The sequence below is a fragment of the Lytechinus variegatus genome, chromosome 15, assembly GCF_018143015.1.
Source record: "Lytechinus variegatus isolate NC3 chromosome 15, Lvar_3.0, whole genome shotgun sequence".
Taxonomy (NCBI): domain Eukaryota; kingdom Metazoa; phylum Echinodermata; class Echinoidea; order Temnopleuroida; family Toxopneustidae; genus Lytechinus; species Lytechinus variegatus.
This window is the reverse complement of record NC_054754.1, coordinates 11,211,291-11,312,690: the sequence shown is the minus strand read 5'-3', so window position 1 is coordinate 11,312,690 and position 101,400 is coordinate 11,211,291. Positions and strand designations below refer to the sequence as shown.

At 36.4% G+C, this 101,400-nt stretch overlaps 3 protein-coding genes across 7 annotated transcripts; all 3 read left to right on the top strand.

Annotated features, from left to right (window-relative positions):
* The first annotated feature begins 1,612 nt into the window (after positions 1-1,612).
* LOC121429114 (torsin-1A-like) lies at positions 1,613-12,128 on the top strand. 4 transcript variants are annotated; one of them, XM_041626024.1, is made up of 6 exons: positions 1,613-1,676; positions 3,292-3,472; positions 4,180-4,445; positions 6,420-6,595; positions 9,665-9,789; positions 10,039-12,128. In XM_041626024.1, the coding sequence occupies exons 2-6, from the start codon at positions 3,298-3,300 to the stop codon at positions 10,332-10,334; spliced, it is 1,038 nt and encodes a 345-aa protein (XP_041481958.1). In that variant the 5' UTR covers positions 1,613-1,676; positions 3,292-3,297; the 3' UTR covers positions 10,335-12,128. The 4 variants fall into 4 exon arrangements, with proteins under 4 accessions (XP_041481958.1, XP_041481960.1, XP_041481957.1 ...); XM_041626026.1 differs by having other exon boundaries at positions 1,632-1,714; positions 10,127-12,128; XM_041626023.1 differs by having other exon boundaries at positions 1,642-1,714.
* Positions 12,129-26,872: 14,744 nt separating this feature from the next.
* LOC121429018 (L-proline trans-4-hydroxylase-like) lies at positions 26,873-37,546 on the top strand. Its single transcript, XM_041625914.1, has 7 exons — positions 26,873-27,015; positions 28,001-28,079; positions 28,664-28,856; positions 30,752-30,843; positions 34,283-34,373; positions 35,550-35,831; positions 36,721-37,546. Exons 1-7 carry the CDS (start codon positions 27,000-27,002, stop codon positions 36,850-36,852), a joined length of 885 nt encoding a protein of 294 aa, XP_041481848.1. The 5' UTR covers positions 26,873-26,999; the 3' UTR covers positions 36,853-37,546.
* A 14,109-nt stretch (positions 37,547-51,655) lies between these two features.
* On the top strand, positions 51,656-89,414 carry LOC121429203. 2 transcript variants are annotated; one of them, XM_041626157.1, is made up of 3 exons: positions 51,656-52,113; positions 72,609-72,666; positions 87,814-89,414. In XM_041626157.1, exons 1-3 carry the CDS (start codon positions 52,088-52,090, stop codon positions 88,303-88,305), a joined length of 576 nt encoding a protein of 191 aa, XP_041482091.1. In that variant the 5' UTR covers positions 51,656-52,087; the 3' UTR covers positions 88,306-89,414. The 2 variants fall into 2 exon arrangements, with proteins under 2 accessions (XP_041482091.1, XP_041482092.1); XM_041626158.1 differs by lacking the exon at positions 51,656-52,113 and adding an exon at positions 65,938-66,475.
* The last annotated feature ends 11,986 nt before the right edge of the window (positions 89,415-101,400 follow it).

Genomic DNA, 101,400 nt, shown 5'->3' with positions numbered 1-101,400 from the left:
AAGCGTTTTATCAATCTTTCTTGCCATAAAAAGGGTCCCGAGAAAAGGGTTTTCTCAAAGATATATTGAATACTTTCTTTGGAAAGATCAGATCATTGATTACAAACAATTTAGCAACAGTGCATATTTTTAACTCGCAAAACAGAGGAGAAGATTGGTAGAGGAAGATATTCCTCCCCGCGCAGAGCAATGAAACTCTGAAATTTCAAAGGGCGGACGTTTCATCAAATGTAGATGAATACCCAATCGGCTCTAATTCAATTGATTTTCTAAGATTATTGAACTTCATCACAAGGAATATAGTGCGCAAAAAGTTGAAACTTCTGCGATTTATTGAAACTATCTATCTATATAAAAAAATAGGATGCCTAATTTTTTTACTTATCCTGAAGCGCTTCATTTTGAATATAAAGAAACTTAAGTGTCATTCAAAATTTCAAACTGAGGGCGCAAAACAGGACAGGAGATGAATGTATACAGGAAAATATTGTACTTTATTTAATACGACACGAACGAAATTAGGAACCTGTTTGCCCCAAAATTATGGTTGTTAAGTAAAAGCGGGAGAATTTGACTTTATGTAGGTGACGGCAGAAACTGATATAAAGATTTTACCCGCCCGGAGCCGACCAGACCAGAAGTTGCGCGATCAATTGAAAAAAAAAAGATAACTTCATATATTTACTTCGGTCTAACCTTACTCAAATTCATACCCTAATGTATACAATTTTAACTTTAACTGGCAAGAAGCACATAGCTGAGGTGGAAAAACAGTTAGAGAAAAGGTGGGGAAACAATGGAGAACTTCAATATTGTCATCTAACCGCGCGCAGCGCGGAAGCAAAATTCATATATAAATTTAGAGCAAGAAGAGTGAAGGAGTTTCTCTTTTGAGACAAAAATAAAGAATAAAAAAAAAACACAAATCTACCTTCCTTTCTTCCCTTTCCTCCCTTCCCTTTTCCTTTTCTCCTCTCTTTTTTCCTTCTTTTTTTTCTTCTTGGGGACGTTTTTTTTTTTTTTTTTGGGGGGGGGGGCGACCGCCCCCACCGCCCCCCCTGGCTACGCGCCTGACCAGAGCCCCTGATTTCAGTTCGTTTTTGGTGCGGCACATGATGCCCCCCACCCGCTGCTTTTATTAATGGTCACATTTCCCATACGGTGGCCAAGCGGCCGTATTAACATTTTTTGTACCTGCAGCTATATACTGGTGGTATTAATAAAAATAGTCTATTTTTTGTACCAGCTGCATTAAATAAAAATGAATAAATCTATAAAGTTTAAAGACATTTATGTTATAGTGTTTATATCTATATTGATAGGATTTTGCTGATTATTTTGCTGTATTCATTTCATAACCTAATTTCGATAGGGGTCTACTTTTAAAAAAGCTTTGCTTTTCAGCAGGCCGGCCCCTCCACCTTTTTTTTTTAAATTTTATTTGGTACGTTTCAAAACTGCAGATGATGTATATTTCTACTAGAAATGAATTATCATGAAATGTAGTTTGAAAATTTGTGGAAAATGAATATTAATAAACAAATAAATAAATTAATAAAATAAATGAATAAAATAAATAAATGAATAAAATAAATAAAGTGCCAAGTTGCTTGCCATAGTCAGACAGACAGCTCCAGCTACACAGCAACAACTTCGTCGATACGTTCAAATCTAAAGTTAGTGAATTTCTTGTATTTGTGCCTTTTTGCGGTCGGTCAGTATGATTTTATGATTAGAACCTTGATAAATCCCAAAAGCTTCGGCAATTTTAAGTCATTGTTCATGACTTTGATATAAAACTGAAATGGGGGAAATTGCCAAATTGGTGATGACCGACGCGAGACGAGAGGACTCGGACTCGAGCCTAGGATAGGTATTACTATTAGGATCTATTTTGAGAATGGGGATTCCCCACGGCACGCAGAGCCCAGAGGTGGGCTACCGATACAATTGAATATTGTGCAATGGCGGTGAAGAATCGAATCGAATTCAATTCATTGTAGATCTATTCTAGGCCTGGTGGTGGGACCCATGTCTGTGCACCTAACAATCTAACTAAAATTAATCATTTTTTATTCACAATAATTGTCAGTTCATAATGTTCCCTATAAATAATTCTAGTAAAGTGTGCCAAAAGAAAAAAGTCAAAAATTTGAGAAAAAATCAATATTATTTTCTTGTAAAAAACCTCGGCCAGTCATTTCCAGACTGAACAAATAAATAAATGGTGCCCCATGTTTGCACATCCATTTACTTTACACACTATTCAGGGATTTTGATGAGAAAGGCTGCATTTTGAGGCAATCACATGATTTGCCTGAAATTCATTATTTTTCCACCATTTTTAGTCAGATTTTAAAATATCTGTCTATGTATTCAGAGATGCCATTGCCAAGTTCAAAGACCAGCTATGCGGGAGATTTTCTGTGAATCTGAGTGAGATCACAGACATTGTGTACAATGTATATGGGGATAGGCTGTGATAGTTGCGTTAGAGGGGATGAACAAGAGTCCGAAATGCTTGAGTCTCACGCATAATGCGCGAGCCCTGGTAGCTCTGTATTGTCTAGACAGGAATAACCGTCGTTTCTGGGGTTTTATTCAACAATTTCTGACATTTTCATCCCTATTGTGGAGCCAACACAGTTCAGCGGAACAACCAAAATACAGAGACTGAAGCTTTTGGTCTATGTATTGTCTTGATGGTGTAAGTTTTTGGTCGCCGGTGCTTATCTTCTTTCACTAGCTTAGTCATGCAGATCTATACGCGTGTGCTCAGAAAAGGGGGACTGCACCTATAATCAAGATCATTTCATTGTAGGATGGGGGGTCGTGTGTCCGGACACTTTATCTTTTTGAAGCCTTCTTTTTTGTCTGTGGATTACACTAAAAATATAAATTCATTACTTGTAATCATTTTATATTTTGTTCTTTATAATATTTCCTAACATTTTGTACTAAAACTTGATGAAACTTCGCTGGTAAATTTTTCCAAATGACATTCTAAAATTGATCGTCCGGACACACAACCCATCCGGATACACAACAACTGGGTATACTAAAAACCAACAGACAGGGGCAATGATATGTAGTCATGAAAGTACAACAAAGTTACTTTGGAATCAGGAATGCATTGAGTAACTCTGATTCATCTTTTTAGTATTCTAAAGGTCATCACGCTCTAAATGTAATAATGTCTTTATGTTTCAATTCAAACTACCAGTGCCTGCAGTAATAATAGGCCTCAATGTTAACCCTATTGTCTTTCACTTATTTATCTTTTTTTTTCAGATTTGAATGATGTATGCTGCAAAGTTTATCGGGTTTTTCATCACACTGTGTTTCAGTGTACTTAGTATTCAAGCAGGGATTCTGCTATGGGCTAAGAAAAACTTGAATATATTCAACCCAGTCTGCTACTCAGGCGTTGAATGCTGCTTCCATGAGCGGACTTATAAGCCAAGTGTTTCTGGTCAGTAGTCTTTCCCCATTTCTGGCTTGGGGTCCTTTACAATGGATTGACAGTTTACTATTTAAAAATAAAATTTGTTATGAAAATATTAGTAATATGATATCAATGAAAAAACAATATATAGAGTAAAGAAGAAAAGAAAACCATTTCTTTTTAATGAGCCCTTCATTCTCATATGTATTCTTTTCACATTTGTCATTACCATCATCATCATCATGATCATTATCACCATCATCATCAAAATCATGATATTCATCATCATCATCATTCTTATTTAAAAAGATAGTGAGTGATATTGCACAATAAGTATATTATTTTTTTAAATTTTAATTACAATCACAAGGGAGATACTAAATTGAATACATGTGCATGAAATTTCACTCTGATCAGTATAAGGAGGTCTGTAATATTCAATCAGCAGGGGCGGATCCAGGATTTTCCCAAAGGGGGCACATTTTCCTGAGGAAAAATTTGACAAGCAAAAAAAAAAAGAAATAAGGTTTTCAACAAAATATAAGGACATATCAGATTTAACAGCATTTTTACATTACAAATTTTAATTGTGCCTCTCAAAAGGGGGAAACAGGCCGGCTTTGCCCCCGGCCACCTCCTCTCCCCTGGATCCGCCAATGGTATGCAGGGGGGGGGGTGGTAAGGTCAACAAAAAATGTACACTGAGCTATGTCTATACTTATTTTTTTTTCTAGCTCTTGACTGGTCTTTCGACCAACATCTGTTTGGCCAACCATTGGCCCAGAGGACCATCCTTGGTGCTATTGATGGTCATGTGACCAGTCATAATCCGCAGAAGCCCTTAGTCTTATCCCTGCATGGACCTGCTGGAACCGGAAAGAACCACATCACTCGTCTGGTTGTCGAAAGTCTGTTCACACATGGGATGGATAGTACTTTTGTGACTCAGAAGATATCGACCAAGGACTATCCGCATAAAGAATTACTCCAGTATTACAAGGTAATTCATTAACATTGACTGGCCTTGAGGGGAACATCAAATATACCGGTATTGCCCGCAACAGAATCATATTGGCCAGAGTCTTTAGACAAGGGCAATATGGATATTTTAAGGGCAATGTATTTGATGTCCCTTGAAACTGAAGAGCCAGTCAATAATTTTATTATCATCCAAATCAGACATCTAGAGCAAAAATCATGAAAATGGAGATAATTCTATTTTGTCAGGTGTATATCAGGGGTTAGGCTTTGCTCTTTACCATTGTGAAGTCATCCTAGGATAGCTCCGAAGCTACTGAAAGGAATTACTCTTCAACTGCTAGTAAACCCCATTCCTATTTAGGGTCAATGAACTTAGATCATGTTGGAGGAATCAACATCAAAATCTTAACCTAAGGTTAAGTTTTTGAAATGTCATAACTTAGAAAATATATGGACCTAGTTCATGAAACTTAAACATGAGATTAATCAAGTATTACTAAACATCCTGCTTGAGTTAAGGTCAAAGGTCATTAAGGGTCAATGAACTTCGACCAAATTGGGGGTATCTGTTGAATTACCATCATAACTTTGATACTTTATGGATCTGATTCATGAAACTTAGACATAAAAGTAATCAAGTATCAATGAACATCCTGTGCAAATTTGAAGTCACATGTTTTAGGTCAAAGGTCATTTAGAGTAAATGAACTTTGGCCGAATTAGGGGCATTTGTTGAATTACCATCATAACTTTGAAAGTTTTTGGTCTGGTTCATAAAACTTGGACATAAGAGTAATCAATTATCACTGAACATCCTGTGTGCATTTTAGGTCACATGACCAAGGTCAAAGGTTCATGAACTTTGGCCATGATGGGGGTATCTGTTGAATTACATGTACCATCATAGTTTCAAAAGTTTATGGATCTGCTTCATGAAATTTGGACATAAGAGTCATCAAGCATCCCTGAACATCTATTTGCAAGTTTCAGGTCACACGACCAAAGTCAAAGGTCATTTAAGGTCATTGAACTTTGGCCATTTTAGAGGTAATTATTAGATTGTTGTCATAACTTTCAAAGTTTATAGATAGAGTGTATAAAATGTGGATATAGGGGTAATCAAGTATCACTGACAAGTCTTAGGTCGCATGATCAAGGTCAAATGTCATTTATTGTCAATGAACGTAGTATGAATGGTGTTTTTTGTGAATAATTATTTTGTAGTAGCTTTTAAGTCAGCCCAGCTGCTATATTGAATCGCCTGATGCAGTTGAGACCGCCAGAAAAAAGTGGAGATAATGGTAGAGCTGGGGTTTGGACTCACAACCTTTCAATCACGAGTCCAATACTGTAACCACATGACTCTGAGATTCGATATGCCCCTTGACCTAATGTACACAATAAAATGCGAAAACCAGGAGTGTTTAAATTTAATTGATACATTATATCCTACATTTCACCCTCCTGCTTCTCTCTTTCTCTTCCCTCTACCCCTCTCTCTCTCTTTTTCTTCTCTCTTCCTTTCTTTCTCTCTTTCTTTCTTTCTTTCTTCCTTCCTTCCTTCCTTCATGTAGATTTTTCACCCAAACTTGGGTTGTAGATATACTTAGGGGACCTTCATGTCATGGTGTAGTCAGAGGTCACATGGTAAAGTCAAAGGTCATTTGAGGTCATTGCTATGACATAGCTCCGCAACAGTAAGTCGCTTTTGAATCAAACTTTGGTTGTAGCTGTACTTAGGAGACCTACATGTTATTCTGTTCAGAGGTCACATGGCAAGGTCAATCACAATATTTCTGGTTACTTTCACAAGTGGGCGAGACACAACATCACTTATGCATTGTCTTTGATACGCCCTTTCTCTCCCTCCATCTCTCTCTTTCCTTTCTCAAATTTTTTCTCCTCTCGACCTCTTTCCAATTTCCCCCCTCCTTCTTTTCTCTCAATCCTTCCATTTGACTCCGTTCTTCTCTTTTTTTTCCCTGTTCTGCAGGACGAGCTGGTGTCATTATTGAAATCCAAGGTATCATCTTGCCCCCATCATGTGTTCATATTCGATGAGATAGACAACATGCCACCAGGCTTGCTAGACAGTATCAAGAGCTACTTAGATCACCATGACAAAGTAGATGGGATTGATTTCAGGAAAACCATTTTTATATTTAGAAGGTTTGTAGAGGTGTTAGGGCGGATTTCACAAACTCTGAAATGAATGAAACTTAACACCAACTTTGATTGTTGATGATGCTACTGAACATTCATGCCACAACATAGGACAGCTCAGAAAGAAAAATATTTCAAAGTTACATATCAAAGTGACATAGAAAACCACATTATTTCCTTGCCTATACAGTGCCTATCAAAAAAAACGAGACAGATTTGAAAAGACTATAGAATTTTTGTTTCAAATTATGATGTCTATATTTTAGTATTAATAGGTGCTCTGAAGTCTTATCTTTCAAATGCCATTAAAAAGATTTAATTTCGTTCGTACTTGAGCGAACAATGGAATGTTTTTGTCTGGGGTTAAAAAGGAGGCTTGCGCCAAAATGGCATAAAATGATAAATGATGATCGGACTTCTTGCTAATCGGACGACTTCTTCTCAACCTTTTCATTATCTTCGCCATAATTTTCAAATTATGCGGTTCAAAGTTCATTTTCAAATCAATTTATTTGCTTGAATCGTTCTGTTGTTGATTCTTTTTAATATCCTCTCTTTTAGCTTTGAATATTCCTTCTCGAGCAAAAACAATTTTTTTTTTCAACCTAAGTATGGGAGAGCGTGTATTTTTGTTTCATATCCTTTCATTGTGTTGTACCAAGGAAATGGTGCCTTGAACAGTGCCAAACAGATGTGCGGGGGCTGGGGGATGCTCCCCCCCCCCTCAATTAAAAAAAAATGACCAAGAAAAGTGGAAAGGAATAAAAAGAAAGATAGAAAGTAAAATACGATATTATTTTCTGAATATTATGTCAAAATCTATCAAAAAGTTTGAAATTGTAATAAAAAGTGGGAATATTTGCGTGCTCGCTTCGCTTGCTCACAACTTTTTAATACATTTTACCCGATCTGCCATATCTAGCTCCTTCAAAATTGACTGATACACCATTGCTATTGAAAGACATGAATCCCTTCCTGTTTGTCCTGTCAAGCATATAATTAAACTTGGTCAAGGAATCAATAACCCCTTGAAAAATGGATTCATGTCTTTTAAAGGTACCATAACATAATTTGTTTCACATAAAAAGAAGATTTGAATAATTACAAGTTTTCCCAATTAATAATGCAAATCTTCTTGCTTGGGTTGACAAAAGGTCTTATTTTCTTACTTATGAAGGAAAGTTCAAAGGTAAAACAAGTTTAAATGAAAAAAAAAAATAATCAAATGAATAAATTTGTAAAAAAAATTTGACAGCATAATTTGAAAATTATGGCACAGATAATGAAAAGGTTAAGTGGAAGTCTGCTGATTGCTCATATTCTGTCATTCTGGCACAAGCCTCTTTTTGAACCCCCGACAAAAACGTCCCGTGTTCGCTCAAGCATTAACAAAATATATTTTTAAAATTGTAATTCAAGGATAAGACTTCTGAGCATCTATTAACATCAAAACATAGATATCACAATTTGAAACAAATTTTTTATAGACTTTTCAAAACCTCCTGTTTTTTTTTATATGCACTGTATGTAAAGAGCTGTCAATGTGAATTAGAAAAAGTCCTGTTTTCAGATGATATGAGGTTGCCAACTCTGATAGACATATTTTCCTGAGCTGCCCCAGTTTTATTTTTGTAGTTACTAAGACACAAAATTTTAACAGCCCAGCAACAATATGTACAAATGAATATGCATCCACAAGTACCCCCATCATATAAAATATTAAAAAAAAACAGTAAAGGCATTATCTTCTAAAATAACAAAGATGAGTGTAGTAAATTTAGGAATTCTGGTGATTGTTTCATGAAGCTGATTTAGGATAAATTTACACATGACTAAAATACATTTTGAGTGCTACATTAGATTCTAAATTATTGTGATTCTTTTCAGCTCTACTTAAAATGAGACCTTTGTAGATAAAAATATGAATCATCTCAACGTAAGGGTTATGGTTTGTTGATATGTTATAAGGATTACAGTAATTACGTATAGAAGTAAGTCTGATCATCTGGACTTTCTGGGTTTGAAACAGAGAAAAGTTTCACGTCAGATCCGGACGCTTATTCAGCTTGTCTGAACTGGCGGGAAATCGTTGTGGCCTCTTGGTGGTGACGCGCAATCGATGTTATTGTCTTTGAGACGTTGAGGAACTCTCAGAGAAAACCCGGAGGATCCTTCCTTCCTATTCCGGTGTACTTTAAACCCACCAACACACTCGGGCAGAAATTGGTTCACCGGAAGGATAAAGTTCCCAAGACAAGAAAAGCAACATTGTCTATGCCATCAAGTGCCAGGAAACAGGTTGCAACGCCAATTACATTGGAGAAACCAAACACCTCCTCTCCTAGGGTTTGTACCAACATTGCAGACCTGGCGAATCGGGATACGATTCTCCCGTATACTCCCACCTGAACACATCTCAACGCAACTTCAAAGACAAAGATGTGCTCATTATAGACAAAGAACCTAGATGGTTTGAGAGGGGGTCTGCAAAGCAGTCTACGTCACTGCGGAGAACCCCTCTCTCAACAAGGAGGGGGATACGACACAAGCCCTCTTGGATTTACAATCCTGTAATCCGAAAATTCCTCGAAGTCTCAAAGACAATAACATCGATTGTGCGTTGCCACCAAGCAACAACACCGATTTCCCGCCTGTTCAGACGAGCTGAAAAAGCGTCCCGAATTGGATATGAAACTGTTCTCAGTTTCAAACTAGTAAGTCCAGATGATTACCTTAGATTTATTTCTATTCGTAATTTGTATTTCTTCCTCGAATCAAAACATACAAGGATTACAGTATATTCCCTTCCACTATTCTTGTTCATAACACAGAAAATTTGGATCAGGTTACCAGTTATTTTGTAAAGTTTTGTTATTATTACTGTATCATGCTTAAATGAAACAAATGTACATAATGAACACATATTTCACTAAAGAATATTAGGATATTACATTGCTTATGAATTGAATAAATGAATAATATGAAGTGTATATGAATCAGCTTGATCTAAATGATCGAATGATCATTTCTTATGTCATTCATTTGCTGTTACTACTATTTCTTTCTTTGTAATAGTAATCTAGCTGCACAAGCAATCAACAAGCATGCATGGGACATGTATGAGAGGGGAAAAGGAAGGAGAGAGATTATTTTACCTGATTTGGAGCGAATCATCTCAAACGAAATCAGTCAAAACTCTGGTTAGTAATTTCCCTTTTTTGAATTTGATGGTCTGATTACCATACAGTTCCATGTAGAAAAATTACTTTGTCAGGGCATAATTTTACAAACAATATTTGCGTATATTTTTATTTCAGCTGACAAAGTAGCTAGAAATCTAAAGTACCAACTCTTCCTAAAATATAATGAATGATAACTGTTACCATAAAGAGATCGGCTTTATTCGCTCTTTTAATTTTCTTACTCGGTTCTGCACTTATCGTATTTAGAAGCTGGTTTTTACAAGGCACGAATCATCAGCTCTCATCTGGTCAGCCATTATGTGCCATTCCTCCCTCTTGAATCATCCCATGTCAGGCAATGTATCAGAGCCGAATTCAATGTGCATGGGCACAGATCCACTCCAGCCTTGGAAGATGAGGTTCTTGCTGAGTTACAGTTCAACGGACCAAAAGGATCCAGGGTATTCGCAGTCAAGGGATGTAAGAATGTGGCTGAGAAAGTAAACATCATTCTCTATAAACTGAAGATGAAAGCTCACAGAGAGAGGCATGTAGAATTATAAGGTTAAAGGGGAGTACTTGAAGGCCCAGCGAACGATGTAGATTGAAAAGAAAATAAACGGGTTATCACTACAATGGAAGCCGTCCTGAGAAATTTTAAAAGCAAAAAAAAAGAGTGGTTTCCTGACAAAATGAAGGTCAATTAGGTTATATCTTTCAATTCTTTCACATCTTGCAGAATTCCCAGGGCCATGGGTTACTCACTACCCATTTTCCTTCATTTTTTTTCATGAGAAATAAAATGCATTTATGTAGTTTAGCATGCATCACAGCTGCAATATAGCTGGGTAGGCTTACTCACATATCTGAAATATTAATATTAAGCATTGTATGAAAATTTGTGGTCATCTTTGCCCAGGTGGTAAAGTGTATTACATCTCAAGTTAAAATAACTTTTTAAATGTTCTGTTCTAAAATTTATAATCTTGATCATATTTTTCAATATTATGGAATCACTTTAAGAGCTTGAATCTGTTTTTATTTTGATAAGTCTGAGCTTAAAACATTGAGGAAGAGCTGTGTAGTTGGTTCTAACTCTCTCCCTACGATAATAATAAACAGTTCTTTTATAGCACATATCACAATTATGAATAATGTCTCTAACTCTCTATGCACTTCCAAAGGACTTGAATATTAGCTGTAGCTTTGCAGCTGTAATTACTAAGATTACAGCACACACACATTTCAAGGATTAAATTCCTGCCGGTACCCATTCACCTCACCTGGGTTGAGTGCAGCACAACGTGGATGAATTTCTTGCCCGAAGAAAATTACGCCATGGCTGGGATTCGAACCCACAACCCTCTGTTTCAAAGTCCGGAGACTAATCCACTGGGCCACAATGCTCCACATGTTATGATCAGAGAATTGTATGTTCAAATCACACTGCAGCCTAGTGTCCTTTGGCAAGGTGTCAATCCACATAATGCCATTCGCCACCCAGGTTTGGGTACCTGGTAGGATGCAAATATCATGGCAGCTTGGCCAGCACAGTGTGTTCCTCAGTGGCGACTGGTTGGAATACTCCCCAGGGAGTGGAGGATATTCATACATTTTGTTGGGGAATGACTGATTGGAAATTGCCAAGGTTATGATAAATATGTGAGCACTTTGGTACACATAATGTATATCTTAAGAGCATTATGAATAAACAGATTATTTAATAATTATGATAATGATAATTATTATCATTGCTATCATTATTATTATTACTTTGATTTTTATATGATGATGATTGTTATTATTATTGTATTATTTTTTTATCATTGTTATAATTATTAATACATGGTAAAATGAGAGATTGTGTCTTCCAATCCATGTTAAAAATGTATATTGCCATATTTTATCTGAAAGTTTAAGACTAAATGGAAGTCATGGACTGTCTAAAAAGCAACAAAGAAAAATAATAATTAAGGTTTGCCCTACATGCATGAGAGCGGCTGGTGCATTTGACCTGTGACACAAAGACTTATGGATATTGTCTTTTGTATTACCATATTAACACATTACATGAATCTGTAAGGTAGTATTGTTTGAATGACCTTTGAAAGATATTAATAAAATCACAGACAGGGAGCTGCTAAACAGCATAAGTTTTATGTGATTGCAAAGTTATTTTCACACAAGAAATTTACATTGAAAATTTACAAGATGGTGACAGTAGTCACTTAAACTTTTCAAAGATTTGAATCACCGAATAATCCAATATTATTCACAACCCTGAATGTTTGCAAAAACTTTAGACAGGCTTTGAATTGCACAATATTATCTGATGACAACTCTGGGTTTACTGGGGGGTGGGGGGGGGGTAGCAGTTTGATTATTATGTTGCCATATAAGTATACAAGTTTAATCATATATTTTGGTGGTCTTCCAAGAATTTGAAAACCTAGTGTTGCAAGTTTTTGACCAAGAAATTGTGTTTCACATGTTAAAAAGTTCAATAGGGAAGGGGAACTAAATAAAATGAATAGTAGTAAATAAGTAATTTGAATTCATATTGTCAAGTTCTAAAGGAAACACTTAAAAATATTACAAAATGATAGAAAGATTTAAAGGGGAGAATAATATATTGTCTAAGAAAAGTGAATTTTATTTACTGGTAATTAAATTTCTAAGAATAGACTAAATGCAATACAAATGAAATCGCGATGAATCATGTATCTCTTCAAATGTATGAGATGTTACATGTCCTTTAATATATCTTGAAAAGTGCCTTGAGCATTCTACAGAGAGAATTGGGCATGATATACATATGTCCAATTAAATATTATTACATGTATATCTTCATATACAATAAAAGGTAGATATATATATATATTTATGATATATATATATGGTTCATGTAGAAGAGTAGAAATTACATAATTGCTCCATTTGTTATCAAGGTGATGAAATTAGTTTTATTGAATGCTGTGAAAGTAGACAAATGAAGTTGAAAAAATTGGAGGAATCTTTGTGAACACAAATCAGGAATTTTTAAAGGGGAAGTTCACCCTGAAGAAAACTTTGTTGCAAAAATAGCAGAAAAAATAGTAAAAAATATTGGTGAAGGTTTGAGGAAAATCCGTTAAAGAGTAAGAAAGTTATTAGAGCTCAAAGTTTTGGATTTGTGACGTCATAAACGAGCAGCTGCCCCATGTGTTATGTAATATAAAATGCATGAATTTCAAATTTTGCATGGTTCCTGATGACATAATTTTCTTTTCTATTCATGATCGGGTGTGAAATGATTTGTCTATTGATATACAAAAGGTACAGTGAAAACAATTTTCAATTTTCTGAGAAAATGACATTTCATTGATTTTTTACCATTCGCTATGTAGGAATGCTGCTCGCAAATGACGTCACAAATCAAATGATTGAAATTCTAATAACTTTTTAATTATTTGATGAATTTTTCTCAAACCTTCAGCAATGTTTTTTATTATTTTTTCTGCTATTTTTACAATAAAGTTTTTGTCAGGGTGAACTTCCCCTTTAAAGCTTGATACACTATATAGTGATATACATTTATCAAAATAATGTAACTTTGCTGATGATGTCATAGGCCTAATTTTCATAATCTGTCTTGTGATTTGAAGTAGTTGACTTTGTTTTGATAATAATGTGCATGAAAGGTTCTTAATTTTTGTTTCAAGTGATAATATATCACTTTTTTTCCCTTTGACACAGAAAAAATCACATGTACTGCAGTTTCGGCTTTGGGAACTATATATTTTTAGAAATAAATTTTCATCAAGAATAATCGTAGGTGTGGTTTTAATCAAGGTTCTCCAGAGCTGTCATCCCTTCTTGAAATGTAATATATACACAGCAGAAAATTCATAATTCATGTAATTTCACGTTAAAAAAATTAAAAAAGGGTTAGTGACATCATCAGCCCACCTATTAGGAAACAATTTTTTTCTGCTTCAAGCATATAAATGCTGTGACTTTGTCATTTTTCATCTAATAATGTTGAAACTTACTTGTTTTGCTTGTGTTACTATACTTCCTTTATTTAATCAACTTAATCTCTGAATAGTATTTTAAACCAAAGTATATTCTGACTATGATTTAAGAAACCAAATGTTTTAACAACCTAAGCAACTGATAAATGTTTGCAATATGACTTAAAGTGAGTGATTTCTGTTATTTTTGTAAGTAGTACTATGTAAATATTCATTGTCTTCATTTATATATTTGTTTTTGCCCTGTGCCATAAACTGCTTATCAATATTACTTGCCTGAATTATAATGTGTCGTCCAGGGAATCACGATAATGTTTGGTGTTCCCATAGAATAGTTTAGTTCACCCTGGTATAATTTAGACAACACTTTTATGGTGTGCCACATGTAAGTCATTCATCCAACAACAAAAAAACATAATTTCAATCATACATTGACAAGTTGTTAAAAGATAAATCTGTTATCAACTGAAAAAATATAAATTGTGAAGATTTTAAGTGAATTTCAATGAATATCATTTACTACATTATCTTTTTCATGAATATTGGACTAAAAGATGACACCTAGCACTAATTATGGAATGAAATTTTATTTTTTCTGGTGTTGAAAAAGATTATTACCCAGTATATTCATCGTATGACAGTAGCTTGTATATTTTAGGTCTCACATTATAGTATTTGAAGACATTTACAGATAGGCCTAGTAAATGAAGACTAGCATCAAACAATGTAGAGTACATGCACATTGCACAGTAAAAACTAATAGACTAATGAATTCTCGTCAAAAATTGACAGTTTTCATTAAAATGTCAAGTTTACAATATACTCCGTTATATCTTGTCAAATGGGATCCATCATTGGTTGACTAGATTAATATCCAGACTTCAATTAAAACTTTGTTCAGCATTATTATTAAAAGTCTGGTCATTTTACCATAATGTTGTAACTATGTAAGTGGAAATAGTCGAGAGGAAATTGACCTTTCTGACTAGGATTGGATGAAGAGTGACTAGAATATATAGCCGGTTCTCTTGGGGTTTCATGACATAATTTTGACTAGAATCGTTCGATAGTCCTGGTAAGTTTGCTTGAAATAATTTACTCTTTGGATCTAAGGGTGAAGAGAATCCTGGTCATAAGTTTGATTAGTCATCAGTTTCATGCCTCTGAACCTGCATAATGATGTTGTCAAAATATTTTTCTGTTTGACCATTCAAACTAATTTTGGGTCATGTGTAATTAGCCATTTTGACTAAAAGACTACAATATGTTATAATGTTGGTACTCTATTCTTGTCATTTCTTTTCGACTAGTTGCTTTTGTGGCCATGGCTACTGCATGGCTATCCGTAATCTAGTTCAAAAATAGTTTACAGAATTAAACTTGGCTATCCTGGAAATAATTGGGTCAACTTTGACTAGAATTGACTCTTTCGGGGTCTTATCACTAGAATACTGGTAATAATGTATAGTTCATTAAAATTCTACAAGGAAAAAAATAGCATATGTCCATTTTGACTAATGCTGTCAGAGTGAAAGAGCTGAGGTTACAGTCGACCAATGTTGAAGCACTGGGATTACAGATTATGTAGGTTTTGTGACTCTATGCATAAATGTTTTAAATTATCTTAAATCATGATTCAATCTTTCATGTTTTTTCAGTGCACTATGTTTTACAAATGATTGTGTTTATGCCATTTGTTCCGACATATAGGCTATATCTCCTGAAATCTCTATCACAAAAGTTCACCATATGAAATGTACATGTAGAATGTTTTTTTCTCCTGTTTTGATCTTATATTTTTCATTACTAATGAAATCATGTACTTTTAATAAATAGTTTTTATATGAACTACTTTTAAAACAATTTCCAGTTTAGTTGTGTTTGATGTAAACTACAGTAAGTCCTACTCCACTGGTAGGCCTTTATATTGTTTTAATTGATCACAGTATCATTTTCATGGGATGGATCGATTTTTTTTCTTCAGTCACCATATTTCGTTTTAGTTTCTCATAAAAAAACACAAACAAATCCTATGGATTTTGAGTGAATAGCAATACAGGCGCGTAGCCAGGGGGGGGCAGCGGGAGCGGTCGCCCCCCCGAAACGTCCCCAAAAAGAAAAAAAAGGAAAAAAGAGAGGAGAAAAGAAAAAGGGAAGGGAGGAAAGGGAAGAAAGGTAGCTTTGTGTTTTTTTTTCTTTTTTTTCTTTTTTTTTCTTAAAAGAGAAACTCCATCACTCTTGCTCTAAATTTATTTATGAATTTTTCTTCCGCGCTGCGCGCGGTTAAATGACAATATTGCAATTCTCCATTGTTTCCCCCACCCTTTCTCTAACCCTGTTTTTCCACCTCAGCTATATGTGTTTCTTACCGGTTAAAGTTCAAATGTATCCATTAGGGCATGGAATTAGAGTAAGGCTACGCCAAAGTATATGAAGTTATCTTTTTTTTAATTGATCGCGCAACTTCTGGTCTGGTCGGCTCCGGGCGGGTAAAATTTTATATCAATTTCTGCCGCCACCTCCATAAAGTCAACTTCTCATGCTTTTCAGCTCACTACCTGAACAACCATAATTCTGGGGCAAACAGGTTCCTAAAATTCGCGTCGTATTAAATAAAGAAGTACAACTTTTTTATATCAAATTCTATTAAACTTCATGTCATTTCCCTTCACATTCATCTCCTGCCCTGTTTTGCGCCCTCAGTTTGAAATTTTGAATGACACTTAAGTTTCTTTATTATTCAAAATGAAGCACTTCAGGATAAGTCAAAGAAATTAGGAATCCTCTTTTTTTTAATTTAATTTCAATAAATCACAGAAGATTCAACTTTTTGCGCACTATTTCCTCATAAAGAAGTTCAATAATCTTAGAAAATCATTTTAATTAGAGCCGATGGTGGTGTAGAGCCTTATTTCCATAGATCAGAGAACTTTCATGTACAGGTTAGATTCATTTCAGTATACTATAGGTCAGAGAACTTTCTATAAACAAGTTGGAATGTGAGATGCAATTCAATACATCTGCTCAGTGTTTGTAAATATCACTTCTTTGTTTAGCCAGACATGGAGTTGACCTGGATTATGTGCTTTAGTTCATTGATTCTCTCTATGTTCGGTTATACACACATTGATACACTATACACACCTCTTGCTGATTGGCTATTGATTTCTTTTATGTTGCATGCACTACTTCCTGATTGGTTATCTGATCTATCCTATGTTTCATGTATTATAGATAGAGTGTGTCCACCCAGAGGACACACTACCTTTTGATTGGTTGATGTTTATGTGAATTGGATGACTATAGTTTTTGGAAAGGCAGCAGAAATAAAGTGGGCCATGTGCTCTCGGGGAGTTGGACCCTAGCTTTGAATAAAGAAACTTCTCTGTGGAATTTATATAGTTAACACCTGTGTAGTGAACCCTAAGTATTCTAACTCCAGTAGCCACCCTACATCTGGTAGCAGCGGTGTTCTACAGTGTTTTCTTGCTGGTCATTTATTATTTTCTCCCTTGATCGTGATCATTTTGGATGTTTTCTCCCTTCATCACTTCGGATACTTTGTGGAATCACTCTACCGGTACTTCGTGCATCTTGGATACTTCGATCCCGGCTTCGATACTCCATGACTGTGTACCGTACTTCCTTGGATATTGGCAGTGATTAGTGGATTTCCTCCATCATCATTGTGAAAACTTATTGGATCTCTTTACTCTGGAATATCTATTTTCTGCAGAGATAGGATTGTCTTCACACTGATTGTCATCTACTGTGTTGAGACTTTTACTTTACCCTTACTTATGCCTATATTTCTCCCTGTTACTATTTCATGATGTTTCGCCTGGAGCTCCCTGAAGTTTTTACAGGAGAACATGAAGCTGATTTTCAACAGTGGGTAAAGAGATTTGAGGTCGCTTTAGATGCGTCGGGGTCTACTTCTGGCCTGAAGAAGGAAGTGTTTCTTCCAACCCATTTAGGTGGTGCAGCATTCTCATTGTGGGATGGTATGCCCACAGATGTGAAAAATAACTATGATGCAGCTAAATCAAGACTCTCTCAAGTCTTTTCAAGAAAGGGTTTTCTAGACATCTTTAGGACGAATGCAGCAGCTAGACCCAGAGCAACTGAGGAACCCTTAGAAGTTTATGCTGCAGTTGTTCAGAAACTTGTATTAGAGGCGTTTCCAGATTATGAAGAGAAAGCAAGGAATGGTGAGAATCTAAGACGCTTCATTGCAGGTCTTGACCCATTTCTTCAGTTGAAGGTTCGAGAACATGGTGCAAAAACAATAGAGGAGGCATTACAGATTGCAGTAAGGATGGAAAGAGCATTGCACCAAAGCCCTATGCAGCATCCTCCATCGACTGAAGCTCCTTTCAAACCGCAAGTCGCCAGTGTAGACCATGATGCCTTATTGGACAAATTAATGGAAAAGATAGACAGGATAGATTTGCAGGTCAAGGAACTAAAGAATAGTCGAGATGGTATGCCAGATAGATACAGGCCCAGATCTACTTTTGAGGGACGTCGTTCTTCAAGCCCATACAACCGTCGTTCTCCAAGCCCATACAACCGTCGTTCTCCAAGCCCATATACTCGTCGTTCTCCAAGTCCCGGGATTTCTTATCGTACTTCAAGAAGGGATTTTGGCCGACGCTCGCCAAGCCCAGGAAGGCATCCTTCTTCGAGATATGGTGAATCGAGGTACAGATACGAGGAAACACACCCTCGAAATCAGAATGAAAGACATCCTAACTATGATGACTCAAGATATATGTATGATGAGACACGCCCTCGAGACCAGAGTGATAGGCGTTCTAGATATGATGACTCAAGGTACAAGTATGAACAGACACATCCAGGGCAACGTACTTCCTATCGTCATGATGAGAGTCCTCATCGAGTCCACTTCTCCAGGCAATCGGAAAACTTTCATTAGCTGATGATGAGGGTCAGTCGTCAGCTCGGACTACAACAACAGGCCCCAAAATCAACCATCCATCTCCTTATATCCCTGTCCTTGTTGACAAGACTTATATCCTAGCATACCTAGATACAGGGTCATTCATATCGTTAATGAGTACTGACTTCTTTAATTCAATTCCTCCACCTCACAGAAGTCCTATTCAGAAAGGAGTAATTTCTGCTACTTCTGTTACAGAAAATTCACTGGACATAACAGGTTCTGTTTGCTCCTCCCTGCATCTTGGGAACAAGGCTCTCCAACACATGTTCTACATTGCTCGGAATGTTTCACACCCCATTATTCTTGGCTGGGACTTTTTCCTTCGACATAAGGCAGCGGTATCTGTAGCAACTTCCTCCTTCAGTATGCCTGGACTTCAGATACCCCTTGCTGATTATCGTCAACATCAAGCTCCCCTACATTGCAATGTATCTTTGATAGGAACAGTTACACTACCCCCTCTGAGTGAGGTACACGCACAGGGGAAGTTAACATCACTACAAGCTGATCTTACTCCACATGGTTATGATGGGATATTTGAACCCTCACTTCATGAGAAGCTTGAAGTAGCAGGAGCAAGATCTTTATCTAGTGCTCAGAATGGGATAATCTTAGTACGCTTGGTTAATCCTTCTTCGATGCCTATAGAGTTACAGTCAGACACACATTTAGGCCAATTTCATTCTTTGATAGGCGACCAGGAAGAGGAGTACAATGTTGTTAGTGCAATACAACCAGGGACTGATAAAACTCCTCCAGCTTCTTCCTCTCTTCATAACATCAGTGACACAGTTAAAAATCACACCAATTTTATTGATGCTGAATCTGATTTGACAGAGAGCGAACGACACCAAGCTTTAGAGTTACTTGAGTCTTACAATGACATTTTCAGCTCTGGACCAGAAGATGTTGGAGAAACAGACTTCCTCCATCACAGAATCTATACAACTACAGAGATGCCTATTAGACAGAGAGCCTATCGAACATCACCATCTATGAGAGTAGAAATACGACAAGTTGACGATCTCCTCGAACGCAATATCATTGAGGAAAGTCATAGCCCTTGGGCTAGTCCTATTGTCATGGTACGCAAGAAGGATAATACTTATAGATTTTGCGTGGATTATCGTGCTTTGAATGCCATTACCATTAGGGATTCACATCCTATCCCTCGACAGGATGACTCCATAGATGCGTTATCTGCGTCTTCATACTTCAGTGTAATCGATTTGTCAAGTGGATACTGGCAAGTCAAAATGCACCCTGCTGACAAAGAGAAGACCGCATTTACCACAGGCAGTGGACTCTACCATTTTAACGTGATGCCTTTTGGGTTAGTGAACGCTCCCATGACATTTCAACGTTTAATGGAGATTGTTCTTCACGGCTTACATTGGTCCACATGTCTTGTATATCTTGATGACTGCATTGTTGTGGGAAGAGACTTTAATCATCACCTACGCAATCTAAAAGAAGTGTTCGATCGCTTTCGTGATGCTGGACTAACACTCAAACTGTCAAAATGTCACTTCTTCAAGAGGAAAGTTACATATCTTGGATATGTAATCAGCTCGGAAGGTGTCCTCCCTGATCCTAGTAATACAGAGAAAGTGACTAGATGGCCACAACCAAGGACTGCCACTGATGTTAGATCATTCTTGGGCTTAGCCTCTTTCTACAGACGCTTTATACCTGGATTTTCACAGATTGCATCTCCAATGACTAGGCTTACTCACAAGGGCACACCCTTCATCTGGACCACAGAGTGTGACGCTGCTTTCAGTCACTTAAAAACTGCTTTGACTAGTCCCCCTCTTCTAGCATATCCTGATTTTAATCATGGTTTCATCCTATCTACAGATGCTTCACTTGATGCAGTTGGGGCTGTCCTCTCACAAGTACAGCAAGGAAAGGAAAGAGTCATAGCCTACTTCAGTCAGATGCTGACAAGACCTCAGCAGAAGTGGTCTACATATGACCGCGAATTGTGGGCGAATTGTGGGCGATAGTATGTGCTATTCGACATTTTAGGCACTATCTCCGAGGTCAACACTTTGATATTGTGACAGACCACCAACCTCTTTTGGGTTATAGGAAAGTCCCCATTCAGGATGATGCAACAGGAAGAAGAGCTCGTTGGATTGTTGAGATGAATGCCTACTCATTTGACATAAGACATAGACGTGGTCGTTCTCATCAGAATGCAGATGCTATGTCAAGACGCTTGGATGGTCAAAGAAACGACACGAAACAGGAATATGTTGAGTGCAATGCGGTGACGAAAACACCCAAGGAGAAGGTTGATCTAAATATTCATCCTCCCTCGACATCCAAGACTACTAGTACTCAGACGTTTCACCAGCCTTCTTCATTACCTTCATGTACTACTGGTACTCAGACGTTTCACCAGCCTCTTTCATCACCGTCATCTACTACTGGTACTCAAACTACATACATTCAACCTACACCAGTTAAATGTGATGAAACTCAACCTACATCAGTTAAATGTGATGAAACTCAGGCAAACAATCTTCCTAACGTCAAGAAGAGATCACATAGTGATTTGATTTCTGACCACGACCTACTTCAACACCAACGGTTAGACGAAGACATCTCTAAGGTTATGGAGTATGTCAAAGATGGATATCACCCTACTTGGAAAGAACGTCGCCAACATTCTGCTTGTATGCGACGACTACTTTGGCAGCTCCCTCGTCTTGTAATTAGGCAAGGCATTTTATGTAGGAAGACCTATGACAAGCCTAGAGAGATATACACTTACCAAACTGTAATCCCAAAATCCTTATTACAGAGAGTTCTACATAATTTGCATGGTCACCCTTCATCTGGTCATTTTGGTGCACGACGTACATTGCAGAGAGCTCATTTGTCATTTTACTGGCCTTATATGCATAAGGATATAGTGGATTATTGTAACACCTGTAAGGCATGTGAATCTTTTCGCCTTCCTAATCCACCATACAGAGCAAAGTTAATGACTATTACCACTACACGTCCTCTGGAGAAAGTGTTTGCTGACATAGCTGAACTTCCGAGATCTAGGAACGGATATAAATATCTGCTGGTGGTAGTGGATCATTTTAGCAAATACTTGAATTTGTATGCGATGAAAGACCAGACAGCACAGACAGTGGCCAGGCACATTTGTGAAGATTACATCCAAGAACATGGAGTGCCTGAAAGCCTGCACACAGACCAAGGAAGGCAGTTTGAATCCAAACTTTTGCAAGAATTATGTAAAAATCTGGGAATAGAGAAGACAAGGTCCTCCCCATACCACCCTCAGGGTGCCGGTCTTGTGGAGAGAGCCAATAGAGTCCTGAAAGATCAACTAGCCAAGTACATTGCAGACCAAGGTGGAGACTGGGATAGCCATTTACACCAACTTCAATTGGCATATAACTCTAGTGTACATTCTACCACTGGGTTATCACCCTACTTCATAATGCATGGACGAGAGGCTAGGACTCCAGCCAACGTCAACTTCCCAACGCCAGCAGCTACCTCACATCCTACTTCGACTCTAGAAGGTTACACAGATTCACTGAATAAACGTCTGTCTACAGCCTTTAGATTTGTGAAGGAGCATACAAGGAAAGCACAGGTAGCCCAACAGGAACATTATGACAAGAGAAATAGGACTATCACTTATTCCACAGGTGATCTGGTTTGGTTACATGATCCGGTGAACGTGCGGAACAAGCTAGAGCCGAATTGGAAGGGACCATATAAAGTTCTATCATCATGTACTGAGGGACTGAACTACAAGATTTCTAGGAACGGAGATGTAAAGATTGTACACCACAATCGTTTGAAGCCTTTTAGGTCAAGGATGGGAACTCCTACTTCCTCCTTCGGTAAACCTACTTCCTCCTTCAATACACCTACTCCCTCCTTCAATATACCATTTTCCTCCCTTAACAGGTCTACATCCTCCTTCAATAGGCCTGCAGACTCTTTTGATATTTGGTGGCAACCACAAATACCACCAATTCCACCCCGCCAGGCAGACGAGGGTCAACTACCAATTCCACCCCGCCAGGCAGATGAGGGTCAACTACCAATTCCACCCCACCAGGCGGACCAGGGGCACTTACCAATGCCAGCCCCCCAGGTGAACCAGGGGCAATTACCAATGCCAGCCCCCCAGGCAGCCGAGAGGTACCCGATACCCATCCCCTTCCCCCAAGAGGATGGAGAACAACTACCAATGCCAGCCCCCCAGGTAGACGATGGAGACCTGATACCCTTTCGATTGTGATACCCATCCCCTTCCCCCAAGAGGATGGAGAACAACTGCCAATGCTGCCATGTCAGGCAAATGTTGAGCAACCTCCACGACGATCACGAAGTGGACGTTTATTAATACCACCTAGGAGATTAAAGGAATATGATACTTCGTGAGTAAAACATTAATCATTTGGAAGTGTATTTGACTCATCATCTTAAAGAAAACTGAGATATATGGATAGTCTGGTGATTAATATTGGAACTATAGGACCACTACTGTCTACAGATAACTTCATTTCGCTGGATATTACTACGTGACTGACATAGTATGCTGGATTAACAGAGATTGAACTTTAATATGCATACAATGAATGGAATACGTGAACTTATTTATCCACACATGACCAAACAGATGCATGAACTCAGTTTTAAGTGTATCAAGACATACCATTGGATGCATGAACTCAGTTGAAATGCATGCATTATAAAATTTTGTTTGCTTTATTATTGTTTATTCATAATGGTCATGGTCATTCGTCATGTGCTAGATGAATCACATATTTCGTTATATGAAAGAACTCCAACGAGTCAGAGATTGATGACCGTCAGACTTTAAATTTTGTTTCATACATCCTTCAAGTTTGAACTCTGGATCACATCTTTTTGGAAATATTTGTCTTCGCTTCGAGGAAGTCTTCAAGTTTGAACTCAGGATCATATCTTTTTGGAAATATTTGTTTTCACTTTGAGGATTACATTCAAATACAAGGAATTTTAACTCTGGAACATCAAACTTCGAGAATTTGAAGGATTCAGCCACGATAGGTAATACAATTATACAGTGATAGCCACAACGTTCAGGCAGAATAATCCTGAGGCTATCTACTGCTGGTCTGTACCCTCGCTCTACAGATCAGATAGTTTTTTTTTTCAATCAGCAATGATCAAATCTTTCTTTGCATGGTTTTTTTTCTCGAGAGAGAGACGAACCACGACGTTCGGGCAGAATAATCCCGGGTTCGATCTCAGGTTGAGCACCTTCGCTCTGCTCTTCCTACTAGGATAGTCAGTACTTAAGAAAAAAAAAAAAAAAGAATTTATTATCTGTGCAGTATATATGATGTTTAATGTAAATGTCACATGTGGTTTATATGACATGCTTAATGCTACTTACTCAAAAACAAGCAGGAATACAGAAAAAAAAATACCAAAAGATATGCTACTCAGTTAACATGGCAAAGTGTAAGAGAATCTTCTTTTTCTTCCATATTGGTATATTTTTGTAAATGCCTATTTTTGATAGGACTAGGACAAAACATACATGAATTTATGCCATGCATTGGATATAAAGAGAAGGCATACTTTTAATGGATGATTTAATTGCTAGTACGCTCATTATTTATTTATTTTTTTTGTCAAGAAGTAAAAGTAAACTGAAAACTTTCTTTAGACACTTGGTGTAGCGGTTTAATTTTGAATTATACTGATCTTCCAACGTGTAATTGGCAACGCATTGAACATTTACAATGGTATAGCTTTGTTCGTGTTTTCTTTTACTATTCCAAACTCAATGACATGGTATAACTTTGGACAGGTGAAGTTGTCATGGTATAGAAAATGGCAAACAAGTAATGTTTAGTATTGTTTTGCAATCCTTGCAGGACACAGTTTTAGGACAGTGTTCGAATAGAGAAAGGTGATAACACTGGAAGTTATGTTTCAAGAGTACATGATACATGTACTGTACACAGCTTATAGCTTGAAAGAAAATATGTTAAAAAAAAAAGAGAGAAAAAAAGTAGTTCACTGTACATGGACACAGCTTATAAGTTAAAAGAAAAAAAAAAACAGTGTTTACAGAGGAAAATATGGGAAACAAAGGAAATATTTTTTTTTTCTTCTCTTTGAAAAAAATTGATTTAGTACAGAGATGATGTGTTTGAGATTTTGATATTCATGTTGTTGTTTTTTTTAGGCTGTGGAAGTATTGTCTTAAGTTTGACAACTTGGATTTTTCTATAATTCAGCTGATGTTGAAAACAAGGATTTTATGCCTTTCAATTTGATATACTTATATCCAGTTGAGATACAGAATCATTCTTTTCTGGTTTCAGATGAGAAGGCTAACTGATATAATGTTGAGTTGGAGAGGTCAATATTTATTGACATCTTAGTTTACAATTATTTTTCATGATTTAAATGAAAATACATAACTATTTTTGCAAAGTTGTATTTTTTTTTTTTTGGTTTTTACAAGAACCTTTCCACAATATATTTAAAAAAAAATACATGTATTTTGTAGATATCAAAGAAGGATAAATTTGTCTGGTGTAAACTGTATGATGTTTAACAATAATGCAGGACTGATTTTGGTTTGAAAAAGTTGGTTAGATAAAAACAAAAGGAAAAAGAAATTGGAAGATACATCTCAATTAAAAAAAAAAAAAAATGAGGACATTTTTACTGTAAGAGGGAGTATTATGTAGAGCCTTATTTCCATAGATCAGAGAACTTTCATGTACAGGTTAGATTCATTTCAGTATACTATAGGTCAGAGAACTTTCTATAAACAAGTTGGAATGTGAGATGCAATTCAATACATCTGCTCAGTGTTTGTAAATATCACTTCTTTGTTTAGCCAGACATGGAGTTGACCTGGATTATGTGCTTTAGTTCATTGATTCTCTCTATGTTCGGTTATACACACATTGATACACTATACACACCTCTTGCTGATTGGCTATTGATTTCTTTTATGTTGCATGCACTACTTCCTGATTGGTTATCTGATCTATCCTATGTTTCATGTATTATAGATAGAGTGTGTCCACCCAGAGGACACACTACCTTTTGATTGGTTGATGTTTATGTGAATTGGATGACTATAGTTTTTGGAAAGGCAGCAGAAATAAAGTGGGCCATGTGCTCTCGGGGAGTTGGACCCTAGCTTTGAATAAAGAAACTTCTCTGTGGAATTTATATAGTTAACACCTGTGTAGTGAACCCTAAGTATTCTAACTCCAGTAGCCACCCTACAGTGGTATTAGACGTATCTGCATTATTTTGATAAAACGTCCGCCCTTTGAAATTTCAGAGTTTCCGGCATTGCTCTGCGCAGGGCTGAATATCTTTCTCCCGGCATATATACACTTCTTCTCCTCTGTTTTGCGAGTTAAAGATATGCACTGTCGCTAAATTGTTTGTAATCAAATCTGATCTTTCCAAGGGAAGTATTCAATATATCTTTGAGAAGACCCTTTAGTCGGGACCCTTTTCATGAAAACAATGTTCAAAATCACAATGAGTCTACTGAATTGGAGCTGAAATAGGCACTAGAGACAAGAGAGACGGCTCCTTTTAATTTTAATTTATGAAACACCAAAAGCTTCGCGCGGGAGGGGGAAACTCCCCCTCCCTGCACCCACCCCCAAGGGAGCGCGCTTCGCGCGCTCTCTGTAAGTGTTGGCACGCTTTGCGTGCATTTACCGCCCCCTCCAAAATGAAATCCTGGCTACGCGGTTGAGCAATAAAGACACTTACGGTAAACTTGACATTTATTTTCAAATTTCTTATGTGGAACAGCATTGGGCAATAGCAATCAATGAAACGAAAACAACCTTCTCATAGTGCAAATATCAGAATCACTAAAAAACACACTTGAGCTTCGAGTCATACAAAGCAAGCCTGGCGATGAGATCGGACTTTTGTGGATAGCGCCATCAACTTAAACAACGAAAACAATTGTTACTGTTTTAGTCAGACTTGCCAATGAACGCATAATCTGTAAGTATAGGAACTTTGATCAGCAAACACTCATTTAAGGCCTATAAATATATTGATAGGGAAATCAATACGATAATAAAAACGATGACATAGGAGATACGTTGGTGACTTGGTGCACGTACAAGACACAGAAACAATATTTGCCCTATCCGACGGCTCTGGAGGGCTGTGCATAGAAGTCGAGGGAGTCAGGGACATTTTTTTTTTACTAAATCATGGAAATCAAAACAGGTAAGATAGAAAACTCAAATCAATACGATAATAAAAACAATGACAAGGGAGGTGCGTTAATTGGAGCACGTAGACCTCGAGGGCCGCGTGATTAGAGATCGTGGAACACGTATTTTGAATGAATCGTGGAAATCGAAACAGGTAAGATATAAAAAGTCCCGGGGGGGGGTCAAATAAATTGCTGCTAACATAAAAAAACGCATTTAAAGGGGTGTTTTAAGCTCAAATCTTCAAGACAAAGTTTACTGGTCTTGAAAGAATGGTCAATTGTCAATCGCGGGGTCAAACGTATTTAGGGTATGTTTTTCCCCCAAAAAAAGCTTCTTTTTTAAGACTAGCCAAACGTGTTCAGGGTATATTTTTTCCCAAAGCTTTTTCCCCGATGTCATATTTTGGCGACAACTTGTTTAGGGGCCAAAATGTGTAAATAAAGCCCGCGAAAAACTTGTTTTGGATTTTTTTTTTGCACACAGACAAAAACTCGGTTAGGGGGTGTTTGGAAATTACTTGGTCACGCGTGTGTACAGCAATATATTTGACTGCCCCCCCCCCAGAGTGGGAGGGGGGAGTTTGGCCCTTTGCTAACAGTAATTATTTTATAAATTTCTTGTATGTTTGCACCTTCTCTATATGTATGCCTATATGCATGCTAATATTTCTCCAGTGTATTTTGGAAGAACAAATTGTGGTAGTTTCATCAACGATTTGGATATTTCTTTTATTCGAAAAATGATCAACTTCACTAAAAAAAATTACCGCCAATACCGCATGAAGTGACAATTTTGCCTGTCGCGAATACTTGATACGCATTTGAAGATCAGTGAACGGGAAATCGACTTTTCTTTGAACAATTTCAGAGGGAAGGGGTGGGGGTGCTATGCATCCTTTGAATTTCTCTTCAGTTTTGATAACTGATATGATAAATACTAGCAATATGATTTTGGCATTAATGCCTTGTTTTCATTGTTTATTGATTATTTTGCAGATTATCAATTTGTTGAAGGTCTTGACGTGACCCCAGAGGTGAGGAGGTCATTTGATGAGAAAGGTTATGTTATTGTCAGGTATGAGAATTCTATATTATGTGTAGTATGATATTTCTCTATTTCAATTCTTCAGTCTTGAATTCAAATCCAGATTATTTTGTCATTTAAATTCCACATTGAATAAGTAAGAATTATAAAAAAAAATAATTTGTGAAATTGCTATATTCTTGATCATTTTTAACAAACATATTAAATATGTTACTGAATAAATATTGAGCCTTTACAAGTACATGGGAGGCTGTCTTTCTCTCATATCGGCAACTCATTAACTCACGTTGCAAGCTCATAATACACTGTTCATAACACTGATGGCGTATCAAGGAGAGATGGGCTTGGGGCACTGGTCCGGTTCCCCTTCCACAGGGGGGGGGGGGATTCATCGAAAAAGGAGGAAATGAAAGGGTGAAATGTTATATGATTGTCTAAATATTACGCTACGACCTGTCACAAATACATTTTCATTTTACTACGGTGAAATATTTCTCTCGCTTGTGACTTTTCAAAAGTCTTGCCCCGGACAACGCAAATTAAGTGTCTTCTCAAAGCATTTGCCTTTGCCTCATTATATGATACTGATGCATACCATTTCAACTTCAATTAAGATCGCTCCTTGGTGATGAGGAGATAAAGAAACTCCATAAAGCTATTGAACACAACAAGGGCATCCTCAAACACCGTTACAGTGTCGGGGACGGCCACGGGCGTAATCTTGGGCATGTGATTTGGAGTCATCCCGGAAATGACATCACTGGTGTGATTGCAAAGTCAGAGAAAGTCGGCGGGTTTATGGGAAAAGTGAGTTATGTTTAATTCTTCTATAAGGGGAGGGGTGTATGTGTCCTTTTTCATTATTTAATTGTAGTTTGAAGGGTAAAAAGTGATTAATATATTTACAAAAGGAGTAATATGAAGAAGAAGAAGAAGAAAAGAAGAAGAACGAGAGAAGAAAAGAAGGAGGAGAAGAAGAAAAGTTTATTAATGGACCATCCCACCCAGAAGGAAAAACCAGTAAGACCAGTAATTTTTTTTACTGGTTTCCAGTATATTTTTACTGGGCCAGTTGATTTTTAACTGGACCAGTAAAAATCAACTGGAGACCAGTTCCAACAATTGCATTCCAGTTGAAGCAATTAGTAATACCAGTTTAATTATTTTCATTAAACTGGTGTTACTGGTCCAATAAATGGTTTCCAGTGGATTTTTACTGGTTCCAGTATATGTTTCTGGACCAGTTGATTTTTAACTGGACCAGTAAAAATGAACTGGAGACCAGTTCAAACAATTGCATTCTGTTTACTGGTCAAATAAATATGACTTTATTTCAAGTCAGATCATTTAACAAATTATGAAAAATGAATCTTGCAATTCAGAGAAAGTTATCATTTATCATTGTTATCATCATTGCTAATATAATTATCACAATTATTGTTATTATGATTATTATGATCATTGTTTTAATCATTCTTATTACTGTTATTATGGTTATTGATATTGTAATTATTATTATTAATATCATAATTACCGAGTATTAATATTATCATTAAAATAATTATTTCCTCTAATTATGATTAAGATCAAAGCAAGATGTATTCCTCTGATATAGTCAACTGGTCTAAAGTAATTCAATGTTTGAAATTAAATTGGTCAAGACCAGTAATACCAGTAATCTGATGATTACTGATGCATACGAGGACCAGTTCGACCAGTTAGAGAACCAGTTCGACCAGTATGAATACCAGTGAGACCAGTATGAAGACCAGTGAGACCAGTAACAACCACCATAAACAAGACCAGTATAAAATTCCAGTACAACCACCAGAAACAAGACCAGTATAAAATTCCAGTACAAAGACCAGTTTAATTTTTAACTGGACCAATAAAATTTTAACTGGACCAGTATGACCAGTTAGACCAGTAAACCGATGTTCCAATTTCCAGAGTTACCAGTTAAAATTATACTGGTCTAACTGGTCCAGTGGAACTGGTTTTTCCTTCTGGGAAGATGTATTCCTCTGATATATAGTCAACTGGTCTAAAGTAATTCAATGTTTGAAATTAAACTGGTCAAGACCAGTAATACCAGTAATCTGATGATGCTGATCACGTGGTTTACCTCATTTGCATATTTCCTGTTTTTTAAAGAAAAATCAGGATTTATAATGGAATATCTTTGCAATATAGCACTCATTGTTGTTTGAAAACCTTCAAAATAATTGTGTGAACTAATTCACAATGAAAATGTGTAGTTTTATACATCACATTCAAAATAACAGCAGAAAGATTAATTTACTAACCATCTTTTCCATCACATTTCACTGGCCTTGTTATATAACAAACCAAATGCAAGTAATAAACTGATCCAGTAAGACCAGTACGAGGACCAGTTCGACCAGTTTGAGGACCGTTTAGACCAGTAAGACGACCAGTGAGACCAGTATGAAGACCATTGAGACCAGTAACAACCACCAGAAACAAGACCAGTATAAAATTCCAGTACTTCAAGACCAGTTTAATTTTTAACTGGACTAGTAAAATTTTAACTGGACCAGTATGACCAGTTAGACCAGTAAACCGATGTTCCAATTTCCAGAGTTACCAGTTAAAATTATACTGGTCTAACTGGTCCAGTGGAACTGGTTTTTCCTTCTGGGCACTAAGCTAATTCCTCCATCCTATTCTTTCTGGTCTAGCTCCTCGGAGGTGAAGTCTATCACTACCATAGTAAGATGATAATGAAATCTGCTAGAACAGGAGGACGATTTAATTGGCATCAGGACTACGGGTAAATTTTCATTGATTTTTACAACATCATCTGAAGTAAAATAAAAATAATATGAAAGGAGAACATGTTTACATAGGCCTAACTATTGATGCAACAGCGGAGAAAAAGTAAACTTCTGTATTTATCGTTTGCTTATGATTATATCTACATTTAAAAAAATGATAATTATGTTAAATCAACAATTGAAAGATTGGATGGGTGATAACCTTTAAAAAAATGTTGCACCACTTTAGATGGTTCGACCAAACATTTTAAGCAGTGTTAAATGTTGGGTCGAACCATATTAAGTGGTAAATGCAACATTTTTCATCAATATGCAAGGTAAATCCAGGCTAGAGGATGCACGACCTTTTATTTAAAAAATATAATCACATGCACTGTAATTTTGATATTTTCTTGTCAATTAAAGGGTGTTAATTCCATGAAGCCTGAATGATGACACTCGCGAAACCTTGAGCCATTTTCGCAAATTGGCAAAATCCATTATGGTCGCCAAAATAATGTAAATTACAAGGGAATCACAAGACTACACACACATTGACCATAAATGCCTGTATTCTGTGACCCAGGAATGAAATAATGTCTAACACACATTTTATTTTTTACAAAATAATTATTTCCTTTGGTATTCAAAATGGCTGCCACAGACCCCTGTATTCTCTATTATGTACGATTATAATAATAAATAAATCTAAATCTACAATATGAATGGGCAAAAAAACAATTTCACAAGAGTGAATAACTGTGATCTTTGAGTGAAGTACTGTTTGAAAACATGACTGCTAACGAAATATATCATTACTTATGTCATGTAATAAATGCTGTAATTTGATATTCCAAATGGTTGCCATACGTCCCTTATTACGAACAATTTGAGTGGGAACAAATAATTTCGACAAAATTTGGCTTTGCTTGTGATACAAAATGCCTATTGTGATATGTGAACATACCGTCTGGCAACATGATTTCTAACGAGATTTATAATTTCTATTGCTATATAAAATGGTGATAAATGCTGCATTTTGAAATTCAAATTAGCCGACATAGCTAGGCCCTAACAGTATTGTATATCATGTACAATGCGAATGGGGAAACTACTTTTCGACAAGAATGGGCACCATAAAATGCATGTGTTTGTGGGCCATGAGGAAAATATTGTCACTCATATCAAACAATCATGATTAATTTCATAGCCAAGCAAAACCAAATTCTATCAAAATTATTTGTCCCCATTCACATTGTACATAACACTGTTGGGGCCCATGGCGGCCATCTTGAATTTCAAAATACAGTATTTATCCCCTACATAGCAGAAAAAGTTATCTATTTTATTTAAAATCATGTTTTCATGAAATATTTTACTCATAGATCACAATTGCATTCAGTATGGTGCCATCTCTATAGTGGAAAATAATTCAGTGCCCTCTCCTTTGAAAAATTATTTTCCCCATTCATATCTTATATAAACATGATAAAGGAGTATACAGGGGTCTATCGTGACCATTTTGAATATCACGAATATAAATATTTTGTAAAATATCATGTTTTCACTCCTACGTCACTATTACAGGTATTTTATTGTCAAAGTGTGTGCAATTTTGTGATGATTTCCATGGGTAATTTGCATACAAAGGATTTTGCCAATTCAAAATGCTCAAGGACAATTTTGCAGAGTGGCATATGGGCATATCATTCAGATTTTGAATCGGCACATTCGACTTGACAAGAAACCATAAAAAGCAGTGTATAAAATTATATCGAAAACAAGGTTTGGTCAATTTTCTGTGGGACCTAGCCTTAACTATTTTGTCAAAGAAGGTTGTCACTCCTCCAGAGTGTAAATTAATCTTAGAGACTTCCGACAAAGTAAGTATTAAGCGCTATATAAGCAAGTATAATTCTCTCTCTATATATATATATACAGTATATGCAGCATAATTACCCTGGCTTTATATTAGTAGTGCAGTATATATATATATATATATATATATATATATACACTGTTAGAAAAAATAAAAGAAGTTCCTGCAGCAGAGTCTCGAGAACACCTGTAATCTTACCGAATTGCGTAATCTTACAGGAAATTGGTAAAAAACCCGTGATTTTACAGAAAATAAACAGAAGATTTTGTAGAAAGCAATAACAGAATCATTCTGTAAATTCATAAAACAAGAATTTTTCTGCAATTTAACAGAACAGGTCTGTTTAAAAAGGGGAAAAGGGTGTTTTATTCAAGGAAATTTGTAAGATTCCATACATCAAATACCAATTTCCTGTAAGATTACGCAATTCGGTAAGATTACAGGTGTTCTCGAGACTCTGCTGCAGGAACTTCTTTTATTTTTTCTAACAGTGTATATATATATATATATATATATATATATATATATATTTATTTATTTATTATATATTTTATAGGGGGGCTATATTTTATACACAATAAATGATAATAAGAGAGTCAAAATGTTCCTAAGCTTTCGATCCTAGCAGAATCTTCTTCGGATCGAGGCAAAATGAAATAAATTATAATAATATATACAAGTTTAAAGTCATACATAATATTCTTTAACTCTATCTTTTCTTCTTCATCTGTCAAACCATTCTTCTCCCATTTTCTACCTTGTTTTCTTTCCTCCTCGTTCTCTCTTCGTAACCTACATATCTCTCAATGACTTTTCCCCACCTCTTTCATATCCCTCCCTCGTATACATGCATCAGATACATCTCATTCGCCATGTTCGCTGCCAATCTTGGTCCGGCTTTATATCTCAAATACTAATATTATTTCAGTATTTTTTTTCTTTTTTGAAACTTATATTGCTTCAATAAAACAAAACATATGTACAATATTCATCGTGTACAACAAGATACATCAAGATACATCAATATTCATCGTAATGAAGATAAAGTACATCAATAAAATACATAACAAATACAAGCAAGTCTCAACTTGGTGAAAAATTAGTAAAAGGTCTCCATTTTTTATAATGTAGCATCTCCTTGCCCTTTTTGAAAGCAATAAACTTTTCAACATTTTCAACAAATTTCAACTCATTTATGAATAAAGCGAACGAAAGTTGTCCTTCTTGACATTTTGTTCTGAAAAAATGAAGTATTTTGCAAACAAATTTATTGTGTTTGAGAGATGTTGAAACTTACTTGGAACTCCAAAACATATATAAATATTTGAAAATTGTGATAACTTATATTGTGGAAATTCAACCAAGTATTTACCTCCAAAACTTAGAAACAATAGGGCATAAACAGAATAAGTGTATTAAAGTTTGTGGTTCAGTATTTGTTATATTGTAGTAGAACAGGTTGTCATGAAATAATTTGTTAGTAATTGATGACTTTTTAAATGAAACTGGAAACCCTAAATTTGAATAAGAAGAAAATAATGTTCGTTATTATGTTTGAAATACTCTCCTTCGTACAGATATTGGTACAATAATGGATGTCTCTATCCCTACATGGGATCTGTCTTCATTGCTTTCGATAAATGCGACAAAGAAAATGGATGCCTTCAGGTAATGACACTCCCCCGGAGGGGTGTTTCACAAAGTATGACTTAAGTTGTATTTAAATGCCTATAGTTGCGTGGAGAATAAAAATGTATGACCACATTGGTCAGGGGGCCCGTTGCATAAAGAGTTGCGTTTAAACGCAAGTCAAAATATAAATCGAAAGTTCCAAATGCGCGCTGTTGATTGGTTGAAAATCAAGTTTCGCATGATTTTTAGAGTTACAATTGATTACAACTCTTTCTGCAACGGGCCCCAGATCATGCCAAGAGAGCGCGCAGTACTGCGTACTGGGAGCTTAGTATAAGATCGTATCTCTGTGGTACTGGTGGGCGTTTCATGAAGCTGTTCGTAAGTTAAGATCGACTTTAAGAACGACTGGTTATCCTTTCTTGTGGTAAACGGTGTTTTCATTGACGATGGTTTAGCGCATTCATGTAAGAAAGGATCACCAGCCGTTCTTAAAGTCGCTGTTACGAACAGCTTTATGAAACGGCATCACATCATTAAGATCGCGCGTTGCTACACGTCGGGATTTAAGTGCGATTTAAGTCAAACTTAAATCTTTTGTGAAACACCCCCGATATCTTTTGTTTGATTTCCGTTGGGGTCAAGTACATAACAGATCGATTGCAACAAAGGGAAAGAGCTAAGGTATTTAGGTTCCATGACATCTGCTCCGGCGACGATTGCTCCGATTGAAATTCTGCACGTTAAGCTAAATATTAACCTAACCTCCAAAACTGAATAAACCTTAATCCTTTATCTTTACGTAATTTTGAACCAAAAACTCTTTTACAATACAATACCCCAACTCTAACTCTATACCCTCTGAGATATTAAGGCATGAACAAATGTCGCAGAAGCAAACGTGTCACTTTTTTTGATAAGTAGGAAAAAACCTAAATTGATGAGGATTGCCTCCCACCCCAAGTCAAGTTTATATAATTATATAGAATAAAATTAAAATAATTAAACAAGGCGATGCCAAAGTGAAAAAGGGATATAATGTGGCACTCATGACCTCCTTACTCTCTTAAATAATAAATGAATGAATGGAATGAATAAATGAATATCAAACAAATAAATGAATTAATAAATAAATAAGTGAATAAACGAATAAATAAATAGATAAAAATGAAACACTTCATAGTACTGTCCTTTTCTTTTATCATGTAACAGATCCTCCCTGGCTCTCACAAAATGGGTCGGGTTGACCACGTTAAAATCCAGGACCAGACAGGCGCCGACATTGAACGTGTCGAGTTCGCCAAGCAAAAACTCGGCCTTCTTCACGTCGAACTGGACGTTGGGGACGCTCTTTTCTTTCACTGCAATGTTCTGCATTGTAGCAGTCCAAATAACAGTGACAGACGGCGTTGGTCATTCATTATGTGCTATAACAGAAAGGATAATGACCCCCTATGGGTTCATCACCATCCTTCTTATACACCAATGGAAATTGTGAGTATATAGGCCTCACTCATTCTTTAATCTATAACGATAAATCATGCTTACTCCTAATTTTTTTAGATTGACGCAAAATGACTTGCGCGCCGCTCCTCAATTCTCGCATCGCGCTGGAAACTAAAGATGCAATCTAAGACGCAAGTATGAGACGACGATCAGACCAGAAATCCGTTGCATAAAAGTATTATAGTTATTTTCCCATGCAATTGTAACTTGCATGGAATCCTTGATTCTGATTGGCCATTGATCATCGTTAAAATGGTAGTTAGCATTCATAGTTATCACAATGCTAACTTTTATGCAGCGGGTTCCAGTTGTCCCAAAACGACGCAAGTAGGCCAAAATCAGGTAGTCAGTTTAAGTTTTGTACTCGGTTTTGACACACACACACATACACAAAATGCAGGGGGTCCCTTTTTTCGGGTGAGTGGTGATGTTAGTGTATTTTTATCAGCTTTGAGGAATTATCGTGCACCTGAATTGCACTTTTGCTGAGTCTTTTTTTTTGGGGGGGGGGTGCGCACAGGGGGCCAAGGGTAATTGGTGTGGCAAACATGTATAGGGTTACCAAAAAAATAAGAATCGAAAGGCACAAAAACAGTATGGCCTTCAAAATCGCCCCGATCTCAATTGAAAGGCTAAAATTGGATGTTCAACTTGAAAATGGCATTGGAAACGCTGTTTTGACTAGCAAAATATATCAAACATAATTATGTCTACATAGTAATACCATTATTTTTCTTAAATCCTTAATTGGCGCTCGTCATGCTCGTGGGGAAAGGGGGAAAATGGTTTAGAGATGGGGGTAAGGTGATTTGATTAAAGGTGATGTCAATAAATGCAGTAGATAACTAGAAAATGAAAATCGTTTCTCGTTTACAAGGTTCCGAACGCCGCGATCCTGGGATGTCCGGATGAAGTGGATTTGGCGGGAAAAGATTTCCTAAATCCCAGAGAACACGAAGCAGTTCCGTTCCAAGAAGATGAAGATAACAAAACAGACGAGAAAAAATAGGATGGATGGAGTATTAATGATTATTTCTTTCATATTTGTGTAACCATCTTCTTTGTATATGTTGCGCAATTGTAAACTATCATACAATAATTTGATTTTGGTGCTGTTTAATTTGAAGTTTACATGGAGCTATGTGAGTCGTAATCGGCTACTGCATGTCGCATCATGAAAATGAGTAACAATGTGTGTACCAACATCGTAAGTATTTTTACTATCCATTGTATATCTAATACATTATCAGATTATCGATTCATGTATTCAAAGCGGTATTACTTTGCTTTATAGTGTTTGCTCTCCTGGAAGTTAGACAATCTAAAGGTACTCTTTGTAGCAGTGGCATGAATAATCTGAATGTCGCGGGAGCTAGACATGGGACACGGGTCAAATTTTCTAAAAAAAATTCGAGCGAGCATATACATGTATTTTGACCCTTTTAAAATACAAATTTGATTACGTTATAGACCTTGACATTGTATTTAGAAAAAAAAATCGAATTTCTTTTCCCATTTCCTTTTTCTTGTCTTCCCTTTTAACCTTATCTTTCTTGGTCGTGAATTTTTTTGGGGGGTCGATGGCCCCAAGCTCCATCCTTTTTTACGCATCTGAAATGCAATTGATCCAGGGGTCGTTTCATAAAGCTGATCGTTAGTTAGGAGCGACTTTATAAGAACGACTGGTGATCCTTTCTTACGCGCTAAACCATCGCCAATTTATCATACCATTTACCATCACAAGAAAGGATCACCAGTTGTTCTTAAAATCGCTCTCATCTTACGAACAGCTTAACGAAACGGCACCCTGGAGGCAGTCTGGTGTGAAAAAAGAAAATCTCTTGCAGAGACCTGGACTATCGTATACTGCAGGAAGATAAGTTTCATCATTTCGAAGGTGAACTCAACATTCAATAGGTCTAATATATGATTATTGAATATCCGAGATACACTTCAAAACGATGATAAACCAATTAGTTATGAAAATAATGATCGATCGTCAAAGGAAACCAAAACCCAAGAAGAGAAGCAAACTTATTAGAAAGAGTAAAATGAGAGGAACAATTTAAAACAAGTTTCATCAAAATCGGTTGTGAAATAGGCAAGTTATGGACGTTTAAAAAGTCTTGTACTTTCTATGGGTATCCTCAAATTGGCAAACATGCTTCAAAATGACTGATTTTGTGGACGACCCTATTTTGTTTTGTACACAAATTTTCATGTTTTCCCATTTATTTTACATAATTATGTCACATCATTTCCTCCTGACCTTGAAATATGTGGGGTAAGAATTATATTTTCACATGACATATATTATGCTCAGAATAGGGCAATGAGAAATTTGAAAGATAATGGGGAAAATCTTAATAATTGTGTACAAAACAAAAAGGAGAATTGTCCACCAAATAAGCCATTTTGAAGCATGTTTGCCAATTGAAGATCCCCATATCATGTAGAAAGTAAAACAAGACATTTTAATCGTTTGTCATTTTGCCTCCGACGAAGATTCTGCTAGGATCGAAAGCTTAGGCCCCTTTTGACTCTCTATTTTAATCGTCCATAACTTCCTTATTTAACAACCAAGTTTGATGAAAACTCATTTTAAATTGCTCCTCTCATTTTACTTTTCCCAATAAGATTGCTATTCTAAGGATTTGGTTTCCTTTAAGGTAACGTGACAAGACTCATTTTATTTGTCAAGTAGATTTTTTAGTTCATTCATTATTTTTTGTGAGGTCTTTGGTCCAAAATAAATTAAGCTTTACTGTAAAGCTACCTCATACTGCTGAAATAACCCTTGCCTGAAATTTGTGGAATCTATTTTTCTATGGAATAAACATATGTAATCATCCAAGCCAATTGTTTTTTTTTTCTTCATGTAACTTGAATTCGTCTAACATTTAAGCATTAGCTTTTTTAATATTGATAATAATAATGTTTTATTTACCATAAACCTCCGCCATTCTCATACGTCGAGCGCCTATAGCACTGAGCCACCATGCCCGATTCTTCGAATATACTGCAATTCCCCTGTCTGGGAAGAATACGATTTTCAACAAACAAATCTTGATACGAAAATATAATGACAATTGTATGGATGCAAGACAATACTCTTTACAATGTTCGCTGATAATATAAATCCTATGCGAATGTACAGTACATATTAAGGCAGAATTTGGTGATGTTTACAAAATAAATGAAAATTGTGATTCCAAAAATACTTAGTTCTTTTTAATCCAACATCTTAAATGTCATCTTTTATGTATACAGTCAATGATTAGACGAGTATAACTTGCTGCAACGTCGCGTTCCCTAGAAAATGAGAAGAATATGCCTACGAAATCGGTATAGGTCTACTAATCTTTTTGGCAACAACTGCATTATATAAAACACAAAATACACAAATGAAAGCATTAAAAACACAAATTATGCCAATGAAAGCGTTATAAGTGTTTAAGCAATAAACACGGTGGTTCGATCCTCGATACTTTTTTATATAGCGAGCTCCGGAAAATAAATTAAAACATTTGGAAAATATTGTACATAATGCTTTTTTCCAAATGTTTGCATAATGTTCCCTTCTTTCCAAATGTTTTAATAGGAGATCGACAGCACCATGCACCATGTTATCTTATGACTACTCTACTCGGGCTGTTTCACTACAAAGTTGACAGAAATAACAAAATACCATGGCGGCCTGTCCAGAGGTAATTAATATCCGGTTTGACCCTATATTGTTTTCGCCCGACTGACCATGCAAAAATATGAAGCGCTGCTTTAACGACCACATGCCTTAAATGGCCAAGCAATAGCAAGATAAAAGGTCGAACAAAAATTTGATATTTCCCTCTCTCTTTTACGGTGTTGGAAAACACAGGGGAGCCGACAGTAATAATCTGGTGGGAGTTATTACAAACTGGTCCGTTATCACTGCCTCACCAGCTGACAGTTAAGGTGATGCCAGCGCCGTGGCCGCTTTTCTCTTTTTGGCACCTCGTGCAACTTTTTCAGGCGCCGGCGAATAATGGCGCCAAAGAGCCTTGAAGGCGGAAGTTCGCGGACGTACGCAGGCCAGTGTGGACGATGCGGCAATTTTTGTCATAATGGAGAGTATTTTTCGTGGCATAGTCACTACCCCCACTCCAATTTCAAATTAACTCCATGCCTATCTGGGTCAGACAATGCCTCTTGTCCAAAATTGCAGTTGTTGAGTGCGCGTTCCTGGCGTGGAAAAAAGGAGGACCTTCGTAAAAAGGGATAAAAAGACTACACGGTTTGATTAGGGAGCGGGAAACGCATATTTAATGAAGCAGCCAATTTTAACTCGGTGTAAATACCGCGTTGGGACTCTTCGCACCTTCTTCTTGATTCTTTACGCCGGGGACACCAGGGAACCCTTTGATGCCAACTTCAATTATTACATTGTGAAGACCAATTCATAAACGGATGTAGGATTTTGGGACACTTTTTTGAGCGATTTCTATTCAGGAATATCTACCTGGGGGAACATTTTAAACAAATCAACCGCAGATCCGACCCACTCTCTCAATATTCAACACCTTTCGTCAAATTCAGACTTGAAGGTAAGTCATATCGTTTGGTGCTCTAAAGACTTTTTGCCGTCATAAACTAAGTTTTACCCCTTTTCAGAGTTCTTGTTGTGATTTCGAAACGTAACAGGAGGCTGCCTCCACCACCCCCGATCTTACCCCATATGCGATTTGCCTCTATTTGCTTGGAAACATAAAAATGTCCTCATTGTAAATCATATCATTTTGGTTTTGAAAACTTTTGTTGGTAACCATTCCTACCAACTCCTTAACTTGATCTCGTTTTTCGGCGATATTACTGAACATCGATACATTCTGGCGGGGGAAAAGAGGTTACATATTCTACTGAATCAGATACAAACTTCTCGACATAGGATCGCGCCGAGGACGTTGCTAATGAGCCAATATGAGAAGATAATAAACCCTTGATGTATACTCGCACCTTATTTCACATTCTGCCATCATATAACCAGGGGGCCTTTTGCGATCTCTTGCCTCAATATTCCTCCCTCTTCTCGCCTTTATATCCCGCTAACATAACATTAATAGGAGCTGACGCCACCCAAGTATTAATGTTTCACCCCAGGGTTTTGCCAACATCACGCGCTCGCTTTGGCGAAGATGGTTTGGAAATTAGGACATAGAAGATGTGACAACTTATCAATGTTTGATAGATTTCAAGTGTCATAAGGGAAATGATTTCCTTGGGCTGTAGAGGCCCTGGTAGACAATAGAAGGAAAGGAAGTAACTAGATGTAGGGTATAGTTATGTTGATATGTCAGTTTTTCATAAAAGTAGCACTTTTTTCTATCGAGAGAGAATAAAATTCCCCTCCTCGGCGATCAAATTGTGTTCATACTTTTTAGCACTTCATTCGAATATTCAATTCAATTGTACCATATATTAATAGATTTTTAGTTTTCTTTAGAAAATACATTAAGTTGTAACCATGGGCCTTTTCACACTACTTCATATATCATACACTTGCTGCCATTCAAGTTATATCTCTCACTATTTTCTACTTGATAAAATTATAACTATACTCCTCACAAACCCAATAAAAGACCTTAAATTTTGGTAAAAAAATTTTCCCCTTTCTATAAACTTTTCTGGCCCTTTACCAATTGCGTCTAAATTGGATTCTCCCCCCCCTCGATTTATACTTTTGTGCTTGTTTGATTAGTTTTAAAAAATTGTATTTGTTTGCTTATTTCTACTTTGTTGATGTTATCTTTGTTCTTTTCAGATTTAGTGCAATTTGAATCCTTCATCATTTGATAAATACCTTGCATTTTAAACAGATTATCCGATCTATATGCTTTAGACCTTTTCGGATGTTTTTGTATATATCCTTTCTTTCATATCCCTCTATTTTCTTTTACAAAACTTAAGCATCTTATTTTTTTCCTATCATTATAGTATTAAAAAAACCACTTGGATTTACCTCATGATCAAAGATGAATTCTAATCCACACATTTATGAAAGAATCTAGGTTTTATCCGAACGTTAACGAAAAAAAAGCGAAGTATACCAAATGGTGGCTCATTAAAAATTCATGACATACTCGTATTCATTTATATCTCATTATTTCATAAACTAAGGCAGAAATTTTAAGGACAAATTATCGATGCACGATTTGACTAACACGTAAATGGTGAATTAGGTTGGGCATGAGGTGAATTCTACATGATACCATGAGAACACTATCCCGTTCTCTTTCTACACACAGCTGGAGTTGCCCAAAACACCTTCGAATAGCTATATCTTGGCGCATGATTTTTTAAAAAATCTAAAATCCTACCATTGCGCCAAAGAAAAGAAGAATTCTTTACGTTATGTAGCAATTGGATTTGCATATTACGATGTATCGGGGGATTTTTTCCCATTAAAATGTATTAAAATATTTTGTTTTCATTTATTGATTGATTTCTTTGAATAAATTATAAATATAATTACGATACGTGAATTTGACCCATGTCTCGAAATATATATAACCTTAGAAAACATGGAAGTTAGTGACCATGAGATAATAATTAATTTCTCTTTTTTAAGTTTAGGGAAAGTGAGAACCCCCACACCCTCCCGCAGCAAATCATGATTTCGAAACGTATACATGTGCTGAACTAATGCTTACGTTGAAATCATTCAAGGCGACATTTTGTATAAACTCCTAAATGGTCCCGTATATCTTCGCGTGCGACAGATAACAAACATTTTTGTTTTAGTATAAACATGCCTTTGAAATCCCTCCTATACCGGAATCTGGTGTGACATTTGACCGTGGATTGGAAGTGAAAATGTCAAACATTTCATGGCTTTCAGTCTTCATAATTGAAACAATGTATTTTCTCCCCTCTTTCCTTTTATGATCTTTATTACGAGGCTCAGCTCCGTAGCTGACTGTTTAGCACTTTCATTTCAACGGCATTGTACTATTACAAGTTTATGACATTATTATGTTCTTTCTTTCATTATATAGGCCTATATAACAAGATCACACGAAATCTAGATTTAACACAAGAGCTCGAATAAAAAAAAAATCATATTTAGCATATTTGAAATAATGTCAGGTTGTCATCAAAACTGGTGTAGCCGGGGGGGGGGGTAAAGGAGCCCCCTGATTTCCCAGGTAATAACGTGAGAAAAAAAAGAAAGAGAACAACACACTCGTACACCCTCATAATTATGCATAGCGTGTGCATCGTTTACGCAGGCCTGTATGTAATTATCCACGAAATGTCCCGATTCATATCAAACTGCACATTTGATTTTTTTTCCACATTTGATTGGCTTTTAAGCGTCACGTGAGAGGGAAAGACTTCGAGTTGTCACCTTTATGCAGGTACTGCCATAAATCATTACAGTTGTATTATTTTTTTTCCTTTCAGTCGTTGATTTACGTCGACGCTGGCAAAAAAATACTGTGATTCTGTTAATTAATTGACAATTAGTCTAAGCCAGTTTGGTATACCTAAGGTATCATCCCACATGGTCTAATCCTCCTTCATCTACAGCCATTTCGTGTACAAACCATCTGAATCCATCTATACCTTTTGTCGAATTTCCAGTCAGGCCATACCAATTTTGTCTAATATCTAGTTGGTCTAACACCAATTAGTATATAGGTCAATATGGTCAGACTAACTGTTTAGAAAGGGTAAAATAAAAGTAGAAAGAGGATGAATCGGAAAGTAGACCAAGTTGGTGTTCGACTACATGAAAATTAGACTAAGCAGGTATCAGACCAAATGTAAAAAAAAAAACAGTTAGGCCAAATAAAAATTACACCAATTGGGTTTGCTAATGTCATGAGCATGATGAGTGTGGTATTATACTATCTGAAAAATACACAAGCTGCTTTTAGATCAAGCTAACATAAGCCATTCTATTTGATCATGTTCCTGTATGCTTTTATCTGCAAATATATGCGATAGAGATATATTAATGAGAAGTGCAAACTACTCTTTTTCTACTATTACTAATCAAACATTTTGATTTATGTTGATAATTAACAGGCTATTCAAAAAGTTTTTCAAAGGAAAGTACTTTTAAATTCCACTTGTAGTGGTAAACCTCTCCTGTATATTAACTGTAGATGTTTTATTTATGCTGATGGCAGGTGCTACAAAGGTGTACTTCAAACACGTCAAACTGTTCTTCTGTATAATGACAATTCAGAACGTCCTACTTTTATTTAATTGATAAGGTCTTTATGGAGAATATTGATTTCACCTATCTTATTCATTTGAAAAGTTTCCTTTCAATAATCATTGTCCGAAATGGTATTTTAGATTTATTAGTCGGTTGCAAAAGCTCGTATCTTGATCGTGGTCTGTGAAACTACACGCTCATCGAGCACTCTTATGTTTATAAGGATGGCTTTTACTCAGTATATTACACAAACACCCTCACACACATCCTCACGCTCCCCCACACACCTATATATATATATATATATGTATATATATTGTTACGTAACAATTAAATAATTACAAACAAGCGTTACTATGCATGTTTATTTGAAGGGATCACATCCTGCATCCAGTCATCATAACAACATCTGTCTGAGGATGCGCTCTCTGATTGATACCACACATTGTATATACTCCTGAAGAAGACGGAGGTCCGTCGAAAATTCGAGGAAATAAAAACTATATTGGCATTGAAAGCATTACCATTTATCTTCAGCATATTTTGTTACTATTAGAGAAGCCAATACGTGAAACTTTAAGATATATATATATATATATAAAAGTATATATAAAGAGTTGTGACTGACCTGATCAACCTCAACTATGGAAAGCCAGCAACGCCAACATCTAAAATGCATGCATTTTCTAGATTATGATGTATATTATTAAATTCATCGGGGTTTTTTTACAATAATTATGGTGTGTTCGGCTTTGTTTACCAATGACATTTTACAAATTTCTTTAAAAAAAAATATGATACTGATGGATTTCGATAGAATTACGTTGATCGGATCAATCGAAATTTCTTTATGGGACGAGGCCCTGGTGAGCGTTTCATGAAGCCATTTGTAAAGTTACGCACGTCTACTCACGACTAAAGCGTATTCATCGATGGGGGTACATCATTAAAGCACAGGAAGGGTGACCAGTTGTGCGAAAATTCATTCGTAATTTTTCGAACAGATATTTGAAACACCCGCCCTGGTCTAAAGTTTATTATTATCCCGCGGGGGGGGGGGGGCAGCCAAATTCATTGCTGTACATACGCGTGACTATAAAAAACCGCGTTTGAAGGGTGGCGACAACTTGTTTAGGAGCCAAAATGTGTAAATAAAGCCCACGAAAAACTTGTTTAGGCGGTTATTTTGCACACAGAGAAAAACTCGTTTAGGGGGTGTTTGTAAATAATATGGTCACGCATGTGTAAACAATGCATTTGACTGCCCCCCCCCCCCCCGGATTCTCATGGATGGCCATGATGACAACTCCTGTGTATCATGACGCCATTTTATGAGTACTTGTGAAGGAAAAGAGTCTCTCAAAAATGAAGCAATGTTTGCATGCTATGTGCCAGTTATTAAATTACCTTATTAGATTTCTGCAGGCATCCATGAGCTATACTTAGAGACTACGATCTCACAACATCCCTCCCTTCTATCATGTCTATGGCTACTAATTTCCCTCTCATCAATATAATTATGTTTGATGCTCATCCCACGTGTGATGCATGTCTTATTGACACATTGGCGTAATTTTGTCATGAAAACACCCCGAGAAGAGGGAAAACAAGCCTTCCTTTCCCATGCCACCTTGTCTATTCTGTAATCTTATATTATCCATAATTTGGGGGAGTTGTTATACGCTGAACTTAAAGTACAATTTCCACCCCTCGCAGCACGGGCCCTTTATAAGATGCGACCTTAGGTTTGATGTGATTATTTGAAGCAGAGGGTTGATTTTTAGCGCTCTAATCCTCGCTTGGGGTTGCTTTCTTCAGTGTTTATATTCTGATGTGTATGTCATGGCATCTGGGAGCATTACAACTGTCAAAATGGACGAGTCGTCCCCGAGGTATGTAAACATTTGTCAGCATTTCATTTTAATTGACAACATAAGGTCTACAAAGGGGAATAGTTGGTCATCTGCACGAGTTGTCTTTTGAGCAGCCTTCAGTGTCCGAAGTTATGGCCTATCGGTGCCAGCATAGATTTATTTAATTTATTGTCATTTGATATTTAATTTTAAGAGAAAATTCGGATAAAATTCAGATATTTCGCAAATTATGTTGATCATTCGTATTGATTTATAATTGTATTGTATTTAAATAGGAAAATACTTTACGGCTCAACATGCTCTTAGGCCTATACATTATCGATTCCTTTGCGCGTGAACTGCGTCAATATATTCCTTGAATAAATAAAAATTGGTCACATCTTCATAATGTGCAATAATTATGACGAATTACACAATAGAATAAATGATTTAAAGATGCACATTTCATTTTGTGGGTCTTCTCTTTTCGTACGATTTATTTTGTATAAGAAGAACCCTTTTGATAACAACAGTGGTTTTCTGGATGACATTCTACGAATAATCATAAAATTGATTATGATTATGCTTTATATCATTGTAAATTTCACTTTAAAGTTTCATTTAGAATGTCGCAAAACGTTATCTTTTCAAATAAGTCTTGACTTTATTTGAGAAAAATTCAGACGTTGGTATTGTGCGAAAATTTAGACTTAAAAATACAATCTTATATTTCAGATTTCTTCTTTAATGAAATACCACATTTTGCCCATTTTCCATTCGTTTTCTTGTTTGGGGATCAAGTGCCCCAAGTCGCTCCAGTTCAGGCGTCAGTGTATTAGAAAAATCTATGCAATATAGATTAATTAGTTCAGTTTTTGTAAGTTTTCCAGGGCCAGTGATTTAGGACGGACAGGGACGTATGGACAAAAACACATGTGATATTTTTTTTTATGCTGAGAAAAGGACAAATGACTCGAAAACAAATAGTCATATAATCATGGTAATATTGATGGATTGATCGTACATGATATTATTTTTACCATTATCAAAATTTAAGTAACCGGTGTGTTGGCTCAGTTGGTAGAGCGTCCGCCTCACAACCGGGAGGTCGGGGGTTCAAACCCCGGCCGCGTCAGACCAAATGACGTTAAAAGATGGTGCTACCCTGTTTGGCGTTCAACGATTAAGGGATAGAGCCTCATCCATCTGGTGCTGCACAGTATATAGCTGCCGGGCCCACGATCATTTGGGCAAAGCAAATTTTCGGAGTATTTCATTTCATGTCTATTTCGAACAATAAAATATGTATTGTTTATTTTATTTTTTTAAGAAACAATACACTTTCTCCTGTGGGTTGCACTACCCTCCAAATAATGAGGCCATTAATGAAATGAACGTGTTTAGGTACATTATAAACAAATGCATTAAAGTCAGGGAGGGTATATACAATTATTTTCGAGTCCATAAAGCAAGGTTGCCACTTAGCCGAGATGTAGTGGCGAACTGAACGAAACGCATGCATGTTTAAATGAAAAATTCGACACATTTCAGGCACCCCCTCGAATAACTTTCCATTCCAAGAATATTTTGTCTTCCACTTTCTTCCCTTTTATCTTGAGAACATTCATTCTGCAAAAGGACGGAGAGGCTATAAAAAGCCGCCCGATTCGCATCCAATCAATTAAATAAGTGCGTCACTTATTGGCGTTCTATTGAATTTATGGGCCGATAATAAGTTTAGAAACTAATACAGCCGCAACACCTGCCCCGGAGCTTAGTTACTTGTTAATCCCCTTCTCTCACCTCTCAGATTTACATTCTGTTTGTGTCTTATCTGTTTCATCCTTTCATGGAATAATACATATGGCGCAACATCCAGGCTAAACACTGGCAATGTAAATGGTACATGTATATCCTTAAATGCGTAATTGAAATATTCAGATCATTGTGGATCTTGTAAGCAGAATGAAATATTCAATATCATCCCAAACCGAAGCGATACCTTTAATGTTTGAAATGCATCTATATTTTTTCTTACTTTTCTTTTACTTGTAAAATATTATTTGCCCTTCATGACAAGGTTTGCCAGGTACTCAACTGGAATAGACAATATGTTTAGAAGACACTCTATTCTTTTTAGCTAAAGATGTACTTTTCTTTAAAGTTTACTCATTCTCAGAAGATAGTTTTTTAATTTCAGGTCTACCAATTTCAGAAAATACAATTTCCCTAAAAGTTCGTATGTATATTCAGAAGATACTCTCCGTAAAGTTTGTCATATTTTCATAAAAAATTATTTCGCTAAAACTCAGCTCTCTTTGAGGTCTATACCTGTGCCTTGACGATGAACTGTTCTTCGTCGTTTGCTTTGATCGGGGGGTCAGGAGATTCTCAAAATCTTCGGTCGCAGAGCCGCCACACACGCGCTCAATTCACTTATCCAACCGAAAAACGGCGCCAAATAAGTTTTCTATAGGGGACCTCCCCACGTGACGTATCGAGGCACCAAGATTTAGTAACAAGACGCATCGCATCGGATATGAGTTGTGATAGTGTTTTCGTTGAACAGGCAAACCAAAGTACAGCGCAATAAGATGGGAATCCAAGAAATTGAAATGTGACGATTTGGAAAGGAGATTATAAAAGAGTATTCCAGGAAAAATAAAGGTGAAATCTGAATGATAGAAAGCAAAATCCTATCAAGACCGTCAGCATGGTCAGATGAAATGGAAGAACTACCGCTCGATGTGTGAAAGATATTGCTGGAATCACAGGAAGTCAAAAATGTATTCAAAGGCGAAATTATGAATGATTTAATTGTCAATTGAGCTGTTAAATGGAATTTGTACTGTAAGAGATTTGTAATACAATTACAAGAGGCTTGAAATAGTTAAACCACAACTTTAGTTCAACCCTACAGGATAGTACACAGTCTTTCACAGTGTTTTCACAGTGTGGGTGTGGAATACATTGTGAAATCATCTTTACACTGTTAACTAGGACGATTTTAACAGTGTTAATCACATCGACCATGTAAATACACTGAACACAGTGTGAAAAGTGTATTCACATGGTCGACTAATATGTGAAGATGTACTTCACATAATATATTCGACCATATTTTCACACTGTTGGATTTTAGCATTTTAACAGTGTTGATAATTAATTTCACAAGTCAACACTATGAACACACCATGAGAAACTGTGTTATATCCAGCGGGATAATTACCCTAGTTCAGATTACAGACCACTGTGTCCAATAAGATGTACAGTTCACCAGAAAGAGCTAAGAACTAGATTAACTGTTCTGTTAACAATTCCTCAGATCATGTAGAAAAACTGACTACTTATTTTCGTTCTTTTTGAGTTTCTGAATTGATGGCTAGAAGCCGTTCGTTCATTTTAATTTCTGGTAAAAATACAAAGATTTACAGTTCCTTTCAAACATGATGAAGTTCCATAAATCATTTTTTGAAGGGAATAGATATCACATGCCTGGGAGGAAAGCGGAAGAAACCCTGTTGCTTGGCAGCAACAGAATGATGAGACAGAGCTGCCGGTATGGATATGGCGTTCGGAGGGATGACAATGATTTATTTCCCCCAGGAGAGTAGAACATTTCCGGAAGAGTGGGGAAGTGTTTCTTAAAATCAACAACACATGATTACAATATTTCATAATTAGATAGTCGTTAAAAATTAGCGTCGATAAAGCACCGTTACAAAGAACTTCTGCATACCCGGTCACAGGCCTATATACAAGCATGACAAGGGAAAATATAGTTTATAAGATTCTAAAATAGAACATTTAAATCCCCATCTCTCAACATTTTTGGGGCATAATGGGAACGTTCGAATACGATAACTTGGACCGACCCGTAAGTCACCATCCGAAAGATGTTGTCATGTCTCGAGCCTATAATTATGTAACTTATATCAAATTAATAGCTTGAAATACATGAATAGTGTAGCAACCCATGACGCCCTGTCGAGTTGAGTATTCAGACGGGACTAGCATTCCCACGTTTTTCTTACTCTCTCACTTTCATTCTTTCTTTCTTTATCTCTCTCTCTCTTCCTTTCTCTCATAAAATCTATCAATATATTGATTTTGAATAAATTCAAAGAAAATGAATCAGAGAAAAGATGGGGAAAAGGAAAGAGTTGAAGAAAAGATAAATAAAGCAAAGAAAAGACGAGCACAAAGTAAAAAGAAAAATAAATAGGTATTCAAGAAAATAAAAAGAAAGAAAGAAAGGAATGAAAAAGGAAAAACGGAAAAAGGAATGATATCGAGAGGGAGAGAGAAAGAGAAGGGAGAAGAAATAGAGGGCGATTAGAAAGAGATAATTATACTACGCGAGAAAGAAAATAAGAATGTTGGAAAGATCTGCTTTATCATTTAGAATGGAAAACAGCGGGAAAATGTACAACAGAGAATGTGAGAGTATTATTTCCAAGGCCTAAAACATGTAAAATCCCGTCGAATGGAACAGTGATGTACAAATGGCTTAGCGGCCTATGTTTTTACCATTTGTGACAGGTGAGTTGAATTATTCATTTTGCACTCAAATCATCAATCACGTATGAATGTCGAAGATGTATCAATTTTTCTCCGGCGTAATTTGACGGATTACTCCTGTCACTATTGATCGCCAAAGAGCATTAGCAAGGGTGCATGGAATGAAATTGTTTTCTGTGCGATGATAAAAAAATGTTATATGGATCCTAGTTGTAAAAAAACGAAAGTGTGATTTTTAATTAGAAGGAATTGGAATTCAAAAGGGGAATGATGGAGGATCAAGTTAATTTTTCCAGATCATGATAAAAATAATGTTTCATTGTTGAGCGCTGAAAGAAATGTAGAGATAGGGGAAGGGAGGGAGAGAGTGATAGTTAGAGTGAAGGGAGAAGGGGAGAGGAAGAGGGAGAGACTGGGGAGTGAACTTCGATGTGTATACATTGCAAAATGAAACCCATTAGCGAAGGTAAAGGAGGAGGGGCTACGCTTTTTACCGAAACAAAATAAAAGAAGAAAGAACACATGCATCAAAAACCGATGCGTAGGTAATGATATAGATTTCTGAGGTTCTTTTCTATTCCTTTGCCGTTGTGAATGTAATATAGCATCAATCAGTAATTGTGGAAGGTCTGTACACCGAGCCATTAGTAACATCCATGCATCAAGGCTTTCGGTGCACATTGATCGTCTGTTGTTTATCATTCCACTCAAACCTTGATTTAGGAAAGGAGAGAGTGACAAGGGGGGGGGGGGTAAGAGTGAATTAGAGGGGGGTGCGAAAGGGATCGGAGAAGCAGGAGGTTGAGGGAGGGAGACATCAAAAGGCGATGGAGGATGATGGGTTAGGGACAATGGCAACGCATGTGAAAAAATAATTACAAACCCACACTCTCACCCAGAGAGAGAGATAAAGGGGAGATGTAGGAATAGGGGGGGAGGGCTTAAGAAAAACCTAGGTGAAAAGGTTATAAGCACATGCTCCATGCATGGCTGGGTTACATGCAGCGTACACCGCCTCCTGCACCTCCCCCACAACCGCGTTCTCCGATTACCGCCCAAGAGTAAACTTAATCTCTAAAGTATATGTACACACAGACAATGTCGTCTGCGCTGATCTCTCCAACGCGACCCCTTGAAAGGCGTACTGTATTACTCTCAAACACCACTTTTCTTTCTCGTAATCGTGGTCGTTTCTTCTTCTCAGTAACTTGTAAATTGATCACATTTACAAAGTAGGGCATATTATTCTAAATCTGGGTGTCTCTATATACACGGCGTCGACAGGAGCGCGGAGCGCAACGGGGCTTCCGAATCTTTTCACGATAGATAGGCACTCATGTGTGCTCTGTTGGGCGGTAATTATTTTTTCATGGAGTTTGTATTGCATTGCTCGGACGCCGCTCCTAGCTATATAGATGCTCACTGCAGCAGACGCTAACGCGAAACACGTACAGCCGAGGATTAGAGCGCAGATTTAACAATGGAGCTAGTGGCGATATGTACACATCTACTACAGATCTCGGGGGCTTTAAACTAGCACCCCGGACGATACCAGTTGCATTCTGCTGGATAACCTCGGAGGGATATTAATCCTACCCCTCGGGATCACATAAAACTTACTTGGAGTTGTTCTTTCTCTCAGGTTAATACACACCAACGATACCATCATGCTGAAATCAAAGAAGAAAGTGGAGTAAGTATTCAAAGCTACATCAAGCTCCTTATTATCGCCTTTTGAAATTATTGGTGAAATATTTTCCTACCATCATTTTTTTATTTCATTTTTCAAACTTTCCATTCGTTGCCACTGGAGAATCGCGAAAAAGTAATCTATTGGTTAAACCGTTTTGCTTAAATAACATTCATGACATTGGCTAGCTCTGCCCTAAATTTATATTGATAATTACTCTTCTTGTCGCGAAATGCGATAGCAAATGCACCTGAAGAATCTTACACCATTTTTAATCTCGGTACCCAATTTTTATTTATGTTTGGGAAGTTGTGCAATACGTCCTACACCACTGGCAATTTTCTTTCAGAATTCTATTTTTTAAGCTGGATTATTAACTTTTTTTATTTCAAAAAGTTAAAAGGGGCAACGACATTATTTTTTTTACATGACTGGGATCACAGATATTGAAGAAATAAGTCGAGAAATTCCAGCATTCGTGCTGATAAACCTTCTAAAGATATAATTTAATTTATTGCGGAATAAGACAAGCTTATTTGTGGATTGTGTGTATATGATTCGGCGATTGTCACTTGAGGTTTTTCGACACATTTGAACAGTTTTTTTTCACAACCCATTTTCTGTCTTTTATGAAAACAATGAACGAATGAAGTAATGTATTTAATGAAATATGCGAAAACAATAGTATATCTATTGATTGATATCGGATTTAAGTTCTTTTCCTGTTATTTCATCTGCTGAGATGCTTATTGCATTGACTTATTTTATTTTAGTCATTCCTAAATTAAGCAATCATACACTCACAATGTACATATATTGACTCAAACATCGGAAATGTGTAGACCATATTTTCTTTCCATTTTATTTTCTTTGGTATGTTCCATCCCCTTTGCACACATGGTGTAAAAAAATAGCAGTTTAAAACAGAAACGCGATCCAAATACGAAATCAATTAAATACGTCATGTATTGACTACTGACCCCATTTCAATACATCACAATCAACATCCTTGTTTGAGAGAGGGGAAAACTTCATTTCCAAGGCTTAGATATTGGAAATTTACAATCGAATTACGAGCAAATTGGCCTTCGTTCTTTCACCCTCACCGTGCACGGAATTACGAATTCCACCACATGTCATGGGGAGAAATGCCATGCAATGTTGTCGAATATCTGTGGATGGAAATGCTCATTTCTGCTCTGCCAAAATGTCACGTGGGAGTTTCTAATCAGGTTAAATACCAATAGAAGTTGATTTAATTCATTAATTATTTCCCGTATTCTCCGGCATGAGCTGCATGGGAATTCGCGCGAGACCGAATCATATCACATGTGCGTATATCCGGACGAGACACGCATGTTATACATCTATGTCTGTATTCAGACTTTACCATCACCATGTGTACATGTATTTAGAGTTGTTGTGATTGCGTGCCAAATGAAAATGTGGTCATTCTAAATGTTATCCATTTTCTGTATCATGACCATCTTGTGCACTTCATTTTCAATATTACAAACTGTATAACAGAGCACAAATATCTGTTTTTTCTATTTGTTTCGCTTGCAAATATAGCACAATCTGGCCTCTATCCTGACAAAAATATCAACCAAAGATCTTAGTGGATCAATTTCCATTAAAAAGAATACAATCAGATCCTAAAGAAATGGATAACTAAATGAATATTTTCAATTTCAGTAATGATCCTCATTAATCAAGTGCAAAGATATACGGACAGGGGTCGCATTTCTCATTTATAATTCGAAGCTGTTCTGTCTTTTTCTTGAAAATTCCATCTGTTCCTTTTGACATTTTGATGTAGCATGAGCGCAAAGAATAGCAATGGAAATGTCAATTTGACCTGCTGATTGCGTGTCGTATCCAGACAATGTTAATGATTTAAATTTGAGAACGATATTCAACAGTTCAATATGTAAGTGTATTGTTCTTCATGTTAAAGCGTGTATGAAGCCACGGCCCAGAAGCTCAAATTGCTCAGCAAATTACATGTACACCTATCGTAGAAAATTGTAGAAATAACATGACAGTTCAATTTAATGTTACAATAATGACACGAAGCGGTATTTTGTAAATCCAGAACAATTGTCCACTTTCTAAATTTCTCAGATGGAAAATCAATCTATTAGATCGCGATGGGGAACCAATCCAAAATTAGATTGAAAATAATTTATGATTGAGTTCTAAATCTATTGAAATTTTCAATATAGTTTTGGATTGGCCTCTTATTGCATTCTAAAGAATTAAGAAACCGTTATGAATACAGGGTGTACATTGGTAACCAAAAAACTACCTTATTCATGAATAAATTGAAAAAAGGTGGATCCCATGAAATAAAATAACAGGGTATTGACACGATTGAAACATTCTGGAAGGTTGCTTCAATCTTCCACCCACACCCTTATCATGTTTATATCTTTTGTATTTTCTTTTGCTCTCCACGCTTTCCAAAATAATGTGTGGACGAGATTCTCATGCTTTCAAAACGTCACAATTCTGTTTAGCTCAGTGATCATCACTCATATGCCCGGATCAACACATGCTTGATTTGGCCGTCTGAAATAACATCCAAAGCTCGATACAGCACATGCAAATGTCAACATAATAATGCTTGGGGTCGATTTTCTTTAGAGGATTTATGGATAATTTGCCTGAAATGCTCGAAAGGACACGAAAAAAGCAAATGTATATGTTTTCCACTATATTCTTTGGTTATCATTTTGTATCATGCATGTACTTCTTCTCATGAATGTATTTCCTCCCCCACTCATCTGTTTTTTTCCCTTCTGTTTTGAAACGTCTGTATGAAGCGTGATATGAATTTCATAAATTTTCAACGTGATAATAAACAAATACAGGAAAATGGGATGTTCTATATATTTTCTTTACAAATTACAAAAGTAAAATTTTGCAAATATTTTTGTTCTCTTGCTCTCTCTCCCTGCTCCATGCTCATTATTTCAATATTTATTCATTTTTTAATTATTATTGTCAAATAACTTCTTTTCTTTTCTTTTTTTTACCTTTTAGTTTGTTAAAAGTTAGTTCATAACAATACTTATGCTTACAAAATTCCGCGATCGTTTCAATAAGCCTAAGTGATGCAAATTACAGCTCATCGAGAATACAGGCCGGAGGCACTAAACCAGTGAAAATTTGCTTAACATGCTTGGGTTATTGTGGAAATAGACACCTGTAATTGATTATGATTATTTATTTTGCTTACCTATTTTTCCAATTAAATAATTTAGACGTCCAAGTTATATTGTCAACTTTAAAGACTACAATCTATCATGCATGTCATAGGTATATAGGTCGGGGTAAAAAGATGAAATTTTCATCCATTTTGTTGATCTTGTTAGTCATGTTAGATGAAGAGCTGTAATAGTTTGCAAAGTGTGTGCATCTATGCTAAGCAATTAGGCCTGGGTCTTACCACCAATGTGAAATTGTGCTTAGTTGTCAGCAATAAAACTGTTTAACATATAATGATTTGGTTGCCCATTTTTCGTAACTTTCGATTTGAGCGGAACTTTGCAATTTATCAAGTCATTGTGCTCATGCTGACTGCAACTTTCAATTTGAATGGAATTATGCTCCATCATTATCAAGGATATAGGTCGAATGTTAACGGACTAAATGGCAGGTTGCATTTGTCAGTTGAGGTTGAATTTCTGTATGATAGATGATGGTGATTTTTCAGCATATTGAAATAGTCATATGCAATGACAAATTGGAAATCATTTTCGTTTCCAAGCAGCAAATTGGCAAACCGGGAAGAGTTATAGAGATGTCTTAATTAAAGTCCCGCCTTCCTAACATCAATCAGCAGGCCTACCCCCTTTCCATGACAAGCAAACCATGTTTGCACTTTTTACTCGATCAACATCATTAATTTCATGTCATATTAACTAAGGAATGACTGCCCTAGTTTTCATTATGAACTGCTCTAATTGGGGCGTTCACAAAGAGGCTTGATTGTTAAAGCAACTAGCTGCGAGTGATGAAATTGGGGTGCTTTATAAGAAGCGAACCAGTCCATGTTGTGAAAGAATCGCACTTTCCGGTGTATAATGGCAGCCCACTTAACCCCAACAGTGTTACAATAACAACCATTTTTTTTAAATATCAATATGCTCTAAACTAATTCCATAACATTGCACAGAAGGCTTGGCGCGCCCGGTTAGCAGGCGTGGGGTGGGAGGGGGTAGGCGATGGGCGGTGGGAGCGCTTGCCCCCCAAAAGGATTTGGAAAAGAAGGGGAAATCGAAGAAATTGGAAATCGATTCTCCTGTTCTGAGTCTTTGAAGTGTTTGACAATTCTTTCTGTAGACCGAAACATTATTAATATTTAAAAAAAAAAACAGATGGCAATATAGTATGTCATTTTGTCATTAGAATAATGGAAAAGTCTATTCCATTCTTACTTGTAAATCAGTAAAGAAGGAAAATTAATAAAAAAATTAATGCTTGCATGAGATGTGCAAGCAAATATGAGATGTGTTGATTATAGAATCGTGATGAATCCATGGACATGTTTGAGGTCTACTTTGATCGACATAGGCCTTTAACTTCTCTTAGCTCAGTATAAAATACCAAGGTGAAACCTAAGACAAATTTCAGTTTGATCTTGCTGTCTATTTACGCATGAAATGATTACGGAAGCCAAATTATGCTTTTGATATAAATTCATCATATTTGCTGAAAAGAAAATTACCACATCAAGTCCAAATATTCGATGAATGTAATAAAATAAGAACTGCGATCTAAATGTTGCAAGGGTGGGCGAAAATATTATATTTTTCTAGTACTTTGTGTTCAGTGATACTCTTGTAGAGTATGAAATTAGAAATGTATATTTCGGGATATATTTTGTTATCATAACCCCTTTAGCCCCGTGCGTGTGACAGATAAGTTCAATGAATAATGCATATTTAATGAATCATTGAATGAGTACCATATTGAAGAATATAGATGGCAAAGATCATACACACAGGTTCACGGTATTACGATTCAGCAACGAATGTCAGTCTCCCTGTATATATTTGCCCTCATCTATTGCAGAGATGGCGGGGAATTAAGCCCAATCCCGCATTTTCCAAGGCCAATGAAATCCCATGTGTCGTTCACCTGTCGTTTGGAGATACGTGAATGGAACGAGTAGAAACAGGAAATGTAAAGGGTCATGTGACCCTAATCGTTAGTCGGGAGGGATTGTGGGAGCGAGTTCAATGGTTATTTTTGTTAGCTGGCTGCTTGTTGAAAACTTTACAGGGGCCATATAGAACGGTTTGGAGGGAAGCTGACCATGAAAGAAAAAAGAAATCCGACTAAAAACAATCAGATAGTCATTTTTCGTTTTTGTACATGTTTGACGAAGTGTGTTTGTGTGCGTGTGTGTATGTATATGTCGCGGGGAGATTGAAGAACCCGCACCCATGCTTCCACGGCCCCTCTTATACACCCGCACCCCTGGTTCCACGCCCCCTCTTATACACCCGCACCCCTGGGGAGCGTTTCATCAATATTTTGATCCGACAAGTTGTCAGATCTGACATCTTTCCATGATTTTGATTGGCTGAGAGGCACTGTTCCTATTTGGTAACTCTCGGATAAAATGAGACTTGCCGGATAAAACGTCCGACAAGTCCTTTCATGAAACGCCCCCAGGTTCCAGGCCCCCTCTTATTACTTGCATGCAGGAATCGTTTCATGGTTTGAAATATCCGAAATTGATTGCTTGAAATATATGCATGGATGATCGCTACGTACCTTTACTTTCCTCGTGAACTAATGTGCACTTTCTTATAGTTATTTTTGTTTAATCCATCTCGGGTTTAGAACGATCTTCAAAAATTGGTATTTCATCAAGGGGGTTGAAGGAATGGAGTGAAATTAAACTAGCAAAAGACAAAATGGGTGATAACGTCAACAAAATTGTAGAGTTTCTAAGCCATTAGGAGAATTATATGCAATTAGTAATGTAAAAATCTCAATATTTTGGGGATTTTTGATCGTCTGGCAAAAAAAAACCCTTCTCCGGTGGAACATTATTATGGAGTAATGATAATCCTATTAGACTGCATACAATCTTACAGCACATTTTCTTCATTTTCTTTTTAATTTGAAATTTTAATGTTTGATACAGTAATCGCAAATATGCATAGGAAAATGATTTCATATATGCCTTTTCTGAAATCAGAACTACCTAAAAATTATGTAGAATGATAAGTTATTTTCATTTTGGAATTCCTTAAAGGTTTTGGTGAATTTCAGACCCCAGCATTAAAAAAGAAATCTTGCATGAATATGCTTGTCTTAAATGCAAGTTAATGCACGTCAGTCATAAGTCCCTGATTAATCATGAAAACGGCCAAAAACGTCCAATTAAACTGATGACAAGTCACCTACTTTCTGGGAGAAGATATAGATTACTAATAACAAAAGCAACCTTGAGTATTCTTTTCCAACTAACGGGTATATGGAAAGCAGATGAAAAACAGGGGGTAAAACGCTTTCCATAAAATTTTCGTACAAGTTTGATCTTTCTCATTTTGAATAAAATACCTCTTCTCATATCTGTTTTCTCTCTCTTACACACGCGCACACGTGCACACATCCACACACACCCTCTCCCACACACCCTCACGCACACACACACACACACATTATTTTTCTCCCTCTCTGTCTGTTGGTCTCTCTCTCTCTCTCTCTCTCTCTCACACACACACACACACACTCACGCACCCACCTACACACACCTGATGATGACCATGATGAACATTAATCTTTATCATCAAATAATCTGTATCCAACATTTCCAATCTAAAGTTATCCAAATATTTTGTTGCTTACAATCGCTTTGTAGCCTTGCATTACATGCACGTTCCAAATCAACACTCAACACCCAGTCATGTATAGATAATAGAGGAAGATGCTTATACTCCTGATTGCAATAAAATCGAATGATTTCCTTTGAACATCCATTATGCGCATCCTCGAATTAATGGACGGAACGAACTTGCAATTTAGTAATGCATGTTATATGGAAAGGTAGTTTTATTTTCCCTCCCCGCGATCATGATGGGATGTTTGCTTAAGTTGACCGATTCTTTATTCTAGATCTCTTTGCAGTTCCATTAAAACACCATCAATTAAGAAGACACGGTTGAATATCAGAAATATTGGACAAATTGATTGATGTCCAAAAAGCAAGTATGAAACCAACATCTAAAACGTCGTACTCCAAATCTTGCTGCCCCCTCTCCCCTACATCTCTCTTCCCTCAGTCTGTTTTCCTCTCTTTCTCCCTCTCTATCTGTCTCTCAATTTGCCACGCTTATCGTTATTATTATATCGTTATACTTTAACCCAGATAGGAGATTAAGCCAGAAAGGAGACCAAGTGGAATGCTGTTATTATTATTAATATCATCATCATTATTATTATTATTGTTACTATTATCAGCATTATCATAATAGACTGCCCGCCATACATGTGCATCATGGCACCGAATCCTTAAAATCAACGGTTTGTTTAACCGATGTAAAACATCTTTGCCGCTGTACATGTCGTTGTCCTGCCTCGATACTTAAAACAATCACGAACTTATAGCTCGATGAAACCAAAATCTATCTTTAAACTGCTCCAATATTCGACTGTTATCATATTCCCCCCGTGTCTATATTAGACGTTCATATCTAAAGAAGATTAAATAAAATGGCATAATAGGCGCCATTTTGTATGCCACTGTATCCAAACTCATCATTATAATGTTTTTGCTTCGCGACGCACAGCTGATGCAAGAACACAGTCATGTATTAAAAATGCCCGTCTAATGTCAAAGTACAGCTGGGAGGTCATGGTCAAACATTGGTGAACCGGAACATGAGTGTCGTCCAAAGTTTCGGAGCTGAGGAAAATTCGCAAATGAGTTGTTTGTCAAGAGTCCAGGATGGAAATGCTGTTTTGATTGACCAATTTTCAACAAAGACCTCCCCCTGTTCTTTGTCATTTGAAGGGTATTTTCAATACATTGTCTTTGTTCTTAAACGCGTCGTCCATCGTCTAGCGATAACTCCCTATTACCGACACGATCGATGTCACGCGCACCACTAAACTGCCATTTAAAATTGTTTCACACCATTAATGCCATTCTTATTGTTCTCTATGTCGCGTTTGAATCGCACCATGTGTACCATCTATCATGTACCTTGTTCAAAATGCACCCCACTTCACAATCTGCGTGACCGGTAGCTTTGAGGTGGTATATTTCAAAGTCACCTACCAGGGCGATGTTTCACGAAGAGTTAAGTGTGAAATAGAGTCATATTTGTAACCAGACACGCCAGAGCTCTGAGATTAATAACGTGTTCTTGCTTTAAGAACACGGGTTAAGGTTTCGTTATTCATCTTAAGCTATTGCGATCGAAATGACTTGGGAACACGTTTTCGCTTGTCGCAGTCTGGCCTTTCGTAGGCCACTCTCAGCATTTTACAAACAGATTTTTTTTTCTGTGAAACAGTCCCTGCTGGAAACACGGTCTAATTATCCTCACCTCATTACCTCATCTCATCCTCATCCTTGTCTCATCCACCCCAGCCTCTTCTTGATCTTTCTCCCATCATCCTCCTTCCTTTGATTTCCCTTGTGGGTCTTCCGGCACGTCTCAGCTCCGTCACCCGTTCTCATTACCTCCTCGTCTTACCGGTCCTCCCCGAGTTTCCCCGCGGGACTGGTGTCGGGGGATTTAGGTCCAATTTAAGAATTATCCATTTAATCACAATTTGTTGCGCTTGCTTTCTGTTCTTCAGTATCAACCTCTCTGTCTATGGTTTCTGTGTATGTCTCTGTCTGCCCCCCCCCCCTCTCTCTCTCCTATTTTTTTCTCCCCCTCTCTCAACCCCTCTTGTATAACTCTTTACATAACTATCTACCATAGATTAAGATACTTTCTCCGTCTCCCCCCCCCCCACCTCTCTCCCTCTTGGCATGACTTGATCTCTCGAGGGCCCTCTATCTCCACCCCATCCAAGTCTTTTCTCCTCTCCCAATCTCTGCCTCCACATGTTATGTCCTAACACGTCAGCCCCTCGAGCCTCTGTATACATTTACGATACATATTAGTTTTATGAATATGATGGAGTCAAAGAGAGCCCTCTATTTTCATGTCAATACCAATCTCTCATCCCTCATTATCGTTGGCACTTTCCTTTCTTTCCCTTCTATTACTTCATCGTCTCCTCTTTTCTTGTTTCTCCAATTAGATTAGATTACATATCTCGGTTTTTTTCTGGTCAACCAATTAAAAACTATTTCAATGTCGAGACGACCCCTTCCATTACACACTTCTTACCGCACCCGGGCTTTCTCTTTTCTTATCTTGCAAAAGGACAAATCCCATTCCCCCTCCTTATTCGCTATTCACTTCTTTGTCTCTTTCTGTCTCTGCAACCCTCTCCCCCTCTCACTCTGTCTCTTTCACTTTTTTTCTCTCTATCTCTCTATCTACCCCCTGACTCCTTTCTATCCTTTCCTCTCCCTTTTCCCCCTCCCTCTTTCTGTTCTCTCCCTTCATTTTCATCTCTTCTTTCCTCTACATGTATACGTAATGCATTAAAAGTATCAAAAGGCTAGCGATCTAATGATTAAAATAATTGGTGTTTCGTGTTTCTATTTCCCTTGATAGTACTTAAGCCATTTCGTGATGTTGTGTTAATTAATTACCATGATAGCAATCACAATTAAGAACTCGTTTGAATGATTGCATTTTCAAAAAAAAAAAAAATAGCGCTGGTGAGGGGTGTCTGTTTGCTGGGTAAAGATAAGCATTGATTTTAATACTTAAAATATATACGTTAGTGAGTTGAAATCACCAGCGAGCCGTTTAATTTCTTTCCTTCCACAATAACATTAATAACTTAAATCGTCATACATATTATTTAATGGAAATCATAACCAACGAAAAAATACTTTCAATCAATTTAAAACGAACAACATATGCCGTATAATGGCGTATATGGTAATCACTTTTGAATTCGCATTTAACTTCACATTTGTAAATAAATTACAGCTATTATTTCACTGTTTCATACACAATTTAGTCAAGTCTCGACTTCTTAAATGTATTTGTTTTGTAATGTTTGTAATAATCAATCTGCACTAACGTTACATTTTGTGAAAATGAGGCCCGTTACCATTGTTAAAGAAAAGTTTTGTTTAAACTCAACTGAATACAGTGAATAAATTAGGAACATTACACAGAAGCCCGAAATGGCTCTTTCGATTGGCTAAACATATCAAGTTGTTGTTTGGTGTTGTGATTGATTGAAATATTTTTCTGATGCAGGCCCCGATTTATGGCAAGATAAGCAACACACAATTTGAGAAAAAAGTTAACATTCTTTATATTAACTAGGGATATCAAAACGCGATAGGAAAACCATACAATGGATTAGGAACCAGACTAAAGTAATAGACATAATCAAAGCAATTAAATCAATGAAATGGAGATGGGCTGGCCACCTTGCAAGATCACATGATAATAGGTGGACCAAACGCATCACAGAATGGAGACCATGGCTAGGATCACGAAATCGGGGTAGACAGAAATTGAGATGGAGTGACGAGCTCACAAAATTCATTGGTGTAAATTGGATTGCGTCAGCACAAGACAAGCACCTTTGGCACCAACTTGAGGAGGCCTTCGTCCTGCAGTGGGCTGAACATGGCTGATATGATGATGATGATGATGATATTAACTTTCTATTTTCAATTTGGAAGTTGAGAAAAACATGTGCGAGCTTTCATAGTTGTAGTATATACGCAATGATACACAGCTGGTAAAGAGAAATCAACGCAATTTATCGATATTATTTTCATATTACTATTTCGAGCATTGAACTATAGCGCAGTTTCCTTTAACAATAAATTGATCCACATTGTGCTGCACTCAACCCAGGTGAGGCAAATCGGTACCTGGTATGAATTCATTCTTTAAAATGCGTGTGCGCTGGAAGTAATTACGGCCGCCAAGCTACATGCATAGCTGGGTTAATAATATCCAAGTCCTTTTGAAGGGCTTAGACAATAGAGGCGTAATGCGCTGTACGAAAACCGTATATTGCTATTATAATTTATTTTATTTATTTGTCGATTTATATTAACAGGGTAGCCCTTTCAGTTACAAGAACTGTTCGACCAAGGGGCCCTGTATCAACAGAAATTAAAAACATGACAAAACAATATCACATAAAAATCGTCAACAAAATGAACATATGTGAGAAAGGAAAATGTAATACATAAAAGTAAAAAAAAAATCAAAATCACTATAAACTTATGATAACAGAAAAAACAGAAAGTATTCATGGAAATCTTAAAAACATATTTGTGTGAGGGATATCGATTAACATTGTTTTTTTTTAAGAATTAAGTGAATTTGCTAAACGGAAAGAAGAGGATAACGTATTTCATATTTTAGAGCCATGATAACAAAATGATCTTTTATAATATTCGGTTTGAGATTTTTCAATAAAAAGGGGACAGTTAATTGAATATCTAGTTTCGAAATGTATTGTTCTAACTATATCCTGAATATATTTTAGGGTTATATTGTGCATCACTTTATACATCCATATTTGTAATTGGAAATCAACTCTATCTGTGACGGATTGCCATCCTAAAGATGACAATAATGTAATTCGGGGAGTTAAATAATGTGCGGTAAGTATCAGACGTGCATAGCGGTTTTGAAGCTTTTGTAATTTATCCAGATGGCACTTTGCTGAACAGCCCCATAAAATTATACCATAATCAATATGTGATAATATCAAACTATCATATAGCAATTTTAAAATTCTTTTATTTATTTGGATTTCATTTTCAACTTTTCGTGATTAACTCTGTATCATTGCCTTGTATGCATTTCTGCACCCACTACGCTTTGATCTATCGAATTGTACCTCATTTCTAGTAATCAATATTGACTCTATTAGTATTAGTCATACCGAGGTGATGTAACTTTCATATTTAGCTTGGATGAAGGTATTTTAAATCATTGCGTCAAAATAACTCACCTGGCTTCGGTCAGCACGATTAACAAGAAAATTGGTTAATTGAATCATGTAGTCAGCATCGCTTCCATGGAATGCTTAATGGGTGATTCAACGCGGCTCTGTTCGGCTTGGAATTTACGTCACTTTGGTTATATACTCTGTGCATTTTGTTGCTAGGCCATTTGTCCCATATGATTTGTTGTCGATCCGATTTTATTTGGATTAATTTGATGGTTTTAAAGCTTAAAATGCAATTCATTTTGTTGCTGGGCGATTTATGTCATATGCTTTGTCATCGATTCGCTTTGATTTAGATTAATTTGATGGCTTTTAAGCTTAAAATGCAAAAGGGCCCACTTCCTCTCAAAAATATACATCTATAAAAAGAAAAAAAGGAGACGGTCGTTTCGATGTATCAAAGCTTCATATAAAAGCGGGATATTATTGTTAATTGACCCTGTTGGTGATTAAACAGATTTTACTATATCATCCTTCATTAAACGATGCAAAAAACACAAAGTGTATCCAATGTTTATTTCAATAGTAATAAAAATAGTCAATGCTTCTATAGAATATAACAAATGTCATTTTCCTCATACGGTATCGATTGAAAATGAATTTGATAATTTTTATGAATAAAAATCAATTTCACACTCACTTTTTTCTCATTATTTATTGCATGATAATTTGTTTTCACTGGGGAATTAAAGTAAAAAATTACAAAGTGAATGACACTCCATAAAAAGAGTTTACCTTGGATATTCCCCAAGCTTACTTTGGATATTCTCCTTATAATTTAATGAAAATATTGACCAAGTGGTGCACAGGGGTTCAGGATGTTGTCAACAAACTTAATGATCGTCCGAACAACTATACAACCAGAGTTCCGCGGTCATTACTAAAAATCACCTCAGATTAGCAAGATAAAAGGACGGGCTCAGATTTTAGCACATAACATTGTAGTTGTCAGGTTAGCATATCCTATGGATTTCTGAATTGGGTTTTTCACAGGGACCATCTGGTCCCGAGAGGCAACGGTTGAACGAATTGCCTGGAACCAAATATTTGAAAAACAAAAGGGTTTTCTTTTTAACATTTCGGCCGTGGTCACTGTATCGACAACGTGGTAGCCCCCCCCCAAAAAAAAAAAATTACCCCCATTAATTCATATTTATTAAGGGTTTAGACACAATTTATTTAGACTAGAATAAAAAATAAAAATAAATGAAAAGCAAATATCATACAAGCACAATAAAGATAATAAAACGCAACCATGGTTACGTTTTATTCAACGTCTAAAATCCATTTCAATATTCATCACACGCAATGCCTTTATTAAAACATGGAGATCTTCATGAAGCACACGAATCTTAATAGCCTTATCAGAAAAGGTGTTTCTCAAATCTAATGAATTCACAAAATATGTGCGACACTTATGAAAATATAATTATACGTGGGGCATAGGTGAGAGGAAGGTGTTTTAGTCCGTGCATGTGCAAAATTTTTCATGAAGTATCACATTCAAGAAAAACAACGCCTGAAAATCGTGTCAAACTCATTTTCAACTCGTCGTTAAGTAGGCCGCCTATATAGTGAAGTGAAAGTGGACAGGTAATATTAGCTGGCGCAGCTCTTGAAGCCCGCTAACAGCCACTTGAGGGGGCACAATACCGACACAATATTTGAACAAGCGTTACACACACGCCAATCATTATAGGAATATGGATATTACATTTTTCATCTCTCTGTCTCTCTCAGCGTATATTACACCAACGACATTTCCCGCGCTCGGCAGCGAAAAGGCGCCAAAGTATCCGTGCGCATACAGTACTTTGCTCACCCCACCGAATATGCATCCGATATTCATACTTGACGGCTTTTACCAGCCATGCATGCTCAATATGAATTAATGGGGGTAATGAGAGCTCGAGAAGGGTTTAGACTCAGTCGGCAGGTTATATTTCAGAGTGGACTCTAACGGATTTGCTTTAATCAGACTACGCGGGATGTCAAGACTGGTTGTGGGATATTTGGACCGCTTATTCTCGATTGGACTCAACTAATTTGCTCAGGATCCACAGACTCTATTTAAACATCTCAGATTTTAAACAAGTATAATATCTTGAGATCGGGTCGATATCTGTAGGTCTAATTCATCTAGGTGCATTGTCAAGTGCTTGGTTGGTTTATGTATTTTAAGCTCATCAGCCGGTTCCCACTTGCGTACAGACAAGTGACAGCGTCAACCCATTTTTCCCGCCATCGTTATTATTTGTTCGCCACCTGTAGGGAATCAGTGAGTATATTAAACACGTGTGTTTTTTCACACCATGGTATATTGATAACACTTGGATATACATATAGACAGAGGCATTGTTGTGTGTATGTGTCTCTGTCAATAAACAGAAACAGCTTTCAATTTTCAAGAGCCTTTTCAGGGACCTTTCCATGAACCTCAATGTTCAGGACCCAAGTGGTAATTGTGACGAAATATGGCATCGGTAATACATTTGGTAGGCTATTCTTAGGAATGCCGCTTTCAAAATAACACAATATTGTAACGGTCTAGATGCAATATGCTATAAATATGATAATACACATGAGGATGACTTAACATTGGCCTTCTAGAGTACACGCGTGTCTAGAATAATTGGTATTGGTTTTTTAATTTTCTTGAAAGGTTGTGAATATTTCATTATCATTCAACATAATATACTGTGGATATTATCAAAAGAAACAAAAATCATAGTATGGATCTACTTAATGGCAGATGGGTCACTCAAATCATGCATTTAAAATGTTAACCAGGACAACAAAGTCACGACATGTCCATCATGAAAACAATATGACTGGATGTTGAGTAATAGGAAGTGTGGAATTATTTCATTCTATTTCATAAATCGCTGTTAATGACAGAGTATTCTCATTTTGATTATCAGAAAATCCCAAATGAAGGATAAATTAGATAGATGTGGTGTGATACTAAATGCTGGTTTGCAAGCATATTGTTTCGTAAAATGAAGAAAACAAAATCAAACATGATAGTTATGGTATTTTCAAATAATTTTTGGATAGTAGAGGTAGAATGGTTACTATACGTTTTTTATTTATTTTTAATGTAGAGAAAAATGCCCGATGACCATGATGACTGCAAAAAGGAAGATTATGCGATGTGCCAAGTTTTGGCGAAATATTGAAAATGATGGACAGGAACGAAGAAGAATAATGGATTTCACATTATAATGATTACCTGCCAATGTGTATCTGCATTTATACCGTTTGTAATAGTATGTTGTACCAATATGAATGTATGTACGCCACAATGTCCAGCATTTCCATGTGTGGGCGGTTCGATCAACAGAAAAGTGAAAACAATGGTCAAAATCTTAAGATTTCATCTCTTACACCTGTGGATATCATCTATAATTCGCCTTTCATAATAATTATAATGAACTGACTTTTAAGACTGCATTCCACGATGTACTCAAAGTTATCAGGTGCTCTCAAAAGAATTTGCATTAAAAATGATTTTTCCTCGTCCACGTCGTCAAACAGACAATGACAGAAACGAATTAAATAGATTCATTCTGGAAGTAATCTGCTCATTTATTGTTTTTTTTTAATTACCTCTGTTATGTGTATCTAAACAATGTGAACAGATTGTTCTCAGAATATAGCGCCACGTATGTATAGCACCATTTGTTTAAAAAAGGAAGAATTAAAACCCATCATTTTGAGTCTCATTAATGCCTTCCCCATTTCATACAAAACAATATTCCCACATCAGCAGAAGAAACATGCTGTCAACTCTTAGACTGAATTCTGCCCAACTTTTGATGATAAAAAACGGCAAACATTATAATCAACGCTTGAAGAATTCTTACCCAAATAAAATCTGCAGAATATGATATCCCAAACATCTTTTATATGGTAGGAATAGGATTGTGACGTCAATAAACATATTTAATGTGATTGACAGTGCAGGTGTTTCTTGGTAATGGTTTCCAATGCAGTGCAAGCATAATGATGTCATGATCATTGATGAAATCTACACGTGTAATGTTCGTAGAATACAAAGTTTAATAACATAAAAATGTCAGGCTAACGTCAAGTTGCAGCCGGTGTTCCTATTTCTACACCACCCCCCTAAAATCATGAAAATCACTAATGGCAAGGAATTGTCTTGACTGCGACAAGCGACCGTTCCGATTCTATTTCTATACTTGACGCTGTAATGTGAGAGTGGATTCCTCCTTCAAAATGAGACGGCAATGGGCTTCTTGACATAGAAAGCACACATTTGTCATGTTTTAAGACGAATTTAGCTCAAGACCTCGTTCCCTGAAGGACGTATCTTCTTTCATCTTCTCAAGAGATAATGCTGTTTGCCATGATATCAATGGAACCATTGAGGAGAGCATTTGGTTCCATTCCTCCTTCGCTTTCTTAATGGTATTTTCTTTGTCCCATGCTAATGTGTTTAATGTTCTTCAAAGAAGCACGAACAGTCATTAAGAACAATTATTTTTTGGTCTGTAGGAAATCCTCTGAGGTTCTCTACAATGGAAACCTTTCTGCTTCTACGAATTATATACATAAGAGGTTTTAAATACGGGACAAGGTAAAGTTCTGATCAGTTCATTTTTTTTCTATAAGACTGCAGTCTCATTTGTCCACTTAATATTATTAAAATGTTTGGGAAAAATTAAGCTATTTATATTAGTCTTTGAAAGAATGAGCTTTCCTCTTCTCTTTCTTTTCCCAATAAAATATCTGGCTTCGAAAGAAACGTCCTCCCTATCTCCGCCTAACCTTTTTAAAGCAATATTCCATTTCTTTCCAAAATAAAAAAGCGTATGTTATAGTACAATCAGCAAAACATTTTCATTTTCATACAAAAAATACATAATTGATAATTATTAAAACATGATGAACATGCAGCAGAATTTAACTGAAGGTCTAGCAGGAGTTTAATTGTCTTCAAAACAATCCCCGTCATCTAAGCACAAGCAGAAACAAAACACAATCGGACACACATACACCCACACACACACCGCACATTCCCACACAGCCCCCCCCCACACACACATCCTCGAAACCCCTCGTCTTATCGATTATCGATCGCGAGATTACATCTTTTCCAGTTTCTGATAATATTCAGATAACACTGACCTTAGTATCGTTATAAGACTCCATCATTCTTTGTGAGACTGGGGTACCCTGACGTCTAGACCATTACCAAGTGATCAGAAAGGGTTTTGTTTGGGCAAAGCTTTCTCCATCATCACCGATTTTCTATTTTCACGATGGAGAAAATATGCGAGGCTCACTCTTAAAGCATAACACAATAAAGCGCCTTGCTGATAGATGATCGATTGAACATCATCACATCAAAAAACATCAGACTGATGATCGGGTCATCGGGAAACCTTTCCTGCGAGGACGAGAGGGGAGTCAATGGGCTGAACTATGAAATAAAAATGCTATTTTTAATCCATAGGCATGTTTACCACTTGAGGTAATTTTAAAGAAGCTTCCTTTTGCAAATGAATATTTTAAAAATTTGTAATGAAAAGATCTGACCCCATTCCTAGTCAGTTCACATGTGACCTCTGGTTCTTAATCAATCTGACACGGATTTTGAGCGTGTAAATTGCCTCGGTTGCCCGGGTTAACTTTCAAGATTTGCATTTACTTGAAATATATTTTTGTGAAGCTAATCAGAAACGGCTTCTGCCATTTTTTTTAGGGGGGGGGTGAGGGGTTCATTGTTTGGTTGAAATATGGAGATTCCTCGAAATAGCATTGAACATTTTTTTCTGTATTATTTTTTGCATGCAGGTCAACGACTTGACTTCCAACCATTTTTCAAATTCTTATTATCATTCCTGCATTTCGGGATAATCTCAATTTTGTCTCAAATTGACTGGCCTACTTTTCAAAGCAAACAACATTATTGACGAAGAAAAAAATCAGTGGAAGAAGCATTATTTTTCTAACTCGTATAAAATCTCAAACTTTAAGAGTTCATCTGAGGAAAGTGATCTTTTCGTTTTATATCCAGAAATTTAGTCCAACGAACTCTTTATTATCGTTTACGAGCTCGGATCCCCCAGGCCTTCTTGAGCGTATGTCTGCCTTGTATTCCAGAATATGGATTATTTTTAAAGACATAATCGTATTTGAAAGCCAACAGTCTTAGACTCAAACATTAATTATATGGTTTAAAACAACCTAAATCTATTTTGTTGAAATCTCAGACATAACAATTTGTTTTATTTAGGAAAAATTAATGTAAGAAACGATTGAATTTAAGAGTATATTATGTTAGGTCAATAGATTTAAATAACCACAGACCGAAAAGCAAAGTGTCTACACTTATCGGTTTACTAAATATTCATGAATGATTGGATTTCTGTTAATAATACTAAAGAATAATCTTGTTTTATTCAATGACATGCTTCAATTTTTCTTTTGAGATTGTGTTTTGTGATTTCGTTGATAAAAAATTATTAATTTTATTCTATTCTGGATAATATTTTGTCACAGACAATACCATTGGCTTTTGAAATTGCAATCCTCTCAACTTTGTATAGCGATAGAGGGATGTATTTTGAAAGTTTTTCGCTATACTTTTACATTCCAAGGCAATTTTTTTCTAAATGCCTTTTCTAATTTCCTTTTAAGATCGTCTATTAATCAATACATGGAACTCGGATCAAAATCAGAAAGCCGGTCATTTCATCACCTTTTCCGTTGTTTGCACAACGTCAAATATTGATCAAAGATCGTTGACGTGTGATAGAATAGGGTTGCAGAATATTCCCCAAAGTACATTGCCTGATCAATTTCCTCTCAGTGTTTACTCATTCAAAGGCCTATGAAATGAGCCCTTTTTTCATTATCAATGTCTCTTTCCCCCTCCTCTACTCCGTTTAAACTTCCCAATGCTTTTTTTGGTTATATATCATCTCATCCCTGTCTCCCTTTCCTCTTCGCTGTCATTCTCCTTCATTTTCCTCTCGCTCTTCCCGTGTATCCCCCCTCCATTCGTCAACCCCTTCCTCTTCCCCTCTATCCCTCCACCTCTCTCTCTCCTTCCACCCCACTTTCCCTCCCTCACTCCCTCTAGCTCCATCCACCACTCTCCCCCTCCTTCCATCCCAAATCTTTCTCTTTCCCCTGTTCCCAACCCCTCGGGCCCACTTTCTCTCCCTCATTCCCACACCCTCCCTCTCTCTCTCCCCCTCTCACGCATACACACACACACACTCCCTCTTCCCAATCCCTCCATCCCACTTTCCCTCCCTCACTCCATTTTCCCACATGCACCCTCCCTGTTTCTCCATCATGCAAACATACACACGACTCCCTCTTCCCAATGACGCCCTCCCTTCATCCCTCGACCCCCACCCTCTCTCCTCCCATCTCTCCCTCTCCCCTTCCATCTCTCCATCACCTTTCCTCTCACCTTTCTTCCTTCAACCACTGCTTTCCCACTCTCTCCCCGCCCATCTCCCAATCAACACCACTCTCAATTTTCACCCGGTATATTTTCTCCTGAGATTAAACAAACCATCAATACATATAACCAATAACGAATCAGAAACTGCCAATAGGTCTGCTATCCAGTTGACTTGACGATCCATGAGGCATGAAAACGATGAATAAACTCTCTTGAAATCCAACGAGGCAACAAGACATAACGAATAGAAAAAATAGCACCCCGCTGGGAATATAATCTACCAATACTTTCCTCATCATATTCATACAAAGCCTGGCTAATACCCTGATGATGTGGTTATTCCAGTCTTTTTATTCGATTATACGAGCCAATATTTGGTTCGGATTATGGGTATATAAGATAAACATGCACGTGCGAATTCAGAGAATTATACCTCACATTGTAAAGTGATTTAAGTGTGATTCCAGGCAGACTTTATTCAAAACAAATCTAGAATGATTCTAAAATAACCCCAACATCACTATATAAACAGCGATTCGAAACAGACTTCAGACCGCTCAGGGTCAGCTAAAAACCGATAAATAAAATGCTAGATTAGTAATGTTTGCTTCCAAATTCAGGTATATCTGTTTTATTATTATTCTTATGGTCCTTCTTCGTTCTTTTGACCTTGCCATTTTTCGTCGTCCTGTTTCAGGTACGTTGTCTGATTTCCTTTATTTTTTTACCCTATAGGGTAATGAAATGAAGAAAAGAAAACAACTTGTACGATCATTACGCAGGAAAAGCGTATCCTAAACAAAAAAAATATTGGAATCGGTTGATGCGAATATTCCATATGAAATCATAGTTATCCCAAATTGGATTAATCTACTTAAGATCTGGATTTTTTTCACATACATTTACATGTAAATTGTTGAATGCATCAAAATATAAGTATATCATTTTTTTCGTTTTCTTTCAGAGAGCGGTCCAACACCGTACCAGACGATCTTATGATGAGTAAAAGAAGGGAATATAAGGTAAACATTCATTCATTGTTATTTGACGGTCATTTCAACTGCTCGATAAAGTTGTCAATAGTCATGTCGCAGTCACCATGGTCACGGTCACATATCAACAACTATTACCCCTTGCCTACCGATAGTATATCATTGGAAATGTTTCGATCGACCTGGAGTCGACTTCCGTAGTTTGACCCCAAGATATTCAGATGTCTTGTGGCTCAGTGGATAAGTCTCCGGTCCTTGAACCACAGGGTTTAAGGACTTAAGTTTACATTTACCACTCTCCCATCAAGTGTAATAATTGGAGAAAAAAAATCTTGAATGATCTGGCACTCGATCAGAGTAGCCGTGCTAAGCCGGGGTAATATATGGAGTCCTTATAGAAACAATGTATCAAGCGCTATATAAATATTGTACATTATTCATTAATATATTCTTTATTTATTCGGAGAGGGGTAGGTCAATCCAACAGAGATGGAAATTTGGAGAAAAAAAAGAAAAAGAGAAGATAAATAATAATAGAGAGAGAGACGAAACAAACAGATATAAGTTTGGGGAGATGGGGAGAGAGTAGAGAAAGGACAGAGGGGAAAGCACCTATTATTGAAAAGTGGATGAAAGGAACAAACATGTACGAGTCACTGCATCATACATTCTTTAACGTTTATATGGGATATGGACCACATTTTGCTTCTACCGTGTGGTGAAGGAGGCTGTTCTATTAAGCCACGGGTTAATATCACGGGATGTCACTGTTACTGAGACATAATCACACTATTCTGTGTTAGAACAAACCGTGACAGTCTTTAAATTGCGATACAAGTGTTGGGTTAACCTTTAGCGCCAGTAGTTAGAAGCGAAAACACGGGAACTTAGATTAATTAAAGCAGTCGTCCACTGTACTCACACGTATGAGGCATGTGCGGCGCTTTATACCAGAGAAATAGTGCAATGAACATTATCCGTGGTGTTAACTTGCAAATGCGATGAAAATGAAAGATAAGTCTTTATTGCTGGAATGCAATTTTGTTTTTATTTCCTACTCTGTCCTAGGGGTAAGATTTACCTAATAGGTAATTTGTTTAAGAACACAAACAGCCCATTTAGACTAGTCTCCGAAGCGTGCAAGCTGTTTAGGATAGTATAACTCAAATGAAATTTAATCTATTGCATATTTGGTTCATTCTTGCAACAGTTGATTTTGCTATAGAATATATGCCTATAAGGCTGAAAAATACACATTTCCCCATTTACATGACTAAGGCGTACAGGCGAATAGCAAACCAAATATATCTTTGTATTTACATCATCGAAATTAGACTTCAAAATTATTATTATTATTTATTTGTTATTATTTCCTATAAATTACTACAAATTACTATAAAATCAGACACTTCATTCCTCTTTGGGCACTTTTTCTTAAACAATGTTAGATGTTGGACTTTCTTGATGAAACATACACGGCATACAAATTAATTCATTTATTATTGTTATTATTATATTTCATTTTATTGGGGGGGGGGTAAGAGGATCATCTCTCTGTATGGCAGTACTCGGAATTCAGTCTCATATTCTTTTCCTTTCATCTGGACTGAATCCCAGTAGCGGGGGAAAGAAATGCCCCTCTTTCTCATTAGCAGCACCACCATGTCTGCTATTTCTTGGAGCGGAAAACCCGTGCTGGGAGTCTAAACGATCAATTGCTCCCCATGGGCAGTGGTGGAAGATAGTACCAACCAACCAAGCCTTGGCTTAGATTACATGAGTCCGAACTCTGATTATTTGGCCAAAAATGAAGTTCACATGAATCATCAATTGGCAGATAATTGCAAGAGAAGGATATCTTAAAGCTCTAGCAGTCGTAGTCTAGGCAATAGAGAATCTCTCTAATATCAAGGTTTATTGTCACCCTCATCATAGTTTAAAGATAAATTCCAGTTCTGGTAACGATCTCAAAATGACTTTTTACAGAATTTTTATATAATGACAACCCATTGTCTGTTTGTATGAATAAAAAATATGTGCCAAAGGATTCTGGAAGAAATTGTGTAATTGTTGAGAAATGAGCAAAATAAGCGCAGATTCGGTCACTTCCGTCGGGTCTTTATTCCAGCAATAATAATACACTGTCCCACGTGTGTCTATCTGTGTTGGTGATCTTCATTGTAAACATTTTTCAGCGTAGATTTCAAGATTTCACAAAGTTCAGTTTAGTTAACTGTACCAGATCTAGATCATCGATGATATACTGACAATTAAGCCTGGTTTTACAGACTTTCTCATGAAATCAGTGTTTCTCTTTAAGTGAATTTTAGCAGAGCATAATTATGTCAAACAAACATTTTAGAATAATAAAATCTGAACTGAAAAACAAGTACGTTACAGGTTCTACACAAATATGTAAAATGTATATTAATGTTTGAATAGATAAATGCAGTGTGATTTGAATTTCATTTCCAGTCATGATAATGACACGTATAAGATGAACAGTTGACGTGGTTCCAGTGGCGTACCTAGGATTTCCACGGGGGGGGGGCAAAAACGTCCGCCAAAAAATTTGACAAGCCAAAAAAAGGGTCTTCAATCACAAATAAAGAATTTCGTACCAGAAAAAAAATCGACAAGCAAAAAAAAAAGGTCTTCAAGCTCGTCGGGGTGCGCAATAAAGGTCTTCAAGCTCGTCAGGGGGGGGGGGGCAATAAAGGTCTTCAAGCTCGTCAGGGGGTAAAAAAAAAGGTCTTTCAAACTCGTAAGGGGGCAGGGATACGTCCTTTGCATGGGTTGTGGCTCGTCAGGGGGGGCAGACTGCCCCCCCCGTAGGTTCGCTAGTGCGTGGTTCATAACATTGACATCTTAAGCCGACTTGGACTACCATTGTCTTGAATATTCAAAATGAAAATACCAATTGTCTTACCTTTATTGAACCTAAGCGAACAGAGTAAAGAAATTGAAGTCATTATTACATACTCGAAGACATCTAAGTTAGATGTAGACTAGAATACATTTAATCAAACCTCAAGCCAGTATATCATTACAATAAATCTACTCTATATACATTTCCGGATAAGCACGCTTGACATCTTAAATATTGTATTTTTTATCTGGAGCACTCTCCAATCTGTCCATTTTTCAGCGGCACCGGAGGCCTGGGTTTCTATTTTTAGCTGAGACATGATAGGAGTGATATTTCTGGACGTGTCTAATGGTAATTTAAAAAGCAATGGCTACCAAAGTGAAATTGCCACGAGCAATGATCTGTATGAATGTCAAAGTGATTAACGGTCTTTTATGCTTCGATTTAGCCGATGATAATGTTATTGGCGATACAAAATTGAAAGTGATATTCGAAATAAATCTGATTATATTTGATGGAAGGGCTTGCCAAAAGGTTATAAAGACAAAGTACTTTTGGGAGCAAAATTCAAGTGGTCGCGAATAGAAATTATGGCTTGAATATTCTCGATTCTCTTTAAAAAAATACTTAAAGTTTTGGCACATAGGGGACAACCAGTATAATTGATAAAAACAACACTAAATAACGCCATGGTCGTATCAGTTTACAAAACGTCGCGTGAAAACATTTATCTACCAACTAGAAATAATTATTGTATGATATTGTATACAAAGCAAATGCGAATGTCCTCCCTTTTTCAAGTATTGCGGTGTTTTTACGAGCATAAAGTATAATAATTATATTCATTGCTCAAAAATAGACAGGGCTTAGTAAATACGATATAAGCCTATTGCAAACCTACCTGTATATCTAGCTTAGATGTGGACGTAGTACGACACTCAGATTTGTTTTCAAGACGATATTGATAATGATGATTGTGATGATGGTGGGAGTGATGATGATGATGATGATGATAATGATTATTCTGCTGTTGTGGGTGGTAATGATGATGTTGATGATGATGTTGATGATGATGATGATGATGAAAATGATGATGATGATGATGATGATACATTTGATTGGCGATATTACATACCTACCTACCTGCTTATCTCGGTTAGATGTGGACTTGCTATGTAACATAGAATTATTTTCAATAAATTATGATGACATCATGATTGATGACGGTTGATTGATGACGATAATGATGATGCTCATAATACTGATGTTATCATAATCAGAGTAACCATACCAATTTCAAAAAATGACAATAATGAGAATACTCTATGGATAGTGACAATGATAACAACGATAATGGAATTGATGATGATGATAATAATAATGATGACGATAACGATAATAATAATGATAACAATAAAATATAAGTATCAAAACAATGTTATGTGACATTGAACACGTACCTGTATATCTAGGGTAGATGTCAAACTATTTTTATTTGTTTTGAAAATGATGATGATATTACTAATGATAATTATGATGACGTTGAGGAGGAGAGTGAAGATGATTTTGCTGATGCTGGTGGTCATACATGACGATGGTGATAAATCTTTACTAAACGGCACATTTGATTTGTGATACACTGTATAAAATGAAGTGCTAATGTAGCACTTCCATCGCTTGTATAGTGACGGCACTATGAGTGCTGATTTCAAAATTAAACTAGAAAATCAGCATTCGTAGTGCAGTAACTGTACAAGCATTGTAAGTGCTTACTTAGCTCTTCATTTTTTTTACAATGTATTAAATCACGTTAAATACACATCTGCATAATCTACGTTAGATATGGACTTACTACGTTACTTGGAATTGATTTCAAAATGATGATATGAAAATTGGTCACGATATTCATACGATGACGATGGTGCTGCGGCTGATGATGGTAATGCATATAATCAAGTATTCATCATAATAAGAATAATGCTAACAATGATAATGATAATAAATAATAATAGCAATAATAATGTTGATGATGATGATGATAATGATAATAATAATGATAATATCGATAATACTGATTTTAATAAATTACAAAAGTAAGAAAAGAATGACAATTAAAAAAAATAATAAAAAAGTAATCATAAGGATGTAAGGTTGAACACGCACCGGAATATCTAGGGTAGATGTGTAACTATTATGGTACTTGTTTTTTTTTCTAAATAATGATATTGTCATTGAAGATGACGATGATAATAAAATCGTAATTGTGATGATAATGATAATAATAATGATAATAACAACAATTATAACAATAACATCTACAACAACAACAGCAACGATAATGATAATAATAATGATAATACACTGTAAAAACTGTGGTGTTGAAACTGACACCAATTTGTGCTAATAGAGGACCACACACTAAGGTGTTAAATTTACACCCTAGTGATTGAACATTACCCCAAAGAGTGTCAATGTAACAACCAAGGGTGTTGTAATAACACCCATACGGGTTAAACTAACACTGTCAATTTAACACCGGTGTGAAATGACTGGTGTGGTCCTCTATGTACACCGGTTAACACCACAGTTTTTGCTGTGTAATTATAATAATGATGATTATTATAATAATAATAATAATAACGAAAAATCTTGATAATGATGATAACAGTACTAGTGGACACATTACTACACATTATGATAAAGATTAAATCATTGATGATAAATATTAGGATGGAAATAACAATAATGAAGTATATACTTCTAATAATCATTACATTGCTCCTCCCCTACTTCTCCTATACCTTCTCGTACTATCCTTACAAGATAAGTTGATAGTATTTTCAGCAGATTATGCAGGCCTGTATAATAACGCAATTTTGTTAGATTAGTAAGCCTTAAATTATCTGTTTGATGTCCAGTTTTTCCTTCCAAATTCACGCACGAGAATTTCTTAAATTTCTCACTCTAATTACTGAATTGATAGTAAATGCATTAAAATCGATTTAATTAATATACTCATATACTAAAGATGCGGAAAATATATAATGTTCAAGGTATCTATAGCAACCATAGTGCGTGTACGGCATGGTGTAAGTGGCCATACTATCGAAGTTCCCCTGTGCTTACATATTGCTCTCACATATCAATTTCTACGCCATTCGTGCTAAATGTGTCTATTTAAATAGACAGTTGAGTTTTGCTAAAATGAAAGTAATTTGTATAAGGTCTTTTTAACTTTCATACTTTCCATAGTTTATGAAGTTTATAGCATTACCGATAAGCAAATATCAGATGGGAAGCGATAATAAGAACGGCATTGTGTCATAATATTGTTTCAGTATGTCCTACTCTTTCGTTTTCATAAACATAACTGGAAATATCATGTTTTTTTCAGTATCTCAGTCATGTTTGTAATGGCGATTCGTAGTACACCAGGGGCCCGTTTTATAAAACTTGTTGCAACAAATTTTCAATAACAGTCTAAAACAATTCTAAAGCGATTTTGAAGTTGTTGTAAAAAATTAATTTGTTACAAAACAAAATCTAGGTGCTTGTGGTGATATTACCTGTTCATTGTCTATGTGGTTATGTGGTTCACATATCTTTATTTCCCTTAAATGTTTAAGCAGAATTTGCAGTCAGATTTAAAATGACTTAGATAGTTTAACATGTTAGTACAAAATTCAATTTTGTGAAGTAAAGATTGTGAAGCGTTTCCCTCTTTAAACCCGATTCAGAACCCTGAATACCCTAGATACCTAACTACCATACAAAAATAGCCATAACGGGGGAGAGATTTCCCGCCATTAGTCGTTTGGGATCCATATTACTGCCATATTTCACTAGTAGAGGGGCAACGAACATGGAAATGTCAAGTTTTATCGATTGTGCAGTATAATGCCCGGACTGGTATACGATTTGATAAAGTATCAGCAACGTAATGGCCTGAGATACATACAGGGATTTCGAAATTGAAGACGAAATTAAAATGGGCATCTCGTTTAATATATGAGTATCGTTTCATAAGTTATTTCGTAGGGTCATTTCTTCGCTTATCTTCAATATCGGGTTGTTTTGGTTATAGAATAGCAACAAATTAAATTTATTTAAGATATAGTCCAAAGTCACATTTTTTTAGATATCATGTTACTAACACAATTATGTTTCAGCATTATAAGTAAGAAGGACATTTAAATCACCGTAAGAATAGAAAGAATAGAAAATACAATGGTATCATTTTTAAACGGTGGCTGAGAAAATGATTATCTTTCAAATTAGTGTCCTTGAATATTATAAGAGATTTTAAAATCGATCCCTTTTTTAGAACTTTACCCAGTTATATAAGTTCGCCTGCTGTACACATGATGAAATGAGCTTCTTGTTAATCTAAAAATGTTAACCAATCTCTTTAAAGCTTTACGCAACCTGACCATCTCAAAATTCAAACAACGCCTGATGCGATATCCGATCAGTTCCCCAACGTCGAATCATTTAAGAGAGCTTCAATCAACCAAATGGATGCGGACAATCTTGCCCCGATGCATTAACAAATTGCCAATGCAATTAATCTCTATTTGTCATTTCTGTCTGGGAATTAGTTCCATACCCACTGGGATGCTTAGAGAAGCATCGCTTTTAAAATCCAATTCAGTATAGAGTATAGCAAACATTGGTCTGAAGGAGAATCATCACCATGATTAATATCCGCGCTGAATTTTTAGTTGTAGCTTCAACATGATGGCTTGTATTGGGTTGGTTTTAAGTGTATATTGTTAAAATTAAAATTCAAATCGATTTTAAAAATTCCTTTCCTGACATACCGATGCACACAAAACGTCTCCTAAATGTATCAATCATTTAAGAGACATGCAACATAATCGCTGTTTAGGAAAGAATCTGTTAAAACGGCTATGCTTTAAAATTACAAATGATAACGTGGCTCACATGTGCTATGATTTGGATTTGCAGAAGCTTTGCCAATCTCGTGTGTACGTCCACACTGACGTTTTATTTTACGATGAGTACGGCAGACCTGCCTGGCTCACCATTCAAGTTATCCTCGTGGTGTATTTCCCTCTTCAATGTGAACTCATAATTCGCTCGCCAATGGAACATTTACTTGCATATTAAGCTCCTCTTAGCCACACTTGCGACCTTGACCTGCCCCATACATGGATATAATGCAATTATATTCCTCCCTAACACGATGAACGATTGTCGAACATACATAAATCCATGGTCATAACGACGCAGGGGGTTATTATGTGTTGGTGACAAGGTCCGTGGTCATTTATTGCGCGGTGCAGTGTACTTTCCCGCCAGAGCATCTACTTGGTGTCAATTTGTAATTTCACAACAATTTTCTTTAAATTTGCGAGAAAAATTAAGCATAAAAATGATTAATATTTTTTTAAACACACACACACACACACACATATATATTATATATATATATATATATACATACACACACACACACACACATATATATATATATATATATATATATATTTATATATATATATATATAATTAATATACATATACATTTCTTTCCCTAGTTTCATCCAAGTGCATAGGGACATGTGTTGCTATGTGTTATGCGCTATAAAAGAACTGATTATTTTTATTATCATTATTATTATTATTAAGGTTAGTTATAAAAGAATACACACACTGGCTACTTTCATGAAATTAATTCTGCAAAATACAAAAATGTATTTGATGTTTTTGATGTTAAGTTATCTTTGATGTTAAGATCGAAATGTTCCACGAAAATCCTTTTATGTATTGCAATATAAGAGTAAATGTCGCGTATATACGCGATTGAGGTGAAGCTAGAATAATAAAATGTTGACCGTGAAAAGAAAGTCAACTGTATCATTAAAACCAGGACCTAGTAATTCCCTGTACGATGAATCAAGGACTATCTTTACTTTTATGATTTCAGAAACATAGTAAAATATGTCTCTCATATGCATGTCCATGAAATACGACTGATATTTCGCACTAACAGATCTTCTTTGCAAGCGACCTTCTCTTGTCATCAAACAAAATAATATTCCATGCCCTTAACTTACAAAATGTTTCCTCGCTCAATCATGAGCTTGGAACATGAAATAAAACTGTCATTTCAAGTATAACCCTTCTCTGTTCATGAAACGAAGGCCACGAGAAGCGAACCATGTTATGACGGCTGTCAGAACGAATAGTTTATGAATAATAACCAGTCTGTCTGGTGGAATAATTGTCAATTTTCCTCTACCCACAGGAAACGAACCAGAAATCAATTTGCTCTTGGTAATGGGAATGTCTTATCAATCACGAAAATCGCGTTTTTTAAACCCATATTTCATAAAATCATAAATATGCGTGCCTGTAGTATGCAAAGAAAATAATTATGAATGTTATACTTAACTAAGAATATATTTTGAATTTATAATAAAAAATATTAGCCAATCCGTTTGAAATTAATTCAATAATATGTATTTTTAATTCAATTAGACCATAAATAAAATAGAATGCGAATTTCTACTCATTTGGAAATTGTAAAATGCGATGAATTTTTGAAAGATGAATGATTAAAATTCCATTTCATTCGTCTATTTTGAATTTCCCAAAGAAATGAATACATCGATGTGTAGATGTACACCATGAATTTAACATCTTTCATGGAGAACCTAGGTCCACTTCAGTTGGCGTATATACCAAACACAACGACTTTTGCGAGTGCATTTCATTGCGAGTGGGTCTGTTTAGTGCGTGTGTGGGTGTGGGAGGGGGGGTAAGCTAGTCATGACATGAATGTGTGCTCATTTCTTCGCGTGCTTTCGTATATTACATTGGAGATGGGGAATAGCACATGTTTAATCTTACTCATATATTAGAGAAATCCAATATTATCGCCTTACCCAAACTTAAGTTAAAAAAAACACGCTCAAGAGAACCCATTCCCACACATACGCACCCCCAATGAAAAATGAAAATGAAAACAAAAAAGGAACACAAATATTGGGAGTTTAGCATGTTCTTCGGTATTCTTCAAAGAGCATATTACTGGCAGGCCAATCGTTTAGCAAAACTGTTCGGCGCATCTAAGGCTTCGGCGTTCTTTCCTTGGCTTGCCGGCTAAGGAACATCACAGAGTCTTTGGTTATTTGGAAACCGTTCTATGCAAACAATCAAGACAAGCGTGTAAGTTCGGAATAGCTGACCATTTCTTTTTGTATTTTAAATTATGAAGTGCATGGTCAATCCATTAAACAATACTTCAGGACTGAAATGTCCAGTATCGATTTTGCAGTAATGCCTACACTGCCAAAACTCCGGTGTTGATTTACCACCAGCCCGAAATCTATTATGTCCACACCAGTGAAGTGTTAAACAACACCAGTTTGGAATCAAACCGATGCTGTTTTAATACTTATTGGTGTTGTATAAACACCTATCTAGTGTTATAGACTAATACCAAGACCGGTGCTGTTTAACACTTCTCTGGTGTGGACAAATATAGATTCCGGGCTGGTGTTAAATCAACACCGGAGTTTTTGCAGTGTATCCTTCATTGACATGGCTGACATGACTAAATATATATACAAATTATCCGGAAAAGGGACAAATACGATCACTGCGGTTTAATTATTGTAAACTTAAAAAAATATCAAAAATACAATTGTAATAGACGTATAAGCTTTTATCAGTAGTGGTATTAATCGCGAGTCACATGTGACAAAAATAAAAATAATGTTGACTATAAAACAACCGTGTGGATATCTACATTTCAAACAAACGTATACGCCTGTTAAATGGTGAATAAGGTTGTTCTACATATTGAAACTTGAAATATGATTGACTCATTTCATGTTTCAATAATTACTATTTGAACTCACGAATGATATATCGAAATTCATTCCAATCGAAGCTAGCATGTTGTTGCCAGGGGTCATTTTACGCTACCACCCCGGCACTCGTCGTTTCTATCGTATCCATGTGCGATGCTGCCGGGAGTCATTCTAGACTATATACTACCCCGGCGCCAATCGCTCTCCATGTTCAATGAGTGGAAGATGAGAGATTGAGTACTTAAACTAGAAAAAGATTACTCTCTTCAGACTACATGACACCCTTGGACTTGAAAGAAAATTACCACTTTGGAAGGTCAAATTTAGTTCCATTTTTTGTGCTTCTGTGGGATATTGAGGGCTGGGTTCAAGCGTGAGCGCGGAGGGATGACGAAGGGGTTGTGCATAGAAAAGACTTGGGAGAAAGTTACACGTTCGAAAATTAATTGTTTACCCTTGTCTCTGACGTAAAGACGGACGGGGGCCATGGACCCCAAAATTTTCATGACCAATTAAAAAGGGAGAAAAAAAAGAAAGGATTAGTCGTGATAGGACAATGACAAAATATGGTATTATTTTCCGTATATTGTGTGAACATTGATCACAAAGTTAAGATTTTTTTTATAAAATCCAAATTTCAGCTCACTCGCTTCACTCGCTAGCAACTTTTTAGTTATTTTGCCCCATACGCCATGTACATGTATGCCCCCTTAAATGCTTTGCTGATCACACTACTGACACTTGTGTTTAATGGTAATTAATATAGTTTTTATAATCATTTTGATTTCAATTTTCAAAACAGCCAGATATGCAGGGAAAGACACTATAGTTGTGAAGATTAATGATAATGCAATTATTATTGATTATTAATCAAGCATACAGTTTGCAGATGTCATAAAGCCTACTCCTCTTTCCCTATATAAACCCACCGGTCAGCTGGCACAAGACATCACAATATCACCCCTCTCCTAAAAGGATCCTACAGATACGCCCCAAGTGATAAAGGAACTCGGTGTCCCCTAGACCCAGAGGCTGTCAGTTCTCATCTAGTCGCGATCCGTAAAAGAATGGAATGGAAAATTGCCCAGCTCGTGCGAGTTTTTGATATCGCTGTGTCACAATCACTCCCCATCCACGTTCGACGATTGCTTCGGCTATTGCGCGGGGGCGGGTTAACGGAGGATGAGGAATAATATTTGAATTGAAAGTGATTTTCTTTGGGGATGAAATGGGTTTCTGAAGTGGAATGATGCGTTGTGTCGTGTATTGGTGATTTTCGTGACCTCAATTCGTTGACAGTCATATCACACGCTGCTCAATGGGATAAATGTGTCAATCTCTGATAGCAGATAGCCTGTTACCCAATTTAAATTACAAAACTCTCGAACTCTATACATTGTGTTGATACTTTATCTATAGGTGAGGCATATCTTGTTGTTCAGTTTATAGCGGGTGGGGCCTAAAGCAGTCTAATTACCTGACGAGAAACTGTGGATAACAGTAATCTACAAAATATTCAACATTGAATAAGCTGCACACATAGTTACCAAAAATGCTTAATACATTTCCATTTATTTGAATGAAGAGTCAATGAGTCCTGTGAAATAATGTTAGTACCTTGCTCAAGGGTATAAGTGCAGTAGCCGGGAGAACGAACCACGGACTGTCATAACTTGTGTCTATATATGAGCCTTGGACCACGGTACCTCCATTTGTGAAGAGATCAGGGGCGGATCCAGCTTTTTATAAATGGGGGGCTGGGGTGGTATGCGAGGGAGCGTAGCGACCGAGTCCAAGAGCTCGGATGCACGCGATTCTGTACTTCTCTTCATTTTGACTTCGCTATAGTAAGAGAAACCAGACATTAGGGAATCAAATTGAGAATATTGGTCCCATTTCTGTCATATATTTGACAGGCTATCGGACTATTACGATCTAAATTGATCGTGCCTCCTCGTTACCATGGCAACCATGAACAGACGATTATAATCCATCTTTCAGCCGATGTGTTGCACCCTGGAGAGAAAGCGCCAAGGAAATTTGAGAGAAGAAAAGCAATAAAGAAATGCAATATAGAAGATGGACGGATAAATAAAGGAAGAGAAAGAGGAGAAGAAGGATGAGAAGAAGAAGATGAAGAAGAAGAGGGAAAAGAAGAAGAAGAAAAAGAAGAGATGGAGAAGAAGAAAAAGAGGAGATGGAGAAGAAGAAGAAGGCGAAAAAGAAGAAGAACGAAAAGAAGAAGTATATAAGAAGAGGAAAAGGGGAAGAAGAAGACGGGGGAGGAGAAGGAGCAGAAAGGATATTGAGACAGAAAGAAAGTGAAGGAAATCAACTAAGAGGGAGGCAGAGAGAAAGAAGAAAGAGAGGATCGATAGACAGTGAAAGAGAATGGTGGGTTAATTCAAACATGTTATAGTGATATGATAAAATAATTTTGATTGGTGCACATATCCTTTTTTAAATGAGAGCGCTGTTAAAAACCAATCAACAACATGTATGACGCAATATCACATTATGAAAGAGTCGATAAAGCTTCAAAATATTTAGTGAAACTAGGGACGTGCACAATAATTTTAGGTAATACAGGGTTAATACAAAATTAATCTCAATCATCGCACACATAAGTGTTATAATACGAAAGACTTAGTGCACGGACAAAGATAAGTGAGATTTAATTGACATAAAATTGGGATTCTCGGTAAAATACTGGGCTCATAACTTGACAACATGAGGAGATATCCCGAGAGCAAATGGTGACAATAAGCGATAAGGGAGATCACCTGCCCATTGCTGTACGTGAGTGTGCATACACGATCAACGACTCAATATTACTCCGTGCTATCAAATCCTTACGCGTTTAGAAATCAAATTAGGGGTTGCTGTACTGTTAAGACACATCGGTTGAGAAATACAGAAAAATGGGTTTGTTGTACAAAAATACTACAGATTAATGATTTATTATAGTTCCAATTTCTTTCATATTTGGGGATGGGTCATGTGACACCATTTACATGTTAGAGGGAGTTGGTTTCTAGGTGTTCTAATAAAAACAATGTTCATCTTTGTTCGTAAATGCAGTTCAGTAGAGTGAGAGTTTTTTTTAGAAAGACTGATGTAAAAATTGTAGGTCCTGCATTTCTTGCCCCCCTTCCCCCTGGCGTCATGGGAGTGGGGGTTTGTTTGTTTGCTTGTTCAAAGGTTAAGAGAAAATCAGAATGGTATTGGGAAAATAACGAAACAATGTTCTTAATCTCCTACCTCGTTTTTGGCTTGCTTGCTTGTCAGAAAAGTGTTTAAGAAAAAGAGCTGGTTCCTTCTGCCTTTGTGGCAAACTATCCAAACAAAATACAATTGAGGGATAGTGGGGCAGTACCGGTATTGAGATTTTGCACCAAATACTTAACGAATAAGAAAATAGTTTCTAAATGGCAGTCAAATTAATCAAAAGGATTTCGACGGTACATACCAAGTACACCGTAGACCAAATAGCCATTTACTAGGAGGACAGGGCGGGGTTGACTGTTCTGATCCTGACCTAAACAGGGTTTGCTCTGCACTTTTTATGTCGATGAATTGCTCTACATGGATGAAATACTTCGATTGGATAAAAGTACATTTGTTAATTGAGTCCTGCATTATTTAGAGAGAGGCACAGGCCTATTTTCTACGACCCACTGAGCATCCAAATTACTCCCAGACCTACCGGCATGTGAAGCAGAACAACTTTCCCCTTTTCTTAATCGGTGTTATCCGGAACCCGTTACCCATGACAATCATGATCGTAATTAGAAGAGTTTGTTTTCTCATTCCGGGGTCTACTATGTACACTAATTTACCAATTCGCTATAATGAGTCTTGAAGTCATTGTTTCTTTTTTTTCCCCAGTTCGTTTTGGTGAAGCAATGACGCGAGCTTTCCTGTTAAGATGTTTTATTTGAATGGTGATATAAAAAATATTCATAATTTTGGTGACGCTTATTCTTTTTAGTGCTGTTGAGACATTTTGTTTTAATAAAATTTGAAATATGCTCGAACCGCAAAGTGTCCTTTCTTTTCTAAGAATATCCATAACTTCTTGTTATGGATAGTCGTAACATGATCGAACGGTGATGACTTCCTTTACCTAGTTATATTGCTATATGGTGATTAACAACTAGATCAGTCACTTTTCTAATTTATAAATGTTGTTTAAAAATCATATTCTTCTCCTACTCCTGTTTAGTACAGGCCGAGATTGGCCAATACGATCGCGTAGATTCCCTAATTTCTTTGGGAAAGACAATTCCGTTTTGGTTTCCCAGTAGTTCTTTTCTTTTTAATAGCTTCGGTTGGTTTGTATTCCCTACATACTAATAAGCTCTTATTTTGTTTTTCATCTTCTCCTCTCCTTTCTTCTTTCTTTATTGTTTTCTTGTCCGTCTGTCATCTTTATCTTCTTCATTCTGGCCCTCCCATCTGTTTACAGAGCATAATGCAGAAGGTTGTGGGGCGCCAAGGCAGCACAAAAGGAGGGCGCTCTTCATCACCAGAACGCAAACAACGTCAGCGTCAAATGCTGCAGGAAATCCGCCAGAATATCTCCGAAGTACGTTTCGAGACCGGCGAGGCGATCGGGGCGATGAGCACCGACATGAGACGAATGGGGCAAAGGTTAAGCCGATCGAGTACGACGGATGCCGATGATGAGCCGAACCTTCCCGGGGACTACGGCGCAACGGACACACTGCGCGCCATGAAACAATTGATACTCGACCAGCGGGAAATAGAAGACAGGGAAGAGGCCAAACAGAAGGCAGCATGTTCGAAGCCGAAACCACCGGAAGACAAAGCCGTCAAATCGAGGTCGACTTCTAGGCCGACCTCTACGACCACTACCGCCGAAATCACACCACGTAGCAGTATAACCAGCAATGTTGTCGCAGCCGACAGCAATGACATCGTAGTAGAAGACAGATAAACCTTCAAGGCTTGATCCACGGCTATGTCATTAACATTAAGGGTAGCGGCAAGGGAAATCCTTTTCGTTGCTAACTTTAGACGATTCATAAAACAGCCATGATTCGATACGAATGGGACTGTAACGAAGCAGCATATTTATGGATACGTTTATTCAGATGTTCAAGGATGCATGGAGCGAAGGGTCATTGATTATCTATAAGATGCTGACTCAATGAAGCATGGTATGTTTATTATCGAGAGAAGAGCATGTCACACTTAATGACACAGACTCTTAACCAACTAAGGGAATGTAATCCAAAACAACGTGATGGCTGTGATCGGTCTATAGTGGTTTGATAGGTGTGACCTGCTAATTGTGACGTGGGTATAAAGCTACAGTTCATACTGAACAACCGACTTCAGACCCATCAAAGATATTGCGCCATTCCCAATAAAAGTCGGTTTAGAGTCGGTTTCGTTGGTGTGTACGGGTTTAATAGGGCAAACTCGTAATACTAATAGACACGTGTACCGATAACAAAATCTAAAACGGGTTAACATCACAAACATCATGCGAAATAGGCACTAAAGTATGAATCCGTAATCACTTGATTAGCATTTCGTAACCATGGTAACCATGAGCATGATTATTGTTTTGGTGATATGCCCTATTGTTCACAAGACAGACTACCATAAACAAACAAACGAATACAAATTATGTTATCTGATTCTGTCTTAATATATACGAAATGAAAGAGCAGTTTAAAAACTAATGAAAGAGCAGTTGAAAAACTGCAGAAGTGATATGATATTCGCTCAGTTTTTATTACACCTCATCAGCTGTTTTATTAAAAGGTCCACAAAAGTTATAATAATCATGTAATCTATTTGTTACAGAACATTATGTTCCATGTTGGAAGTAAGCTATCGTATTCCATTATTAAGGAGTGCGAATTATACAATGCCTTATTCTATTTCGATGCAAAATCATAATGTAAACGATATCTATATTCCGAGAAAAGGAGAAGGCACATAAAGGCATAATCTTTAGTGAATTAACATTAAATACATTCTAAAAACCATTTAAGGGAATGGTTAAAGGCCAATTTCACCCCAGAAAAATGTTGATTGATAGAGAAAAATCGAACAAGCACAACGCTGAAATTTCATCAAAATTGGATGCAAAATAAGAAAGTTTCGCTTATTTTTCACAAAACAGTTGTATGCACAACTAAGTGATGTGCAAAAGAGAAAGCCGATGATATCCCATACTCACTGTTTTTTGTTTCATTTTATTGTTTGAATTATACAATATTTATTTTTTAATGATGTGACAATAAGGACCAACCTGACTGAACCATAAATGTTAATGGTAATTCCACATGTATATGGAAAAATAAAACTTTGTTTCACTGGACATGGAGGAAACAAATAGAATATTTCATTAAACTACAAAAGAAATAGTGAGTGACAACATTAGTCCACACATTTGCATACCGACCGGAGTGTGCATATGACTATTTTGTGAATTGAAGCAAAACTTCCAAATATCGTAACTTTCTTATTTTACATCCGATTTTGATGAAAATTTCATTGTTATGCTTGTTGGCGTTTTCTCTTTTTTTTCCAATCAACTTTGTGTTGGGGTAGACTTGTCCTTTAACGATTGTCAGATTATGGCGACATGAACTTGTATCCATTCGAATATAACATTTAATCAGTCACGGTGAATGTGATGTTTGATATAGCAATTCAGGTGCTGGTATGTATATTTCAGATTTGTTTTCGGTGCCTTTTTGCAACTTTTTTTCCTACTTAATGCGATTATAATAGACGAACACGACATATATTAAAGTATATATAGATATGTATAGATAATAAATGGTAATCTGTGAATGGCCACTCTTTTTTTTTTTAAGGATGTTTTATTATATTCTCTCAAATCAACATACATAATCAGATTCTATAAACAATTTGTACAAACTATTTGAAACATAATTATAAATTATACAATAAATCCATTACAATATAATTATACAACTTATACATCAAACTTCAAAAATACTAGAAATTAATATACTAATGCGTTTCAGCAATTACAAAATGAAATATTAACAAAATATATGACATGATCAGAGAGAAAAAAAGATAAAAATGTTGTTCCACCTCCCACCCCCCCCCCTCCCCTCCGTCCCCAGGTTAGGAGCATTCTCCCCTTTATGCCTATACTCTACATGGAAGGGACTGCAATTCTCCGTATTGGTTTTTTCTGTGTTTTTATTTATTTTGTTTTGTGGCTTTGTCTCTCGTATATATACCTTTACCTCACTCTCCCTATTTATTCTTTTAATTAAGATTTTCCCATTTCCTTAAATGAATAGACATCTTGCCTCTACCAAGCGCCTACCTACTCTTGAAAATGACAATCGATGTTCTGTATTAAAAATACATGGAGTATGAACCCAGACCCGTAACACAAAGCTTTGCAATCATCGTAGAAGAATATCTTTACAATTGATTGCACTGACTACAATGCAAAATCGATTGTAAATATCGTGCATATGATCGATCTCTAACTTTTGTGTTACGGGGACCCAGAACACCGAATGGTTTCGATGTAGCAAACAGAAACCGTTACACCAAAAACTAATGGATGTTGATCTAACATCCTGGGTTTAAAACCGGTGTAAGATGCGTGGTATGTTCCTATATATGTAAACGCATGTGGTGTAGTTTTAACACCTCTGTTTTACAGTGTAGTGTTATATTACTCGGATTGTTACATTGTCTTACTTGTAAAACAAATATCAATGCTATTGAGTGAAAAGTTTTTGCCCCGCGGTTTAAATAGATTTGCTAGTTTTCTTTGAGATAAATGAATTTATGATAGATATATTTATTGTCCTAATATAAAACTGTGTGTACTCAGGACACCCATAAGACAAACATCAATGATGTTCCTTTGTCAATGGTTGAAGTTCATAATTTGAATATAAAAATATCAAATTTATATCATATAAAATGGAGGTTCCCTTTATACAAAAAATGAATAAATGCATTTCGTTATATGTGTTTAGTATATATTTGATTAGAACTCTATAATTTAAGCTTATTGATAGAAATGTCAACAACATTTCAAGTTGCATAAACAATAAAATGGATCGAATTTTCTGATGTATATACTATTTTATATTTTAAAATATTATCAAAATATTATTCAAGTATTTAGAATTATGAAAAGAATATATTTCGATAGCTTTAATAACAAATTTTTACTGTTTAAAAGAACTGCAACATACATTGAGGAAAAACGTCGCTCATTTTGCACAAATCTTTATTTGGTGCTGTTGTGAAATTACAGCAAAGGATTATGGACACGGTCTTATAAACATTTTTAAGAAATACATTTTCAGTAAATTTGGTAGATGACAGGAATAATTCAGGCATACATAGAGGGAACGAGAATTCAGGTTTATGCCGAATGTGCCGAAACGAAGTGTTTGAATGGTTTAATTTTTGTTTTGTAAATTAACTTTACTTTTCGTTTGGTACACACTAAAAATGTTGAGCAACATACTGTCCACTGCAGTAGGGTAATGTATGTTGGTAATATATATATATTCTTGGCAATCATTATCCTATTGAGCAAATTTATCACCCAATTATTGCTTTTTATTACCTAATTTGAGCAGATTTTAAACAATAGATGTGTGGACAGCATGTTGCCATTGGTTTGTTAAAAGTTGGGCTTTTCTTGCCCAGCTATTTTAAGGGTGTATTTTATAGGCAAAACATATTTTGGATATTATGTGTTTCCTTTGCATCCTGTTTTTTTTACAGTAATTTTGTCTTCAGAGTATAAATTCTCAAATTGCCCAATCTTTTAGTTGAAGGATTGGCTACACTGTTAGAAAATTTATCCTTAAAATAAAAGAAGTTCCTGCAGCAGAGTCTCGAGATCATCTGTAATCTTATTGAATAGCGTAATCTTACAGGAATTTGGTATTTGGTGTATGGAATCTTACAAATTTCCTTGAATAAAACACCCTTTTCCCCTTTTTTTAACAGACCTGTTATGTTAAATTGCAGAAAAATTCCTGTTTTATGAATTTACAGAATGTTTCTGTTATTGGTTTTTTGCAAAATCTTCTGTTTATTTTCTGTAAAATCACGGGTTTTTTAACAGTGTATGATGTGGTACAATATAGATTTTAAACAGCATTTTCTATTAATTGAGATCTTCATTTCTTATCATAAGTAAAAAAAATGCTTTTGAGACAGCAGTATCAATCAAAAGTATTTTAGATTATTGTTTACCTTATATTAAAGTTTTACTTTCTGTAACAGCGAAAGTAGACGAGTAAAACAACTTATGATAGGACAATGATTTTTGTTACACTATACTTTATCCCTATGACGTCATGAATTTCACACAATAAGTGATGAATATATACGAAGAATAATAACCATAGCATTGGAAAATTTATGTAATTTTCATATATGTATATACCGTATACTTCGCCTTGATTTTCGTTTGTTTATTTCAATGCAAAATAATTATGTTGATTATTTCTGAATAAATCTATAATAAATAAATCATTTCGTGCCATGGTCATTCTTGAGTATAATCGGGGGCATTAATTGAAATTACCCATCACGAGGTATGCAACTATTTCAATACCCGAACAAGATGAAGAGAATAAACATGTTTGTATAAGATAACGATGTGGATCTTTGTTGTCCGATAAACCATCTTCATCCCAAACCACAACTAGTCAAGATAACTAGTCATTACGATCCATAGCCAATTGTACCGTTAGTTGAAATAAATGACTGGTCAAAATAATAGATAGTAAATCATTTGACTATGATTTACATCTTTTTGTAAAATTTAATGTAAATTCGGTTGCACAAAGAACGAATCCATAAAGCCATATCCATGATAGAATATCAAACCTTAAAAAGGACCCCTGGATTATAAATAACTTTTTAAAAATGTCGTTGGCGATTTTTATATATACATTTAAAAGATGATTTGCAACAACTTATAAATGCAAAGATACGGACGTTGATTGTGAAATATTCCTTGGGGTGATTTATGTGGTGTTTGAAGTATTTTATGAAGAATTTGCAAGATGCTTAAATAGTGAGTGGGAATACTAGCCTTCCTGTCATTCATTAATTGGTAAATTTGCCCATCTAATTCTGCGATGAATTCCATGTCCATCACTCTACCTCTTTGGTGGATTTACGAAATACACTACTACCCCTAATACCTCCTCCATTTCATCTAATTGTCTCGAATAGAAAGACGCAATTGAAGATTCTGATTAAATTTTTGCTTTCTATCGATCCTGATTTATATGTTAAGTTACGCTAAGTTCTTATCAATGGCCATCGAAAACAAGAACACATAAGTGCAATTTCTTATTCATGTCAGGTTCAAGCAATTTTCGTAAAAGGCAATTCAATCAAAATTGGTTGCACAGTGCAACGACTTACAACGTGTGTGCCAACGAAAATGCATTAATAACCAGATACGCAGATAGCAGGTTCGTGAACTGTGTGTGTGGGTGTGTGTGAGGGTGTGTGCGAGTGTACCGAGTGCATGTGCGTCGGTTTCGTGCATGTGGCGCGTCATTTAAATTGTAACAAGCAAATAAAATTAGACTGCTCATTTCACGTGGAGTGTTCTGAATTGTGGCCACTTCTTATGTTTGCCTCTTTAGGCGGCAAATGCAGAAGAGGGCACACTTTCAATCACGCTTTGAGGTCATATTTACAGATACCTGGATGGTAAATATCATTTGTAAGAAATTGCGTCACTCGAGAGTTCAACCCGCAGCGTTGGGTCTTTCGTGAGTTCAATATCTACAAGCTTCCAGGTGTGTTGGCGGTGTCCAGAAAGGCTGGAGGGGCTTTGTTTACAGTAGTGGCTCCAGAATTTAAGCAGGATTGCACTGGGTGTCGTCCGTGTAGGATGACCCCACATTTACTCCTGACGTTGTCGTGATAATTTTTTTGGAAGACATAGCCTCTATTTTTGGCTGGGGCTGTAATTTGGGATTTTTTTCCAAATTATTATAAGGTATATGATAATGCAGGGTTAAAGAGAAAGCAAATGGCTTTCTTCTCTTCATAACTCCATAGAAGTAAATGTCATGAGAGTCGGCCGGGATGTCCATTGTTGGAATATATACATCCATAGACTATAATTAGTATACGGAAATAAATCCGGCATATTGATTTAAGAAGGGATAATGTGCAATGGTAAATGCAGAAACGCATTTCTTTTAGAAAAAGATAGGAATGCTTGATTCTGTAAGGAGAACTCTAAAGACCACTTATCTCCAGATGTGTTTCATAAACTGTTTTCAACTCCTACTAGGAGATCCTTCAACAAAATCGAAGGGGATTGCAATTGAATAGTCCTAGACGTTAGGCATTGACGTCATCAGGCCACCATCTTAGAGGCTGAAGCCTTTGCCTTGCACGCGTTGGTGATCTGAACCTGGCCCATTTCTGACAACTCTATTTAAGCGTATTCCTATATCCTCTGAGGGAGGGCACTAGCCGCTATGAGATTATGACCCCACATTCATAAGATCTATTGGTTGAAGTTTTGCTATTCTTATACACCTACCTTCTGATCCTGGTAGTATAAATGGTATGTATAGCTATGTGGCTGATAAGAGAGAGGATTTGAAAGACTCTCTCAGTGCATGATTTCACATCTTCGTTTACTACACAGATATGCCGTTGGGAACAACAGCATATAATATCACGCAGTATTTATTCTGTGAAGTCCTTGCAAATATTTTAGAACATTTAGGAATTCAAATATTCAAACGGATGTGCGTTCATGACGCAGAATGTGCAGCTTCGGTTCCGAAAGGTTTGCTTTTAATGCCTTTCCTTACTTTCTAGACCTTGATTACAACATGGTCAAATAGTACGATGTTTGAGAGTAGGGTGTACTATTGATGCTTCATGAAAAACTTTGAGATTGACCATAAAATGAAGGACAAAAAATTAACCTCATTTTGGGGGACATTTTACAAAGCTTGACCATGTGTCTCAAATCATTTAAAATGTTCAAAGTAATATGTTATACCGCTCATGGATGAAGTCAGCATAAGCATAAAACATACAGACATTTATGAAATTTAGGAGATGAAATTTATATTGATTGAGAGTCCCACCTGCATGGTTAACGATTCAAATTTAAGATTTAAACATTCAACTTCGTATTGAGTCTTCATATCTTCGGTTGTGATGTTCTTTTTTATTAATCTGTGATGCATTTGTACTTCTTGTAGGAAACGCCCCAGTTGGCGTTGCTGGCTTTCCATAATTGTGGTTGATCGGACCAATTGCAACTCTTTTAAAGACGGGAAGACGGGACGCTGGTTCTTTTGCTTGGAGGTGATAGCAATTATCTCGACTGCGAATCAGGAAGTGTATCTTCACACTTCACAACACGACTCGTGATCGAGTGTCTACGTAATTTCTTGCACGATGTGGTGGGCATCTAACGCCTCGGCTGGGACGTCATTCTCACCAGAGGACATCGCGCTCGTGTCGACCAGCTAAACTACTCATTTAGAAAGAGAAAAATGTTCAGAAATCATTTGCTCCCATCAGAAATCGCAATAATGTGCTGTTTCTGTCAAGCTAATGGACTGATGAATGCGTAATATCATACGCTTTTAAAATTTGCTACTAAACACTTCCTTATCTTACAAAAGATGGAATGTGTACGAACACAAATCCTATGGTCCATAAAGTTTTTATCGTCAGCACTCTCTTTTTATATTTTGTCTTGGAGCCTATCATCGTCAGTAATCGATGAAATTCTTATTAACGGGAGCCGCTTTCAGAGCTCGTATATAATCGATTTATTACGTCCGGCAGGTGCATCTTAAAAATGGAAGAAAGACCCGCCAAAAGATCTTTCTATAACCTTGCCGAAGATTTAAAGGTTGAAATTCTTACGCGTTCGTAGAAAGACAGGTTGACTACTCCGCAAAGACTCGATCGAAAGGATGATCTATCCAATGACGAAAACTGACAGTCATAATACGCAGCAGATGAGTACTCCATTTTTGTGTTTAGTCTGTCCAGTAAAAAAAATAAACAAAATAGAGGAAGAGTAGACTAAGAAATCCCGCCTCCCAATGTAGCTGTAATTTCCAAGCCTAAGTTTTCAAGTCTTGAGAAGATGGCAAATATAACATGCATAACTGCCGAAATGAATTGAAGGGGGAAACAATTGATAATTATTTTTCCGCAACATAAGGTTTCTATATATTCTTTCTTTTATTAAAAATCGCAATGGGGAAACCATGTCAGCCATACCTTCAATGCCACTTTCAACGGACCTCTGAATCACTTTCTTAACGTTAACTCCACATGAAGCTGAAATACACGCCTTGTCTATCAAACCAACAGTATCGCGGTGGTGGTGCTGGGGAGGGTGGGGGCACTCTTAGTTAAGATAACCGTTCGTCTTTAAAATGTATGTTTCTCTTTATGGTAACTCCCGTAGGGACTCGGCAGGACAGCGTTTTGCTGTTTAACGCCAAACTGGTATATAACCAATTACCTAGGAAACATTTTATGTCTAGGTTAATCAGTCATAGTGGCTGACCTTATAGACGATAGATATTACTCTCGGGCCTTTTTATCAACGTCATGAACGTGGAGACAATGGCAGAGTCTGGATTCGAACTCACAACCTTGCGATCATTAGCCAATGCTCTAACCACTGGATCCACACGACCCGTGGACTAATAATGCGTAATATCTTTAGTTTAAAAAAAATTATTTCCATTCTCTTGTATTCTAGATGAGAAATGTAATTTGTCAGTGACCATAGCAGACAATTACTAAACTATTGATTTTATTTAGCCATATTACGCCAGTAGCAAAAAGACGACGCCGCAGCTTCGGAAGAAAATGGTCATTATGACCAAAGCATATAACATGGGTCAAATGAATACATATCAGGTGACAGGACACCTTTTAAAAAAAAATGCATATACAATCGGCTGTTGCAAAATCTTTGTACAATTTGGAGAACTTTTTAATCAAAACATATATAAAAGAAAGTAAATAAATTAATAAAGAAAATTTAATATAATAGCCGCCATTCTTCAATTCCGTTTACGTTCATTCATTCACGCTCTTGTATTTCACTTCTTGTTTAATCAACAATACAGAACTTCGACATGGACAATGAATGCTAAATCATTGATTTGCTAATGGCGCCAACTTCTCGCCAATGTCACTCGCAATCAATCCATACACAGCCACCAATACTTCTCGATCAGTCCATGGTCGTCTTGTTCGACGCGTACAAACAGGGGTACATTACAGAAAGAGTTGTAATCGATCGTAAGTCCAATAATCAAACGTGACTTGTTTTTTGACCAGTCAAAAGCGCGTATTTGGAACTTGAGCTTGATTCGTTAAGTTGCGTTCACTTGCAAATGTCCCTGCAATTAATTTTCAAAGACTTTCCCCACGATAGGATGGCAGTAATTTTGCTGGTGCGTTTCGTCCAATATTTTACCGGAAATTTGCCGTATCTGCATTTATGAAAGGGACGAGATCCTATATGAACAAGACCCTTGAGCAAAGAATCCAGGAGCCGCACAAACAGTATTTATAATGGCATGTTCTTTTAATTTTAAAGAATTTTCATGTCTTCCAATTTTGGCCAGCAATGTATGCCAGGATGCGTTTCAATGCAATTGATATCATAATTTCTTTAATAAGTCGTTTGGAATAATTAATTCAATACATTTTGTTCATATCATCCGTGTTGAATCCACGAGCTCATATTGCAACCATCATGACCATGGCTCAAAATCAATTTGGTAAAAAATTTGTTGCGAACTTTGAGTTACAAGTATAGTCCCCCGTATTTTGCCTTCCCAATTATTGAGCACTTGTTTATTATGGTTATCCCTATCTCCACCCACAGCTTTCTCCCCGTTTCCTTCTGTTTCTGTGTTTTTAATACACCGACAATCTTCTCTTAACCAATCTCAAACTTTGTTTAAATATGAACCGACCGACTGTTGGTTAAAAAATATCAAAACATTTTGCATGCAATGATTTTTGTTTCAACCATCGGCTGTTAGGTTGACATTTTAACGAACTAATGGTCGGTTTACATTTCTGAATGTCTAAATTCTTGTTAATCAAAGATTGCTATCCAAAGAATTTTTGGTATGAAAATTACAACATGTATATAGAGTGCATAGTCAAACATAATAGAACAACAGATGATAAGAAGAGTTGAGGATGATAGAAAACATTATTGTTCTAATATAGGGCTTCTATGAGCAAATGTGAATAGATAAGGGGATATCTCTTTTACAGCACTAAAACTAATGCCCTCATTCACACCTACGAAACCGACTCCAAACCGACCGATGGTATGTCATTGGTAATAACGTAGTAGATTTTGCCGGTCTGGTATTGGTTTAACCGATGTGACTGCTCTTTATTAAAGCCTCGGAGATTCATATAGGTTTGGACGTACTCGATCAAGCGTTCAAGAACAAATCAAGATGCATGGGTCAAGATAACTTAGCGTGTGTGCCCTATATTGAAAGGTATACATCCGATGGTCTTTAATCAGTGTTAATATTAACTAATCAACCATGCATCCTTTTAAAAAAATGACGATGGACCCCCACGAAAAACAGCATTTTGCCGATTGTGCGTTCCATCCCACGAGCGGTAAATAAATAAATTAAAAAGAATAATAAAAATAAAAGAGAACTTCTTGTCATGAAATCTAATCGTTTGATTTGGTTGTCTGAAGAAATGGATGGATCGTGATAATAATGAAGTTAGTAACGATATGGAACGGCCTTCTTTTTAGTTGTTTAAATTCACTCAGTCGAAAGGCAGTTGATCAACTTTCTAGATCATGTAGATTATGCGACGTGAACCAACCTATTTGGGTGTAATTGCCATTCGGCCTTCAATACACTCGGGAATTTAGTATGATGTCTAGAGTGTCCAGTTGGTCTTATTTCTACTTCATCTTTTCAATATTTTTTTTCACTTTGTCAAACGAAAATTTGATTTACAAAAAAAAAACCCAATTCATTTAACCATTATAAAATAATGCAAGACATAGTGGATATAATACGAAATGTAAATAGGCTAACTGGAAATTAGACTGATATATAAATATGCTAAATGGCAATTAGACCAAAATATTAGTAGACGAAGTGATTGTAGAAAAGTTAGAGAGCAATAATGGCAATAAACTAAAACTTTGCACTCCCTTCCGATGCATAGTTTCAGCCATCATGGTCATTGGACCATACTGAAGGTGAGGACTTCCTATTATCTATTTCAGTAAACAAAACCATAATTACGTTCCCAGGCAATTATATCTAATGTTTCGTTTCAGTGCATTCAAAGCAATTAGATTTATAGACTTAGTCGGTCTCGAGTGACCAATGGGGTCTATCGGATATAAAAGGTAGAATGTTCGTCCGAGCACCATTTACGTCAGTGAAATAGACCGAAAAGGTAACTTCGCAGCTTCAAGTCACGTGATTAGTTTTAATTTGTTTTATAGAACTTGTGACCTAAACGAATATTGTTTAAGTGCTATCTTTAGACCTAACTGTAAAAATTTCAAGGTTTCAAGTTTAGAATCAAAAGTATTTTAGATTTCTACGGAGATCTGAAATATGCCCCTTTTCTTTAAAAAAAAAATGTACTATTTTAAAACACTACCATTTTGGCGGGTTAGGGAAGCATTTTTTTTTGGGGGGGGAGGGATATATAACCGATAAACGATTATAGGCATTTGATGAACCAATTACATGAACATACTCAGCTATCGTAGGCGTTAGATATGTAAAGCCTATATGATAAGACTTGGAATCGCCGCAATTTTCTAAAGAAATGATAAAAGAATGAGCACGGAAACTGCACCACTGCATGAATTGCCCGGGGTGGATCGAAAATCATTTACATGACAGAGGGGAGTGACGACATTTTTGATGAGCTTAACCTTCTCGAAATAGATCAGACGAGCCCAAAATAGACCCCCTGGTCCTTAAATTGCATCGTAACAAATAATCAGGGGCGGTTCTTATGAATCTCTATTTGGCACGACAATGTCGGGCAATGGAACAAAATGAGAAGATGACACACACTCGGCATTTAAAGGGATAGGCTACCCCTTGGCCGTACGTAGGGATGGGGGTGGGGGGAGCAGGACGCGTGAAAGAATCGAAGAACCTTGTAAGCGAGTGAGCGAAACGAATGAGATGGGCGATGTGGTATATGCTAGAGTGAGATTTGAAGGACTTTGTGCACTTTTATGGTGAATTTTGTGATAATTTTCAGTAAAGAATATTAGGGCTGTGGCTAACAAAGTTCATATCGAATTTAATTTCAGATTCATCCGAATCTTTGAAATACACATTTGAGATTGATCGCAATTTTAGATTGATTTGAATATATCGAATTTTCTTAGAAGGGTTTCACTTTTTTATGTCAATTTGTACGTATAACTTTATTAAAAGGCAAATTGCTTTCATACATCCACCCATCCATATATATTCATATATATATCGTAAAGAGGCTCGGGTGCAAAATGTATATTTTTTACAAAAAGTTAAACAAATAATTTGTTGAAATGCAATCGAAATGTCTGGTTTAAGGTTTGGTATTCAACATTCTAGTCGTTCATTAACATTTTTTAAAAAATGAAACAGACCCCACCCCGCCCCCTCCTCACAACCCGGCTTCAAAAGTATCCTCGTAGTATCTATCTAAAAAAGATAATTTGATCATGCACTGTAGAATTCGCCAAATTGAAGATCTCTCTTCAGCGTGGCTAAACAAACTTTGCTTAGCATTTACAAAGTTCGCCTCAGATCAGATCAGATTGTTGATTTTTAATATTTATATTGTTCTCCTCTCCCATAAATCTGCCCTTTAAATTGGAATGAGAAAGGTTGCCCACCCCATCTACCGACCATCCTGTTCAGGGCTGCCGCGGAGAGAGCGTAAAGCCACGTTCACGCACCGAAACACACCGATGCACCTCTATACTTACGATGACGTCAAA

What these genes read in the sequence shown, in the direction of transcription:
- LOC121429203 (XM_041626157.1), top strand. Translation starts at nt 52,088, where the DNA reads ATGCTGAAATCAAAGAAGAAAGTGGA. An exon ending in AAATCAAAGAAGAAAGTGGA is followed by an intron (nt 52,114 to 72,608) that starts GTAAGTATTCAA and finishes GTTTTCTTTCAG; the next exon opens with AGAGCGGTCCAACACCGTAC. An exon ending in GTAAAAGAAGGGAATATAAG is followed by an intron (nt 72,667 to 87,813) that starts GTAAACATTCAT and finishes ATCTGTTTACAG; the next exon opens with AGCATAATGCAGAAGGTTGT.
- LOC121429018 (XM_041625914.1), top strand. An exon ending in AAAGGTTATGTTATTGTCAG is followed by an intron (nt 28,080 to 28,663) that starts GTATGAGAATTC and finishes ACTTCAATTAAG; the next exon opens with ATCGCTCCTTGGTGATGAGG. An exon ending in AATTGGCATCAGGACTACGG is followed by an intron (nt 30,844 to 34,282) that starts GTAAATTTTCAT and finishes TCCTTCGTACAG; the next exon opens with ATATTGGTACAATAATGGAT.
- LOC121429114 (XM_041626024.1), top strand. Translation starts at nt 3,298, where the DNA reads ATGATGTATGCTGCAAAGTTTATCGGGTTTTTCATCACACTGTGTTTC. An exon ending in TTATAAGCCAAGTGTTTCTG is followed by an intron (nt 3,473 to 4,179) that starts GTCAGTAGTCTT and finishes TTTTTTTTCTAG; the next exon opens with CTCTTGACTGGTCTTTCGAC. An exon ending in AATTACTCCAGTATTACAAG is followed by an intron (nt 4,446 to 6,419) that starts GTAATTCATTAA and finishes CCTGTTCTGCAG; the next exon opens with GACGAGCTGGTGTCATTATT.